General features: G+C 34.7%; 1 protein-coding gene across 1 annotated transcript; it reads right to left on the bottom strand.

Moving 5' to 3' along the window:
• Positions 1-28,400: 28,400 nt before the first annotated feature.
• Positions 28,401-134,392, bottom strand: LOC111156780 (actin-related protein 2/3 complex subunit 3-like). The gene is given in 4 exon segments (XM_022517849.1): positions 28,401-28,507; positions 28,510-28,939; positions 133,207-133,383; positions 134,306-134,392. Coding segments are annotated over 4 exon segments (801 nt in total).
• Between the last annotated feature and the right edge of the window lie 9,787 nt (positions 134,393-144,179).

The following is a 144,179-nucleotide window of genomic DNA, read 5'->3' as shown; positions in this document are numbered from 1 at the left end:
CTTCTTTGCAGAAATGTCTGTTCATGTCCTCTACCCATTTCTTGATTGGATTATTTGTTCTTTGGGTGTTGAGTTTGCTAAGTTATTTATAGATTTTAGACACTAGCCCTTATCTGATATGTCATTTGCAAATATCTTCTCCCATTCTGTCAGTTGTCTTTTGGTTTTGTTAACTGTTTCCTTTGCTGTGCAAAAGCTTTTGATCTTGATGAAATCCCAATAGTTCATTTTTGCCCTCGCTTCCCTTGCCTTTGGCGATGTTCCTAGGAAGATGTTGCTGCGGCTGAGGTCGAAGAGGTTGCTGCCTGTGTTCTCCTCAAGGATTTTGATGGATTCCTTTCTCACATTAAGATCCTTCATCCATTTTGAGTCTATTTTCGTGTGTGGTGTAAGGAAATGATCCAATTTCATTTTTCTGCATGTGGCTGTCCAATTTTCCCAACACCACTTGTTGAAGAGGCTGTCTTTTTTCCATTGGATATTCTTTCCTGCTTTGTCGAAGATTAGTTGACCATAGAGTTGAGGGTCTATTTCTGGGCTCTCTATTCTGTTCCATTGATCTATGTGTCTGTTTTTGTGCCAGTACCATGCTGTCTTGATGACAGCTTTGTAATAGAGCTTGAAGTCTGGAATTGTGATGCCACCAACTTTGGCTTTCTTTTTCAATATTGCTTTGGCTATTCGAGGTCTTTTCTGGTTCCATATAAATTTTAGGATTATTTGTTCCATTTCTTTGAAAAAAATGGATGGTACTTTGATAGGAATTGCATTAAATGTGTAGATTGCTTTAGGTAGCATAGACATTTTCACAATATTTATTCTTCCAATCCAGGAGCATGGAACATTTTTCCATTTCAATATTTCCTGTAGAGCTGGTTTGGTATTTGCAAATTCTTTCAGTTTTTGTTTGTCCTGGAAGCTTTTAATCTCTCCTTCTATTTTCAATGATAGCCTAGCTGGATATAGTATTCTTGGCTGCATGTTTTTCTCGTTTAGTACTCTGAATATATCATGCCAGCTCTTTCTGGCCTGCCAGGTCTCTGTGGATAAGTCTGCTGCCAATCTAATATTTTTACCATTGTACGTTACAGACTTCTTTTCCCGGGCTGCTTTCAGGATCTTCTCTTTGTCACTAAGACTTGTAAATTTTACTATTAGGTGACAGGGTGTGGACCTATTCTTATTGATTTTGAGGGGGGTTCTCTGAACCTCCTGGATTTTGATGCTTGTTCCCTTTGCCATATTGGGGAAATTCTCTCCAATAATTCTCTCCAATATACCTTCTGCTCCCCTCTCTGTTTCCTCTTCTTCTGGAATCCCAATTATTCTAATGTTGTTTCGTCTTATGGTGTCACTTATCTCTCGAATTCTCCCCTCATGGTCCAGTAGCTGTTTGTCCCTCTTTTGCTCAGCTTCTTTATTCTCTGTCATTTGGTCTTCTATATCACTAATTCTTTCTCCTGCCTCATTTATCCTAGCAGTGAGAGCCTCTATTTTTGATTGCACCTCATTAATAGCTTTTTTGATTTCAACTTGGTTAGATTTTAGTTCTTTTATTTCTCCAGAAAGGGCTTTTATCTCTCCGGAGAGGTTTTCTCTAATATCTTCCATGCCTTTTTCGAGCCCGGCTAGAACCTTGAGAATCGTCATTCTGAACTCTAGATCTGACATATTACCAATGTCTGTATTGATTAGGTCCCTAGTCTTTGGTACTGCCTCTTGTTCTTTTTTTTGTGGTGAATTTTTCCGCCTTGTCATTTTGTCCAGATAAGAGTATATGAAGGAGCAAGTGAAATACTAAAAGGGTGGCAACAACCCCAGGAAAATATGCTTTAGCCAAATCAGAAGAGATCCAAAATCGTGAGGGGGGAGAAAGGGGATAAAAAGACGTTCAGAAAGAAGAAGAAAAAAAAAAAAAAAAAAAAAAAAAAAAAAAAAAATATAAAATGGAAAAAAAATATATATATATTAGATAAACTAGTTAAAAAACGTTAAAAAAGGAAAGGGTAAAAGTTAAAAAAATTTAGCAGAAGAAGAAAAATAAGTTGAAAAAGAAAAAAAATTAAATTAACTGCAAGGCTAAAGAATCATGGGGAGAAAGCCATGAGTTCCGTGCTTTGCTTTCTCCTCCTTTGGAATTCCGCTGCTCTCCTTGGTATTGAAACTGTACTCCTTGGTAAGTGAACTTGGTCCTGGCTGGGCTTCTTGTTGATCTTCTGGGGGAGGGGCCTGTTGTAGTGATTCTCAAGCGTCTTTGCCCCGGGAGGAGTTGCACAGCCCATACCCGGGGCCGGGAGAGTAATCCGCTTGGGTTTGCTTTCGGGAGCTTTTGTTCCCTGAGTGCTTTCCGTAGAGTTCCGGAGGGCGGGAATGAAGATGGCGGCCTCCTGGTCTCCGGCCCGGAGGAGCCGAGAGCCCGGGGCCCCACTCCTCAGTGCGCCCTCAGAGAACAGCGCCGATTTACTCCCGTCACCCTGCCTCCGGCCGCGCTCCGAGCTGACCGAGCCTGCGACCGGTTCAAGGTAACCCCGAGCTTAGAGCTTACTCCTCGGCTCTGTCTCTGTAGCCGGCTTCCCTGTTCTAATACCTGTAAGCTCTGTGACACTCAGACACCCCCGATCCTTCTGTGACCCTGTGGGACCTGAGGCCATGCTGACCCTGCATGGGCTTCACCCCGGTTAAGCCTCTGGAGCGATGTCCCTCAGCGGAACAGACTTTTCAAAGTCCCGATTTTGTGCTCCGTTGCTCCGCCGCTTGCCGGGAGCCGGCCCCTCCCCCCGCGGTCTATCTTCCCGTCGCTTTGGATTCACTTCTCCGCCAGTCCTACCTTTCAGAAAGTGGTTGATTTTCTGTTTCTAGAGTTGCTGTTCTTCTTCTCTTCGATCTCCCGTTGGATTTGTAGGTGTTTGCAATCTTTAGATAAGCTATCTAGCTGATCTCCAGCTACCTGAAGTAGTCAGCTGCTAATTCTCCAGCATCTTGACTCCTCCCCCACCCTTTTTTTTTTTTTTTTTTTTAAGAGCCTCTGTAAAGGGCCTTGTATATACAAGGAGACATATGAGGCAGTTTCTGTAAACTTAAGTTTTTAAACCATATTTCTAGGCTTAGGTCTAATACAAATATATCTGATACTATAGTGAGCCTTGATAAGTAAGTCACTCTCATGTAGGAAATAAATTTTTCCCACTGTGAAAAATTAAATCTTGTAGAGCAACATGAACTATTTAGTACCATTTCCTCTCCTTTAATACAGTTTTAATGTTTTGAAAGACTTTGACTCATTTTACATGTGGGATCAGTTTACCACTGGCTTAATATAAATCAGAGTTGTAAATAACTTGCAGTGTTATACCTAAAGAGTTCTGAAATTCTTTACACTTTTCAACTTTATTTTAAAAAGCCTGAAAGTGCTATGCCAATAAAATTTATTTACTTAAATGATATCAAGGGAGATGTCTTTTCTTCATATTTAATATGTATGTGCATATATTATATGTGTATATAATCTCTCTATATATCATATATATGTGTATATAATCTATTGTAGATGTCAAAGTACAGTTGATCCTTGAACAACATGGGGGCTAGGGTCACTGATGTCCCCACATAGTCAAAATCTGCATATAACTTTTGACTCTCCCTAAACTTAACTACTAATAGCCTGCTGTTGACTGGAAGCCTTATTGATAACATCAACATGCTATATGTATGCTATATGTATTATATACTGTATTCTTACAATAAAATGAGCTAGAGAAAATAAAATGTTATTAAGAAAATTATAAGGGAAATACATTAATAATACTGTACTGTAAAAAATCCTCATATAAGTGGACTCACACAGTTCAAACCCATGTTGTTCAAGGGTCAACTGTAATCTTAACTTCATAGACATCTTTGGCTATGGCTAACACTTACGTTAATAAGTTATATTATTCATAATTTTTTTCACTGAATGTCAAGTAAGTGCCACGACCTGTGCTGTGATTTTATGTATATACTGAATAATTATGGTCTGTACCTGTCAGGAGTTACTTAGAAACACATGAAAATCATAAATGTGATAAATTTTATAAAAAATATGGCAGAGTAATAAAGAATTTTGACTTGCTGCATAAGGGAATAAATAGTCATAGAGGGGATACTAAAAGGATTTTATTTTTACTGTATTTGTTAAATTCCTCAGGCAGTGCTTTCCTGAATTCCATCTTCATTATAAACAGCTATTTAATTTTTAATACTCTCCAGTAAAAACTGAAACAAGTATATTACTCATTTATCTTTCTGCACTTTGTGATTTTTAAAATAGTGAAAATAAAAGCACTTGATTTATTGTATTGTAGAAATATTGGGTGCCTGGGTGGCTCATTCGGTTAAGCATCTGCCTTTGGTTCAGGTCATGATCCCAGGGACTTGGGATCTAGTCCCATGTGAGGCTCCTTGCTCAGTGGGAGTGTTTCTCCCTCTACCCCTACCCCCTGCTTGTGCTTTCTCTCTTTCTCACACTCTCAAATAAATAACTAAAATCTTAAAAAATTAAGGAATTAATTTTTCCAATATGTCAATTATACTTTTATTGTCATGAGCCAGAAAATTTCAAAGATTTTTAATACATATAATTTATCTCAGTAGGAGATTTTTAACAACAAAAGGAGAGCTGTTCAATATTTGTTAGTGTGTTCGTTTAACATTTGATATTTGATTACATAGCTTATGCCATAATAAAAAATTTTATAATCACTATAGGTCACACAAGAAGAAAAAATTGTGACATATGATGAAAGTTAAATGTACAGAGAAACTTTGATTTTTTTCAGTAAATGTGGTTAATTAGAAAAGTTTAGTTTGTCTTAAGATATTACCTGGGAATTAAATAATTGTGGGTAAAGAGTGAAGGATAGGGTTAGAGTCAAAAGATCAAAGTGAATCCTAAGCCAGACATAAACTAACTATCTTTTTTTGTTTATTTATATACTTTTACCTTGGATAAGATATTTGAGTTCCCTTGGAACTCTCTTGAACTCTCACTGTTCAAGCAGCAATGACGATGTTTTTCTGTCATGGTTGTTGGGAGATTCAATATTAGTAATATATGTGAGATTTCATTTTATGCTGTAAGATACACCAAAGTAGCAGATGTAATACTATGGTTATTTGTATAATGCAATCAAATAAAAATAGGTAATTGTCACTGCTTAAGAGCAAAGACTCATGATGTATCTCAGCTCTCCAAGGATTATCAATAGTCATTCTTCACACATTTACGTGGAGGCTGAGCATGATGTGAAGTCAGTATTATAAAGGACATATGCATGGCAGAGCTTGCAGGTTTGAAGATGCACAGAGCAATAAAGTGTGGGATAAAATAAGTGGAGAACATTATGGGCAGATGGCACATAATCAAGAGTCTTATTGATGCAGCATCTCTTTCTCCAATAAAAGATTCTGTAGAAAGGATTTTGTTATACTTTTGTGTTAGACATGTTTTAAGCCTTTTTATACAATAGTGTAGCAAGAACTTTTTAATATACATTCTTGATTGGTTGGCTGGTTGAATGATAATACATTCTTAGACAAAGTAATCAGATTACATTGTTAGCAGTTTTCAAGACAGGGAGGCAGGGTTGAATTCTCAAGGGCTAGCTCTGTGTAAATGGTCAATCTGTTTCCATGGTTACCAGGCTGGCTGAGTAAACTGTAAATTTGTAGGTGTTGGTTTGTGCCCTCTTATCTTAAAGAATCTGAAGAAGATTGTTTCTATAAATATGGTTTCCATCTCTGGCTAAATATGGGTCTGAGGATAAAATTAGGAAGGAGACAGCTTTTAAGCTATATAAATAGCAATTCATAAAGATACATTCCTTGCATCTTCTACCATGTTTTTAGTATTAAACATGATGATATTTGTGGTTTCCACTATTCTAATTATAAGGAAATACACTTTATCACATCTTTTCCGAAGGCATCCATTTTTATGATTTTCTTGGCCACAGGTGCTGATGTAGTTCTCAGTAATGCAGAAGGCTGTCTTTTTAAATATAATTTATCACCTTCTTTTCAGGACTATTACAGCAGCCGATTTTAGCAGACACAAAGAAGATTTTAAAATATGATACAAAAGAGATATTTTCAAATCTAAAATAAGGTTTAGGAACTTATAAGAAACATAAATGAACATATTTGGGTCTTATTTAAAAGAATGGAGAGTTTTCATTACTTACACAAGAAATTGCATCGCTGTTTTTTAAGTTTTAATTTTATTGTATTTACACTTTTTCCTATAAAATAATATTTGTAATTTTATTTCTTTTAATTAAAATAGCAGCCTTGTCTCATTTTTTCTTAATTATGAAATCATTGAACTGTTTTTTTTCTTTCCATTTGCTTTGATTCTATTCAGTATTACACTGCAATTTTTCTTTCTTCCCTCCCTCCCCCACTCCCCTGCTGAGTTGAATTGATTGCAGAGCTCCCGTTGATTTCCAAGGGAATTCCATACCCCCCAAAACCTCTCTGGCTGTATGTATGTGCACATAGTCAAGTGATAAAGTGCCTGAGAATTACTTACAGCATGTGCAAGATGAAGATTAGAATAATAATTTCATCATTATCATGATTATTGCTATTTAATATTTATATAGCACCTTTCTCTGAGAAGCTCAGGAAACTTTATGAATTTTAAATAATCCAATGAGCTCTAATCTTAACTACACCCCTATGTGCTGGGTAAGGCACAAAATTAATAATGGATTTGAGTGACATACATTGCTAGGGAAGTCTATTTCTATTGCTCTTTAGGCTTCTTCTGTTATTGGAAAATGGCATTATATATTTGCCTGGAAATTTGGATTGCTATCTCATTATTTTAATGCTGGGGGTCTATTTGCTATTTATTTTGGAATAATTCCAAGTGACAGCTTATTCAAAAGTAAAGAAATACACTGATACATAAGTGCAAAGACAATTTTGATTTATACTTAGCATTAATCATAAACACAACTTAGTCTTTGATGAAAAAAATAAAATTTATTGCTTTTCATCTTGTACAGACAATGCCAGTTTAACACTCAGTGCCTCGACTTATATATATCTGATCAATTTTCCTGCTCTTTTAAGGTTAATAAAACTGGATTCAGTATTCTGTCTTTGGGTCAGTTTTACATATGAGAGTGAATTTTAAATTATTACAATGAGTTATTTCACACTATTCTAAAATTATAACAAAATGCAAACATCCTAAATTTCATGAATCTAATGGAGTCATTAAAAAGATTAATTTTATCAATAATACTTTACCAAAAGCTTTCATTTCTTAGGCTTTTGAAGTATAATTTTAGCTCTACTGGATTTAGATGCATATTTTAGATATTTTTTTCCTATATAATATACTACTGATTTTTGCTAAGACTCTTATCTTTGTATACCTCTTTTTCCATTAAGTGGTAATAATCTGAGACCTTGAAAAAATTTGTCCAGAATTGGCTAAATTATATCTAGGAATATTGAAGTAATACATATAATTAAATAAATAGTAATAACATAGTTGTAGTATGATCAAGAATACAGTTTTGCAAGTGATTCGGGAATATATGGAGAAACATTACTGGTTACTTAATTTAATAATCATAAAATTCTAAATGTATGCTACTTAACTGTTTCACATATAAGGAAGTTGAAATTGAAGAAAGGTAAGTAATTTGAGCAAGTTCATACAGCTAGTATGTGGTTGAAGAAATCTCTTCTCAAACCCTGTGCCTTAAAGCCTAAGGCCTTCCTTGTCAAGTAGGCCAATAATGAGATAGATTTTGACGCACAGGAACGTATCTTGAAGGCTCCTCAGTAACCCCAGCATGTGAACACTAAGACAATGTGTTCATAGGAACTACTATTTTATGGCTTACAGTCATTGCTCTCTTTGGCCTTATTAAATATTTTCCTCCTGTATCCACTCTCACAGTGGGGTTTATTTCTAAACCTATTTTATATGAATAAATTAGGTTTGTAGGGATTTCCAATATGAATAAATAAATACAATTCCAATAAATAAATACAAATACAATAAATAAATACAATTCTGACTACTACTACAGCCTCATCGTATGGTGGTTTTGGCTTAGCTTACTTTCCTATCTGCCATGCATATTTTTTCAAATCATATGCATAGCAAAACTGCAGATAACTACATGATATAGACATTCAGAACCACTATAAGGTACAAACAGTAAGTCCACTGTTGCTAAGTGGTTCCTGGAGTTATCTGTTTATTGTGTTTTTAGGCCTTGCTCTTTGCTTAATTCTTAGAGGAATCACCCTATAGTAAATATGGCTGCCACATTAATTTTGTATCACTGGGGAGCCTAGATAGCCATGGGGGGAAATTCTGGAGAAGTCATTTAGGTATTGTAAACTGGTAGTTCTAACATATGAATTTCATTTACAGAAGTGAAATACATATATTAAAACATATATTTAATTTAATAATATTTTATTCATAATTGTTGTTTTTATATTCTTTAGTAAAATTGGTCTGTACTTTCCTTTTCCATATCTTTCTTAACTATGGTAATTTAATACTGAGAGTATAAAGAATAAGGATAAAATTAGAAGTGCTAAGGGACTATATAGGTCTGTCTGAATACTGTTCTTTACTCACCATCCTTACTGGTCTTCCTCAGAAGCACAGCGCTGCCTCAACAAGTTCATGCCATTTCCAGAGAAATTCCCAACTGGTTACGAGTGAGTCAGGGGTAGGTAAATACCTGACCATTTCATCTTCATGCAGACTTGCTCCCAGACCGTCTACTCTCTACTCTCAGACTGTCTACTCATTAGGTCAAAAATGTGCTAGGCCTGCATCATATTTTGACTTCTCCTCCTGTTTATGCCTGCTTTATCCTCCTCCTTTTCAGATATTGGTCTCTAATAAATGTACTGTAGTTCAAACTCTGTCTCAGCATCTGCCTCAGAAAAACCCCTACTATGACTGCTACCCTGACATTACCTATCCTATTTACTTGTTCATGGCTCACAGTGTTAGTGTATTGAGCAATGTGGAGGAGGAAAATAACATATTTAGAAATTTTCCTTTGGTCTTTCTCTGTACTCTGGGCTGCCATTTCCCAGCAAAGGGACATTAAAAAAATTTAATAAATAAAAATTTTTTAAAAGTTGACTATCATTTTCTTAGATCCAACAGTTTCCCTGATTCTGTCACTTCACTAGGATTGGGTTTAGGAGAGAGCCAGTGATCGGCATTAGTTCCCATCTTGCCAAGGAACTCTCTGTGCGATATTAAAAAATCGATTAAGTGCTGCATATCTTTCAGTAGTTATTAGATACCAGTAGGCTTCATATATTTTGAACCTAAATCATAAATATAGTAAGGGCTTTTCAGATCATGGTGTTGAGATAAATTAAAAAACCTTTTTTTAGATTGTAAGATTTGATTGAATGAAATTTCTACAATATTTATCCCCACCAAAAAAGTAGCCTTAATGTTTATTTGTCTAAAGAAGAAGGTTTAGTAGAGAATCTGTTTTCTAGCAGTTAAAATTTAATTGGATAATTTGAGCTAAACTCATTTGAGGTTGACATTTTATGTTTCCTTGTCAATCTTATCAGTGAAATTTTACTGTAGTAGCTGACTGTGACATCAAATATATAATTATAAGACTGCCGAATAAATACTTCATAATACTAAAGGTACTCTGTTTAAGAATATACTTTTTAGTAAAGCTCTAAGTGTGTCATTAACCTCAGTCTACCACTCTGGATTTTCAGTGTCAAATATGCAATTACTTGATAAAGGTCTATGAGGAAACTAAACTTGGATAAAACTTTGTTAGCAATCCCTAAGGTGTAGCAGTAAGGAAACAATAAAAACTTTGCCCCGTAGACATTTATGTGAGTAAATATTATAGAGCCAGCTCCTGGGAGCAGGGCTGAGTGATAACACCAGGTGTTCCATTTAAATGAGATGGGCATGCCAGTTAACTATTATTAGGAGTCATTCAAATGCACTGAACTAAGTCTCGGTCTTGCTGATTATTCCAATTAAGCAGGCATGCCATTTAGTAGGGTAATGAATAAGTGGAACTCTCTTAATTGGGACACTCAATTTCTTGGTCCATTCTGCTCAGCAAATTGTAGGGTAGGAGTTTATTTTTTCCTTTCCTCACTATACCAGTTTTCCCAGTATGGATTCTTGGACCTTAATAATTAATTGTTTGAAAGTGATTTCTTTATTTTTGTGGTGCCAATTTCAGTTTGACCACTGAGAATATGTATTTGAACAGTTCTAAACAGGGACCCATTCTTAAAGCTCCTCAGTACCGGGTGTTAAGCCAATATCTGAGAACTTATTTCACACATATATTCTTGTATAGAAATTGCTAGTTACAGTTTTGTCTAGGTGATAAGATTATACATCATTTTTATTTTCCTTTTGTGAATTTTTATATTTAAAACAATGAACATTTACCAATTTCTAAGAAGGAAAAAGTAAATGTGATTTTAAAAAAATGGATCCTTTTTATTTGGCACATTTAAGTAACAACAATAACAACGAGTGTTTAAGAATCAAGAACTGATAGTATAATTACTTAAACAGCACAGAATCAGAAGCAGAATAACTAGATTTCCTTCTTCCATATAATGTTTAGCTATCATTAGTATGGACTTTTTGTTTTCTTTTACATTTCCTTCAGCAAAAGTGCCTGTTACCCATCTGTTTCTCTTACAATAAACATAGATAATAGACACAGAAAATCTTACAGTTAAAAGCAACCTTAAATTCCAGCAGTTCTCACAGCTTTATTTTACAGATGACAGTATTTGAGTTCCAAGAGTTTGTGTTGTAGTGGCAGGGTTATCTCCTGATTTGTAGTCAGGTTCACTTGACTGTAGTCCATTTTATTGCTTAATTTAGGGAATCAGGAACTCTGGACACAGCAGTACTATTTTTGTGATATGACATTACTGCTTTGACAGTGTTAATGTGACCTCTCAATTCATTTCTTGGTTATGAAACCTTAGGTGTGTTATTATCTCCCAGAGGTCACATGCTGACCCAGGTAAAACACTTGAAAATACTTCTTTAACCAGGGCTTAAAATCAGATGACTTTTTTCCTCTCATTCTTACCTATGATAAAGAGTCTGTCCCCTTTATTTTATCATCTTTAGTGAAATTATCTTTTTTTCCCCTGGCAGCTCAATAAGAAAAATAATATGACATTGAAGTATGAAATATGAGTTTGAAGATTTAGAAGTAATAGAGGAATGAGTGAGAAGAATTGCTTGTCATTTATCCTGGGTTCTGTGCAGCTGCAAAGACCCAGTCCAACAGATGCAGCTATTTAGGCCTGCTTTGCTTTGTAATTTTTCCAGCAGCATTTCCCTTAAAAAGTGTCATCGACTATTATGATCATCTATCTTATGTAAAAACAGAGTGCTGTTTCATTTGAACAAAGTTACTCTTTATAACTGTCTTCTCACAACAGCAAAATGAAGTAGAGGGACGTTTTGTGTTCTTGTAACTATAGTCTTGGCTGCAGTTTTACTGGGTGCAGTGTTCTCATTGTAGTTTGGCGGTCCCAGCCGTTGTAGACAGATTTTACCAGTCTTCATTTGTATTAATCCATTAGAATTCACCTGGTGTTAAAAGACATGATAGCTCAACAGATTTTTTGGTTTTAGCTTGTTTGCTTACTTGTTTGCCAGAAGTTAAATCCTCCTTTTATCTATTAGGAAGGAGAAAAGGAAGCAAGTCACTAACATCTCTAAGCCATTGGTTCCCTCATTTTCTTTTTTCCCAGGCTCACAGGGCTGCGGTACAAGGTGATGGCCAGGAACTTCTTTAATTCCAAACCTGTAGAGATTCAAGAGATAGTAGTGCTCAAAAGTTGACTTTAAATGTTTGTTTATTATTGGTGAAGTTAGTATGTACTTGAAAGTCCTTAATATTTTTCTTCTCAACTGAGATCTTGAGCCACTTGAGAAATAAGGTGAAAAGTTTAATGCATAGAGGCCAGAATATTCACCTTTATTTTTATGAAAGTTATGTACTTATGGGCAATTATGAACCTAAGAAGTAGCAACTTAGCTATCTAACAGGGCTGAACCAGAGCAGGCCTCTCTCCAGCCAATCTGGGAGGAGTCTTCCCTAAAATTGGCATGGAGAAGCAGATTGAGATATGTGTTTCCTAAAAGCCCCTCACCTTGAAGACCAGAAGCAAGCTCTGTTCTAATGTGCAGTTCTCCTTTCAAACTCATAATTGGGTGAAAAATGAGAGAGGGAGTGGAAATAGGCCAGGGTTATTAGAGCTAGTGAAGTTTTTCCCCATGGAGCGAAATATTAAGAATAGGGCATTTCCCGCATCCCCATGCATGTTGAAATGATCTCCATTAGGATATCCCATCTTAAAAGCAGCACTTCATTATTTTATCTAACAATATTTATATCATGCCCTGTAATAAGCAGATAATACTTATCTTCCCTTATTTATTTTATTTTGTTTTATTTTCTAAAATGAAAGCATGATTGAAGACTTGTTGTGGGGGTGGGGGGAACCTCTTCTTTCCTTTGATTGACTGCCAAGTAGAGCAGTTTGTGCCAGTTGGCAACAGTATCTTATATGCCGTTGTTCCATGCTATAAAGTATGAAGGGACATTCTGATCATGTCCAGAGTTGCAGCAGACATCTGAATCTGACTTATTTATCTTCTTGGGAACTGCAGATGGTCAAGTCTCCCTTTCATTGCCTTTGGGATCAATCCATTTCCTGAGCTGTTGGAACTAACTAGCCTGCTCTTCTTGGTACACCTGTCCCCACTGGCTGAAAAGACTGCTGATTTTCCATCAACATTTGCTTTAAGGTCTTATGGCAGATGTTTGATTGAACTACCTGTCCAAGTTTAATTCTTGGGGAAAGAAAGACCTGGATAGTAGGTTTGATTATAATGGATGTGCTCATTTATATGACAAGGTAAACTTTTCCTATAACTTTCCCATACACTTTTTTCTTATTCTTGAATCGTAATAAATAGCCATTTTTTGTAGGTCAAACATAGTCCAGTATTAGCAACTTCATTGTGGTTCAACCTACTATTATCTGAAATCATTCAAACCTCTTAAAATGCTATCACATGCTCTAGAGAACCTTAAGTATTTGTGTGTATATACACAACATGTTCATGTAATTACATGTATATATGTATAACATTTAAGGTATATACATTAATATGTGTGTATATGTAACAGTTAAAGTTTTTAAGAGCAAATAGATTAGCATATCCTGAATATATAAAACAAGTGTGACTTATAAAAAGAAGCTTATAAATTAAATGTTAGTTGCACTGTGGAATCTGAAAGCAAAGCAATGAACTTTCGTATTTTGTCTAGATGTGATGGAATGAGAGTTTAAAAGGCAAAATAATATCTTAATACTGTTATGAAAGTGGACCTGAATATGTAGTCCCCTTGAAAAAATCTGGTGGTTCCTAAATAGTCCTTCCACTATACTTTGAGAAACTTGACTTAATAAAATATACTAATAGAGTAGAGCATAATAGGGGTGTGTGTTGTGTGTGTGTGTGTGTGTGTGTGTGTGTGTGTGTGTGTGATGGTACAGTATTCTATATAGGGTAGTACTTCTCTGAAGAAGTAAACTTTGAACCAAAAGATAATGGATAAAGAGGAGCCAGCTACGTGGCCACCTTGGCCATCGTTTATAGAACGATACCTTTGCCAATTTCAGTCACTTGAAATGACTTCAGTTTTTATTTCATTAAATGTTTGACAGAACAAGGAATATGATTTTATCACATTGCTAGTTTACTAATTGTCATTCTGTTCCTGCCTGTGGAGTCTAGGGATGTGAATATTCCCTGCTTCTTTTCTGCTAACTTTGAGGATTTAAATTGCAACGTGTATTCATAACCATTTTTAACTCAATAAAATGTAATAGTTATTAAGATATATATAATTAAGTAACTAAAATATTTGCTATCTTTTACTTGTGAATATGGGAAAGGTATAATTTTTTAGAATTAACTATTTATGTTTATGTCAAATAAGTTTCTGGTACAATCATGGATAGTTATTTCTCTTTAAGAAATTCTCAGGTAGGGGCACCTGGGCTAAGTGGGTTAAAGCCTCTGCCTTCGGCTCGGGTCATGATCCCAGGATCGTGGGATTGGGCCCCGCATTGGGCTCCCTGCTCAAGTGGGGAGCCTGCTTCCCCCTCTCTCTCTGCCTGCCTCTCTGCCTACTTGTGATCTCTGTCTGTCAGATGAATAAAATAAAATCTTTAAAAAAAAATTCTCAGGTAGAACTTGAATTTATCATTCACATAAGTAGCACAATTTGCAAGTATGTTTTATTCCAGAATATGCCTGAGAAAATATACCTGGGAGCATAATTTATCTTAAATTCATGATCTACTTAAATTAGTTGTTGTTTGGCATCTAGACTCTTTTTATAAGAATTTTTATTGGTGATCTCATTTTTAAAAGTCTACAAAAAACATGTATTTAGATGTACTCTTAGTATCAGAATTTGTAAAATTTTAATTCAAAATAACAAAGATATTCCTCAACCTCTCTTTTCCATCTACCTCAATATGTGGCAAATATACCTTAATATTGTCATTCATTGCAGCCATCTTATTTAAGTGAGATTTTCTGTCCTCACTAGATGTAAAATACAGATGTCTACACTGCATCTCCCCATGGGGACTTCTCAGGGAATTATTAGATCTCAGGCTGTAAGAATTAGATTAACTGCTTTCCTTGAAAAGTCACCAGAGTTACCTTCTCTGCCAAGCCATCTGTGAAAATTGGGAATGTTGTATGGAAGGACTGGGCAGGATGTGTGAAACCTATCAAAGTGTTAGAATGGTACCTTCTGTGGCCTTTTGTTTCTAATATGATCCTTTCTGGTTTTGCTACTTATGATTCATTTCTTTTTTTTAAAAGATTTTATTTATTAGAAAGAGAGAGAGAATGAGCAGGGAGAGGGACAGAGGGAGAGGAAGAAGCAGACTTCCCGCTGAGCAGGGAGCCAGCCCCTGTTGCGGCTGGATCCTAGGACTCTGGGATCCTGACCTGAGCCAAAGGCAGACACGCCCAACTTATGGCCCACCCAGGTGCTCCACTTATGATTCATTTCTTAGTGTTTTCTGAATCATTTCAAAATCTTGGTATATGAGGTGTGACTCAAATACACCTTCTTTAGGAAGGCTTCTTGAATACTCTTCTTTGCTTCTCTAATATTGCTTTTTAACAACCAGTTAAAGTTCTCCTGAAGATGCGTCTTTCAGAGCACTGCCATAATACCTTTTATTGTCATGCCCTGCTCTAACATATCATGCTTGTGTTAGAGTTATTTGTGGTCTCTAAGGTGCTGGGAATAATGGAAAAAGTACATGTCTTGGATTTAGACATTGCTGGATTCAGATCCATTTTGATGTTAGGAATCTTTTGTAACCTCTTTGATCTTTAGTTTCCTTATTTGTAAAATAGAGTAAATGTATATTTTGTTTGGTAATTACATGAAATTTTGTCTGTAAAGTATATAAAACATATTGAATGTTCTGTAAATGTTTCGTCCGCTTATTTTCCCTCCTTGCCTGGAGGTTGAGATTATGTTTTATTCATCATTAATCTCACAGAGTTCCATACCTAATCTATTATTTTGGGTTTCTAGAAAAAAATAGTTGAAATTCTGCTGCCTCTTTTTAAGAATTGGAGGCATTATTTCCATTTTTATCAGTGGCTTAATCTAGGAACCATTTGGCTCAAAATATTACAGAGTTGAAGAATGAGTGTTATCTAGGGAAAGGAAAGGAGTGGGTGGGTAAAGTCTTGGAGGATAATTCTCCAGTCCTAAAAGGAAAAAAAAAAATTACGCCATGTCTGAGAGAGTTAACCAAGTAGAGTAAGTATGGCTGTAGTTAGAGAAGAAGGAAGTAGGAAAAGAGCATAGATTGTCTTTGTAGACATAATAAGGATGTAAGACTTGATCCTCAGAGATATGAGAAGACACTGAAGTATTTTAAGTATTAGGGTAATATAATCAGATTTATATATTTTAATAATCTGTTAGTTATAAAGTGGAGAAAAGGTGTTTCTAAGAGTGACAACAGAGAAGTCAAATGAGGATGCCATGATACTAGTGCAGGAGATATTTTACGTGTGTGTGTATGTGTGTATGTGTGTATGCCTATGTGTGTGTGTGTATATATGTGTATATATATACACACACACACATAAAAACATATATAGATGTATAAGAATACAACCATAAAGTTTCTTAACTTCAATATCAGCTTCTGAGTGGTGCTATGATAAGAGGTTATTTACTTTTACTTATTTTTATATTCTGGTTTTCCTATAATAGTTATTATATGTATAAAAATGAAGTATTATAACTTGATATAACAGATTATACTGGCTTCCATTTATGGAATGAATGTCATGGGGATGAAGGGTATGGGCCTAGAGAATATAGTCAATGGTACTGTAATAGTGTGTGGTGACAGATGGTAGCTATACTTGTGGTGAGCATTGTATAATGTACAGAATTGTTGAATAACTGAATAAAAGATTCTTTTGTACAATTTTATTTTATATTTTCATTAATACATACACTAAGGGATGTTGATTTTGATAATTACATAGAATCTTCTTAATTAGTTGTACAATACTTTAACTATTTCCATGTACCTTTTTGATAATTTCTGCTCATTTCAATAATTTCATGTCTGTTTAGTAGTTTGAGAGTTCTTTATCCCCTCTTGTTTTCCATCTTGTTTCTCAAGTTACATTTATTTTTCCTGGCTCAATTTGAATAAAGCTACATTTGTTTGTATTGTGAACTTTTATTTTGGTTTGATTTTTGTGTGTGTGTTTGTGTGATGGATTCTGCTTTCTGTCCAATGATACAGTAGTCAAATACTCTTCTCACATGCACTTTACTACAGTTGAATGTCTGTATACTTTATCCAGTTTTAAGGAGTAAATAAAAATCTGGAAGTGCAGCAAACACTACTATAAGTGTTATCTGTTTCACTAAGCACCTGAGTAAGCTTCTTGTTTGGAAAATACACAGACAATTCCAAACAGGACTAGCCACCAGCACATTGGTTTTACTAATGTATATTCCTAGACCCTACCTAGGTGTTTTTAATTTAGTATCTCTGTATGGGACCTGAATATAGGTATTATTCACAGCCTTTGCAGGTGATACCTATATGAACCAGCAGATTTATTTACCATGTATGGGCATTGCCCTAGGCACTTTAGACACTTTAATTCACTTAATTCTCACAATCCTACAAGTATGGCTATTACCACAGTTACTTCCAGTTACCACTCCACAGTTCCACAGTTACTTACATGAGGGCAAACTGAGACATTACTTTTCACACAGCCATAAGTGGTGGAGCTTGGCTCTGCACCTAGGCAGGTTGATTCTGGAATGTAGTCTTTTAACCACTGTGATCTCTGCCTCCTAGAATGTGCCTGTCAATATGTATTAGGCCACTGAAAGTTGTATTCTAAGATCTGGAAAGATTTGATGATTTTCGTGGAAAACATTGATGATGAAAATTATTAGAGAGAGCAGAAGGATAGATTGACTTGGTAGACTAACGGTCAGAGAAGTAATATTCTGTCATAACCACAAACAGCTTTTCAGGGATTTAGAAGGTGAGCTTCCCTGTTTTCTTGTATGTATATACATCTGACTTAGGGACTATATGGTGAAGGATGTGCACAGCACCTTCCTATCATTTTAAAGCGGTTTCTGTTTCACAGTGTAAAGTCCAGTGCTGTGGACTGAACTGTGTTCCTTCAGAACTTACATGTTGAAGTCCTAACACCAGTGTGATATGATTGTATATGGAAGTGTGGGGACTTTGGGAGATGATTAGGTTTAGATGAGATCATAGGATTAGTGCTCTTTTTTTATTTAAAGATTTTTATTTATTTATTTGACAGAGATCACAATTAGAGAAGCAGGCAGAGAGAGAGGAGGAAGCAGGCTCCCCACTGAGCAGAGTCTGATGCAGGGCTCGATCCCAGGACCCTGAGATCATGACCTGAGCCGAAGGCAGAGGCTTTAACCCACTGAGCCACCAGGCGCCCAGATTAGTGCTCTTTTAAGAAGACATACCAGAAAATTTACTCTCTCTGTTTCCACCATGTGGGGAAACAGTGGTCATTGATAGAGGTCATTTATAGTGACCAGGAAGACAGCCCTCATCAGATGCCACACCTTGATCTCAACACTTTCCAGCTTCCAAAACTGAAAATAAAAATTTCTGTTAAGCTACCTAATCCTGCTTAAAACTAACTGCTAATATTACTGCCATTTTCTTGTATCAGTCTTTATGGTTATTTTTCATAATAGATAAATCTGAACCTCCACTAGCATACAGTCTTCACATCATATTATTTCTTTTTTGGAAAAAAAAAAGAGTACTTTGAAATTACTGTTATTTTCCAAATTTGACTTTTTCATTTTAGGCAGTTTAGGTTATTCATATGATGACAGTCTACTTAACCAAATTGTAGTATGAACGTGAGATCATTTATTTTTAACTCTGGAGAGTAAATGGAAGGGACTGTATGTATCATGTTTGAATTACTTGTGTAACATCCCTAGAAATTAAGGTAATATAATATTTTTAGAAATATTTTTAGAAAAATGTATAGGAAAACATTTTCATTGATAAATTCAGATTATTTTGTGGTATTTGCCTGAATACTTAGAATAATTTCAGCAGTTATATGCTTCATTTTACTTTTGTAGGTCTAGACTGAAAGACAGGAAAGCTGTTGTTTCTGTTGGGCCCGTTATCAAAGGAATGAGACTGAGACAAAGTGAAAGTTATGCAAAGCCTTATTCTATGCCAAGCATTGGAAGTTAGACTGACCGGCCAGGGGAACGAGGCTAAGACAAAGTGAAAGTTATGTAAAGCTTTATTCTATGCCAAGCATTAGAAGTCAGACTGACCGGCCAGGGCCTCCTCCAAAGAGAGCAACCCCCGCTTGGTCTTACAGGTTAGTTTTATAGGGCACAACCACAGACATCTACATATGTGGCTTTGGCTGATTGGATGTCTCCTACCTGTGTGTTTTAGTAACGGTTACCCGGAACCAATACTAGTAACTGCTGAGGCATTTATTAAACAACAAAATGGCCTTGTTTTAGGTATGTGTTTTAGCAATGGTTACCTGGAACCGGTATCAGTAACTGCTGAGGCATTTATTAAATGACAAAATGTCTACCTAGGCAACATGGAGTCACTATGGCTAAGTAGGCCCAGGCAGGCCCTAGGGGTTTAACAGGTTTTAATGTGGAATCAGCCCCAACAGTTTTATCTTGGCTGTCTTCACGAGGTTTTGTGGAATCAGAGCTGTCCACAATCATATGAAGCCAAAATTTGGAGCCTTGATCTCATTACTTTCTTGATACACCAGTGCTCTATAGCTTGGAGATTTGCTACTATATTTTAGATTTTTTAAAAAATAAGAGCATATGACTTCCCTTATTTAATGGAGTAATTGAGAAAAACAGCAAACATATACCTCGCTCGTGGAGAAAAGCAAGATGGTTCGTTAGAAGATAGAATCGTTAGAAGACGATAGAATCGTTAGAAGAAGGAGAAGGTGTTCTGAGTACCTGAGAGATTCCATCTATGGTAGGAGAGAAGGCACTTCAGTCTGCAGCATAGGCTAAGAGCTTATGTCTAATTCTTGTGCTTGAAACATGGGGAGGTAGTAGCCTGACCACTGCTATACCCTAAAGACGAATAATGTAATAATATACCCTCTATTTTTAGAGGGTATATATGTTACTTTATATTTTATTTGACTATTGTATGGGGCATAATGAATAGGTCTGTATTTTCAAGGAAATGAGTTAGTATGACTTTATCCCTTTTTTATATATCTCTGTATATTCACACAATTTTTCATTTTCATCTGCTTTCTTTCCTTAGAAATCTGGAGAAATACTCCAGAATTTTGCTGACATTGTTGGTTAAATATAATGCAATAACATTTTTTTTTATTGCTTCTGATGCACGTTAGATTGTTCTCTCACATAAGTGTTTCCAAAATACTACATGGTATGTATTTATTAAAAATTACTATTTATCAGAAATTCAAATATAACTGAGTATCCTGTATTTTGATTTGTTAAATCTGGCAACCCAGAGCAATTAGTTAAATCTTTCCAAATATTATAGAATAAAAATGTTTATAATTTTGAGTCAGTATATACATAAGAAAAAATACAGCTGAGAAAATGGAACTGGTAAAAAGAAAAAAAATGATTCATTACATATCATTGTAAGTACATTTATTTTCATATCACACTGATCTATTTTAAGATGTAATATGGAGAAAGCTCTATAAGTGGTTGAGTTTAGTCTCTGTGATTGGCACCACTGGCTATATAATTTGCCGGGCCTGCTAAGTGAAAATTCTAGGCTCTTTGTTCAAAAATGGTTAGGAATTTAAAGCCAGAGACAATAGAACTCTCACTCAAGCATTAACCCTTCTGAGTGGGGTCCCCTGTGCACAGGTTTCATGCCTGTGAAGCTGGCCCTGATGGTTAGATCTGGTATATAGGAGGTCAATATTACTGCAGATAATACGATTGCCATTTCACATATGAGGTTAAGTAATTAGCCAAACAGAAGTTGACTCAGATTTGAATCTAGGTCGTCTGAAACCAGAGTTCTCCTAACCATGAACAGTACTAAATTCTGTAGTATTGAATCCTGGAAAATACAAAACCAAAGGAGAAAGTGGACCCTAACTTTGGGAGATAAATATTTAGATGGGATTTAAATGCCTGTGAGAATTAAGCAGATCAAATAAATGAATAAAACAGATTAGGTATCATTCCAGCAGGATTGGTGGAAATTGTGGCAAACTGGAGCTCATGTACAATGTGTAAATCCATTTAAATCCAAAGTGATAAAGCAAGACCGTGAGCTTAAATTTGGCCATGGAATGGAGGGAGGCGGTTTGTGATCCTGAGACCTTGGTTAAGATATTGTGAATAATCATATTCATCATCTTTTCTTTTTTCTTTTTTTTTTTAACTCTACTTTTCCTAAATAACAGTCTTTGAAATGAATGTAATTGGGCAGGTGGGCGGAGGGGGGAGCAGTTAGGGAGCCTTCTGAAGTGTGGCAATAGCAGTTACATTTTGAAAAAAAAGCTTTCCTTCTATTTGAGGAAAAGAAATTTATAGCATCTGCTCCAATGACAGAGTAAAAAGCGTCCTGGTTTGGTGTATTACAATTGTACAAAGAGCCTTTCTACTTTTGATGCTTTTGGCTTTTATCAATTGATTTTCATAAGGGTTAACCAACTAGGTGCTCAAAATTGCCACATACTTTCCTTGTACTTCAAACATAAAATCTTTCTGGCACCCAGAGCTAGGATCTGAAATGCTAAGCATTAAGCAAAATGGATTAGTCTTCAGAAGGGGAGCTTCAGAGTGTCAGTGCCAGAGGGGTTAATGGAAAACAGTGTGTCATATTTGCCATTTCCCCTATATTATCTTGCCCAGAACACCTGCTTAATGAACTAGACATAAATTATCCTAGTATAAGCACATTCTTTAATAAAAAAGCCTGGTGGAAGCATTCCTTCTTGTTGAAATAATAAACTCAGAAAAATGATTTTGATGAAGTTTTCTCAAATGCTACATGCAAAAAATGTAAAAAAAAAATGATTGATGACTCCACTAGATTTTTCTATTTTCTGGGACTAGTAAAAATCATTTTATAATTTTAAGTGGTTTATTTCAACTGGAATTTGAGTTTTGGTTTTAGGGTTGTAGGTGCTTTTGATTTGGTAAATTCTTAAGCCTGTAAATGATCCTTTAAGGATTTTTTTCCCCCTCATGTTTTTTTCACTTGTAGTAGTAACTCCTTAATTTTCCTTTTTCAGTTTTCGCCTTTGAGATACAAATATATATCAAGATAAGGTACATATTAGATAAATATTACTTTAGTTATTTATATCCAAAGATAAGAATTCTTTAAATATTCAATATATTTAACTTAATGATGCTTGTATGTCATTAAATACAAGTTTTGCTAATTAGGAATATATGGATAAATATTGGTATTAAGTCCACATGTCATGCTGATGCATGATGCTTTTTTCTTTTATGATTTAATATTCTATTAGAATTCTGGAAGATAGGTAAAGCTAGATGGAATCACTAAACCAAATGGTATCTCTTCTTAAAAATGCTTTGTATTATGATAATGAAATGAAGTCTGCTATGAAATAAATATTTCCCTTCTTCAAATCCAAAATATTTCTTCAGAGCATTGTTTATTTTTATTCCATTCATAATTCTGTAGTCCCTCCTCATTCTTACTGCTTCTTATTCCCCCCTCCATCTGTGGCTAAAAAAATTCTCTGTGATGCACACTGGATCATAAGTGGCATTGAAATCATAGGGGAAGACATTCCCAAACACTTTATCCAAATATTTTCTTTCACTGAGAATTTACAACTAATAATCTTCACATGAAATATCAAAAATTTATCTAAAATACTTTTTAAAAAACTGCAAAGCGGGGCTCCTAGGTGGTTCAGTCAGTTAAGTGTCAAGACTCTTGATTTTGGCTCAGGTCATGATCCCAGGGTCCTGAGATCGAGCCCCATGTCAGGCTGCATGCTCAGTGGGGAATCTGCCTGAGATTCTCTCTCTCTCTCTCTTTCTCTCCCTCTGCCCCTCCCCCCACACTCTCTGTATCTCTCTCTCAAATAAATAAATAGATCTTAAAAAAAGAAACCACAAAGCAATGAAAGGTGATAACAGTTCTTCCCTTTGTTTTGTATTGTGTTGCTTCCAGCAATTTCCCTGTGTCAGAATATTTGATCTTAAGTGCTTTAGTGGCTATGGTACCCTGATTCTAAAGGCTGGCATCAAAATATAGGATACTTCTATATTGACGATTTATCATATAATCACCTAATTTACATTTTTAAATAGCTGGAATTATAATTACAATGAATTAGCGACAATTTTTACTTAGAAAAACTCATTTTTTTGTTGCCCTCTAAAATTGAAGTTTATTGGCAGAAGAGATGTTACTAGGTATTTTTAGATTCAGGAGGTAGAGGTTCAAGGGAAACTATATCAGAAAACTGGGTATTATTGTTCTCAGAGGCAAAGGGGTTGAGATTATATTATGTCATCAATGTTATAGAGCCAAGCACTTGTGGAGCTACTCTTCAGTGGCTTCAAAATGTCTACAAGAGGCTTAGGGTCCAGATTGGAGCTACTTCTTGGAACTCACTGGGAATAGAAAATACTCTTTAAATTTGATTGAATAACTATTTTTTTGTGATGTAAAGGTGTTTTGTATATAAATTTGTTTATTTTGGTAAATAAATCATAGGCTTATTGTGGATTGTTAAGAAAGTAATAGAGACTTGTTAATAGGTTAAAAATCTTTCCCCATAGCCACCTATTTTGTTACTATTGATAATCATAGAATTGTGTTTCTGAGTCACATCCCTCAAGCCAGGTGGTCTCCTTGTATATCAGTGCAAACTATATTTTGTACCCAAATGTTAAAGCAAAATTGTGTCTATACCTTGGTTTTGCTTGCACTTAAAAAAATATTTCATGTAACACATATACAGTCCAATTTTGATAAAATGGATTAGCACGTATACAATCCAATTTTAATAAAAGTAGATTCTAGATAACTTAAGATGTCTATAAAGTGAGCTCATTAATTGCACAGTTTGTTTGTCTTGGGATATAAGCTAGAAGTTACATAGTTTTATTATCTGTTGGTTTGAAAAGCTATATTCGTACAAAGGATATGGATGGGAGGAAGCATATGTCAAGGGAACTCTCAGTTAAACAATTCATAAAATGGGCTTTATATTTAGTACATTGGGTTATGGTGAATGATATTTTGAGAAAATATTTCAAAAAGATATTCTGTGGGGGCTAAAGAAAAAAAATTTAATAAAAAACTTGAAGTATAAATGACTAATAATTAGTGAATGCTAATATGATCCAATAAGACTTTTCAGGGGCTGAAAAGTTTTGGCAGTTTAAAAGATAAGCTTCTATTTTTTAGTTTGATGGATCTGCTTATCTTTATAAATACCTCCTGTGGCAGAGAGTAGAATTTTTCACGGCTTTTCATCCTTCTAACCTATGTACGGAGATTTTTGGAGACCTTCCCATTATGGAACATATTGTAGTATTTTTAATTAGAAGTTCCAGCTTACAGATTTGACAAGATTTTACATTTTTTATATTTTTCTTGGGAATTAGTGTATGTGTCAAGAAATGCATCACACAGTGAGAATTATGATTTATTAATTAACACTGGTTATGATACTAGCACTTTCCAAAATACCACAGTAGGAGAGAATAAATATAACAAACATAATTCAAACCCTGTCATTTTATGAATGGAGGGGCTTATATCATGCCGTGCATTGTAAAATCTAATAAAAATGAAGATTATTATGACCATAATGATTCTTTTTTCTCAATGTATTTTTTTGTTATTTTTCAATTACATCTGTTTTCAATTACATCTGTTCTTATTTCTTTTTAATTATTATGTACTAGACACTAAATTTTTAAGTTATAAATTTAATTTTGTTAATTTAAGATTACTAAAATTAATTCTTCAAGGCCCTTTAACTATGCACAAGCTTTCTGTGGGAAGTTGAATTTTGATGTTAGAATTTACTCATTAGTAAATTTAAACGTCTTTAAGTAGCTGATGAAATATGATACATAATCTATGTTGTTGATTATTTGATTTGTTTTACTTAAAAATCCTCCAGAGTTCTTGAAACACTGTATACACTGGAGAGAATGCAAAGGATTCTATTGTCAAGTAAATATACACACAAAAAAGATCTTACTCAGGGTATACCTCATTATTAACTATTCATTAGGCAAGGGGCACAGGAAGCAAGATGATGTTCAGCTCCCCCAGTATAATTCCTTAGCCCTTTGCTCTCTCACTGGAAGAAATGCTGACTCAGGTTAACAGATGAAGTATATATTGGTATTTCGCTTAGGAAGAGCTTTTTAAGTCAGGAAAATCTTAATTTTATGATCTGTCATGGCCTGAATGCCTTTTCCAAGTTCTTATGTTGAAGCTAGCCCTCAGTATAGCTATATTTGGAGATGGGACCTCATAAGGAAGTAATTAAGTTTGAATGAGGTCAAAATGGTGGGGTCCTAATTCAGTTGGTTTAGTGTCTTTACAATAAGACACACCAGAGTCTGTTTTCCACTGGATATTTTTTCCTGCTTTGTCAAAGTTTATTTGACCATAGAGTTGAGAGTCCATATCTGGACTCTCTACTCTGTTGCATTGGTCTATGTGTCTGTTTTTGTGCCAGTACCATGCTGTCTTGGTGATCACAGCATTGTAGTAAAGTTTGAAATCAAGTAATGTGATGCCCCCAGCTTTGTTTTTCTTTTTCAACATTTCCTTAATGATTTGGAGTCCTCTGTTTCCATACAAATATTAAGATTGTTTGTTCCAGCATTTTGAAAAATGCTGGTGGAATTTTGTTCAGGGTGGCATTGAAAGTATAGATTGCTCTGGCATACAGACATTTTAGCAATGTTTATTCTTCCAATCCATGAGCATGGAATGCTTTTCCATCTTTTTGTGTCTTCTTCAGTTCCTTTCATGAGTGTTCTGTAGTTCCTCAAGTACAGATCCTTTACGTCTTTGGTTAGGTTTATTCCAAGGTATCTTATGGTATAGAAGAATGAAACTCGACCACTCTCTTACATCATACACAAAGATAAACTCGAAATGGATGAAAGACCTCAACGTGAGGCAGGAATCTATCAAAATCCTAGAGGAGAACGTAGGCAGTAACTTCTTCAACATTGGCCACAGCAACTTCTTTCAAAACGTGTCTCCACAGGCAAAGGAAAAAAAAAAAGCAAAAATGAACTTGTGGGACTTCATCAAGATAAAAAGTTCTGCACAACAAAGGAAACAGTCAACAAGACAGAGAGGCAACACATGGAATGGGAGAAGATATTCACAAATAACATTACAGAAAAAGGGCTGATATCCAAGATCTATAAAGAACTCCTCAAACTCAACACCCAAAAAGCAGATAATCATGTCAAAAAATGGGCAGAAGCTGTGAACAGACACTTCTCCAAAGAAGACTTAGAAATGGCTAACAGAAACATGAAAACATGTTCATCATCATTAGCTATCAGGGAAATTCAAATCCAAATCACATTGAGTTACCGGCTTACACCAGTTAGAATGGCAAACATTAACAAGACAGTTAACAACAAGTGTTGGAGAGGATGTGGAGAAAGGGGAACCCTCTTACACTGTTTGTGGGAATACAAGTTGGTGCAGCCATTTTGGAAAACAGTGTGGAAATTCCTTAAGAAATTAAAAACAGAGCTACCCTCTGATCCTGCAATTGCATTACTGGGTATTTACCCCAAAGCTACAGATGTAGTGAAATGAAGGGCCATCTGTACCCCAATGTTCATAGAAGCAATGTCCACAATTGCAAAACTATGGAAAGAACCAAGATGCCCTTCAACAGACAAATGGATAAAGAAGATGTCATATATACAATGGAATATTAGCCATCAGAAAGGATGAATACCCAGCTTTTGTATCAACATGGATGGGACTGGAGGAGATTATGCTGAGTGAAATTGGTTAAACAGAGAAAGTCAATTATATGGTTTCACTTACTTGTGGAGCATAAGAAATAACATGGAGGACATTAGGAGAAGGAAAGGAAAAGTGAATTGGGGTAAATCAGAGGGGGAGATGAAACATGAGAGACTGTGGACTCTGAGAAACAAACTGAGGGTTTTGGAGGGGAGGGGAGTGGGGGTATGGTTGAGCCTGGTTGTGGGTATTAAGGAGGACACGTATTGCATGGAGCACTGGGTGTGGTGCATAAACAATGAATCTTAGAACACTGAAAAAAAGAAAAGGAAAAAAAAAAAAAAAGACACCAGAGAACTCTCACTGCATACACACACTGAGGAAAGATATTGTGAGAATCCAGCAAGAGAGAAGCCAACTACACCTTAGGAAGAGACCTCTTAGCAGGGGCTGAATTTGCTGGTACCAGTGATCATGGACTTCTGGCCTCCAGATCTGTGAGAAAATAAATTAATATTATTTTAAGCAACTCAGCCGGTAGTTTGTTATAGCAGTCCTAGAAGGCTAACACATGCTCATATAGTTATACTGCTTTTGGGACACTTTCTAGGAAGTCATGGCTAATATATTTATGGATTATAGTTTTTACCATACCTGTCTTTGAAAACCAGGTATATTCTGATAAAAGGAAGGAAAGGAATCTGCTGCCAGCAAAAATACTTTCAGCATACTTACAGGGAGATTGTGAGAAGGAACACATGCTTGCTTTCTTTTCTAGGAGTGTCCCCCACTAAAATCTCTTCCCAGATACAGGATAGAATGGATTGAAAATCTTTTGCTTATAATTCTTATTTCACTGTTTACACATTTCTTTTATTCTCTTTAAGATATGTTTGTTATGTGTTTGTTATCAGAACCTATAAAATAATACTTTTTAAAATAGTTGTATAGTTTGCTTATTATATGAAAACATTTAATTTTATAGGATTTTTAACATTGATAGACATCTCAAGTATTTGTTAACAAACTGCAATATGTTTTATATTTAACTATATTTGACTAGTTAATTGTTTAAACATATTTACTCTCTTCCTCTCATCTTCATGGCCCTCTTTGATTTTGGGTTCAGCCATATGACTTGCTTTAGTCAATAGAATGGTCAGAAGTAGCTGTTTGCCAATTCCCAGCCCAGGCCCTGGGAAGTCCTGCATGTTTTTGCTTGCTTTCTGGAGCTTCTGTTATCAACCTGGAAGGAATATGGCCAGACTAACACTCTGGATTCAGGAAAAGAGGGTAAGAAAATGTGAAGCAAAGCCAGAGTTCTGTTGCTGGATCTAGGCTACATCAGACAAAGACCCTCATATGTATGACTAAGCCTTGTCTTTAATCAGTAGAGCTGCTCAGATGAATTCAGTCTAGACCAGTTAACAAATGGATGAGAGTAAATTATTCTTGTTTCATCAGAAATTTCTTTATTCTTACTTATTTTTATTAAGCACCAGCTTAATACTACATAAAATTCAAATCATCCTTCAATTACCCATTCTTCCCTCCCCCATACAAATTCTTATTAAAGAGCTCTTCAAGTGAGGACATGCTCTCTTCTCTCTTCTGTATAAAACTTTATCAAATAAAGGCAAAGAACTGTGTATATCTTGCTGTAAAATGCTGCCCACATCTGTGGAAAATATCTGTCCAGGCTCTTTTCACTGTCCAGGTCCTGAAAGTCTCTTTTTCATGAGCTGTCTCTTTACAAAACAAGTCCACCACTTGCTATGTTTATCGTTCTGAGGGTCAAAAACTTTGTCACAAATCTCTGTCCAGTTGCTTGTCTCAACTGCTTTAAGTAGGCCCCTATCGCCTTACCTTCCTGTTTGTTTGCTGGGGTGGCATAAATTACATTAAGTCGAAAACCAGGCTCTCTAGGAATGGGAAAATTAGTGATTCCTAGTGCATACATTTCTTTTTCACCTTGGCTTTTGGAATTGCACTTTTGGAGATTCTTTAGACACTCATCAAAAGTGTAGAGAATTATATATATCAAGGTTCTATTAGCTTCATTCTTAATCTTACAGTTTTTGAAGAAGACATTGGCCTTGAAGTAATAGATGGCTTCATCCACAATGCCTATATCTTTTGTCTCTCTAGGGATGGGTCCTTTGAACTGACTTCTGATAGGCAACAGTGCCATGTTTCCAATGATTTTGGTGTCAGGGTCCATGAGAGAAGAGTGGTAAGCTGGGATCTTGGCGATACCCGGGTTTCAAGCTAGACAAGGAAATTAGGGTTCGAGCCTGGTGCTTCCAGTCTGGTGTCTGGGGCCTAAATTTTTCACGTTTTAAGTGACTGAATGGTTTGTTACAGAGTATTTTGTGGTAGTGGCTACAAAATGTATGCCTATATGAGGGATATATTTTTAGAACTAGAAATGTTGGGACAATGAATATTTCCCTCATTCAGTACATTATACATTTCATTCTTTATTGATATTCTTAATATATGTTTCATGATAAAACTAAGTCAGTATGTGTCTCCATTTATAGTTCCCACATTTGGAAATTTATCCAAACATGACACCGTCCTGAAAACATTAATCTTACTAGTCTGTTCTTACTTTATTTGTTGATTGCATCTTTCTATATATATTATAGACGTGGATATCTTATTTTTACAGAAGCATGGACGTTCAAGATTATATAGTCTACTGTGTAGAATACTGAAGTCAAATACATGAGTTCTGTCTCTACTGAACACTCTTCTTTATAGAAAAGTTCTAGGTGTGTATACCTTCCTGAAAAGAATTTGGGTATGATCTGTGTGCCCCTTTATTGGTATATGGAGCTTTAGGATTCTGTACAGTAGAACACAAAACTTACATTCTACAAATAGTTAAATTATTGATGATGTTTTTTGGCCAGTGTTAAGTACTCCGGAAGTGAACTACATTTGTTAAACTTCTTTCTTTACCCAAGAAAATATCTGTCTTCTCAGATTATTGATGCACATGCCAGTGTACATAATCAGAAATATAGTTGTGTCTTAGATACTTGCCAGAGAGTAAACTATGGACCCAAGAACTGCTTAATAGCCATAACCACATTGAAAAGAACTTTATTTGCTTAAGCATAGCTGATCCACCTATATCTCTAGACATTTTAAGTACCTGTCAAGAGCTTCAGAGAGTTGTGTTTATGTGGATCACACTGGTTTCCTACCCAGTTCCTTGTTACTGAATTGTTTGGTGAGTTGTCATCATCCTATACTAAGAGATATTAGAAGAAACTTCTCTGTGAAGGTCACTGTACTCATTTTGAGTTGTTGATATTGTTTAGTATATAATAGGGTCCTCTCTTTGAAATCTCATAGTATTTTTTTTTTCATTCCTACTTGTGCAACCATATTTTTCTTTATCTCAGATTTTCCCATTTTAAATTCTTTGGGATTGTATGCTAATTGTATTTTTGAAAGCTACTCTGAGACTTATAATTACATAGCAAAGTATTAAATGTGGATGTAAATAAAAACCTGGTTGAAGTGTGATTAAAGTTAGACAAACATCAGGATGTCCTTTCTATATGACATTAAATTATGAGACAGAGATGGATTCTTCCACACACTTCATTCCTCTGCATAGCTATTAATTTAACTGCCTATTCCTTTTGGCACTAGGTTAATAAAAACAAATGTGTAGAACTGCTACCTGATTCTCTTTTCCTCTTCGTAATATAAAGGAGAAAGTATGGTCCAGAGAACAGTTGCAGAATGATATTCACAAAATCTGTCAAGCCTCCCCACTGATTCATGACATGTTGTGGCCCTTAATACACTAAAAATTATATAATGCACCCAGATTTTTATTGGGTAGAAAAAGAGGAAACATCTTGCAAAGAGCCATTACTCTTGTACAGCAATTCAAATGGTTGTCTTATTTTTTGTTAGGCTCAAATTGTCTATGCAGATGCCCCAAGTCAGTATTTCCAAAGCATGCAGGTATCAGGAACATATACCTCATAAGGTGAAAATAGCCAATGATTAAAAGTTTAAAAAATAAAAATACATGTAAATGTTTTTAATTATCTCTATAAATGCAAATTATTTTTGGATATATTGTAAAACATTCCATTTTTCTCTGTACAGAAATCTTTATGTCATTTGAACTATATAAGATTTTGAGGTCATTCTTTGGCTCAACATAACCTGCCCAAATTAGCTAAGTAGATTTTTTTTAAAGAAACAAACAAAAGAAAAAATACAGTAGTTAAAGAATATTTATTTGTTTTGGAACACACACAAGATTTGTTTTTAAGGCATGCCTATATATTACTCAGATTCTGTGGTATTTATATTTTTGCTTTTATACATTGCATAGTATTTGTCTTTGTTATTGGATTTTTACTTCACTTTGCTTTTAAACACTAAGTAAGTTATTGTATTCACTAAATCATCACAGTGCCCTCTTTTTATTATGAAATTATCAAATTAGAATAAATAAAACAAGATTAGCCTTACAGAATAGGTTATAATATGAGATATTAAATTTGAATATTGGGATGCCTGGGTGGCTCATTCAGTTAAGTGTCTGCCTTTAGCTCAGGTCATGATCCCTGGGTCCTGGGATTGAGTCCCACAGGGCTAAGGAAAAGCAGGTGGGGAGCCTGCTTCTCCCTCTGTCTGCTGCCCTCCCCCCACCCTTGCTTGTGCTCTCTCTCTCTCTGGCCAATAAATAAATAAAATCTTTAAAAAAAAAAAAAAGTTTGGATGTTATCCCATTGGTCTGAAGAGGAAATGCTGCTCAGTGCAAGTTGATCTCATTGTGTGTTTGAGAGTGGTTGAGGGAGAATAATCAGAAAGATTACTGAGTATGAAGTGCCCAGGACCAATGATCATAGGACAGTATTCTAAATGATCAAATGTTGACTTTCAAAAAGTGAGGATATGGTAATTGTTGTAATTTCCAGTTTGAAACTTCCATTTAACAATGTTGTGATGTTGTATATTTCCCGAAAAATAAGTGAAGACTTAATATTTGCTTGTTAGTTAGCCCATAGCTCTCGACAGAAGCATCACTTCCCCAGAGCAGTCTTCCTTGATAACCTCATCACCTTGCTGGTCTAAGTCGAAATTTATTTAGACCTCCTCGTCTAAAATTTATTTATTTTTTACTATACTTTCAAAGAACCATGTTCCTTCCCTTTGTTGTAATTAAATGCTCACTTGTACATTTATTCGATTATTTGAAGGTAAGTCCTTTTCTAAAGGTTTTATCACTAGAATCTGCACAATGTAAGGACTAAATAAATGATGCTTAACGTTGTGAACAACAAAAAGTGATTATTGTTGAATTCAAAGAGGTTGCTTTCTTTTCTATCAGAACATATTTTTTTCTTCAGAATTCTGGCCTGATGATGGATGCATGATTGTTTCTTATTTTAAGACACGTATGTTACTACATGTTACTACGTGTTTTCTTTCATATATATAGCATATATTATATTTTAGAAAGAAATTTTCTATTATCATTAATATGGCTGATTAGGTATTGGAACTTACCTTCTGTTGTGAGACATTTCTGTTTTAACTTTATGTCTTCTGAACTGAGGGTACTGGCAGGTTTTGTCAGCTGTATTTGAAATGCAGACATCTTTGGAAGTTAGAGGGAATAATTTTTTTTTTTCTTGACTAGGAATATAAAGACAGTAATTCCTTACAGGCAAAACTGGACAGGTTTTAAAATCTTTAAAAGATTAAGAGTTTCTTAATTTTGAGGTTCCTTAGTTATGACAAAGATTCTTATGTATGTAACAAAGACTCCTACCTTAGCCTGCCTCTGCATTATCCCATGGAACTTGGAAGAGCAGGAGTAACCAAAGTGGATGTGAGCTAGTGTTGTTTGCTATGGCATAAATAATAAAGTAAGTCCATTTGGACCTCTCTCTTTTCCAGGGGTGTCTTGCAGAAGTAAATGCCAATGTCCTTTGGATGAAGGCCCACTAATCGTAGACCTGAGAGAATTCCTACAAATAACTGGCTAAGGAAAAGAAATAGCTGACCATGAGAGAATCAAAAACAAAATAAAAACACTAGAAAGAGGAAATAATCTGCAAAAACTTCAACTGTTGGAGCTATCAGGCATATATTATTGAATTATAATACTTAGTATATTTGAAAGAAGACAAACTTGAAAAGATATTCAGAATACAGGAAGCTATAAAAAAGGACCAACAGATTTGAAAAATAACCAAAAAGAATATCTGAGAATAAAAGACAGAACAATTGAAAATAAAACTGAATGACTTAATGGATGCATTTAGCAGTTAATTAGATGAACAATAGGAAAATTAGTGGACTACAAGATTGAAGAGAAGAAATTCTCTAGAATATACAACAGAGGTAATAAGAGAAGGAAACCATAAAAGAGAGATATAAAAACCATGGAGTATTAACATAAGAAATTTCAACATACGTCTAATTGGAGTTCCAAAGAGAGGAAAGAGAAATTAGAATATAAACAATATTGTAATAAGTAATGTTTGGGATATTTTTGGAAATAAAAACACCAATCCTCAAATTTAGGAGTAACAATTAGTAAGTAACAACTTCTCAGTATTAACAGTAGAAACAGCAGAAGCCAAAGAGCATACATGTTAAATGTGTTAAAAGAAAATAAGGGCTAACCTAGAATTCTATACTAAGTGAAAGCAAATATCTAGAATTAGGGGTAAAAAAAAAGACATCTTAAATCAGCAAAAATATTCCCACCAGTAGATCCTTATAAAGGGAAAATCTGAAAGATATATTTCAGGCAGAAGTGATACCAAGTGATACATGGTGAGAGGGATGAATAATGAAAGAAGTGGTAAATATGTAGTAAATCTAAGTGAACTTTAATATTTTAAAAGCAAATAATATTGTTTTGTGAGGTTTAAAGGCACAAGATAGAATTAAAACAAAAAACAATAATGTATAAATGAGGAAGAATAGTAATTGGCATTCTCATAGGATCAAAGAGAATAAATATACTGGTTAATTTTCAACGTTGATCAGTTATATATGTGTGTTGTAATTTCTAGACTAATCTTAAGGGAATAGAATAGGGAGCATACAGTCTAATGTAGTAAAGGAAAAAAATAATAGATTTTGAGAAAAAATACCTACTCAAAAAATGACCGAAAGGCAATAATGGAGAGAAGGAAGAACAAAGAAGAAATAAAATTGAAGTGAGAAATTAGATGGCAGATATAGACCCAAATATATCTGTAATTAAATTAAATGTGAATGGAATAAATGTTCCATGTGAAAGCTTAAAAAAAATCTGACTTCATAAAAATATGAATTTTAATTAAATACATTTAAAAGATCATATCTAAAGTATCAGAAATGAGAAAACTGAAAGTAAAAAGGTGAAAAATAGGGGCATCTGGGTGGCTCAGTTGCCAAAAGCATCTGCCTTTGGCTCAGGTCATGATCCTGGGGTCCTGGGATTGAGCCCCACATGGGGTTCCCGCTCAGCAGGGATTCTACTTCCTTCCCTCCCTCTGTCCCCTCCCCCATCCTTGCTCTCTCTCTCTCTCTCTCTCTCTCAAGTAAATAAATAAAATCTTAAAGAAAAAAGGTGAAAATAATACAATGCTATTTGGTGTGATATATTAATATGACCCAAAATAAATTTAAAGTAAAAATCATTACTAGACATAAAGAAGGTCATGTTATAAGGAGAAAAAAATAATTAAGAATATATAAAAATTTTGACTTATGGATCTTACAACAGCCTCAACAATTTTGATTGACAGAACCAATACCTTGTAAAATGTTTTGGAGTCATGGCATCTAAATGAAAATCCATTTTTTATTTATAATATTATACATTGAAACTTCCAGATATTTTCAGAAGTTTATGATATACATCATTTATCTTATTGCTAGAAAATATGTTGAAAATGGCTATTTAATTTTCAAATGTCTATTATTTATAGATGTCAACCACAGAATTATCTGATAAAGTTTGATTAAAATTATAACCATATTTGTCACAGAGATTTAGTTTGTAGTTTTTCTTTGTTATTGCTAAAATGATTGATCATGTCTTGCTCTGGTACTCTTAGTCTGAACTAATTCTTTTTATACTGTATTCCTTTTCAGTTTGGTATAAATATTTGCTTTTTCTTATTGTGTTGCATAGAGAAGCATTTGTTTAATAATTAGAGTCTGTGGATTAAGTATTGTGATAATAGATTGAAATTTAGATTTGGCTTTTTTTTTTTTTTTTTTAAAGCACTTTAGTTTTGGCAGTCTTTGTGATTTGAGGTGAGACCTCCCAGGACTTTGGCAACTGGATCTAGAAAAGGAAGGGACTAGAAGAAAAGATTGGTTAAGTCCTTGTTAAGTAACAATAGTAATAATGTTAATTCTAACAATAATCATTATCACTACTGCTACTCTAACTTCTCTGCCTCTTCTTAATGCTACTGTATATTGTATTCATTCATGTTTTAAAGATTATTGGTGGGGTACCTGTGTGGCTCAGTGGGTTAAATAAAGCCTCTGCCTTCAGCTCAGGTCATGATCTCAGGGTCCTGAGATTGAGCCCCACATCAGGCTCTCTGCTCAGTTTGCCTGCCTTTTCTCTCTCTGCCTGCCTTTCTGCATACTTGTGATCTCTGTCTGTCAAATAAATAAATAAAATCTTTTAAAAAAAGTAAAGATTATTGGTTTGTAAACATTTTGAACATATTCTAGATACTGTGTCCTTACTAGTTATATACATTGAAAATACAAAATTCCTTTAGGTAGACTGTCTCTTGTGGGGCAATTTGTTAAAGGAAACATTGATTTTAATACAATAAGTTTTGTTATTATTTTCTTTTAATTTTTAAAAAAATATTTATTTATTTATTTGTTAGAGGGAGTGTGTGTATGAGAGTGGAGAGGGGTAAGGGAAAGAATATTCAAGCATACTCCACACTGAGCATGGAGCCTGAAGTAGATAGAACTCAGTCTCAGGACCCATGAGATCATGACCTAAGCTGAAACCAAGAGTAGGCCACTTAACTGACTGAGCCACCAAGGTGACCCTATTGTTTTGTTTTAGAATTTGTGTTTTTGTGCCTTGTTGAAAGAAACTATGTGAGATTTCTTTCTATTTACTTAATACTTATTTTATAAAATTTCTATTTATTATTTATATTCTTTAATATAGTTTTGCACTTTTGTATGGAATATACCATATATAGTCCAGAGTTCTTGTAATTTAAGCTTCTTAGTTTATAAATCTTTTAAATTATGTATTCTTTCCTTTTTTTCTCCCTCTAATTTATTGGAACTCCCATTGTTTTAAAATACTGATCCTTGTTATCTGGCAATCTTGTTGAAGTCTTATATTAATTCTAACTCTTGTCTGTATATTATCTTGTGTTTATTATATAGATGATATCATCTATACATAATAGCACTCTTTACAATTTTTTTCAACTTTACATCTCTTGTTGCTGTTTAAATTTTCTTTTTTTTAATTTAGATAAGACCTCATTATATAATGTGTTAAAACAATGGCCCTAATTAATATCTTTGTCTTTTTTAATGGAAATATTTCTAACAAATCACTGTGAAGGATGAGGTTTTCTGAGGGTTTTGTAAGTCCTAAGACCTTTCTGTTATACCATACTGCCTTAAAAGATTGTATCTTTATATTTTTGAGAGAAAATAGACTTAATCATTTATGGGAGGAAAGTCAATGATGCTCTTTGGAAATATGAGAAAATGTATGGATTTTCTCTACAGGAATAAAATGGACTTTTGACATCAACAGAAGTACTTTGTGTACAATTTTAGGGGCTCATGGGTCTGTTAAATTTCCTTTAATGACTCAAAGTTAAGATTCTTTGGTATAAAATAAATTTATTCATTAAAATATTTAAGAAATTTTATTGACTACCCTTTATATGGCGATGACTAAAATGCACTGGGTGTGTAGAAAAGAGAACACTGAAACCCATGAGCTCTAGATACTCATGATATAAAACATAAATTAATGTAGATGTTAAAATACAGTAAATGAGACTTTTGAGGAGAATATATGAATTCTTATCTCAGTGACTTCTTTCTTTGAGTGTTTTAGTGAAAGTGCACAATTGAATTTCAAATACTATTTTGTTACAGTTTAGAAGTTCCTGATATGAATAAACATTAGGCCGGGCAAATGAGAATGAGTTCATATAATAATAAATGATTATATTCTATTTAGCCTCTCTACTCCCGTTAGTTTTTTCTTTTCTAAATTGCACTATATATCGTCATATTACACGGGTACATACTTAAGAGGCTTTATTTTGGTTGAGCCAACATATTGGCATTCAGTGTTTTATTAACATTTTTGCAAAAATGTCTGTAGGTCATTTTTCTCAAAAGGAATAAAGAATCCCTTTGGCTTTTTTGGAAGAAGCTTTGTCGGCCTTTGCCTTCTAAAACGTTGTTGACAACTTGAAAATAAATAAATGCATAAGATGCTTTGGTTGAACTGATTGTAGTGATGAACAAGGCACCTTCTCGAGGGAAGTATGGCCGCAGGCTTGCTGCACTGAGGATGGATTTAAAGTCTGGAACTTTATCTTACCTGCAGTGCTTATTGCCTCTTGGCATGAAGAGCAGATGATTATTTTCACTGGACCTCTCAGCTGCTTCTCAGGCCTCCTGCACATTTTACCAGTTTATATAAACTCAGAGGAGGCATTCTGCCTGTGGCTGGATTAACCTCAGTTTTTCCTGGATCTTTAAAAGGAAGAAGTCAAATTGGTCCAAGCCTTCTTGGGTGTATTTCTATTCCATCCGTCTTTTGAAATGAAATTGCTTACATCTGTTTCTAGAGAGGTTTCAGGAGGGAATTTTCATTTCAAATGATTAATACATGCAGTGGCTTCCTCACTAACAGCTAATGCTAAAAATAATACATAGAAATATTCTTCTAAACTAAGTTTACAGCATGTTTTGGGGCAAAACATAAGTAAATTTGCATATGGATTGTGACTATCAGCTCATACTTAAATTTTTATATGTGTAAGAAGCTAAAAGATTTGGGGAAAGAACAACTAATCCTCGTATATGATCTTGGATATAACTGTTATATGACAATCAGTTTCTTAGCTAGGATTTGTAAAATTAACTAGCTAAAAGATTTGGGGAAAGAACAACTATCATACAGTATAATAAAAACACTCAGTACATCTATTACTACAGAAACTTAGGATAGCTCATCAACCGACTAATCCTCAGTATATGATCTTGGATATAACTATGTTATATGTCAACCAGTTTCTTACCTAGGATTTGTAAAATTAACTATCAGTTAATTAAACTAAAATGAAATCCATTCCATAGTTTAGTTCTGAGTTATTCCTTTAATGTTTAATGTTCACATAAGCTGTTGGATCATTAGTTCATGCCCAGTCTTGAACTTGATCTAAGACTTGAAGCTTTGATTTTTTGTTTCATGAATATTTAATTGACTGAACTCTTTTTCTCTTACAGTGTGAGTGAGTGTGGAACATATTCTTTATTGCTAAAGTTATCCGTTGTGCTTGGCGTTTTAATTTACTTTCTTAAACTTTTTAACCAAGGACTATTTCAAATCCATTGAGCATACTTTATCACACTTTTTCAGATGATTACATTTTCTCTTTGAAGTTTTTTAAAAAATTTTTATGAAACTTGAGAATATTTTCCATCTAGTTTTAGCTTACTAAACATGACATTGAGGTCATACAGGAATCATTCTCTGTATGAATGATTTCTGTATAAATGTATCATGCTTCTAAATGTCAAGTAGAAATGATCCAATATGAGTCATCTTCATTTATCTAATTGATCATTGGTATATATGACTTATTTAGAATTAAGCATATTAATATAAATTATTATATCTTAGAGAATATTTATTACAAATTACCTGTCATTACCACCCTTCCCTCCATCCTCCAGATGTTGTTTCTCTTCATTAAGTGGTGAGATGGAGTAAGAAGCATCATGTTGAGCCTGCTCTTTATATAGGAGGGTAGGAAGAGATAAATTTTTGCTGTATACTTCTGCATATGCTATTTTTACTATATGTAAATTGACCTGATTTACAATGAATAGTACTGAAGTTATTGATTTCAAATTAACCATTATTACTAATACAATTTAATTATGACGCTGTGACTTGTAAAAATGTCTTATGACTTCTCAAGTATTTTCTTTTTCTTATTTTATTCTCATCAAGTAGATGATGAGTAAATGATGTTCATATGTATTTATTAAGTAATATGGTCAAGATGAAAAAATAGTTTTTCTGAAACCCATCTGACCATCTTTCAGTTACACTGTTGTTAAATATATTTTAGTGTTTCACTGAAATTAAGTGAAATCATTACCTGTATTTGGAGCTTCATTTGTTTAAATCAGACATTTCTATACCATCTTTATTTTTTTTTAATTCGATTTTGTTTTTTCAGTGTCTATACCATCTTTAACATAGACTTTAGCTGATTAGTACAGAGGATCCATAATTCTTGACAGCAGCGTGGATCTAACCAAGAGATGCCTTTTGTTTGTCTCATGTACCGTTTTATATTTAAAAATGGGAAATTTACATAAAAATCTGGATTTCCAGCTTCTCTTGAAAAGTGAGAATATTGGGTAACAAAGATTTTATGTCTCTTTGTGGAAATCATCAAATAGTGCTAAAGAGTTGCTGTCTCCTTGATAGAAGATACTGTTTTCAGTAATTCAGTCCTTTGTGTCTTCCTGACACTGATGCAGTGTCAGCTATAGAACTAAGAGCAAAATATGATTACACTGTATTACCAGAATTCGTACATGAGGCTCACTTTCCTCCTTTGTGTTATAAGCCTGACTACCATAGGCAGTTGATTTGTGACACCTGATTACATCACTTACTCCTACTTTTGGTTTGTTTATATTGAGTTCTTATTTAAACTTCTCATCATCTGTACATCTCTTCAATAATAGTGTTCCTATCTGGAGAATCAGATAGGATTGCCTTATGAATGTCCTCTTTATCCTGCAAAATATTTCTCAGAGACTTTTAATCTCAGCTTCACAGTGAAAAGTCTTACATTTATATACCTAGATCTTCTTTCTCTTTACTTTTTTGGTGTTTAGGCTTCTGTATCTCACTTTCTGTTGCACATCTCCATTTGGGTATAGTGTAGCTAGCTCTTATTAAACTGATTTTTTTATACAGTTTCCCAGATATGATTTTCCTTCTATATTTCTGAATGCAGAGTATGGTAACATCATACTATAGTCACTAAAAAATAGAAACACTGAAGTTTTCTGTCTCTCATTCCTAAGAGCTCTCAGTTCTCAGCTCTCAGTTCCTAAGAGCTAAAAAAATAAGCTGTATTATTTGACCTCTTGAATTGACCATTGACTTAAAAGATACTTATCACCTATGTATGTACTAGAAATGTACAATGAATACAATTAAAATGAGAAAATTATCCTGCCTTCCATATGTTCCTAACTAGACCTATGAATAAAAAAGTACAACTTCATGTGATATGAAAAATGTTAGACTTATGCAGAGGATGTTACAGGACTCAGAAGAATGCCTTGTAGGACATACTGAGGGAGACTGGTATGGGAAATAGTGATGTTGCTTTAACTCAATGATGCTTCAGTAGAATTAGTTAATGATGACCTTGGGCAGTGGGAATTGCATGTAAAGAGGATAACCTGATGAAATAGAAGGGATGGTAGATGTAGGAAAATTTATAAGCAGCATGGTTTGCTTGAGGATGAAGTGTACAAAGATGTGTAGTAGATAAGCTGGAGAGACAGGTAGAGATTGTGTTATGAAAGGCCTTGCACAGGGGCACTGGGTGGCTGAGTTGTTAAGTGTCTGCCTTCGGCCCAGGTCATGATCCCAGGGACTTGGGAGCGAGCCCCACATTGGGCTCCCTCCTCTGATGGAAGCCTGTTTCTCCCTCACCCACTCCCCCTGCATGTGTTCCCTCTCTTGCTGTGTCTCTCTCTGTCAAAGTAATAAAATCTTAAAAAAAAAAAAAAAGGCCTTGAATAATATATGAAGAACTTAGTTGATATTTTCAGAAGATCTGAAAAAAAAATTTGGGCAAAGGTATAGTAGAGTCAGAGATGCAGTTTAGTAAGAATATGGTTGAGTGTTTTTATTTGGTACAAAGCTTGAATGGACAAGTCCAATTAGGGAGATAAAGCATTAGTTATGAAATCAAAGTGATGTGCAATAAAATGGTTATAATAAAGACATAGAAGATTTGATCAGATAAATATTTAGAAGGTAAAATATATTATATAAACATACATTCAAGATATCTTTGGGAAGTTATGACTATGATTTTTTTAATCTCTTGACATGCAAAAATAAATCTAAGTGTATTTTTCTCTTTATATATTCACTGTTTTGTTAATAAAGAAAATACATATATGCATGTATATATAAGAGTGAAAGGAAGTCAGGCATTTCACCAAGAAGCAGAATCCTGCATTTTACATTTAAGAAACATGTTTTCTTTTAGTCTGTCATAGGGAAGAATCATTTTACTGTCTCAGTTTACCAATAGCACTTACTTGTAAGAGAGTGATTCATAAGTCAGAAATGTTCCTAGCAATGACTGTTGCAATTCTTCAGCAATCAACTGACAAGCATATAGATTTGTCAAATGGAACGCTAAAGCACAATTTTAAATTGTGAGGTAGTGTTCTTATAAAGCCAGTCTGATAAATGGCTTTCTCTCATTAGTTTTAAGAAGTTTTATTTTTGTTTTAAAGATTTTCTTTATTTGAGAGAGAGAGAAAGCAGAGAGGGAGGGAGAGAACAAGAGCACAAGCTCGTGGGAGACTGGGGTGGGGTGCTGAAGGAGAAGCAGACTTGCAGCTGAGCAGAGAGCCCAATGTGGGGCTCGATCCCAGGACCTTGGGGTTATGACCTGAAGGTAGATGAGCTGAAGGTAGATGCCTAACTGACTGAGCCACCAAGGAACCCCTAGTTTTTAAGTTTTAGACCTTTAATTAGTTTAATTCTCCCTCTCTAACATATGGGAAAAAGCTCTCTGGATTTACTTTTATAATTTGTATTTTACATGTTATACAATAAATCCACATTTACTGCAGAACACTTTTGGAAATATGCATAAGATAATGAAGCAAAAGTAAAGTCTTCTATACTCCCACTACCCAAAACCAGTCCTCTTAAAATTAGGAATATACAGTTCCATTGTTCATAGATACACACATATACAAACACACACACACACACACACACACACACACACACATATACACACACACATATGTATGTGTATATGTATAGAGGGAGAGAGACAGAGAGAAAAAGGAGAGAAGGACACCTTTGTTATCTATAATTTTCTTATTTGTGACCACACCACTTGACTATTTTATAGTTTATAAAATCCCACATTTTTTGTTGAATAGCTTTTTAATATTCTACTGTTGTCAGTAGTATACCAATATATATTCCTGTAGCTAACAATTTCGCTGTATTTGTCATTATTCCCTTGGGATTATTTCTAGTGTAAAGTATAATCATTAAGCAAAACATCTTTTAACCTTTTAAAATATATGTTGATACATATTGCCAAATACATCAGTTGATTTATATTTCCAAGTTGCTCTCTTGGAAAATTGCACTGTAACCAACAGTGAGGGAGACTGTTGTTTTCCACATACACTTCAGATTTTGATACTAGCATAGGAAATATTTTCAAAAACATTTAAATTACATTGATTTAAGTAACCTAAGAAGTTAAACACTTATGTTTATTCAGTGTTTAAAATTTTTCTAGTAATATCCTTTATACATTTTTAAAATCAGGGTTTTTGTCTGTTCCTTACAGATTTATATAAAGCCTTTAATTAAAAAGATACCATTACATTTTGTTCAGTTTTCTCTAGTCAGCTATTTGTCTTTTTTTTTTTTTTTAAGATTTTATTTATTTATTTGACAGAGAGAGAGATCACAAGTAGGCAGAAAGGCAGCCAGAGAGAGAGGGGGAAGCAGGCTCCCTGCTGAGCAGAGAGCCCGATGCAGGGCTTGATCCCAGGACCCTGGGATCATGACCTGAGCCGAAAGCAGAGGCTTTAACCCACTGAGCCACCCAGGCGCCCCTGTCTTTTTTTTTTTTTTTAAGATTTTATTTTTTTGTCAGAGAGAGAGAGTACAAGCAGGGGAGTGTCAGGCAGAAGGAGAAGCAGGCTCCCTGCTTCTCCTTCTGCCCTTCCCTCCCCCCACCTTGTGCGTGCTTACTCGCACTCTTTCTCTCAAATAAATAAATAAATAAAATCTTAAAAAAAAACCACTTAAATACTGATAGGAAAGATCTCAGAAAGATTACATACATTCCCATGTTTATTTTAGCATTTATTCAGGAGAGCCAAAATTTAGACATGCCATTAATGTTCATCTGTGGACATTAATGGATAAAGAAAATGTGGTATGTACATACAATGGAATGTTATTCAGCCTTAAAAAAAAAAAAAGAAGGGAATTCTGCCATTTGCAGCAACGTGGGTAAACCTAGAGGATATTCTACTAAGTGAAATAAGCCATTTCAGAAGGATAGAGAGTGTATGATACCATTTATACGAGGCATCTAAAATAGTTGAACTCAGAACCAGAGACTAGAATGGTGGTTGCCAGGAGATGGGGGACGAGGATACAGGAAGTTAATAATCAAAGAGCACCAAGTTTCAATTATATAAGGTATGACCTAGACGTCTAATATATAAGATTATATTTATAATAATACTGTATTGTATGCTTAAAAATTTGCCAAGGGGATAGATATTATATTGTGTTCTTATCACAGAAAATAAAATGGAGGGCAGCAGGAAGCTTTTGAAGGTGATGGACATGTTTATGGCATAGATTGTGGTGATAGTTTTATGGGTGTATACTTATAACTGATCAAGTCATATACATTAACTATGTACAGCTTTTTGTACATCAGTCATACTTCAGCAATGTGATTGTAAAAAAAGTCTTTCAACTTTATTACTAGATAAGGGTAATAAATGTCAATAAGTGACCAAAGAGGGGTAAAGACAATGAAATACTCAATAACTGAGATTAACAGACAATAAGCTGGAAAAGTTAGACTTATTGGCCCTGTGTTTCCCTGTTGCAGACTGATTATTTACTTTCAAAAAAAAATTCAAATCAATACTGTGATTTCCTCCACTTTTTGTGTCACTCTGCCTCTCATTCTTTCTTTTATTGCTCTCGAAAGATTTTCTCATTTGAGGGCCCCAAAGATCAGCTCTGATAAGCTATATTGCCTTGGTGTCTTTTCTTGTCACTTTTGACACTGATTGACCTATCTAGCTCAGGGAAGTGGTAATACACTACTTTAGTCTTACTCTTTTCCTTGCTGCTTTTGTGACAGAAGAAAAGATTATGACTCTCTTGATAAAAGTTGAACAAGTGTCTGTGTGGGCAAAATATGAAAACTAGCAGAAAATGTCTCTTTTTACACATTTTCAAGTTCTTCCTCTTCCTCAAGAGTCATGTGATTAAATGCATGAATTTTATTCTCCAGCACATAGCAGCTTCATGGTCATTAGTCTTCATTGTGTCCTCAGAGATATTTATATATGAATTTCCAGGAAATTTAATCTGGTTCATATGACTAAAGGAATCTGATAAAAATGGACTGTTGCTTCATAATGCTAATAACCTTAGAATATCAGAGGAATTTAAGAATATATAGAGAATAATTCTTATAGGACACTTAATTGGCCTAGTGTATTTTGTAATAAACTATGTTGTTTGGCAAGTTTTTGAATCACATGATTTTAGAATTCTTTTTATTGATCAGTTACCAAAATTGAGAGAGCTTAGCAAAGTAACGTAGATTTAGGCATTCCAAGTTGGTCAAGGGGAGAGGCACAATAGACAACCATTATCATGGTAGTTTTAGTACTCTTTGGTCTGCCTTCCTATCTTTTCCCGTCCTTCCTTTTCTCCATCTTTACTCCATTAGGTCTTTGCCTTTGGGTGACTCAACTGCCCTCCAAGACTCTGGGTCATTGGTGACTAACTGTTTCTCTGAAGTTCAGTTATTAAATGGTTTCATGATTCCTGAGTGACCTGCTTATGGTAACAACAAAGTCATGGTTTCTTGTTGGGTATTCTTTCCTTCATGACTGAGTTACTTCACTTTCACTGTAAAATACGTTCCAAAAATCTCCAGTTTTTCTCTTCCAAGCATGTGCACATATACATGTACACACGCATATGCAATGACTTCTATTTAACTTAGCCTCTTATTCTGTACTTTCCCTTCAGTGATATCTATGAATTTATATTTCTTTCTTTTTTGTTTTAAAAGAATAAAGCAGAACTCTCCTTTTCAGAATTATTCACAGTATGTAATTTGAATTCTTTTGATATTTTTAAATTAAATTGGTTTGAAAAATATAAGAAATGGAAGAAATTTTAACTAGCTCCATCTGTGCATAAAGATGAATGAATATATTAAATTTCAGGAAAAAAATGATCACCATACCTAAGACCTCAGAATAATAATCAAAAAGAGAATTATCTTCAGTTCATTTGAAAAAAAAGAGAAAGAATTCACACCAACCCTAAGTTATTTCTGTCATTTAAAGATTGATAAGTTTTAAAACCTGAAAATGTTAATACCATTCAGTTCTTATCAAAATAAGAACATAGAACAGTTCTTAATTTGACATTGTTCTTCTAGAAGTTGGTTGTTCAGTGATTTAGGACTCTGCCATTTGCATATTGATTTCATTTGTTTCTAAGATATCTTTGTTTTGTCAAAAAGAGTATAAAATTAATTATATTGATTTAATGTCATGTCTTATTAGTTACATATTTTGATTTTTCTCTTTTAAATACCATATCATCTTGACTAAATATTTCATCTATTTTGGCGTGTGTAACATGAAGCCTTTTTACCAATAAATAATTAATATTATGGAGCTTTAGCTTATAATGTAATTAATAATTTTCTTCATCTAAAATGTGATGAACTGCTCTGCATTCTTCAGCTGTACACATGAGGGCAAGGATATGTCAATAGTTGACCCATTGCCAAAAATATCATGATATGGATGAATCAACCTCTTTCTCTTTCTCTCAAAATCCCTCTCTCTCCCTCTCTCAAGATATCTTATCCTGATTTACTTTGTTGTTGTTTTACATGGTACTTAAAACCTTCTAACATTGTATGTTCTTTACTTATTCATATTTATTTTTATTTACTGCTTTTCCTGGTTTAATTTTCTGGGAGGCAAAGCACAATTATGGGAATTGTTTAAACCTTGCAACCCAATTTATATTAATTTTGTCATCATTAAAATGATATAAATAGCAACAATTTGGGATGCCTGGGTGGCTCAGTTGGTTAAGCCACTGTCTTCAGCTCAGGTCATGATCCCAGGCTCCTGGGATCCGTCCCGCATTGGGCTCTCTGCTCAGTGGGGAGTCTTCTCTCTCTGCCTCTGCCTGATACTGTGCCTGCTTGTGCTCTCTCTCTGACAAATAAAAAAATTAAAAAAAAAGAAATAGCAACAATTTTATGACATCAGAACAACTAAGAATGAAAGCACAGATGGGAGAGAAAACCTTGTGTAAATTGATACAAAAGTCTACTCAAAATCAGCAAAACAAATTAGAATATGGAAATTACTTAGATGAATCAAGCTAGAAAAAAATGAATGGGAGGCAGATGAACAGAAATTAGCTTGTCTTATAAAATATGTATTTAAGAAAAAAAGATTATGTTGAGCATAATGTATTAGGTATATTCATCATGACTGCCCATAATATTCATAAATGTACTATATCCCAAATTCCTATAAACTAATTTGGTTATGTAATGGAGCTCAAAGAAGTTACTTTTTCAAAAACGTACTCTATATAGTCTCTAACTCTAGAAGGAGTGATATGAAGAGAGAAATATTAAACTATTTTACTGGTATGGACTGTGTTTGATATGTCCAAGAATAACTTCACTGGACAAGTTAAATAGGCAGAAAAGACTTTATTCATGAGTTTTGCAATAGGGGAGAAAGATTGAACCAAACTGTTCTGTAATAAAAATGAGAGTTTTTAAGCATGCTTGGGTCCACTAGAAAAGTACTGTAGGGGGCACCTGGGTGGTTCAATCAGTTGAGCATCTGCCTTTGGCTCAGCTCCTGATGCCAGGGTTCTGGGATCGAGCCCCGAATCGGGCTCCCTGGAAGCCTGTTTCTCCCACTCCCCCTGCTTGTGTTCCCTCTGTTGCTGTTTCTCTCTCTGTCAAATAAATAAATAAAATCTTAAAAAAAAAAAGTACTATAGGGCTTTAGGGAGAAGGCTGGCAGTGTGATTACATGGTGTCTGCTCCTTGTTGCTCATGGAAGTTAGGCTCCTATCCTCCCAGAGACTGGTTGATAGGGGCTCCATCTTTCTTGAGGTTTACATTTTTAGGGATTGGCTGCCAGGGCCTTGAGAAAGATACTCCGGATTGTAAAACTGATAAGAGTCTAAGAAGATTTATATCTCAAAGGAGCTGAGAAATAATTTACAGTTTTAAGTTTTTTAAAATAAATATTCTAAGGAAAGGGAGGTCAGGGGCCTATCGTCAGAAGGAAACTTGAAAGTTTAATCCAGCTCAGAGGAATTAGGCCATCTCAGATAAAAGAAACTGCTCAGATCTTTACAATAATCTTTTTTTTTTTTTTTTTTCTTGTAGTGACGATTGTTTGCAATCCAGAGGAAACCGTTCTTTTGCTCTGGCTCATTATAGAGATCTCATATATAGAGATATATACAGGTAAGCCTGATTCCAGTGTAAGAATTATATTCAAGGGAATTTTACTTTTTCCTGATATTCAGAGTTATAGCAAATGAGCATGCCTGGTCTGAGTGCTCAAAATATTAAAAATCTTGATATAATTCTGTAACACAAAATACTAAAACAATGAAGAAAACTATGGTAGAATTTTATGATAGAATCTTATGGTAGAAGAAATACTCATATGAATATTATTTGTTAGATATCAACATTATGTTTATTATATCTAAATAATTGGGAATTATTAAAAATAGTCAACATGAAAACAATATCTGAGGAACTTGTTTACCTTGTATTCATAGCGGGATATTAGGAATAACTCTGGATATATCTTCTTCAAGTGAATAAAAACAAACAAATACAGAAATCTGTAATCTAGTATATCCTCAAGTAGGTAAATTTTTCTGTTTATATATGTTAGATCTACCTATTTATATGATTAGACATTGCCTATATAAAGAAGAGTACACATATAGTACTATATGTGATATTTTCTGTTACATTATTTAAGAAGGAAGGATCTATTTGAATTCTTTTTTCTCTCTCCAAATAAGTTGGACATACATTAATATATAATTTAAAAATCAATATGGATATCTTCTATTAAAATGTTGGGATTGTGGTTACTATATTTAAATTACTATTAAAATTATGATTTTAATTAAGGCTATCTAACTGTAGTAGAAACACATAGAAACATATATTTCATAGTTTTGCTTGTTGCTGGAAAGTTCAGCGTTAGACGTAATGTTTAATCATTAGTCTTAGGGATTGATCTATTGTTTATTTTGTGCCATTGATTCTAGATAGCCAAGGAAAGACAAGCCTCCCCTGGGAAGGTGTTTTAGAATCTCTGTGTTCATGAAATTTTTCATCATATTATTGCATGAGTTTATAAAAATGTTGAGAAAACTGTGTGTTTTATTTATTTAAAATTTTTTTTTGTGTACTTTATTATCTGAAAGTTTAATAGCCTTGTTATGTGCATGGCTTTTATTGATTTATCTCAAATTCTTTTAGAAGAACAATATATATTACATATTCTTTATTCCAATAAGTGTACATTTTCCCCTTGAAAAACTATGTAGTTAAAAAATAACATAATTTTTAAAATAGGGCATGATTATATTAAACAAACATATATTAAGCATTGTAACATGAAACATGCTAGAGACAGAAATATGAACGACCAGATTATTTTTCCTCTGGTCAAACTTGGTTGGAGATGAATATTTGAGGGGATTATTTCAGTAGAGTGTTGTACATGAGAAATAGTATTTGCAGAGATGTTAAACCTAATGGACTCTGGAGCCAGACTAATTGAATTTGGATTCTCAGCTTTGTAAGTGACTAGCTGTGTGGTCTTTGGCAAGTTAATTAACCTTTCTGGGTTTCTATTTCATTACACATAAAGGAATGATATTAACTACTTTATATGGTCGTTGTCTGGATTACATAATTAATATAAGTTACATGTTTTGCCTAAAGTTTGAATTATATTGTTAATCAAATATAATTTATCATTCTGATTAGTGGTGCCAGGATTGGTGAGAAAAGTTAGGGATGACTTTCTGGAAAGCTCTCTTGCAGAGATGATTCTGGTTCTTAAAGACTAAAAACTTCTCTAAGTGAAGAAGGGGATTGTAGAGAGAAACCCAGGAATGGAGAGGAATGAGAAGTTGACAAGGATGTGATGTTACAATCTTGAAATGTTATCAGTTTTATATGATAGAATTTTAAGGTATAAGGTGGGGAATGGAATATGGAACACTAAAGAGATAAGCAGGAAGTTGATCATGAAGGATTTGTATGTTCATCTAAGGAGATTAAACTTTAACTTGTAAGTGATGGATAAAATTAAAAGTGTTTTTTTAAAAAGGGAGTGAGGGGCACCTGACTGGCTCAGTGGGAAGAGCACATGACTGTTGATCTCAGGGTCCTGAGGTTGAGTCCCATGTTGGGTGTAGAGATTACTAAAAAAAAAAAAAAAAAAAAAAGAGATAAAATTTAAAAAATACAATTAGAGGGGCACCTAGGTGGCTCAGTCGGTTAAGCAGTCAAATATTGATTTTGGCTCAAGTCATGATCTCAGGGTTGTGATAATGAGCCTTGTGGCAGGCTCTGTGTTGGGCATGGAGCCTTCTTAAGATTCTGTCTCTCCCTCTGTTCCACCCCCCGACCATGCATGCACTCTCTCTTTCTCTCTCAAAACAATGAAAAAAAAATTTAGAAATAAAAGGGAGTGAATTGGTAGATTGGATTTTGTGTAAGTCTCTCTGGGTACAATAAGTTGAGAGAAATAAGATGGAAGGCAGAAAGCAGGCGATTAAAAATGAGGCTATGAAAAATATCATTCAATAATATAGATTAAGTTACTTGATTGTCATAAAGATTAATTTACAGGTCTTCTACTTTTGAAATAATATTACTTATTTGATGTTTTAAAATTTAATTGAGAGGAAGGTGAACAAACTCTCATGGGAATAGCATAAATGGGAGAAGAGAGTTGACATTCTTACTGCTAATATTTCCCAGAAAAAAAAAGTTGACTGTTTATTATATAATCATTACAAAGATTTCTGTGCATTTTTGTAAGAAGTTTGTAAACATCCTATGTGATAATTAGACAAATAGATGCAAAATTAATAACATCATTTCTTCCCTTTTCTACCTTGTAATGACAGTAGTCGTAACAGTGGTGGCAGCAATAGCGTTCTTATAACTTCTTTGGTAAGGGGAATTGGATTATATTTGAATTAAATAATAAAGTTAAAAAGCATTTAGTTTCATATGTATTCATTTGAGTAAGCTCTTGCATCAAGCTTTGTTTTTCATTTTACTGTTTACGTTTTTCTTTGTGTATTGATTAATATAATATTAGTATAACTGATATAATGTTACCATAATGTAGTAATTGTTTGAATTTTAAAATATAAATGTAAATGCTGTTCTATAGGAAATATTGATGTTCGTTCTCTTATGTGTAATCTATGGTACTTAATAAAATCACTATGCATATGTGCATTAGGGATCTAGAATGAGGTATTTAAGAAGTCCACATACTTCTGTAGAGTTAAGTTCTCAATGCTATGTGTATGGTCCACACACCACCCTGCTGGGATTGAAAGAACAGTGTTCTCCTTTTTACACTTGAAGAAACGGACTCCAGCAGGTTAGATAACTTGCCCAAAGAGCAGCCCTGAAATTTATACCCAGGCTTTTTAACTTCACATCCAATGTTTATGTTCTGTTGTAGCATTGCTCTATCTCCTGAGAATAGTGGAAAAAGCACAATATGAACTGCTGCCCAGTTCCATAGATACCTGAATTTTGACCCAATTACTGAGAATGATAAAATGGTATTTTGGGTATTTGAGAATTTACTTGGAGCCAAAGGAATCGGTGAACATGTGTCCTGCATCAGAGTGAAGCAGACAGAAACGGCTGTAAAAAAAGTAAAACCTAGGCATGACATATGCCTAATTTATTAAGTACATCATTTAATCTCTCCAGTTCTTCCTTCAAACAATTTATCTAGTGAGTTGTAACAATTACCTCACAAAGAAGTCAAGATAATTAAATCATAACTATGTACAAAAGGCCAGGAATAGTTTTCAGTACATATTAGGCATTTTTTCTTTATTAGTCAACTTTGTAGATCTTTGATGGAGTTCTTGAAAGAATAGTTCCTTGAGAAATTCTTGGCTTTTGACAAGATTGTTTTTCTATGTAAAGTGTGACCTAGGGCCAGTAGGGGGCAGCAGAATACCAGTCCCAAATCCAAAATTCTGGTAGCCTCTTGGTTTCACAGAGCAGGTGAGACAAAACCCTTGACTTTCCCAGAGATCCATACTGGTTGGGAAAGGATAGAAGCGCTACATCTGTACTAAATGTACTTACACAGCTTACAGGCTTACGTTTGCCAAAGCAGACATCCAAACCAAAGACTGGAAAGCCAACTCAAAAAGCAGTGTCAGCTAAGCTACATCCAGTTGCACAGTAAGGTCATAAAAACAGTTAATAAGAGGCAGGAATGAAATTGAAGTTGATGTGATCATATTCTCAGTTCTTGGGAAAAAGATTCTTGTGGTATTGGAAGAGCTTGTACTTGTTTCTAAATAGGGCTCCACTTTGCTTGTTTGAGGACATGGCTATTGCATTGTTCAATATGTCAGAGTTCCTCAAACCAGCCTACCTTGTACAGGTGCTTTAGGTTTGGAGTGGTCATTGCACTTACTAAAGCCTTATCAGTAAAATTAGGTGAGAAGCTGGGAAACCCTGAGGGGAAGCATAGACTCCCAGGTCATTTTATTTTAGATTTAAAAAGGACCAGATTTAATACAAACTAGAGGGTTAACATATACCACTTCGTTATTCAGAAGTTCTTTAGAAATTCTTCAAATTTTGATACAACCTATATTAACATAGCCATTTTAGTTATTGAAAAACTATTTAAGAAAACCTAATAGAATGAGTTCCGTGAAAATTGTCACACCTAGAAACCAGCAAAATTTAAGATTGCTTTGGGTAGTATGCACATCTTAATAATATTAATTCTTTCAGTCCATGAGTAATTCAACTCTTACCAATCCATTAGACCCTACAGATTTTACTGCTGGTCAGGAGAGTCCAATGTTGTAACAATTTTAATTTACTCTGCTTCTTTTGTGAGTTTCCTAGAATTGATGTTTCTTTATTGACATAATGGAGGCCTTTGTGTTTTTTCAAGATTATTTACTTATTTGAGAGAGAGAGGAAGAAGGAGCACGAGCAGGGGGAGGGGCGGAAGAAAGAAGCAGAATCTCTGCTGAGCAGGGAGCTAAACTTGAAGCTCCATCCCAGGCCTCTGGGGTCAAGTCTTGAGCTGAAGGCAGATGCTTAACTGACTGAGCTACCCACGTGCCCCAATGGAGGACTTGATAGTAATATATGCAATAGGTCTGAATGGAGCAAGGTTAAGGTTGTCAATTTAAACTATGGCAAATATGTAAAAAACATACTTGGGGGATAATGGGTAGAACAGGGAGCTCTAGTATTTAGGTTAAGGGTTGAATCAGATGCTCTAACTCTATTGAATCAAAGTGTATTATATCTTTCAGTTCTCCGGATTTAGCAGGACAAAATAGATAATAGAATAAAAATAAGGTAAGAATATAATGGCAGAAATCATGGTATTTATACTTTAGATACAGATCTTCTTCTGGAAATCTGTGTGTCTTAGTTTAATTTCTGTTATTTGATAATCTGCTTTATTAGATCAAGTGGTAGTTATAGTTCTTCTTCTTAGTGTGACCACATTTATCCACTTCCAGAACTACATAAGCGAAAAGGTTAGACAGATCTTTCTCTAGGGGTCATAAGCTGTCAGACAGGGCTGAGAATTAGAGGCATAAGGTTATCCTCAGAAAAATTTTCTCTCTCCTTAAACTTTCTATACTACGAAAACATTTTCTTCACTTAGGGAAAAATTTTTGAATTATGGCTTTCATAAATATCCCCTCATGGGGGAGTCAGTGACTTGTTAGTGACTAGCATCTCAAGCACCTTGGCATTAGATCTTTCAGCACTAGGAAGGATATTTAAATTTCAAGTTTTAAGCCATTACACTCCCAGAGTAATGACGACTTGTCCCTTGCTCCCTCCCCTTCAGTCTCAAGTAGCTCTGAGGTCCTTCTGCTGTTAGATTTGAATTTTGTGCCCTCAAAGTTCACATGTTGAAGTCATAACTCCCAGTACCTCAGAATGTGACCTTATTTAGGATAAGGTCGATGTAACTAATGAAGATAAGGTCTTTAGGATGGGCCCCAGTCCAGTATGATTAGTTTTCTTATGAAAGTGGAGAATTTGGACACAGGCAGAGAAGCACACAAGGAAACTTCTGTTGGTGTTATGCTGCCACAGCTAAGGAAGTACCACAAGCTAGGAGAGACACCTAGAATATTCTTCCCTAGTGTTTTCAGAGGGATGATAACCCTGCTGACACCTTGATCTCAGACTTCTGAGATCTTCATTTGATGACTTCTGGTCTTCAGAACTATGAGAAGATTTCTGTTCTTTAAGTCCTTAGTTTGTGGTACTCAGCCCTAACAAACTAATATGAAACAAAAGTACATAGCTTTGCTGAGTGCTCTGTTGGTAAAGTGTCTTACTTCTCAGGGTAACATTCTCACCAGGATGATCTCTTTTAAGAAATTGTTCCTTGTTGCTGAAATAGCACCAGAAATAAAACCTTTCAATAATGTATAATTCAATTTCCAATTTTTTCTTCTTACCACTGACACAGTATTCAACTTTTCAAGATTCCATTTAAGGTTAAATTCAGAAGATTAATAAATACCTTTGTTTGTGATAATTATAAAAATGTAGTTGAGGAGATATATTCTAACCAGTCAAAAAGAATGATGTGAAGAATGTATCATCACTCTGACAAGTCTAATTGTGGCAAATTGTTTTATAAGCATCCTTATAAACTCTGCTCAATCATTCCAGAAAGTGAGGCCCAATGATAGTAGTAAATCTACCAAAAATCCTGCCATTGTATATTGTTTTCTGCACTTCTGTATTGATTCTTTTGTAAATCTCTCTTCTGCATTTCATTTGATGATATCAGAGTTTCATGTCACCAAAGTTATGAAACAGATGGAAAATACAGTTGAATGCCGTTAACATAATCTTTACTTGTAAATATGAAAAATGAAAATAAATGAGAAAATAAGAAAATCAGAAATTCAGTAGAGACAGTTATTTGTAATATTTAGCAGTACATAGATGTTTATATAGTAAAGAGCAATATTGAATTATAAAATTTTAACTCTTAACTCATAAAAGGCAACATCCTATCTGAAAAGCATGGACTTTGAGTCTTTAGTTAACAAAGTGAATATGAAAAATGGCTTAGTTTATCTCTCAGTGTATCCTTCAGTGTACATAAATATATGTACCTCCTCCCTCCCAATATCCTACCACTTCAGGGGCTGATAAGTAACCCAGCTTATTGAGATGGCAACCAACCCATCTGAGATTATCAAAATGTTTCCTAATTGGGTATCTTTTCAGTATGGAAAGGTTAGAATTGAAAGTAGAAATGACAAAATAAATTAAACCTAAGGTATTCACACTTTGGTGTTAGGTTTAAGAGTAAGATCTATAATTGGCATTTTAAATGTTTGTAACATTTAAGAGAATTTAACATATTAGAATATCTGAGATTTTATTAGATTAAAATTTACTATTTAAAATGCACAATTGGTTTTAGATTTGTGATATCAGTATAAAAATGTAAAGGAGTTGGGCCAGCATCCTAAACTGTATAGAGGTAATCAAAATAATTTGAATAACTATGTAAGTTTAATTTACTAGATACTAAAAAGTTATTTTTAAGCACTTAGAAAATTTTCGCTCATTAAGTCATGTATTTGAAGAATATAAAAATAAAGTAGAACTACTAAATTTTAAGTAGACTGAAGTGTGAATTATAATTGGGCTGTAAATAAAACTCTGAGGAGGGTTTAGTTTGAGTTAATCAAAGGAAAACTGAAGATTATTATCTTTTTTATTAGATTAATAAATGGAATAACACTATTTGTACATTGAAATTATGAGCAATGTAATGTTTCCATATTTTTAACATCTTGAATATTAATTTTAAACTCATGAACACTCATGAACATCATGAAATTCATTTTGACACTATGCTATGGCATGAAATTTTATTATGAAAAGAATGTGTGAAACCTGGGTACTCGAGGCTGAGTTCATACCCTTCTGGCGATACCAAATAGTCAATAACTTTGAGAGATGCTATTGTCAGACTCTTGTCAGTTTTTTCCTGTGAAAAAGTTTTGAATATCAAAGCACACTCAGTTCCAGCACCTCATTTTTAGCAGCTTTACAGATCTTGTTTTTTTTTTGTTTGTTTGTTTGTTTGTTTTTTACTCTAAATGTGGGAACACCTGCTGTTTGAAAAGTTATACTTTAAGGCCTTATTGCCCTGTGGCAAGATCTCTATTCTTTATGCTCCCTAAAGTGTAGTTTTGAAGGAATATACAGTTTTTTTGAAGTGACATTGTCAAATTCACAAGATTATCTTTTTTTGTGAGACAAGAAAAATTATTTTACTTTTTCATATATTGTATATGAAATAGACATTTGACATTTCTACTAAGGGAACAACAGGAAGTCTATGGTATCAACATAAATTAGAATTTACAGAGCAGTGAGTTCAGACACATTTCTGTTACTTGTGATTCATAAGCTGCCAAAGATGCCACTTAAAGAGTTTAGAAAATAATCTGCACTGAAATTCTGTGTTATATTTGTGCTTCTTGAATTAACTAATTCTGTGACTAATGTTAAGTTACTTTATCTGCAATTTTTGCTATAGCTGTAAAATGCATTATTTAGACCAAAAGTCAGCATGATGTCTTTCTGTATAATCCTTTGTAATTGTTGAAACTCAGGTTTATATAACTATTTTAACTTGTTATAGATGGTTTCAAAATTAGCAAGACATGCATCATTTACGTAATGATAGCTTTTTTTTTTTTGTTCTCTGTTTTGTTTTTTGTTTTCCTTCTCCTGCTAACTAATTGTGGTATTCTTCTCTTGGCCCATCTTTCTGAAGAGGAAAGCTAAGGAAAGAGCTTTGGTTTGGGTCATGGAATAGAAAACCCTCTGGCCAAGGATTGGACATTTGACTCTGGTCATGAGACATGTTTTTCATCAAATTAATTAGTTAGCTCGGATTCATTTGGAAAGAAAATGAAAATTATAATAATCACAATGTATTTATAAAGGTTGCTGATGGAAAGTTCTTTGTACTTTGTGTTTGCCCAAATGCTACATAGTCATAGATTAAAGAATTAGAACAATGGAACTTCTACAGTCAGAGTCATTATAGCATAGTATGCCAAGAAAAGCATTTTTTATTTTTATTTTTACTGTGTGTGTGTGTGTGTGTGTGTGTGTGTGTGTGTGTGTGTGTGTGAGAATTGCATATTTCTTTGTTTTTGTACCCAATCTTCCAGTACAGTGCCTGGTATGAGAGAGTCTGTAAACACTAGGTGAACCAATGAATGAACCAATGAATGAACCACCATTTTCTATTTGTTAACTATTGTCACAGAACAGGTTGCTCCAAAATTTATTGTCTTAAGCCAACCATAGAGATTTATTATCTTGGACAATTTCTGTGGGTCATGAATTTGGGATTGGTTTAGCTGGGTGAATTCTAGCTCAGTCTCTTACAAGATTACAGTTAAGATTTCTGGATCTCTTCTAAGGAGTACTTATGTGTGCTCATGTCATAGAAGCTGTCATCCTATAGAGCAGATGATCTCAAAGAGAACAAGGCATACGCTATAATATATTTTATCATTTAACTTTGGAAGTCACACACCATCATTTCCATAATATCTGGTAGGTTAAAAGAGCCAGTCCTACTTTTTATGGGAGAGCATAACACAAGGACATGAATACCAGGAGAAAGGGATTATGGGGGCCATCTTGGTGGCTGTTTAATACATATTAAAAACATTTTATATAAATGAAAGTTTTCACATTAAGTCATTTTATCAGTTTAGATCTTTCATTTTAGATTGAGGCAACAATGGCACAAGGAAAATTAGCCTATTCATTATGGTTCATAGGGATCAAGAAGTATTTTCTCAATGAACTCTGGAAATATGCAGCAAGCTGAAGAACGATATTAACAAATGTGTATTTATTTACCTTTTCCTGACTGTTTTCTGAAACTCTTGCTGTACAGTCCTATGTATATCCTGATGTAGTATAAAATGTGAAGCTTTCTTTATCAGTCTGAGATTTGCCTAGTTAAAGCCTGAGCTTTCATGGGAAGGAAACAACCTCAGTTAACATCAGTAAATCCCTTTAGTTTTAAGTGCAAGAAGTCAATCACAGAAAAATCACAAAGCATAAAGTAACACATAAAATAACACTGCCACTCTGATCTCTTAGGAAAAACAAGCAATGAAAGGGAAAGATACTTCCTGAAAGCATGCACAACCTCTCCTAGCAAAACAAAAGCCAAAGACAAATTACAGTGTGTGTTTACGCTAGAATGGCTGTTACCTTAAGAAAATTCAAAGCAATTTTCCATAAAAATAAGTTTGTCACGTCTGAGAGTAAGAACAGTCACTAAATTGAGGCCAGCCTTACTAAAAAATGCAGTGGTGTCGGGTGTGGGGAAGATCAAACTCTGAAATTTTAGAAACCACACCATTAAAAATTACATTTTCTGTGATTTTGGCTTTTGTTTCTCTTGGAATTTTTTTCCTCTGGATTTTCCTTTTTGACTTTTTTGGGATTTTTAATGAGAATATATATGTCCCTTTCTCTTCTGAAACATTTAGCTAGGTGGTACCAGTGATGAATTCTCAATAATTTATAGTAGTAAATTATTCAAAATGAAGAAAGCTGCCAATGATGCCTCTTAAAGAGTTTGGAAAATAATCTGCCTTGATATTCTGTGTTATATTTGTGCTTCTTGAATTAACTAATTCTGTGACTAATAGTAAGTTACTTTATCTGCAGTTTTTGCTATAGCTGCAACTGTTTAGCAGTTCTGATTTTTGTTTGAAGAAATCTTCCATCACAGATGCGAAGGGAGAAAAGAGCTCCTGGCTATTTTTTTTTTTTTTTCCTTTTATGTGCCAGGCACTGTGTGAAATAGTCTACTTTATTGCTGTATTTAATCTCCATAGCAAACTGATGAAGGATAATCTGAGATGCAAAGGGGTTGTATTAGAGGTAGTATTGCTTGTAGGTAGAGCCAGAATTTTGTCTGACTGTGAAACTATTTCTACTACTCTGTACTTGTCTCCCAGGGGAAATACAGGGTTCAAGAAATCTTCCTTTCTAACATCAACTAAAGACAAAAGTAAGGCTGTCAGGTTATTTTACCAGAAACTGTAGAACTTAACAGAGTTAGAGAATTAGAAGATGGTGACCAAATAACAACACCATATTACTTTAAAAATGAATAAAAATATCAGTTTCTGAATAATAATCTGCTTCAAAAAATAATATTTTTCTTAAATAAGTATAATTATATTTTCAATGACATACAGGTATGGCAGATCCTAAGTTAATTGTTTTGTTATTCACTTTCTTTTTCCTAATGCCACACAATTTAGTTTGGCATAATTGCATTAACACTATTTGACCAGAATTACCTTCTGGTATTGCACTAGTACCAGTTTCTGTTGACCAGATGACCAGGCATGACTCCTGTCTCTCATCAACCATCCCCTTAAATGTAGCTTGAACAGTTTCTTGAGCCTTGTAGGAAATTAAGTAACGCCCATCATACTACTATGTATCAAGCATTGAAATGACAGCTGCATTAATTTCTTGTGGTAACATGCATAAGGGGAAAAGGTGTTTAAAAAACATTGTTAAAAAATTCTCTAGAATTCTCCTAGTCCAATACCCTACTTTGATGAAATAATTGTCCATAAACACAACTACCCATCACATCCAGGCCATGCCCTGGGATTTGACAACCTACTTTCAGTTTCTTGCTCCAATGTTTGATAGTCCTGTCATGAAGTTCTTTATTTAGCGGCTTTAAGTTTCAAGGTACTCAAGTCCTCCTAAGCTCTTTTCAATCTTTTGTTTGCTTTCTAGTGATCAATCCACATGTATTTTATCCTTCAGTCTAAGTGATTCATTGTTCAATTAACATTTCTTGCCTTCTATAAATTATTCCTCAATTAAGTTTAGTGTAGGGTAATTGGTTTAACCTGTGGCAGTTTCCTCCCATCTGCATTACTGCAGAGACTTACCGTCTGAGAATCTCTGCTGTTCTTGATACCAAATGCATTTCACATGTGCTGCACTTTTTCTTCCAATGACATGCTATTGATGTCAGAGGAAAAGTTATACACTCATTTAAGGGCAGTATGGGGCTATTAGCACAGCATTTTCAGTTCTTCTCAAATTCATTACTATGTAAAACTTCATGAATTTATGTGACTCTGTCATACAGAATTCAGACATCTTTATTACCACCACCACCATCATCATCATCATCATTATAGATCATTGTTGTGTCTGTTGATGATTCTTCTTGTATTTGATAACTTCAGAATATCAACATGGTCTTTTTATGAAATGGTCAATCTAAGAGTGAAAGAAGGAAGCAAAACTTGGCAGAAGTCTTTGATGTCTCTTCAGAATATGCATATATGTATGTACAGCCATAATCTAGATGAAGGAATATGGAAATTAAAAAAAAAAAACTTAGTATCCCTGTTGTTATGGTTAGAAGTTCATCCTCTTGTTAGAAGGTATGGTGTAATGAGATGGAGGAGTCGGTCTAAGAGTCAGGAGACCTGATTTTTAGGTCTATTTTGTTACTGCTTGCTACAGTGCCTCTCAGTTTTTAAGTGCATTATAAATTATGTGGGAGTCTTGTTAAACTACATTCTCTTTCAGTAATTCTGGGGTAGGGACCAAGATTCTGAGTTTCCTACACTAAATTCTTAGGTGATATTGATACTGGTCTACATTTTGTGTAATAACTTGCTTAACTAACTTTGAAGAAGTCCGTTATTTTTTCTGAGTTTTTTTTTTTTTTTCCATTCACAAAATAAAATAGTTGGACTGACAGGTATGCAAGGGACCTTGTAAATCTTACAGTGTTTTGAATTGCATAAGCTTTCTATACCTCTATTATGAAATATTAAACTTTATCCTTTGGTGATTTTGTCATAAATTTACTTAAGAGAATTTGTTCCTTTACTTCTTTCCATGTCCCAGATGAAGTTTGAATCACAGTTAATGAAAGATTTGAAATTAATAAAAGCTTTTCTTTCTTTTTTTTAAACATTTTATTTATTTATTTGACAGAGATCACAAGTAGTCAGAGAGGCAGGCAGAGAGAGAGAGGGAAGCAGGCGCCCTGCAAAGCAGAGAGCCCAATGTGGGGCTTGATCTCAGGACCCTGGGGTCATGACCTGAGCCAAAGGCAGAGGCTTTAACCCACTGAGCCACCCAGGGACCCCAGCTTTTCTTCTTATAATTAAACTATAAAGCATAACTACTTCTAACAGAGACATACTAAGAAAATAATTGCATATCTATACAACACATGCTTTGTTTGTACATACCATCTTTATTTCTAAGAATGTGGTACATATCTGTGAATACATATATATATACATTACTGAAAACTGTAAGGATATATATACCCATGCACATAAAAGAGGAAATAAATGAGGGTGGGTAGCAGGATAGCATAGGAAATCCTGAATTCACTTCTCTCCATGGATATACCAAATCTGCAGCTACATATGTATCATTTCCCTCTGAAAAAGATCTTTATTTGTTGTGTAGATGAACTTGTCTCAACAACAAAGAAAGATAAAAAAGACAAAAGAAGGAAAATTAACTAAAACTATGATAATTAGTTTGAGATACATAGAATAAAAAGATATAAAAGTGATACCAAAAACATAAAACATGAAGAGGGAGTAGATACATAGAGCTTTGGAATGTGTTCATCTTTTAAGTTGCTATCAATTATTAGACTATCATATACATATAGTGTAATATATGTGAACCTCATGGTAACCATGAAGCAAAACCTTAACGAGAAAAGAATTTAAACATAACACTGAAGAAAGTTATGAAACTATCAGAAAGAAAGGAAAGAAAGAGAGAAACAAAAATAGCCAGAAAATAGCTTACAAAATGATAGTAAGTATGTACCTATAAGTAATTACTTTAAATGTAAATGTTGTATATGCACAACATAGGACCACCAATATATATAAAGCAAATATTAATAGACCTAAAAGGAGAAATTAACAGAAATAACGGGAGATTTTAACATCCCATTTTTATCAATGAATAGATCATTCAGACAGAAAATCAGTATAAAGAACATTGGCCTTAAATGACACATTAGATCAGATGGGCTTAATAGGTACATATAGAACATTACATCAAAAAGCATCAGAACATATATTCTTCCCAAGTACCTGTGGAATATTCTCTAGAATAGATCACATGTTAGAACATAGAAAAAAATCTCAGTAAATTAAAGGAGACTGAAATCATATCATGCATCTATTCCAGCCATAATGGTATGAAATCAATTTTAAGAAAAAAAGTAGAAAAACTATAAATACATGAGCATTAAACAACACATTACTGAACAACTACTGGTCATAGAAGAAATCAGAAGTGAAATAAAATTCCTAAGGAAAAATGAAAACAGAAATATGACAAATCAAAATCTATGGGATACAGCAAAAGTGGTTCTAAGAGAGAAATTATAGCAGTGCAACCTACCTCAAGAATCATGAGAAATCTCAATTTAACTTTACCTCTAAAGGAACTAGAAAAGGAAGAACAAGCAAAGCCCAAAGTTAATAGAAGGAAGGATATAATAAAGATCAGAGTGGAATTAAAGGAAATAGAGACTAAAAAGACAGTAGAAAAGATCAATGAAACTAAGATCTGGTTCTTTGAAAAGATAAACAAAATTGACAAGCCTTTACCTGTAAAAAAGAGGATGGACTCAAATAAAATCAGAAATGAAATAGGAGACATTCCAATTGATATGAAGAAAATATAAAGGGTCATAAGAGACTACTGTGAACTGTTATATGCCAACAAATTGGACAACCTGGAAGAAATGGGTGGATTTCTAGTAATTTACATCTTCCAAGAGTGGATTATGAAATAGAAAATCTGAATAGTCTCATTATGAGCAAGGAGATTGAATCAATAATCAGAAACCTCCCAACAAACAAAAGTCTGGAACCAGATGGCTTCATAGGTGGATCTACCAAATATTCAAAGATTAAATACTATTCTCAGACTCTTCCAAAGAATTGAAGAAGAGGGAAAGATTACAAACTCATTTTTTAAAAAAAAGGATTGTTATTTATTAGAGAGAGAGAGAGAGAGAGAGAGAGAAAACAAGTGGGTGGGAGGGGCAGAAGGAGAAGCTGACTCTCCCCTGAGCAATGAGCCTGCTGCGGGACTTGATCCCAGGACCCTGAGGTCATGACCTGAACTGAAGGCTGACACTTAACTAACTGAGCCACTTGGGTGCCCCAATTCCAAACTGATTTTATGAGGCCAGCATTACCCTGGTACCAAAACCAGACAAGGAGACTACAAGAAAATAAAATTAGAGGCCAATATTCCTGAAATACAGACACAAAAATCCTCAACAGAATACTAGCAAACCACATCCAACAACATATTAAAAGGATCTTTCACCACAATCCAATGGGATTCATTCCAAGAATACAAGGATGGTTCAACATCAGCAACCTTCAGTGTGATATACCACATTAACAAATGAAAGACAAAAATCATACGATCTTTTCAATAGGTGAAAAAAGCATTTGACAGAATTCAATGTCCATTTATGATAAAAATTCTAAAGTGGGTAGAGAGGGAACATACCTCTTCATAATCAAGGTCATACATGACAAACCCACAACTAATATACTCACTGCTGAAAAGCTAAACTCTTTTCCTCTAAGATCAGGAACAAGAGAAGGATGCCCACTCATATGCCCAAAACATAGTATTTGAAGTCCTAGCCATAGCATTTAGACAAGAAAAAGAAATAAAAGACATAGAAATTATAAGGGATGTAAAAGTTTTACTGTTTGCAGATGACATGATTCTATGTATAGAAAACTCTAAAGGCTCCAACCAAAAACTATTAGGACTGCTAAATGAACTCAGTGTAGTTGCAGGATATAAAATTAATATACAAAAATCAGTTGTTTCTATACATTAATAGCCAACTATCAGAAAGAAGAATCAAGGAAACCTACTTACAATCACATCAAAAAGAATAAAACACTTAAGAATAAAATTAATCAAGAATATCCTTTAATCAAGGATAAGTAAATTTTATCAAGATATCTACATTGAGAACTTGTAAGAGTAAGAGATTGTTAAAGAAAATTGAAGACACAAATAAGTGGAAAAATATTCTGTGCTCATGGAGTGAGAGAATTAATATTGTTAAAATTCCATATTATCTAAAGCAATCTACAGATTCAGTGCAATCCCTATCAAAATCCCAATGACATTTTTCACAGAACTAGAACAAGTGTTTCTAAAATTTGTATGGAACCACAAAAGACCCTACATAACCGAGAGAGTCTTGAGAAAGAAGACAAAGCTGAAGCTATCATGCTCCCTTATTTCAAACTATACTGCAAAACTATAGTAAACAGTATGGTTTTGACATAAAAACAGATGCATAGGTCAATGGAACAGAATAGAAAGCTCTGAAAAAACCCATGCATATGTGGTTAATTATGACAGAGGAGGCAAGAATATACAATGGGGAAAGGATAGTTTCTCAATAGATGATGTTGAGAAAACTGGAAAACCACAGGCAAAAGAATGAAACTGGACTACTATGTTATAGTTTACACAAAGTGGATTAAAGACTTGAATAAGACTTTAAAAATAAGACCTGAATCTATAAAACTCCTAGAAGAACACATAGGCAGTAAGCTGGTTTTAGTGATTTTTTTTTTTTTTTCTCCCCAGGCAAGGGAAACAAAAGCCAAAACAAGCAAATGGGACTGCATCAAACTAAAAAGCTTTGGCACAGTGAGGGAAATCCATCAACAAAAAGAAAAGGCAGGGGCACCTGGGTGGCTCAGTGGGTTAAAGCCTCTGCCTTCGGCTCAGGTCATGATGTCAGGTTCCTGGGATCTAGCCCTGCATTGGGCTCTCTGCTCAGCAGGGAACCTGCTTCCCTTCCTCTCTCTCTGCCTGCCTCTCTGCCTACTTGTGATCTCTGTCTGTCAAATAAATAAATAAAATCTTAAAAAAAAAGAAGGCAACCTACTGAGTTGAAGATATTTGTAAATCATATATCTGATAAGGGGTTAATATCCAAAATATGTAAAGTACTCATACAACTCAATAACAACAACAACAACAACAAAAATTTCAATACTTACAAAAGTATTTTTGTCAGTTGCTTCCATGGGATTGAAAAATGGGCAGGCAGTCTCAATAGACATTTTTTTCATAAAAAAGACATACAGAAAAAATAAAAGACATACAGATGGCTAACAGGCACATGAAAAGATGCTCAACATCACTAAGTATCAGGGAAATACAAGTTAAACCATAATGAGATATCATAACTTATACCTGTCAGAATGGCAATTATAAAAAAGATAAGAAATAACAGGTGTTGCAAAAGTTGTGGAGAAAAATCCTGTGCACTGTTGGTGGGAATGTAAATTGGTGCAACCCTTATGGAAAACAATATGGAAATTTCTCAAAAAAATAAAAATAGAACCTCTTTATGATCCAGTAATTCCACTATTTGGTATCTATCCAAAGAAGACAAAAACATTAATTTGAAAACATGTATGCCACCTTTATGTTCTTTGCAACATTATTTATGATACAAGATATAGAAAGTAAGTGTACATTGGTGGATGAATGGATAAAGAAGGTGGGTTATATATATTCAATGGAATACTATTCAGCCATAAAAAGAATGACATCTTGCCATTTGTGACAACATGGATGGACTTTGAGGGTATTATATGCAGTGAGATAAGATAGAGAAGGACAAATAATGACATGATTTAACTTACATGTAGAATCTAAAAAACAAAACAAAATCAGACCAGTAGATACAGAGACAGATTGGTGATTTCCAGAGGAAAGCGTATTGGTGGGGGGATGAAATGGGTGAAGAGGATCAATATGTACAAACTTCCAGTTATAAATAAGTCTTGGGAATGCACTACATAGCATGGGGAATATAGTTGGGAACATTATGTCAACTTATAAGATAACAGTATCTAGACTTACTGTGGTGACCATTTCACAATGTATACAAATGTCAAATCGTTATGTTGTACACCTGAAATTAATATAATATTGTATGCCAATTTTTGCCTGACAAAGTTTTAAAAGAATATAAGTAAATATAAATGCATATGAACATTTGATATTATTTTTGACATCTTTTTATGGAAAGCTTTACAAGTGTAAAAATGCAAATAAACATACATACCAATCACCAAACTTTAAAAATATTAATATTTTACCAGTTATTAAAATCTGTACTGTATCCTGCTGCCAACTCATTTTTTAAGAGGGTTCGATTATTTTAAAGTAAATGTCAAATATAATTAGTGAGTTTTTCTATGACATTAATACAACATTTATTACAACATTAGAAATCTAAAAGATTGTTGCTCTTTCAAGACTGCACTTTGTGTGTGTAATTTCTGTAAACAAAATTGCATAAATCCAGTGGTATGCTGGTAGATGTTTGCCAACTGGCTGTCTGAAAACAACAAAACAAAAGATAGCACAAATCACTGGCTTGCTGCATTTACAATTTCTCTGGTGTAAATACTTGCACCGTGACTAGTTTGAAGTCAGCAATCTGACAGTAAGAATGTGGATTTGAAAAGAGGTGTTTCTAACAGTTCTCTTAAGCTAGAATAAGCTGACTCCAGCACACTGTATAAATCTGCTTATTTAATTACATGGTTTAGGCACATAAATATATATTTCCCTCTGTAACTCAAATTAATATTTGAGTCCTGGGTCATTTTAAATGTGGAATGGGTAACGTATTTCTGTAAATATTTAATTTATGCAAACAAGTCATCAAAGTGTTTCTGTCAATTGCCTGCGTGGAAGGTATGGAATATGCTAGGAGTAATGATTTCTTAATTTGATTAAACAACAGCATACATCCCTGTCATGGCACCTTGTACCAATGGACACTCAAAAATTTGTTCAATGAGCAAATAAAATGTTGCATTATGTAAATGAAGTTATAAATACACAAAAATACATATCCTCTTTTGCATATCATCAAGGCTAGAGAATTTTTTTAAAAAATAATATTCTTAAACTATATAGGTGATTTATATTCAAAATTTAAAATGCCTGGGGCCATTCTGTTCTTAGGCATGTGAGTCATCTAAAATCAAGAGATGGAAATCCAGGGGATGCAATGTTAAATAATGTGTGAGTGATGTAATTTTATTGTGGATCTCATTAGTACAATGCTGCAGGAGATGGTAATGTTAAAAAAAATAAAACTTTCTTTTCTTAGACACCATTTTTCAGCGTCATCACATTTAAAGAGTCAATTTTCAGACAACCTGATGGGAAATCATATGAAGTTATAATGCAGTACAGACAGTTGCTATTCTGTGGATCAAAAGGAAAATCATGAATCTCATTTCAAATTCAAGCTTTAGTGTCTTTATTTCCCCTCTTTTTAATCTTCTGCAACAAACAATTTCAAATCTCTTCCACTTAATAAAATGTAAATTACCTCTTGGGTTCACAGTTATTAGAGCAGTTTTATTAGCTCTTGCACTGTGTAGCATTCTGGTACAGAACTAGGTTATATAAATAATCATCTTTTTCCTTATCTCCTGGCTTCCATTTATAATTGATGGTTTACATCATCTTATCTTGCAGACAACCATTTCTTTCATAAACAAATATGTGAACTTGTGCAGATGTGCCTGAGTATCCTAAAAAGCCAATATATCAATTTTGCTGCATTTTAAAGCCTACAATTTCATACCTAACACTTGGTATTGTAACCATGGTATCTGTAGTTAGATGTTAGATCCAGAAACATCAAATAGAAGGATTATTTCTTGAGGCTGTTATATACAGTTAGAACAGTAAAGGGGACAAATTGTGAGAGCATGTAAGAAGACTGTGTGTAATATTTTTTCATATTTTAAAAAATATTCACCTTAGGGAATTTGTTATTTGAAATCCTTACCAGAAAATAGTTAGAATCAAGTTAGTATATTTTATATATGATCCTTAGTTTTTATAGTTTCTTTTTAAATAAAAATATATTAACTAGGGGGCACCTGGGTAGCTCAGTCAGCTAAGTGTCTGCCTTCAGCTCAGGTCATGATCCCAGGGTCCTGGAATCGAGTCTCATGTGGGAGTCTCTCTGCTCAGTGGGGAGCCTGCCTCACCCTCTCCCTCTGCTTCTCTCTCACTCTCTCACTTGCTCTCTTTTTCAAATAAATAAATAAAATCTTAAAAAAATATATATATATTAGCTGGATTTTTCTATGTGATGAATAATTGAGCTGTATCTTTCTAGTTTGTAAATTTTGAAACATGTAAACATAAATCTAAAATTTTTGAAATAACTTTTTCTAGATGCTAAAGCATTTTTAAAAATCTTAGTAATTTGATTAGATTCTATGGTAGACATCTTTTTTATTTTTTATTTTTTTATTTTTCGTGCTCAGCATCTATTTGCCTTTTCTTGTAACTCTCCATTCTACCTTTCGGAATGTTTTCCACTCATTGTGTACAGTTTTGGTGGAAAATTAATCAAGGTACTCTGCCCACAATCACCAGAAGCTAGAAGAGTTCTTGCAAACTCCTTCAGCCAAATATTTCATATTAACTGCTCTACCCTCCTTCCCCACAATTAAACTTGTGGGGTAGGCAGTACTATATTCTAATCTTGAGGAATAAGACTTTCTCTCTCAGGAATTATGAGTATTATTTTATATAACAGATTAAGAGAGAGACTGACTTGTTGCTGACATGACTTGTTTACTGTCTTTTCCTAGTTAAGGCTTGAATTTTAATTTTTTAGAATAACTGAAAGATCCATTAATGGATTTAACTAAAACAGATGGAGTTCACTCAAGAGGAGATTTAACTATTTTTTTAGGGAACAGAAAAGAGCTGCCTTGTGATTTAAAATAATTGCTACAACTTCTTTTTCTCTCTTCATTTTTTTAAATGGATGGATATTATAATAGAAAAGATGGTGTTTTTGCGTCCTGGATCACAGGTGTCTTATACTGCCATCTGGGGACAATATGTGTCTGGAGACCATTATGAAGTAAGATATCTTGGAGCAATTCCAGGATGCTGTGGAAGTGTGTAGGGTCAGAGGCTAGGACTGCGAGAACAGTATTGAACCAGACTTACTGTCAATAGGTGGTTAACTGAAATTTCATGGGCTCTGTTCTCTGAAACCCTATATGAACCATATGATTCTGGGAAAAAAGAACATATTCCTTAAAGTGATCATATTATTCATTGGAGAGAAAAACATTTTGCTTTTCATTGGTTTGGTTTTGTGAAAAATGGCTAAAAGTTCTGCATTCTAAACCTTTCTTCATTCAGACCAAGGACAAGGAATATTCTTGTTTCACCTTGGATAAGTCACTTAACCTGGACCTTAATTTCTTTATGTATAATAAAATCCAGGCTCATTACCCATATAACAATGTGGTTAGTTACCCCATGAGTTAAAGCACTTTGCATTTTCTAGTTAAAATGAAATATGTGATATAATTAAACAATAATACAATGATGATTAATCATTTTTCACAATTTAATTATGCAATGTGTATGATTAATCATTGTAATTTAAAGGGTATAATAAGCAAGCAGAATAATTATGTATAATGGAACATGAGGTGTAGGTTAAAAGGTATATATTAAAATTACTCATAAGTATCCTGGAAAAAAATTATTAAATGATATCATTGAATATGCCTTTAATGAAATTAGTCTCGGGGCTTTATATGTAAAAGATAGGCATTTCTTTCCCTTTGCACCAGGGAAGGAAGCTTTCCCTTGTTTTCTCTATCTTCTTTTTCCAGCTGAATGTATATTTTTAAGTGCTCTGCATTTTTTATTCAAGTCTGCTAAAAAGGGAACAGAAAGAAATCTGAGATTTTTGGAGGGACAGACAGGGTCAGCTCTCCTGGTAGAATCTTTAATGCTAGTTTTCATTTGAACTAACTATTTAAATACATACAGTTTCCACCATACCAACACCTCATCTTTAATTGCCTGAAGTTTGGGTGAGTTCACCCATGCAATGTCAAGGAAAGGTTACTTTTTTTTTTTTTTTTTGGTGAATTTATTTCAGCGAAAGGAAGATGTTCAATAAGAGGAGGTAAGCTAAAATTCCCTGTGGATCTTGCTGCTTGATACCAAAAGAGGCAATTATTAACTTTTTCCCTCTGTAGCGGTAATATAGGAGAAAAGATATCTGCTTATTCATTAATGTATTTATTCGTTCAGAAAATATATGGGTTGTGACCATGCTTCATATAAACATCTGGTAGACATCCACATAGGTGTCCAGTGCCTTCCCTAGTAGGAGGAAAAGTTCCCAGTGTCCCAAAGTGAAATTTGTACCAAAAATGACGGCCACATTTTCAATTGAGTTTACTGGAAACAAAACAAAACAAAATATTGATAATATGCTGAGCCTAGTTCAGTGAATTAAGCCTGTCTTGAGATTTTTAGCCTATTTCAGGAAATTAACACCTTTAATAAAATCTTTCAATGGGAAAAGGCATTCCAAGTTCTAGACAAATGACTGAATTTAATTTTGGAATACAACTTAGTTGTAAATTAGAGCCTGTTTTAAGAGATAGACCACCAGGATCATCATGTTATGGAAGGGATAATAAAAGATGCAAATGATGTGTTTCTGCTTTAATATCCTAGAATCCATGTTAAGTAAATTGAGAGCAGTGTTTGAGTAAATCACTAAAAGAACATACAAAAAACATTTTGAAAAACAAGTGTCATTTGTTATGCCTTTAGGGAATTATTCCTCAATCCCATACTTATAAATAACTCTCAGCAACATCAGCAGGAATTATGCATGTCTCTGGAGAAGCGCATAAGCAATCTGAGGTGACAGGACCCTAGCTGGATCTTGCTGTTAGGAGTCATGCTAAAGCCAAGTGTCAGGCAGTACAGCAGAGGTAAGAATGCTGGGTAAGAACTGCACACACTGTGTCCACTGAGAGCTGTTAGTATGGTTTTTTGGAGAAGTTGTCATAGGAGTGAGAAAGGGAGGAAAGGAAAAAAGAACTGAAAAAGATGAAAGTAGAGCAGAGGTAGTCAAAACAGGTTCCACTGTACATGAAGAGGCACTTGCATTTGGCTGCAGAGAATTTCTTGATCTCTCCATTTATTTCTGCTCACTTTGCCATTGGGATAGTCTTTTAATAAAAACAGAGAATGAATACTTTTATGCTGAAAAGAAATAAAAAATGTATTATAAAGCAAAAGAAAACAAAAACAAAAACAAACAAAAAAAAACAAAAACAAAAAGCAGAGGAGCTTGTGAAGCCATTCTCTTTGTTTGGCGAGGACCCTTGGTGGTCCTAATCATTTTTGACCTATTATGTATCTAGGGAAAGATGGGCCCATTATTGTATGCTGAGGGAATACAAGACATAGATGGGAATTGCTAAATTAATACTGTAAACCTTACCTGCTTTGGAAGTCCAGAGCAAATTGGCACCTAAGCAAGCTTCACTCTGCAAGTGGAACTTAGCTCAATTTTGAAGGAAGTCTTTTATTTAGACTACAGGGTAAGAGAGTGTACCATGGAGTTTAATACTGAGTAACGTCTCAAGGCATAATATGTAGGCCAATTCTACATGAGCTAGTCATTTTGGTGTAGCAAATGAATTCTTCTGGACAAGAAACTGGTATTTCTTGTGTTGGAGTAGAGTTGGTTACTTTTAGCTTTTCCAAATTCCATTGTCCTCCTAGTCTTAGTGGCTTACCTTCTGCAATTATAAAGGTAGGTTAGCAAGTGAATGGATTTTCATTCATTTATTTATTAATTCATTTAGTTTGGACTATGTGGTGGTCTGTTTTATGTGTATCATTTTGACTAAGCTAATCCTCATTTATTTGAGCAAACACTAAACTTGATGTTGCTCTGAAGGCATTTTGTAAATGGATTTAAGTTTATAATGAGTTAATAGTAACTAAGACCATCCTAGATAATTTGGGCAGGCCTAATTCAATTAGCTAAAAAGGCTTAAGAGCAGAACTATGGCTCCCAGAGGATGAAGAAATTCTGCCTCCAGATAGCAGCTTACGCCTGTGCCTGAGAATTCCAGCCTACCCTTCATAATGGCCAATTTCAGAATTCCAACTTACCCAGCCAGCTCTACTATCATGTAAGACAATTCCTTGCAATAAATCTTTAATATATATCTCATACTGGTTCTATTCTGTTTTTTTTTTTTTTTTGGCACCCTGACTGACATAAGATGCCATAACAAGTAGATTTGAGGGGGAAGGTGTAATGGGAATGTTTTAGTAGGAAATGTTTTAGTTAGGAAGATGTTATATAGAAAGGGGGTTAATAAACAATGACTAAATCTAGTGATAGTGCACAGGTGGAGTGTGTATTAGAGGTAACCTGACTGAAATGTTGAACTAATTCAGTGAGAAGTTGGAGACTCAGTTTTATAGGACTGGACATGGAGTATGGATTCCTGCTGAAATAAGAGACCTGAGGAATCAGAGTAACAATTGAAGGTAAAGTCTATTGAAAAAATCTGATGATTGAGAATTTAACATGGAGATGCCAAATTCAAATGCACCCAGGGTAGGGCTCTTGGTAGCAGATGTTTTGAAGCCAGGTGGAGATGTGATCAAGGCTAGAGCAGATGAGAGGTAGAAAGAGCTACTGAGGATGGATGTTGTTCCAGGAAGATTCAGATTGGCTTAAAGAGCCCAGGGCCGGATGAGATTCGAAGTAATAAGACAGCTTAGGATGCCATAGCAATATGTCATAATTGAAATAACATATGGCTCAATTAAGGCAGTGTTGAGAATGAAGAAGAATGGGATAGAGGGAAATGACATTAAAAAAATAAAAAAATCATTTGCAGGAGAATTACAAGAATAGAAGGAAAAGGAAGCAATGTGCTCCCCAAATTATGAAGTGCTTAACATGTGAGACCAAATATGCACAGATAAACACCTCTATATGGCTCTTAACAGAGCAGTGATCTTCAGTGACTCAAATATTCTAATATCATTTCCCTGCAACAAAACTGAAAACATATTAAGCTTTTGAGCAATGAATTTAGATTGATTTATTTCATTTTTCTTCATTTTCTTTTTTCTACCTTTTCTCTTTTTTTATTGAGTTTTTAAATTTAATCCCTACATTTTTTTTTCTTTATTAGTGACCTGTTTCCAGTTCTACACTGAGCAGTAAGTGCTTTAGTATATGACCGTAGTTCAAGATATCATGTTCTGCTTTTATTGTAAATAGAAGTAGATCTTCCAAACATTGAGTGCCAAGCTTTCTTTTTCTCTCAGCTTTTGACAGTCTGAAGTTTAATTTCCTGTATGTGGCCACAAGGTTTTGCCCCTGAAACTATAATGAATTTAATGAGAAAATGAGAATAGAGTCATGTTATCACTGGAAAATACATGTAGTTCTCATTTTAAATCAGTTCTTCCAGCTTTTCAAAGAGATATGTTGGAAGTAGACAAATGATGTTCAGTGTGGCACAGGTTTAAAAGTGAGTGCTACCTTATAAATCAAGAATTCTTACAAAATTACCTTTAACCCCAGTGGTCCTAGGAAGTACCTCCCTGAGTGGATTATTGCACAGTACTTAATTGATCTATGATTTCCAAAGCCCTCAAGCTTAGCTTAATGGTAAAAGTTTCAGGCCAGCCCAAGTGAGTTAAGAGTTACATTTTAGACCATTGGTAACCTCAGGCATCTTAAGTTGCTCAGAAGTAGCTGCATCTAAATGAATTCACTTGTTAGGGTCTCGGAACAGCTGTCACAGAGGCCAGGAATTGAAATGAACAAACTTGGTAGATTTAAAATAAGAATATGATTTACCAGCAAGGACTGCATAAAAACTGTACCCAGAAAAGAAGAAAGAAGAAAACATTTCTTGTGGCCTCCATATTAGTTGCAGTGCTTATTAAAATTAAAGATTAATATAAACTGAAGATAGAGAACATCAGTGATATTCATTATAAAGATGAAACAGTGTATCTACAATCCTTTCTCAGAAAATCTCCTTGTTTTAATTTGATGAGCAGAAAATATAATCTTATTTGTTATCAGCGTTAACAAAGCATTTGCAGTATGCCAAACTGTGTAATTATGTTGACTTATATTCATTAACAGAAAAAACATATCATAAAGAATTACTGATGAATACTATATGGGAATATTGAGGAAATTGATCTATTTCTTCATTTTGGAACATAATTAAAATTTATAACTAAAAGTATTATGCTTTGTACTAAGTATTTGGTATATGTTAGATTTGACATTTTAAATTAATGAAAAGTATGATTATTTAATAGATGGTATTGGAAAGCTAATTTTCTCAAAAGTAAATTTAATAATTTCCTCATGATATATCAAAAAAATCCCAGATAAATGATAGTTTATTTTAATGGTGCTATAGTATATGTGCTGCCGAAGTGAGCACTTAATGGCGCTATAAAATAGGAAGAAATAATGTCCATTTGATCTTGGTTGTGGGAAATCCTTTCAAAATGGTCATGATAATGTTTTAGGATATAATCCTTTTTTTTTTTTTTTTCCTTTCTTGCATTTCATCCTTCTACTTTTTGGTTTTATGTCTAACTTTGTAAAGGGTCATTTAGTATTAAATGTTAATGTAAACCATTCTATTTTTCATTTCCTTTGTGTGTTTTTTTTAAATTAATGATATGCCTTTTCCATTTTCATTTAGAATTAAGTTGAAAAGTTCTATGTATTTTGTTCTATTTCTTTGGTGTTTTCTATTTTTATCAGTCTGAGATGTATGTTGCCATTATAAAGTACAAAATAATTTTCTTTATTCATTTATTACCTAGAGATTTAAACTGATAGCTCTTGTTGGCTAGTCATGTGCTATGTCTTGGGGATAAAATGAAGTATATAAGACATAGTCCATGCCTTTAAACATTTTATTCCTTTAAGCATGTCACCTAGTAGCAAAGAAGAAATCTGCAGAAAGTATGTGAGAGAATATTGGCCGTTAGGAGGTGGAAAAAGGTCAGCGGGGCGTGTGAAAAGAATATGAAGAAAATCACAGTATAGGAGTAAAAAAATACTCAAAAGCCAGATCACACAGAGCTTCATGAGAGACACTAAGAGACTGGATTCAATTTAACTAAGTGCAAAAAGTTACTGAAGGATCTGTAGCAGGAATGGAGCTTCCTACAGTTTTGCATCATCCCGAGTCTCTGAGTAAGTTTGTAACTAAAATATCACATCCCAGCTGCAATCAGGAACGTCTATATTGGATTGCTCTATGTTGGAAATAATACTTATTCTGTTAAACCACTGAAGCTAGGGGGTGGTTATTAACAGCAGCAAGCAGTTTCCTGTTCATAAATAGTGAAGATAGATTTCCATTGTTGAAGAACTTGTGACTTATTCAGCATTCAAAATATAATTGGTGACTTCTTCTTCTTCTTCTTTTTTTTTTTTTTTTTTTAAGATTTTCATTTGAGAGAGAAAACACAAGCAGGGGGAGGGTAGAGGGAGAGGGACAAGCAGACTTCCCACTAAGCAGGGAACTCAGCACCATCTCTACCCCAGGACCCTGAGATCATGATTTGAGAGCCAAAGGCAGATGTTTAACGAACTGAACCACCTAGGCACCCCAAAATATAACAGGTGATTTCAAAATAAAAATCTGTATGTTAAACCCTACGGTGATTATAATAATAAGATACTATCTGCATTTAAAATATATGAAGAGATTTACAGAGACAGATAGGGGGAAATATTAAAAAGAGAAAGGAGGTTGAACTGTAATATACCTTAATAAAAAAATTACTAGTTAGGACACCAGATTGTGAGTTTTCTCTCCTGTTGAGTATTCTTCTCTGTTGTTCAGTATCCAGTTTCAGTCATTAAAAGGATAACTTTAAAAAGATTAAATGATGAAATGAGGGAAATCAGCTTTAGAAGTTATATATATATGGCACGCATGTGCGCACACACACACAGTGAATGTTCAGTCTTACTTATTGTACCACCTAATATATATAACTACAAAAATGTTTAAGTGCTACAAGACTAAACTCTTACCTGTTATCACAGTAAGTTTAAATACATGAAATGGTAATGTTTTTCTCTCCATAGATGGCTTTATTTTGGGAAGGTGCTTGTACTATAGATTGAAGTGTTGGTTGAATACAGAGTTTCTCTTTTTAGTATCTAATAATAAGTACTGTAAACAGAGAAGTTAATTGAGGTTGGCAGGTTGGGAGAGTAGGGTTGGAGTTTAGGCTATTATCTGCAGAAGCAAATTGTATAGGCAAAAGCAATCAGCATAGATCAATTTAGCCTGTGGAGTTCGGTTTCTGGTAAAATACTGCTCTACATCCCACCTGCATTTACACTTGCCCCACAGGTTATTATTTATTATTGAACATTATTACAAATTCTTAAGAGAAAGTAGTGTAATTAATTTGAAGTGATGCTACACTATTGTGCATGCAGTATTCTCAAATTCTTGCAATTATTATTCTGACTTATATGGTAATGAGCTGTTATTCAAGTTACTTCTGGTTACAACTTTACAATGTTTCTATTTATTAAAGTATTATGCTTATTTATAGTCATTAGGAAAAATAATTTTTTTTTAGTTAGGTGAGCTCTGAATCATTATCTCTGAATACTTTGTATGTCCTTTGTAAAATGAACTAAACATAGTGGTTAGCTTGATGGAATATGTAAAGTTCTATGAACTATTTTGGGCTATTGAGGAAATTTTGTTGACTTTTTTCCAGAATTACATTTCTAGTTAGAACACACTGGGAATCAACATTACATAATTATTTCTAGGTTGTCTAGTTATTATAAGAGTGATACCATGATACTCACTTTGTATTGCAAGATGAACTGTGTACATACATAATACATTATTATTGTCAGCAACACCTGATATGTTTAAATTTTGTTTAAAAATTAAAGAAATTGAGGAGTAAATAATAACTAGAAATTTATTGAATACTTTATCTGTGGTGTACCTTACATTAAATTAAGGGCAATGTGGTATACATGTTAGATGCAGTATATAGTTGTCTTCCTAATCTTATAGTTGAGAAGACAAAAGTAATGCATGAAAAGTAACTAGAGGAAGAAGACAACACAGTTAATAAATCACATGGTAATTGAATACAGAAGTTCAGAAGAAGGTGAAGTGAGTAGAGGCGTTAGTATGCAGAAGATTTTATTCAACAGTTTGAATGAGGTGACTGAGTAAAAGTTTGGATAATTAAAATGCTGAGTCTGGATTTGGAGAATATCAAGAACACATACATATAAGTTGGATGTAGTTTTGTGTGTTAAGGGAAACAAAGGGTGGAGGAAACATTGGTTCTCAGTGAGAAAACAATTCAACTAAGGAGAGTGGGTAAGATTAGAGAAGGCTTTGAAAACTATGGAACAAATATATAGGGGCGCCTGGGTGGCTCAGTCATTAGGCGTCTGCCTTCAGCTCATGTCATGATCCCAGGGTCCTAGAATTGAGCCCCGCATCAGGCTCTCTGCTCTGCGAGGAACCTGCTTCTCCCTCTCCCACTCCCCCTGCTTGTGTTCTCTCTCTCACTCTCTGTCAGATAAATAAATAAAATCTTTAAAAAACCCAAATATATACAAATCTTCATCAACTCCCTTTGCATCTTGTATCTATCACTTATTGATCTGTCCCAGTTCAGAAGCTCTTGAATCTCTAGATCAGTAATGAAAATTCTTTTGCCAACTGAGAGTATTTTGGGTAATATCAGCAACTAATGATGGTTAAGTTTTGATTTCGGTATATTTTCCCCTCTAAGAACACAGCCTCTCTACCCAAAACCTGGTATTCTTAATCTTTTAAATAATTTATACAAGAGGGGTGCCTGGGTGGCACAGTCAGTTAAGCTCTTGACTCCTGGTTTCCATTCAGGTCATGATCTCATGGTCATGGGATCAAGCCCCACCTCATGCTCTGCGATCAGCATGGAATCTGCTTGAGATTCTCTCTCCCTCTCCCTCTGTCCCTTCTGCTCATGCTCTATCTCTTTCTCTTTAAGATAAATAAATTTTTATATAGAAGAATAGATGATTTTTCTTTGGGCATAAATTAACTGGTTAACATATATGGAAAATAGGCTATCATTAATTAACTATTATGTTTTAGACATGGGGCTGGGCACATCATGTGCTTTGTTGTATAATTTTTCACAGCAGTGCCTGTAGTTAGATGTTTTTATCATTCAACATTAGTGATCAGGGACATTAGAAATATGTTATTAAGCATTTCCAGACCTCCGTAATTCCAAAGTCTATGCTTTCTTTTATAATCAAGCTGCCACATCAGATTGTCCTTGGTTAGATATTTTAGATATGCTCCACTTTGTTTCACCTCTTTCTAAAATAATATGCACCCTCTACTCTCCTTTTTCTCAAAGCTGAGATGGGCATGTTGGTACCAGGTGCCACTGTAACTTAGCTGAGAGTTGATGGAACCAAAGGCAAGCAGCTGATCGAGGTTGAGTCAGTTTCTCTCACTATAGACATTTGAACTAAGGTACACAGTGATAAATTGAGCAGATATTGGTAATTGGATCTATAAATGGTGAGGTTAAAGCCAGAATCACCGCTATGAAGAATCATGGTATGAATCCTAGTTCATTTTTATCTCTTTTTAAGCATTTTAGTTTTTCTTAGTGGAAACTTAAAAGTTTTGTTGTCATTTGTATTTGTTGTTGTTGACAGCAAATATCTCAATGTGCCACTTGATTTAGGTATGCAAAAATGATACATTCTTTAATTTTATTTATTAAAACTCTAATAACTTTCAATGTGAGTAGAAATATAAGGAGCTTATCCATAAGTAAAAGAAATTGATGCAATCTGTCATAAATAAATGGATCCTTTCTTCTTCATGAAGGAGCAAAAGGAGTAAACGAATTTAAACCAAAGTTTTTGCTTTCCTTATGTCACTAGAAAAGTGATTATTCCCAAGATTCTTATAGACAACTCTCTTATGGGAATATTGTATAAGATTCACACATTTATAAACAGTAAATCTAATGCATTTCAGTAATAATTTAACAATAATGGTATGAAACCATTACTAGTTTGGGTGTTTTTCATGTAATAAATTATTTCTTTAGTATTAATATGAAATGTGACAGCAATTACTGAGAATGTTTCTATGCAATAAAAGTCTGATTAGAAATAACAGCATATCTAGAAGGGGTCAATGGATTTTTCATTCCATGTGGCAATATCTTACGGCTAGAAATTTTTGGAAAATTGTCACAATTTGTTTTTCCAATACTTTATTTATATATTTCCCTTCAAAAATATTTCATGCAAAGGTAGACTAGGTATAGAAAAAAATTAATGCTTGGATGATATAAGTATTATTCTACAGATGTTTGTGGATAACTACTGGTCCTATTTGGCCATACAGAAATGGGGCACTTTTCTGTCCCCCTTTAAGCAGAGTTAGACCATATTTGAAGTGACAAGAAAATGACAGCTGATAAGAGGAGGGGTTGTAAAGAACAACTGCCACAGTTCTTTGATTCTAGTGAACTAAATTCTTTAAGCCACTATTTGTTCATTTAACAAATATTTATTGGGTATTCATTTTGTGTCCCAGGTATTTTTCTAGGTGTTCAGAACACATCAGTGAACCAAACAGACAAATATACCTGCTCTTGCTGAGCTTAGGCTTTTTCATATGTCCATTTTTCTACACCTAATTAAAATGTATCACAAATGCTTGGCAGCTTTCACCAGTAATGTGCAAAATTTGATGTGTATTTATGCCTCTTCTTTGTATCTACTTACTCATTCAATTTGCTTGTTCTCTCAAACGTTCAGAGCAGAGTGCTTGTAAATCCTTACATTTTTCAGTGCAAGATCACTTACAGACCCATGGCAGTGCCACTCAGAGAACATATGTAACTGTCATAAAAGTGCTGACCCCTCTAGGGTGCCATTTTTTGCAAGATGAGCTAGTTGTAAAGTGGGGCAATTCATAGACATTAATTTACATATCTGTTTGGGGAACTGTGAGAAAATCATGGATGTATTCAGAATTTCATTTGTACATGGTACTTCATTAGGAAGATGAGAAATAGAGAGTTCAGGGATAGATAAATGTGGGGTTGTTGCCAAATCCACATAAAATCTCAATCTAAAGATCTCCACAAGATTGTTGACTCTATAAAGAAAGACTTGGGAAGACACACTTAGAGGGATAGGAAATTATACCATGAGCTAAAATAATGTCATTGAGCCAGTGTTTAAATTTAAAGAAGTCAAAAGAAACTGAGAAAGTAAATAAGAATATATAGCTTAATATGATTATGCAGAAAGTTTCCTGGGTACGCTCTTAGAGGATTTAAAAGAAATGGATAGCACAGGAACAGTTGTCTAGAGATGATGCAGTTAGTGGTGGCACTGGGAAGTCAAACAAAGAATCAGGTATTGCTTCACCTGGATAGAGACACCATAGGGAAACAAATCTCTCAACTTTCTGTTGCTGTAATAAACTACAGAGAGTTTCTGAAAGCCATTTTTAGTTCCAAGAGAAGAGCTTCTAGGTTCTGCCACCAGACAACTACATAGCCATTGCCAGCAATCAGCTACAAGAATCCATAGCCATCAAGATGCATTGTTATTAAGGAAAATTTTATGGAAGTTGTAATTAACATCCAAAAAGCACTTGCAATATAATATCAAGTGAAAAGGAAGGATGTAAATCCTTCTATATAATACAATATCAAGAAATATGTATTTTATATATGTCCATCTATTGAACATAAAAGGAATACATATTTTCTTCAATGAACATAATTTAAATCTATAATCATGAAAAAATGTTTTCTGCAATTCAGTCTGATTACTATTAACTTTTATGTAGTACACACTCTGTTTTTGATTTAAGTCCATCTCTATGTCCATCTGAAAGAGTTTTACAGTTTGGAGACTTTTTTTTTCTTTGCACCGAAGTGGATTTACTAAAATATTAACATAGGAGTGAGTGAGGAGTGAATGATAATTTCAAAGTCCTTTTGTACCCATCAAAGGGTATAGTGGGGGAAAGGAAGTATAAGTACTTCAAAGGAATTTTAAGAGTAGCTTAAAATACTTGTTATAGCAATAAGAGTTACTGTGATTTGGGTCCCATTCTCATGAGAGCCAAAAAGAATTTATGGGGTTCATCACCATGTGCCTCCTTTTGGTGGAGGCTGGTTACAGAGACATCCACTGTAGCTGCTTAGGATTGTGTGAATGAGAAAATACTGTGAGGGGAATTAGTGATTGTGCATACGGGGAGTCAGATTGACTTTCCTTCTAAGAAGCTTTCCTTCAGAAAGAAGAAGTAAGGGAACACTGTAGGATCAAAGTCAAGTGATAAATAGGTAGAATGAGAGTTGCTAGAAACCTTATCTTAAGAATTATGAATTTGATATTTTTTTCTGTATAGAACTCACATTCAGTTTCTTGCTAGTACTGATAGATAGTTTGCTGTTTTAATAAAGAGTTCACCCCTCACAGTTTATATCCTCAAATGAAGTTGATGTGTGTATGCTGACCACCAAAAAGCTTAGTCACAAATTGTGAGAGTAGAAAGGGTGAGGTCTAGACAATGTCGGTGATGGTAGCCAGGTGAAAGGGAAGTTGACTGTGTAATCTATCCTTTTAGAAAGCTAAGGAGCACTAACTGTCCAGAAATGTCAGGTTAACTCTCCACAGGTATGAAACGGGGTGTCTTTTCATAGATTATTAGGACAGATTTGAGTGCCCACACAAAATCTACATTAGGCAATATGATCTGTCAATTGGTCAGTTTTAATCTAATAGTCACCATAAAGAAATACTGAATAAAATGAGAATGAAGAAAGCCATCAATACTAGCTTCCACATTTATTAAAACTGTAGTTCTTAGATTGAAATAGTTAACTAACAGCTCATAAGTTGTGAAATAAATTGAAATATTGTGTGACAGATTGTTAATGCAAATCATCTAAGATAATATGTTCACTCAAATTAACATGGCTATCAATAAGATAACAGATATCGCAATCCAGTAAATACTGTATACACTCAGTAATTTGTACATTTAAAAACATTTATTGAACTCCTACGTGTTAACTTCTATGCAACCAGTTTACCTTTCATCTTGACCGTGGGCTTTTTGCCGAAGCACTTGGCATATAATCAAGAGGCCTTATTGGCTTAAGTACTCATTAGCAAGACTGAGGCATTTCCTTAATTAAAAAAAAAAGTAAGTTCATTCTGTGAATCTACATGTGAAAAGTCAGTGCCCATCATATTTGTGTCTATTATATATGAACACAAAAATCTGAGTGCTTTCATCAACAAACTGACAAATGCTAGAGAAATGAAAACAGCAACTTTTTTTTTTTTTTTAAGATTTTATTTATTTATCAGAGAGAGAGAAGGAGAGAGAGCGAGCACAGGCAAACAGAATGGCAGGCAGAGGCAGAGGGAGAAGCAGGCTCCCTGCCAAGCAAGGAGCCCGATGTGGGACTTGATCCCAGGACGCTGGGATCATGACCTGAGCCGAAGGCAGCTGCTTAACCAACTGAGCCACCCAGGCGTCCCAAAAACAGCAACTTTGACAGTAACAGGGAGACTGCATTTTCATTATTCAAAGAGTATGCTGGTGTCATGATTTGAGAAGTAAGAGGGAGGTACAATCACAATAAAAAACATTTAGCTGCTTTCTCATGCTTTGTGTAAGGGAATTGAGATGAATTTGTTTTGAATTTGCTTTGAATTGATTTATCTCTCAATTCAAGATAGAAACATCATTTGTCATCCTGTTAGAATTACTGACTACTAATTTTAATTTTAAGTTGCTGCCTAGCTGATTTTAACTCTCTATTCTGAGATAAACCCTCTAAATTCTATATTTAAATATCATTTCTACCATAAATGTCATTGAGCGTTGAAAGCTTGATCCAGCTCTCTAAACCTATCCAGCTCTGTTCTTAAGTTAAAGAGCTTTTAAAGTCTTTGCATTCATGCCATGTTTTTGACACTTATATCAGGTACAATAGATGAGCTTAAAATAAAACAAGTGATACTTACATGTGGGGTACACAACCTCTTTCTGGCTAGGTTCTTATCTTTTCCAAAACCACAAAATTTATTGCCTATATTTTTTCTTTAAGAGAAAACTTGACCTTGTTTCATGCCACATATTCTTGACACTTAAACTGTAATACATGGGTTTCTTTTCTTCAAAAATAACTACTTTCTTTTAAAAAATTAGGAGAAGAAACTTCCCCTATGGCCATCTAATTTTTATCATTTTCTGTTATTTTTTGTTATTGTCAAAAATATGTTCTCCAGGCCATTTCAAAAATTATATTCCTGTAGGAGTTTTACTTCATATAGCCATGCTATAATTGTGTGCGTTCTTTGTAAAGTTGAAAGGAGAAACAAAATTATAGACTAACAAGACTAAAAATAAAAAAATCAAGCTTTATTTCAAGAGTGAAACAGTTGACACATTGAATTTTTACTTTAAGTAGGTCATTACTTAAATTCATACAAGATGAAACTGAAGCTCATAGAAACTAAGTGACTGCTCCAGGTCATCCAGGAATTAGGTGATGGAGTTAGGAGTTGAACATATGTGTACTTACAGACCTTAATATCTTATCACTATACTATATTATTTTCAAGTGTTGCTTTAAATACTTACATTCCTGTCAATATGAAGCACAAGTGCTAGATAAATAGAAATTTTTTTTAAAATTTTTTATCATTTTTTAAAATTTATTTTCAGCATAACAGTATTTATTGTTTTTGTACCACACCCAGTGCTCCATGCGATCTGTGCCCTCTCTAATACCCACCACCTGGTTCCCCCAACCTCCCACACCTCTTCAAACAGAAATGTTTTAAAAACTAAAGATAGCATGCACATGAATTCAGAAGTTGTTTAATAGCAAGTGAATAACCTCATACCATTCTGCTCTACTCAACCATTTTATCAAAGTTCTGAAAAAAGTTTGTGTTATTATGTGTTGATTTTTTTAAAGTAAATATATGGTTGATGACTTTGTAGTTTTTCTGTGGGGGATGTGTGTAAAGAGTAAGTTTCCTGGTTATATAAAAAGATTTTTAGTTTGTAAATATTTCTAAAATTCCCTGAGATAGTAAGCCATTTATTTTTCATGATTGATGTTATTTACATTTTGAATATTAAACATTTTCTGGTGTTTGAGAGCACATGCCTAATACTGAGGTATATTGGGGGAAAAAAACAGTTACAAAACATAAAATATAAGAATTCATGACATAATATTCTAAATGAGATATAAAAAAGGTATTCTGTATACTAAAGTAATAGGGCATCAGTAGAACTATATAAATTCTTTACTGTTCTGTCATTTTTTTTTTAAATCTCTTTTCTTTTTTTTTTTTAAGGTTTTATTTATTTATTTATTTGACAGAGAGAGAGAGAGAGAGAGATCACAAGTAGGCAGAGAGGCAGGCAGAGAGAGAAGGGGAAGCAGGCTCCCCGCTGAGCAGAGAGCCCAATGTGGGGCTCAATATGGGGCTCGATCCCAGGACCTGAGATCATGATCTGAGCTGAAGGCAGAGGCTTAAACCACGGAGCCACCCAGGCGCCCCATTCTGTCATGTTTTTAAGCCAGAATAAGAGTAATGTGGACATAACCAATAATCTTCTTAAAGAAATACCAGCTTTCCAGTTAAGATCTCAAAGCTGTTTATTATGGATTGGATTGTGTCCCCCCAGAATTCATATGTTGAAGGTCTTAATTCTCAATACCTCAGAATGTAGTCTTGTTTGGAAATAGGGTCTTTCTAGAGGTATTCAAGTTAGAATTAAGTCCTTAGGGTGGGCCTTATTCTGATATGACTAGGGTCTTTATAGAAAGGGGAAATTTGCAGAAAGACACACAAACACAGGGCATAGTGTGTGAACATGAAAATATCCATCTACAAGCCTATGAGAATGGCCTGGAACAGATCCTTCCCTGTGGCTCTCAGAAGGCCCAACTCTGTCAAAACTTGTTTCAAACTTTTAACCTCCAGAACTGTGAGACATTAGATTTCTATTGTTTAAGCCACCTAATTTGTGGTATTTTCTTATGTCAGCCCAAATAATTTAAAACACCCATATTATTTATTGGTACAATGGCCTGTCATTATTTATGTTACAAGATAGTTACTATTTCTCTAAAGTATTTTGTGAGATGACATTGTGGTTACTGTTGTAAAATGGAAAAAAGACAAAAGAGTATCTAAATCAGTGAACACTGTAGAGTTCTTACATTCATTTTTATTCACATTCCTCACTTCTTGTATTACAGAATAGTAGTTGATATGTTTTTGTCACAGATTATGCCTGGTTTAAAAGGAAATAATGTGTGGCATCTGGGTGGCTCAGTTGGTTAAGTTTCTGACTTTGGCTCAGGTTATGGTCTCAGGTTCATGGAATGAGCCCCATTCTGGCTCCCTGCCCAGCAGGGGATCTGTTTGTCCCTTTTCCTTTCCCTCTCTCCCCATGCTCTCTTTCTCTCTCTCTCAAATAAATAATTAAAAAAAAAGAAAATAATTTGTTTGCATATGCATAAATTTGCACAATTATTTCTTTGTTTTTATGTATTAAGATTAATTCTAATAATTACTTTGTTCATAATACTACTTAACTGTAAAACATTAAATGGTTTTTCTTTTAACCAATAATAATACTAAAGTCAATATAATCTTGATCATTTGAATGTTCTCTGAAATGAGTTGTTTTCATTTTCTATTTTAATTCAGTTGAAATAACCAAAGTGGGATTAAGAGGATACCGATTTTATTTTAATTGTTTGCTTTTTCCCTCTATCTCTTATAATTTAAATATATTAAAATTATAGGAAAAATAGGAACAGAATAACTTATCAGGGGAATGAATTTAAAAACTTTTTACTATCACTTATAGTTCTGAAAATATATATTATTATGGGGAATTACACCTTACTGCACTTTCAAACTGAAAACTAATTGTAACCACAGAGACTTTTGTGGTTATTTAGAAATAGTCTTTTAAAATGTACTTCCGTAAATATTATAAATAGTAACTTGAAGACTTTCTCACTGAAAAGGCCTAGAGAAAGAAGTTGTTAGATATGCATTAAAATTTCATTATTATCAAATGCTTCAGAATATATACATACACTATTAAATGATATAAAAATATTCAGAAAATATGAACTTGAACATATAAATGCACTTGAACTATCATCTATTCCCATCCTGACAAAAGGCACTCAGCAAATGGCAAAAAGGCATTCAGTTTTTATTAGGTAAAACTTGCTATGCAGCATTATCTTCTGAATTTAATATCTTTTTCTGAGTGATAGCTATCCTTTGTCATCCAAGTACAAAAAGCCTGTGGTAGTTGTCATGGTGTCTGATTTACTGTCCATAGTATCTTCATGTATAGTTTTAATTAAACCTGGAAAGGTTCACTTCTACAACTGCCAGTGGCTCAGCATTTTCTGGCTGCAATTTTGGTTTCCAGCCTATAATAGTGTCTCTTGCTGTGTTAAACAGCTATTCAGTATGTATAGTTGTTGGGCCTGACCTTTTCATCTTCTAGTGTTCAGATTAACAGAACATAGAGTGGCTGAGAGGTCTCACTGATGAAATCTTTGTGCTTAATTCTTAATTCAGAATATAGTGGTAATAGTTCTTAGCTTAAGCATAATCTATTTTAAAAGTTCTGTAATTGCTAAATTATAATAATCATAATCATGTGAGATGACTAGAAGGGAAGAGATCTGGAAATATACTTTTCTGTTTTAAAAGGATTTTTATTCCATTCATTTCAGAGTATGCCTGCTGCTTGAAGCAATATACAGCTAGTATTTCAATTACACAATTTTTAAGATGCTATCACTGCAGTCACTTACTTGGAAATAATTAAGAACGTCCCATTCCATTACATTCTTCAGTATAATAGTGTATATACCAATCTTTTAGATCTACTGACAATCAGTAGCAGGATAGGAGGAAATTATTTGAAATTGGTTAATTGGCTTAACAAAATAGACGGAAAGGAGATATATTTTTTTCTATTCATGAACCATATATATGAATTATTATGTGCATTTAGTATACTTTATGCTTGGTTTGGGTGTCATCTCCCCTTCTACAAAAATGGCACTTTCATGACTTCGTCACATTAAATAATCTTGTTTGTGGTCTAACTTACTAAGTGCAGATTTTAGCCCTGGAGCACTTGACCCTTTGTTTCCTTCAGCTGCCCCTAGGAAGAAGCAGAGTCTGAATGTTTCATCATTTTAACCCTTTGTATCACTCTGGAGAATGTTCTCAAAAGTTTGAAATCATTTGTTTATGTTAAAAGCTTTGAAAGGATTTTGAAGGTTAGTCTTTAAAATTTAGTCTCCAAGAAGTTCCTAAGTATAATTTCATCCTAAGTACAATTTCATAGAGCAGCAAATTTTGAGAAGATTGGAGTCCGAATACCATAATAATGTAGTTTGAGGAAGAGTGATGTCAGATATGTGTTAGTGAGTTTCCCTTAATATTATGAGCTGATTAAATTAGTATATGTAAATAAGTGTTGATAAGCAATGAGTATAATTGAAAAATATAAAGTAATAAGTAAACTTCACATTTTACAATGGTGATACTTGCAACAGGTGCTCCTGAAAAATCACAGATTTTTGAAACTGAAATAGACTTTAGAAATAATTTTAATCCCTGAATTTTCTAGATGATTAAACTGAAGCTGAGTTGTTAGGAGAATTGCCAGTGATCACAAAGATAGATAGTAACAGGACCAAGAATGTCACCCATTGTTTTGTTTCTCAGGTTTTTTTCTACTCAGAAAGATCTAGTTTAAAATATCATGTCGACCATACAGTGTTTTAGAGACCTTGCCTAACCCATACAGAACAGAAGTTTCCTTATCTGTAAGGGATAGAAAAGTGTGAGAAGGGTTGATAACTATTTTTAAGTGCATGGTCACATGGTGTATATACTGAAGACTGATAGCTATTATTACTACTGAAGATTATATAACTTTGGCAAATTTTCTTATCTGTATATAATTAAAGAAAAAAGAATGAACTAAGGACTTCTTGGGCTTTCTCTGGATGAAGAGAGTACATTTTTATATGGGGTCACTTCTGACTGTAGGGTCTAGGGCTTTCAGGGGCCCTGACTAAGTATTTGATTATTTAAAGGAAAAATTTTAATTCAACTTTCCTGCAGTCTTTGGTATTAGCTTGTTGTAGAAAACCTGCAAAAATATTTCTTTTCTTTATTAGAGGAGCTTTAATGAGTAGGGGAAGTAAAGATTTGAGACTAGAATTTAACTTCTGGTAAAAAGGCAAAGAGGTAAATAGCTCTCTTAGCAAGGGACAACAGGATTTGGAGGCACAAGACATTGTCTCAAGTGAAGGAGAAAGATTCAAGGAGAGGAAATACAACCAACAAGAAAATTCTGATTGGGTAATGGCTCAATAATTATAAGAACACATCTACCTAATATTAGATTTACCCTACTGAGGGATATCCAAACTGCCCTAGAAAGTAGAATTTGATGTTGCTTTGATCTTTTCTTTAACCAAAAATTATTATCAAAACTTTAGCTGCCCAGGAGTACCTGGATGGCTCTGTTAGTTGGTTGTCTATCTTCAGCTACAGGTCATGATCCTGGAGTCCAGGATCAAGGCCCAATATGGCCTATACGGGGGGAGACGGAAAAAAAAAATCCCTGCTCAGTGGGAGTCTGCTTCTCCCTCTTCCTCTGATCCTCCACCTTGTGCCTGCTATCTCTCTCACTTGCACACTCTCTCTCTCTCAAATAAGTGAATAAAATCTTAAAAAAGAAATTTCAGGTACACAGAGTTATCAAAAATAAAAATGACCCTGCCAATGATATTTTAATGCACTTTGAACATTCTGGGCAAACTGAAAGAATGATCCTGGGAGTAGTCATTCCAAAGACTGCAGTCTCTTTCCTTGGATTTTCTAAAACATAATCTGGAAAAAGACAGTAATAGCCAACCAGGTGATGGGCAAGGAACTGGCATAAGGACTACAGAATGCTCTTCACTTGAATGTCATTGTTGCTATAGTTGAATAGCTTAACTGAGAAAGATGTCGCCCAGAACACTGTATCCCATGTAGGATGGTCCTGCTTTATTCTGTAAAAACCTGTCCAGTGCAGATCTTGTCTAAGTCTGTGAATGGAATAGTTCTGTACTTAAAAAGAAGATCATATGCCCCTCCCCCCACTCTCTAAATAAATACAATCTTAAAAAAAAAAAAAGAAGATCACAAGCTTAGGGACTCTGACAAAATAGAGTGAGACACTTACAAAGAGTAACAGGCTCTATTTATGTTGTTTTTGTTCTAGTACATTTTGTTCCATGACATTTGAAAGTGAGCGTGTTTATGCATGTGTCTGTGCATATATAATATATATGTATAGATTGTACATATGTATATATACACGTTCTTTTTCTATATATTAATATATACAAATATGAATATAAATGACCCTTAAATCTACAATCCAGGCTTGAAGCACAACTCGCTAGTTGAATCTTCAAAGTTTCCCTAACATTTCACTGGCCATGGTAGGCCACATGGCTAAACCTGACATTAGTGGAGCAGAATCGTATAATTATCTTTCAGTCAAGTCACAGTAAGTAAATTCAAAAAATAACACAGCCTATCTCAAACATTAATTAAATGTATATAATTTAGCAACAGGTGTATGGTGTTAGGTTAAAAAATATTGAATCAAGCATTCTATATCCAGATATCCTCAGTGCATACATTTATAAATGTGATTAAATGTGGTTGAAAAACAGAACTAAAGGTATTTTTCAAAGGAAGATATACTTAATGTAAACAAATAGAAGTTATTATACTAGTTGTAAAATCCCAAATTATACTACCAAATTCTGGGAATTGTAGGAAGTTTGGACCTCTCTCAGTTTCTCACTAATTGATGAGCTTTCAAACTCCACACACTATTAAATGAAGCATTATACTAATATCAAGTATAATTAGAAATGTGACGTTTATTTTCATCCAGCTAAGTCCAGCTAAGGTATGAAATAACTGTGATACAGTTAGCTTTACCGTATAAGGTAGTGATTACTTGAAAAATGGCAGGAAATGCTTCTTTCCCATCCCTATTATCTCTCCATAACGAGAGGCTCACTCCCTATTGGGGTTAATGTAGAGCATGAACTCAGCCGTAATACCTGGATTGCTAAAATGTAACACAGAGGCCACTGGCGGGGAGGGAAGGTTTCAAATAGGGCGTGGGTCTTTGGAATGCTGAGGCCTGCATGACCACTCTGCCCTTGGAATGCCACAGGAGTTGCCTTCCCTAAGCTTTCTTAGCCCTAGCAGCTGCCCTGTGATCTAAGAGATGTATGCATTGTCCCTTAGGCTATGTTTAGCAAACTGCGTAGAACACACAGATTAGCATATGGTATCTTTCCACTAAACAGATCCTCCCAGTTTCAGTAAGACCCATCGTCACACATGAGGTGCTTGAGAACAGTGATAAGGATTTGTGATTATCCTGAAGGACCAATAAAAGTGGGAGCAAAGAAGAAAAGGGGTCTTCCTCTCAGAGATTTGACCCCCTTACCTTCTCCTCTCTTTCACAGCGAAGTCTGGAGTAACTTTTCACCCTTCCGTACAGGGATTGCTGGCCATTCCCAGCAGCTCCTTGTGTCAATTAAATGAGAGCTCTGGACAGGTGAACTCTCTGAGAAGTGTCAGTAAGCAGTTTCCTCTGTCCTCTAACTTTATCTCTCCTTCACATCCATTTTTTATCAGTTTAGGAAGTTTAAACACTGAGTATAAATGGTTTGGAAGGAGGGAGGGAGAGGATTCTGAAAAGAATCACTTACTCTGAGAAGTGTGTATTCCATGGTGAAGCAATATATATGCCGATGATATGGAAGAAACTCCAGTCAGTCAGTTGTTCAGCATCTTCAGATGTAAAACACTATTAAGACTTCAGGATAGAGTGGGAGGAAGAGCATATATAGTTTCTGCATTCTTAGATACATAGAGAATAAAAGCATGTCCTTAATATTTAGGAATAAGTGAATGTTTATAATTGGAATAGAGGAAGCTCTGGCATGATGACACTTTTTAAGCAAAGACATGAAGGCTGAGTGAAGGTTACCTAAATGGCATGAAGTGGGAAGAATTGTTACAGGAAAGGACCAAAAGCAGGTGGCAGCGTGAACTACAAAATAAAATGGGGGAAGTCCAGCATGGTAGGTGGAGTGAGCTGGAGGTTAAATCCAGGTGAGAAAGCGGAATTAAAATAATTCAATATATGATGGCTTTTATGAGTGGAGAACAGTGGTAGAAAGCCACAACGTAAGGTAATTTTATCCCTATCCTACGACTCAGGGAATGCCTCCCTGGAAAAGTGACACAGTGAGAAGTCATTGAGGAAAATAAAGTAAAACGTGATGTTCTCAACAGGGGTGACACCATATGTCACAGGTTTCATACCTAAGAAATGGATTCTGCTTGTAGCAGGTTATTATTAGGAAGTGCTCTTGGCATTAACACCTGCTGAAAGGGAAGAGACAAAAACTGGAATGAGCATAAGGAGAAGTCAAGCTATGATGCAGTCTCAACAAAGCCTTGTTTAATCCTACTGGGGGCTCTGAAGTATAAAGATTCTTCTGAGTTGGGCCTGAAAAATAAAATCCTGTACCTCCTTGTAAATGAGTAGTTGGATATAGGCTTCTCTCCCCATCCTGCCTCAAAAGGAGGATGGCTTCGGGTGAGGCAGTTCTTTTCATCTGATGCAGTCCCTAAAGAGGACTGGCAGTTGAGATACATCTGCTGGTGGCCATTCCAGAAGCTGAACTAATAAAACCTTTATTTCTGAAATGGGATCTGGGCAATAACTCGTAGCATCTACCACATTATATTTGAAAGATTGGGAGTTAGTTTGATAAACTGAAAGAAATCTAAGATGACTGGCAGAGAACCCAAAGAATGGTGGCAAAGCATAAGACTGGACATAACATCAGAAGCTGGATGTGGACGACTTTATAAACTGTTCTGGGATTTTGGACTTTAATTTAGACTCAGAGAAGCCACGGATTTTTAAGAACAGGAAAGACATGGACAGATTTGGATTGAATTGGCCCTTTAGAAGCTTTGTAGAAAATACATTGTAGATGAAGCCAGTAGCAATTCAGAGTAACCAATATAACAAAAAGTCTAGGTGAAAGACAATGGTAGCCTGGAGATAACATGTTAGTAGGGAAATAGTACAGTTCCGTGTATTGGTTTAGAATTTTTGAGTACTTTTATGTGGACTGACTTCTTGTTAAGTCTAGGATATGAATAAGATCATAGTGGGAGTGAGTGGATGATTAACAATATAGAGATCCTAGGAAAGAAACCTTGAGGTATTTCAACATTTATTGGTCAACAAGAGAAAGGAGGACTGGTAAATTAGAATTTCAAGGTGTTAGAGGGAGGAGAACTAAAATGGAGTTTCACTGAAAGCTAGAGCTGGGAGTCTTTTTCAAGAAATAAAAAAGATGGGGGAGCCTGGGTGGCTCAGTGGGTTAAGCCGTCTGCCTTCGGCTCAGGTCATGATCTCAGGGTCCTGGGATTGAGCCCCGCATTGGGCTCTCTGCTTGGCAGGGAGCCTGCTTTCTCCTCTCTCTCTCTGTCTGCCTGCCTCTCTGCCTGCTTGTGAACTCTCTCTATCAAATAAATAAAATCTTAAAAAAAAAGAAATAAAAAAGATGGATCTTTGTCAACTGCTACTTAAAGGTGAAATAAAATTAGGACTAAAAAGTACTACGTTGGCAAAAGCATAGGGGTAAGTATTAGGAGGTATAGCAAAGAAAGGTAACTGTAACTGTTTAGTTTTGAGGTGTTGGTATCTTTTCCCTGCTGTTTTCTGTGTGAAAGTAATGTTCTCTCTAGTTATAGTTCTGATTCTGCTTTTTGTTTATTCTTTTTTTTTTAGCTTTTTTTGATTTGTTTGTGAGTGTTCTTTTAGGGTTTTTGACTTTCTCAGTCTGACAATTCACTTAATATAATACATTCTAGGTCCATCCATGTTGTCTTAAATGGCACAATCTCATCTTTTTTTTTTTTTTTTAAATAGTTATGCCACGTTTTCCTTATCCATTCTTCTACTTTGGACACTTGAGTTTCTTCCATGTCTTGGCTACTGTAAATGATGCTGCAGTAAACATAGTTTTGTTTTTTTTTTTTTGAAGTAGGCTCCATGCCCAGTGTAGAGCCCACTTTGGGGCTTAGCTGCCCTGAGATCAAGATCTGAGGTGAAATCAAGGGTCAGATGCTTAACCAACTGAACCACTCAGGCACCCCAGGTGTGCATATATCTTTTTAAGTTAGTGCTTTCCTTGGCTAAATAACAGTAGTGGAATTATTGAATTATATGATATTTCTATTTTTACTTTTTGAAAAACCTCCATACTGTTTCCCACAGTGGTTATTATTAGTTTACATTCCTACCAACAGTATACTAGGGCTCCTTTTCCTCCACATCCTTGCCAACACTTGTTGTTTCTTGTCTGCTTGATCTTAGCCATTCTAACAGGTGTGAGGTGATATTGTGCTATTGGTTTGCATTTCCCTGATGGTTAGTGATGTTGAGCTTCTTTTCATGTGTGTGTTGCCCATCTGTATGTCTTCATTAGAAAAATGTCTATTCAGGTTCTTTGTCCATTTGTCCATTGTTCATATTGGATTGTTCTTTTTTTTTTTTTTGGTATGCAGTTGCATACATTATATATTCTGGATATTAACCCTTTATTGGATACCTCCTTTGCAAATGTCTTCTCCCATTCAGTAGGTTGTACTTTTTGTTGTTGCTTTTGTGCAAAGATTTTTATTTTGATATAATCTCAATAGTTTATTTTTGCTTTTGTTTCCCTTGCCTTAGGAGATATATCTAGAAAAATGTTATTGTGGCCACTGTCCAAGGAATTATTGCCTGTGCTTTCTTCCAGGACTTTTATGGTTTCAGCTCTCACATTTAGGTCTTTAATCAATTATAAGTCTATCTTCATGCATGGTATTAGAAAGTAGTCTAGTTTTATTCTTTTACATGCAGCTGTCCAATTTCCTCAGCATCATTTATTGAGAAGATCATCTTTTCTCCATTTGATATTCTTGCATCCTTTGTCATAGAGTAACTGACCATATAATTGTTGGTTTATTTCTCGACTCTCTGTGATGTTCTATTGATCTATGTGTGCATTTTTGTGCCAGTACCATACTGTTTTGATTACTACAGCTTTGTAGTATTTTTTTTTAAAGTAGACTTCATGCCTAGTGCAGAACCCAAAGCTGGGGTTGAACTCATGACCCTGAGATCAAGACCTGAGCTGATATCAAGAGTCAGATGCTTAACTGACTGAGCCAACCAGACGTCCCCAGCTTTGTAGTATATTTTGAAGTCTGGGATTGTGATACCTAGAGCTTTGTTCTTTCTCAGGATTGCTTTGGCTACTTGGGGTATTCTCTGGTTTCATATAAATTTTCGTATTATTTGTTCTAGGTCTGTGAAATATGCTGTTGGTATTTTGATAGGGATTTCACTGGATCTGTAGATTGCTTTAGGTAATGACATTTTGACAATAATAATTCTTCCAATCCCTGGGCATGGAATATCTTTCCATTTGTTTGTGTTAACTTCAATTTATTTCACCATTGTTTTATAGTTTTAATAGTACAGGTTTTTCACCTCTTCAATGAAATTTATTCTTATGTATTATATTCTTTTTGGTACAATTGTAAATGAAAATTTTTTTCAATTTCTCTGTCTGTGACTTCCTCTACAGAAATGCTACCAGTTTCTGGGTATTAATTTCATATCCTGTCACTTTACTGAATTTATTACTTCTGGTAGTTTTTTTGTGGAGTCTATAGGATTTTCTATGTATAGTAACATGTGGTCTACAAATCATAACAGTTTAGCTTCTTCTTTACCAATATGGATGCCTCTTATTTCTTTATCTTGTCCCACTGCTGTGGGTAGCACTTTTGAATAAAAATGGCAAAAGAGTGGACATCCTTGTCTCATTCATGACTTAGAGAGAAAGGTCTCAGTTTTTTACCATTGAGGATGATGTTACCTGTAGGGTTTTATATTTAGCCTTTATTATGTTGAGGTATGTACCCTCTAACCCAATTTTGTTGAGAGTTTTTACCATGAATGGGTGCTGTATTTTGTCAAATGCCTTTTATGCATCTATTGAGATGGCTATATGATTTTTATCCTTTTTTTGTTGATGCGGTATATGACATTGACTTGTGAATATTGAATCATCCTTGCACCCTGGCAGTAAATGCAGTCTGATGGTGATGAATGATCTTTTTAATGCATTGTTGTATGTAGTTTGGTAATATTTTGTTGAGGATTTTTGCCTCTTTGTTCATCAGGGATATTGTCCCGTAGTTTACTTATTTTGTGGTGTCTTTGTCTGGTTTTGGTATCTGGGTAATGCTGGCCTCATAGAATATATTTGGAACCTTTTCTTCCTCTTCTGTTTTTTTGTAATAGTTTGAGAATAGGTATTAGCTCTTTAAATGTCTGGTAAAATTCATTTGTGATTATATTGTACTTTATGTTTCCCTTTTTATATTTGAATTTCATCTTTGTACCTGTATGTTATGACATAAGATGCTGATTCTTATAATACTAAATAAGGAGGAATTATGTACTATATTACTTGTATTACATCTTGTAATACATCTTGTATTACTCTTCTAAGTTTGGAATTGTTTGAGAGAGAGAGGGAGATAAGGAAAGAAGGAGAGGGTGGATAGAGAAGGAGGAGACTTAAATGTCTTTTTTGCTTTACTGCTAATAAAAACTGAAAAATAGGAGACCAAAGCTAATTAACTCAGAACAGACTGAACAGAACAACTACAGACCTTCCCTGAAGAGACAGAGACTGCTTATATAAGCAAACCACTTGGGAAGAGAGAGCCAACCAAGATGTACCTTCTCTGAAAGGAAAAGGGAGAAGGAAAGATAGAAAGAGGAAAATTCTGGGGTAAGCATAAGCAACTTACTCTCCCAGGAACATCATCAGCTAAGTTACAGAGTGGTGAGGAAAGAAGAATGTTTCTCTTTTATTTTTCACACCTAAGAAGTCAAATGAAAATTCTTATTCTTCTATGGGCAAATATTAGGAATGGGGATATGTACCTCCAAGCAATTATAAAGTTAAAGGTTAATGATGTTTAGAAACCATGACTATGCAAATATTGTTTGATGCAGAGTCAAGCAGTATACTATGAAAGTGCTCTTTTCTTTATGCCTTTTAGAATTTGTGTTTTTCTTTTTAAATTTAATTTCTTTTCAGTTAGTTTAATTAAGTTAAATTAAAATTAAGTTTAATTTAATTTCTTTTTTTAAATTTATATATATATATATATATTTTTTTTTTAATTTATTTTCAGCACAACAGTATTCATTGTTTTTGCACCACACCCAGTGCTCCATGCAATCCGTGCCCTCTCTAATAGCCACCACCTGGTTCCCCCAACCTCCCACCCCCTGCCCCTTCAAACCCCTCAGATTGTTTTTCAGAGTCCCATAGTCTCTCATGGTTCCCCTCCCCTTCCAATTTCCCCCAACTCCCTTCTCCTCTCTAACTCCCCTTTTCAGTGTTCCAGAATTCATTGTTTATGCAGCACACCCATAGAAAGTGCTCCATGCAATATGTGCCCTGCTTAATACCCACCACCAGGATCACCCCCCCCCCACTCTGCTTCCCTCCAAAACCCTGTTTGTTTCCCAGAGTCCACAGTCTCTCATGGTTTTTCTCCCACTCTGGTTTCCCCCAACTCATTTCTCTTCTTCATCTCCCAATGTCCTCCGTGTTATTCCTTATGCTCCACAAGTAAGTGAAACCATATGATAATAGACTCTCTCTGCTTGACTTATTTCACTCAGCATAATCTCTTCTAGTCCTGTCCATGTTGATACTAAAGTTGGGTATTCATCCTTTCTGATGGAGGCATAATACTCCATTGTGTATATGGACCATATCTTTTTTATCCATTCATCCATTGAAGGGCATCTTGGTTCTTCCCACAGTTTGGTGACTGTGGCCATTCCTGCTCTGAACATTGGGGTACGGATGGCCCTTCTTTTCACTACATCTATATCTTTGGGGTAAATATGCAGTAGTGCAATTGCAGGTCATAGGGTAGCTCTATTTTTAATTTCTTAAGGAATCTCCACACTGTTTTCCAATGTGGCTGCACCAACTTGCATTCCCACCAATAGTGTTAGAGGGTTCCCCTTTCTCCACATCCTCTCCAACACATGTTATTTACTGACTTGTTAATTTTGGCCATTCTAACTGGTGTAAGTTGGTATCTCAGTGTGGATGTGATTTGAATATCCCTGATGGCTAATGATGATGAACATTTTTTTCATGTGTCTGTTAGCCATTTGTATGTCTTCTTTGGAGAAGTGTCTGTTCATGTCTTCTGCCCATTTTTTGACATGTTTTTATTTCTTCTTTTAAATTTTCCTTTGACTCTCCTGAAGTCAGACTGCCTGATTTGAAACCAAAGCTTCATCACATCCTCATTGTATGAATTTACTTTTGTGATCTGTAAATAGTGATATTAACAGTATATCCTTTATAGAATTATTGAGATGATATAATGGGTTAACATACATAAAATTCCTACAACAATGTCTGATATATAGTAAACACTCTAAAAGTATTTGCTTTGGTTTTGCGTTTATTATGGTATATTATGTTCATTCAGTTTCTCAAGTCATATAATATTAATCTAAGTTATATAGATGTAGATAAAACTTTTCCCTAAAGATTTCTTCTGAAGTCTTCTGTTATCTTACCCGGCACTGAAAAAAATTGTGATATATGCCTGCAGACAAATGGCCATCTGGAATTTCCTTTTGAGTTTTGTACGTCAGATCTTCAGTAGTCCTTTTTTTTTAAATTGTCCTTCATTTTACTGAAGTACATCTTTAATAATAAAAGAAAGTGTGTGTGTGCGGTAAATTCTTAGGGTCTTTGCAGTTTGAAAAGTCTTTATTCTTTTCTCACTTTTAATTGCTAATCTGGTTGCTAAAGGTTTTCTGTTATTTTCTCTCTGATTTTTTAGGGCATTTTTTTTCTTCTTCTAACAGCTACCTTTGGTGATGAGAGGTCTGTTTGCAGTCTTAGAAAGGTTAATTTGTGAGCAATTTGTTTTTCTTTTCCTCTTTAGAATCTTTTAGGAGTCTTCTTTTTATCATTGGTTATATGGAATTGCAGAGTGTGGGTCACTTATTTGTATTCACCCTGCTTAATAATTTATAGAATATTTTGATGATGAATGCCTCCCTTCAGCTTTGGTAAATTATCCTCTATTATTCTCTCACTCTCATTTTTTTTTTTTTTTTGAATTCCTATTAGACAGATGATACCTCTCAAAAGCATTTCCTTTGATATATATGTCTTATACACATACAATATAACATATGATATATAAATTATATATATATATAATGTGATAAGTGACAAGATAAAAGATAAGTATCTTTATATTAAGGAGATTTCTTAAGCTTTACTTTCTAACACTTATGCAGTTAGTTTCTTTTTATTCAGGTAATTGGTTTTTTATTTTTCAAGAAATTTTTCTTGTTTCTAAATGTACTTACAGCACTGAGCTTACTAATTAATTTTCCTCAAATTTTTCTTTATTTGTTGAAATATGTGGTCCTCCCCCAGTCAGTGTTTTGGATTTTTTTTTTTTTTGCTTGTTTTAATCATTTTCTCCCAAGATGCAGCCTTTCCTTAAATATCCAGTAATTCCTGCTCATCCATTCATATTTAATGTGAGGTGGTATGAAGAATAATTATAGTTCATGTATTTGTGGATAGAATTTTCAACAGACTGTCTCACTCTTGAATAAACAGGCTATTTTAGTAAGACCATTAAATGCAAGAATTCAGAATACTCTGCGGCACTAAAATTGCCTTAGTGCTTTCCTTACAGTTTAGAACAGTTTTTTGTTGTTGTTTTGTTTTGTTTTTGTTTTTGGTTTGTTGTTGTTGTTGTTGTTTTAGATAACCATCAATTTTTTTAGCAGGATTTAGTTGCCTTTGGCTTTCATTTTTCTCCGGGGCCTGAGAGACTAGTGGGATCACTGCATTTTTTCTGTTTAAGCCTTCAAATAATACCTTTTTTCATTTCCATTCCTTACACTTAATTTCTGCTAGTCTTTCAGTCTTCGAATTTATAGGTTTCTTGGGCATCTGCTAGGTGGGCTGCCTGCCTACCAGAATTCTAGGTGAAGTCTATTTAACTCTGCTTCATTAGAATTCGTTGAAATCTCTCTTTTATTGGTGACTTTCATTCTGTTTTTATTTTCTTTGTTGTAGGATTATCTTGTTCTTTCCACATTTACTTATAATAATTTTAGTGTCTCAGGATAGTTATATTGTATGTATACATGCTTAGTCTGCCTTCTTGACCTGAACCCAAGTTTAGTTTTAAATCTATATGGAATATGGGCTAAAGGAAGAATGGGTAAATTAAGAGTAGAGAGTGAGGACTAATTAGAAGCTTAGTCTAGATGAGATGATGGTATGTTAAATTAGACTGACTTCCATGGAGATGAAGAAATATGTATGGATTCAGCAAGTATTTTGGAAGTAAAATAAACATCACATTATTTAGTAATTTTGGTAAATAAAGTCACTTTTATACCGTTCAGGTTTTTCTTCACAGTTTGAGTTTTTTGGTAGCTTTTGTTTTACAGAATGATAAGATGATTGTATTCTTTTAAATTTTACTTCATAAAGCAGTAGCAATATTTCTTCTATTATTTAGTTAATACATTTATTATTCTTTTCAAACTCTGTTTTATTTCTTAAGGAATGGGAATCATAAATGCACACAGTATTCCAGATGTTGACAGACATTATTTGAAAATTATGAGATTTGTTGCCCATCTATTGCCCATGATACTGTATAACAGGAGGCAGTTTCGTAAACAATCTTGGCCAGGTCAAGGTCATATGAAAAGCCTCAGTCTCAGTGGGGCTGGGATACTCTTGGTAGTTATTTCATTAGTAAGATTCAAACTTAGACACCTATGGTTCACATTCTCTAAATCTTGACCTGTTAACTACCATGGTTACAGATATCCCTTGAGAAAGATAAATGCTTATAAGATAGACCAAAAGAAGATTATATAACTAGCTTGGATTTTGCTTTAGAATCTTCCTGGGGGCCATATTAGTCCTGGTGATCTGCATTGTACCATATCTGAGTATACCACATCAAGTATTAATTTTATGTGTGAGACCTATGCTAAATCAGTCCTGAAAGACTTCTCAAGTAAAGGGCTCTTCCTGAGTAAGAGGCTTCCACAGACTGTATTGTTACATGAGATTTATAAGAATAGGGAATCAATCCAAAAAAGGATAAATTTTGAAAGGTTAGACAAAAAAAATAGGCCTGATTATTATTATCAGAGAGACTTATATCTTCCTATTACTTTTGCCCATTCAATGTGATTGTATTTGACCCATCCATACAAGAATCACACTTTTATGAAGATGGAGTAAAGACAAGATTCAAGTTTCTGTTAAAGATGGGTATACTAATAAAATTAATTAGAATTGACAAGAGAAAATTGAAGCAAGAGATATAAGAGAAGTGATTTGTAAACCTAGCGGCTCATCAGACACCATTAGGGTTTTCAAATTTGTAGGTGGGTTTTGAGGTTAAAGTGATTCTTGAAAACTCCTAGGTTGAAAGTCCATAGATGCTTTGGGGAAGGTTAAATTTCAAGGCCATGGTAAAACACAGTTTAGGATGTTTCAGAATATGGGACTGGGATTGCTTTTGCTATGATCTTTTTTGTTTTTTGAGATATAATGAACATATACCATTATATTAATTTCAGGTGCATTTACTGAAGAGACTGTCTTTTCCCCATTGTATATTCTTGACTTCTTTGTTATAAATTAGTTGATCATATATGCATGTGTTTATTTCTGGAGTATCTGTTTTGTTTCTTTGATCTGTGTATCTCTTTTTGTGTCAATACCATGTACTGTTTTGATTACTATAGCTTTATAATATAGTGTGAAATCAGGAAGTATTGTGCTGGATTTGTTCCTTTTTCTTAAGATTGCTTTGGCTATTTAGGGTCTCTTGTGGTTCCATACAAATTTTAGGACTGTTTGTTCTAATTTTGTGAAAAATGCCATTGGGATTTTGATGAGGATTACACTGAATCTGTAGATTGCTTTGGGTCGTATAGATATTTTAATAAGTCGGTAGCAAAAACCTAACCCAATTAAAAAATGGGCAGAGGACCTGTGTAGACATTTTTCTAAAGAAGACATACAAAAGGCCAAAAATTACGTGGAAAGGTGCTCAGTTTTACCTAGTCTACAGGGAAATGCAAACCAAAGCCACAATGAAATATCACCTTATACTTGTTAGAATGGCTGTCATCAAAGAGACAAAACATGAGTGTTGGAGAGGATATGCAGAAAAAAGAAAACTCTTGCACTGTCGTGGGGAATAAAAATTGATTCAGCCACTATGGAAAACAGTATGGTGGTTCCTCAAAAAAATTAAAAGTAAAATTACCATGCAATCCAGCAACCCCACTTCTGGGTATTTAAAAAAAGAATGAAAACAGAATCTCAAAGAGGCATCTGCACCCTATTCTCATTATAGCTTTATTCACAATAGCCAAGATACGGAAACTACTACCTACGTGTCCATCTATGGATGAGTGGATGAAGGAGATGTGACATCTTTATATAGAATGGAATATTATTCAGTCATAAAAGAGAAGGACATCCTGCCATTTGTGACAACGTGGAAGACTTTGAGGACATTATGCTAAGTAAAGTAATTAAGATGAGAAAGACAAATACTATATGATCTTCCTTTTCTGTGGAATCTTAAAAAAAAAAAAAAAGAAACTCCTAGAAACAATGACAAGACTGGTGGTTATGAGTGGTTGGGAGAATTAGGGAGGACAGTTGTTAGTCAAAGAGTAAAAATTTCCAGTTATAAGGTAAATAATTTCTGGGGACTTAACATATAGCATAGTGATAATAGTTAATTATACTACATTATATACCTGAAAGTCGCTGAAAGAATAGATCTTAAATGTTTTCACCACAGAGAGAAATGGAAATTGTATGACATGATAGAGATGTTAGCTAGTAATATGGTGGTAATCATTTTGCAATATATGTTTATTAAGTCCACACACTGTACACCTTAAACTTACATATTATTGTATGTCAGTTAGAGTTGACCCTCAAACAACATGGGTTTGAACTGCACAGAGTAACTTATACACAGATTGTTTTCAAGAAATGCAGTATAGTACTTTAGGTGTATTTTCTTTCCTTATGATTTTCTTAACATTTTCTTTTCTCTAGCTTACTTTATAGTAAGAATACATTATGTATAATAATATACAAAATATGTGTTAACTTTATTCTTCTGGTCAATAATGGTAGGTTATGAGTAAAGTTTTTGGGGAGTCAGATTTATATGTGGATTTTTGATTATACAGAGTTAGGGGCTGGGTCCCCCAACCTCTGTGTTGTTCAAGGGTCATCTGTATATCTCCGCAAAGCTGCAGAAAAAAAGAAAATATGGAGCAAGCTTAACATAGAGTTGACATCTCTATTTTAGAGATTTAGTTGAAATCTCTAGATTTGGAAGCTCCATTTTTAGATTACATAGCTTAATTAGGAAGTGCAATAGAGGATAAGAATAAACCAGAGGAAAACCGGGAAAGATATTTATTAAAAAAACAAGAGAGTAGTACTTACCTTAAGTAATTCTGTGAAAAGGTCAAGAAAGAGATATTGAGGAAAAATCATAACAATAATTTATTTATAAATTATTTGTGAGGAAAAAAATCACTTATCACTTAAGGACTTTTTAGAGCAATTTTTTTTTGTACTCTGTGTGGCTTTAATAAAACATAATTGTAACAATACTCAACATATAATTTCAATATTGTAATTGAAACTTTAGAACAATACACTTAGTATGTATGGTATGCATTTTATGTAAATAAACATTAGGTAAATATATATATTGGTATAATATTGCATTGAACAGATAAATCATATTTAAGTTTCCCTGAAAATGCACAATTAATTTGCTTCTAATTTTGGCTATAATTAATATTTCAAATATTGTTTGGTATATGTTGATTTTCCTTACTTATTTTAGGACTATTTCCTGAAGAAATAATCCGTATTTAAATTTATTATGATAAAAATTTAACTATTTTAGAGGGTCATGATTTACATCACTAAATTGCTTTATATTTATAATTCCTTGAGCAGTGTACATTGGGGGATCTTTAGCAATACTTTCACAACTTTGAGATATCTTCAGTGTTTTTAAATCTTTGCTGTTTAATGAGTATTGGGTCAGAGCAGTTATGCTGCCGCCCTTCCCAGAGAGGTGAGAGGCTGCTGCAGAATGTTAGGACTTTTATAAATGTTAGACTCCAGATAAATGTGGAATGTAAAGACTTCATTTTAATATCTCATAAATTATGTTCCTATTTTTCTTTGTTCTGTTTCTGTTGTATATTTAGATCTGTATTTTGGTTTATGAAGCAAGTAATTGCTGTAGAATTTTCATATCTTAGGAAATTTAGTGGATAACAAACTCTGGCAAGTTACAATGTTCTAGGAGATGGAGGTAAGAATCTTTTTTTTTTTTTTAAATATTTATTTATTTATTTATTTATTTAAAAGGGGGTGAGAGAGAGAGATCACAAGTAGGCAGAGAGGCAGGCAGAGAGGGAGAGGCGGAAGCAGGCTCCCCGCCGAGCAGAGAGCCCAATAAGGGGCTCCATCTCAGGACCCTGAGATCATGACCTGAGCCGAAGTCAGAGACTTTTCCCACTGAGCCACCCAGGTGCCCCTGGAGGTGAGAATCTTAAAGTTAATAAAGTTGCTTAGGTTACGAACAGATTGAAATAGTAACACATAGGAAAAGATTTGTAAATTACTATACAATATGCTTACAGAAAAATGAGTTGGAATATATATGTTAGCTGCCAGCATGCAAGCAGGAACTTACGTGCAGATAGAAATAAAGAAAAAAGGAGATGGCGAGGGAGGGAAATTGATTTTTATTTTTTATTTTTTTATTTTTTTTTATTTATTTTTTTAAAGATTTTATTTATTTATTTGAAACAGAGAGAAAGAGATCACAAGTATGCAGAGAGGCAGGCATAGAGAGAGAGAGGAGAAAGCAGGCTCCCCACTGAGCGGAGAGCCTGATGCGGGCCTCGATCCCAGGACCCTGAGATCATGACCTGAGCCAAAGGCAGAGGCTTAACCCACTGAGCCACCCAGGTGCCCGGGAAATTGATTTTTAAAGTGATAGGTATTAACAACCCATATAAACTCCTCAATGCTAATCTGAAATGTATATCCTTGTTTCTGAGCTAGGCACAAAATAACAGATTAAACATGTTATTGATGCTTTGCTATTAGAACAGACTATTGAAAGGAGATTGCTATTTTGGGAGCAAAACAGGTCCAATAATCATCTGAAAACAATTCTGACAGTGATAAAATATTGTCCAGCTCTGATTTTTTTCAGTTAGGTAATGATTTTCCCTCATTCAAATTCCTAAAAATATGTGGAGGACTGAACAAAGCAAGTGTATTTATAAATGATTTGTCCCAAACACCTGTGGAAACTGTTGACAAGAAAAATAGCCTAAGAAAAAGAAAAAGAGGAAGAAAAAGATTGAGGGAGAAAGATACTAAGAAAAGGAAATCCTAGAAGATTAATGAACTGTTGAATCTAGAGGTTTAACTGAGGAATCTTTCAGTTTAGACTTTCTTTAAGTTACTGTCAAACAAAAATGACTATAGGCAGCAAATTGCTTTGACATCAGATTGGCATAAATTATCTTTCGTGCGGTGCTTATGGTATCAGTTTTTATTAATCCTCATTTCATATGTGCATTGTTTTCTTAGAGTAAAATGTCTATAAAATTCCCCTGTTGAATTTTATTCTTACTCTTTTTACTTTTCTGTATTCTTTCTTAATATCATGAAGATGATTTGTTCTATTGTGTTTTGGTGAGTGTGTGTATAGGTTTTTTTTGTAAAATTAAATTTTCTTACCAGCACATTATGATGACTGAGAAATGAAAAATAAAACACAAATCTTTGCATATGAGGTATTTTCCTATAATTGACATTTATAAACCATGAATTCTTCATCTTCAAATAAAGTTATTGTGGAGAACATTTACTAGGGTAGAATTGCTGCATATATCCCACACTATTTTAAGTTATTATTCATTCTTTTATCCATTTACTTATTACACAGACATATACCGAGAATGTACTATGTGTGCTAGGAAATCAGAGTTAAATAAAACATAGTTTCTGTTCTCAAAAAATTTAAGGACTGTGTTTTTGTCAACATAGTCAAGTTGTGCAAGACCAGTCTGGAGGCATATGAGAATCCCTGTAAGGCTAGAGCAGTCAAATTGTAATGTAGACAGGTACTGATCAGAATGTCTATTATATTACTTTTATCGGCCCCTTCTTTTCCCTGTGGCACTTCTTCCTATATAAATATCCAGTGTACCATTCTCACTACATTGTACCACGAAATACCTGTTTTTTTCAGAAGGACTAGATGCCATTCATAAATTACTTAGAATGACTGATACCAACGTATTCTTTTTTCTAAGAATACTGCTTTTCAAGCCAGATCTCAAATTACAGAAATCTAATCATTAATCACCATTGAAGAAATGTTGATTATCCCAATTAAGTAGGGAAGCTTTAGAGCAGGCTAACATTTCACTAACTGTAACCTTTGTAAAAGGAGCTGGCATGTGACTTATTCCCTGGCTTTTACCCATTTCTTCAAATATTTTCTGTTTTGAGTTCTTCCTTACCCCTACTTTTCCAACTAGTTTCAAATCTAGTAAAAGTTGAAATACACACACACACACACACACACACACACACATACATACACACATACTCTTGTTTTTATAAATTGGAGAAATAAGGCCAGTGCCCATGACCTCCATACTTCAATAATTTGAATTAAGTTTTTAAAAATTATAACAGCTAGAGTGCCTGGGTGGTGCAGTCTGTTAAGCATCCAGCTCTTGGTTTTGGCTCAGGTCATGATCTCAGAGTTGTGAGATTGAGCCCCGTCTTGACTCTGCACAGAGTCTGTTGGGATTCTTCCTCTCCCTCTCCTTCTCTCTCAAACAAATAAATATTTTAAAAAGTTATAATGGCTGTCTAAATTATATCCCATCATGGCTTTCTGAAATTTGAATATGTAGAGGTAATCTAAGATGAATTCTGTTTGTATGAAATCATCAGACTTTTTATTTCATCCTCTTGCTGATGAGGTTGATTGACTGCACAGTAAATTCAAATGAGGAAAATGCTACTAATTATCAAAATGATCAAAAGACCTAGTTCAAATGAAAGGCTTCCAATGACCAAAGAAAAAGGAAGGATTATTTTATTAGTTTTCTATTGCTGTCATTAAAAGATTACCACAAACCTAGTGACAGCACAAATTTATTATCTTTAAATACTATAGGTCAAAAGTATGGCACAGGTCTGTGCAGGTTACATCAAAGTGTCCACCTCACTGCATGACTTTCTGATGGTTCTACAGAAGAATCCATTGCTTTACTCTTTTGTGTTGTTAGCAGATTTCAATTCCTTGTAATCATAGGGCCAAGGTACCCATTTTCCTGATGGTTGTTAGAGGCTGATCTCAGCTTATAGAGACCACTTCATTCCCTGGGTTTTGGCTTCCTTCTTCATCTTCATCTTCAGAACCGTATCTCATGACGCATCCCTCTGACCCATTCTTCTTCCTTTGTTTTCTACTTTTAAGGACTCCTGTGATTAGATTGTATCCATTGGATAATTGAGGTAAACCTCCCCATCACAGGGTCTGCCCTTACCTAAATTATATCCACAAAGTATCTTTTTAAAATTTTTTTCCATTCATAAAACTTTTATTCCACTTACATGAACTTAATACATGTGTTCTTAACAATTATGCTTGGATTGTTCATGAAAATTTCATAAGACATTAAACAAAGCTAGCCATCAGTATCTTTTTTTAAATGTAAGGGAACATATTCCTAAGTTCCAGAGATTCTTTGGGGGATGATGATTTTTTTCTACATCACAATACTATTGAAAAAAAGAATTATCCATGAGTTCATACTGATACACACACAAGTAATTTTTTAAAATTTTTTAAGATTTTATTTATTTATTTGACAGACAGAGATCACAAGTAGGCAGAGAGGTAGGCAGAGAGAGAGGGGGAAGCAGGTTCCCTGCTGAGCAGGGACTGATGTGGAGCTCAATCCCAGGACCCTAGGATCATGACCTGACCCAAAGGCAGAGGCTTTAACCCACTGAGCCACCCAGGTGCCCCCCACACAAGTAATTTAATAAATACCTCAGTGGGGCAAAGTGTTGTCTCTTCATTAAAGGAGAATTCTGTTTGATAAATATAGAAGTAATAGGGGAAACAGAAACACCATAGTAATAATCAATTCAAGTAAGATCCATTTTATGGCTAAAATTAGTGAACCAGATTTTGAGAGAAAGATAATGTTTGCATAGTCTCAAAATAATCTTCAACATATGTTTTATGGGAAAATAGTAACTTTACTATGTAGAAACCTAGCAGACACTACCTTAACCAGTGAATCAAGATTAACTTCCCATTAATAAGATATATAATGTCATATATACCATGAAGTGGTGCAAGAGAAGGGCACAATACTTCTCTTATGTTCCTGCAAAAAATTCATTACCTCATCCTAATCATGAGAAAATATCAGACACACCGAAGATCAGGCACTTGACCAGTACTCTCAAAGAGTCTAGTTCATGAAAGACAAGGAAAGACTGAGGAACTGTCAAGGACAGAGGAGAGTTAGGGAGATACGAAAAGAAATGCAATGTGAGGTTCACGATCAGAATCTGGAACAAAAAGAAATCATTAGTAGAAAAATCAGTGAAATAAAATGTGCAGTTTAGTTAGTAATATTGGGCCAGCGTTCATTTTCTGGTTTTCGTAATTATACTGTGATTATATAAGATGTTAACATTAGAGGAAAATAGGTGAGGTTATATGGGAGCTTGTCCATGCTATTTTTGCTACTTTTTTTAAAGTCTAATTTTTTTTAAGTTAATGACAATAACAACAACAAGCACTCATAGAATTATGGATATTATAAATTTCTGTCTTTTTGTTTATCTGAAATTTTTTTGGTCATGATTATTTATGTATTTTTTTTTTTTTATTTAAGTAAAAAGGTTGGAATAATTTAAACAAAAGGCCTGGCTCAATCATAGATGCACAATATTCCTGCCACAAGGATGTAAGTAGAAAAGAGCCCTAAAGAGTTAGCCCATTAGCAAACGATTCCTGCAATGTGTAGGGCCTCAGAAAAGACATTTCTGTCTTTCAGTTTATAGAAGAATATTTATCCATTAAGATGGATATTCAAGGGCATCCTTCAAAGCATTTTCATGTATTGGGAATAACATGGGTTTGGAATCTGAAAACCAATGTTATCCACTACTTGTTGAACATTACTAGATCTTGTTCCCATCAGTTGAATCTCATCCACTGTTGACTCATCAATTGCAATAAAACTAACCTTCTTTGGTAGTGTTTTTTGTAAGGATTAAATGACACAAATGTAGTAACGTGCCTGATAACTGTGAAATGCTCTTCACTTATCCATTACTATTATTGTTTAGTATCTCCCATTGATGAGTGAGCCACTGGCAACTAGAATTCCTTGTGATAACACATCTGAGAAAGTTGACTGAACTCAATGCAGAATCCTGTTTTACCCTCAGTTAACTGAAGTGTGGCTTCAGGGAAGGCTTTGGTGAAGAGGAAGATGAGTGAGCACCTTTTTCTTTTGAGCCTACACTTCAGATGAAATATGTATGGAAATTAAGTCATTTTCACTTCATCTTGATTTTTGTTGCTCTCCTCATACCTTTCTGACCTTCTTTTGCCCCTGAGCTTTTTCAGTGCTGAGTGATGATCACGTAGGTAGAAATCATATGGAAAGCATATCATGTGTGCAGTATGCACAGGGACGCAAGAATTTAATTTTCTTTCAGTGCATAGCAGTCCTGCCTGTTTAAAACTGATTTCCCTTTACAGCAAAATCTACAAAAGTGCATTGGGAGAAAAAGTTTTCCACTTTAAATAAATTCTGCTGCTTGTGCTTTACGTGAGGAGATTTATGAAGTTCATTTAAAAAATTGGCTAAGTAAAGGGAGTTTTCAATCTGAAATGAAGACAAACTAAGGGGAAAAAAGCATAAAAATATATGGAGATCTGACTCATCCCAGCCCATTAGCTCAGCACTGGTGCACGCATACATAATGTTAATGCAGGAGTACAGTTTTAAAACCTGATTAGAGTGTAGACTGGGAGTTTAAAAAATAATCAAAGGAATCAGCTTTAGAGTATACATCAAAGAATACTCTTTGTGCAGATGGGAATGAAGAGAAACAGAGAAGAATATCTTGTATTTAATCCTTGATTCTCAGGGCAAGTGTTTTAAGAAAACAGATAAAAGATTAAAGCTCAGCTCACATACAAAATAAGAGAATTAAATAAATTTATGGCTTGAAATAAACCCAAGCTCTTCATTCCTAATTATATCTAGCAATAATCTTCTAACAGCCTAGTAAAAGCATTAACAATAGAAAGTTAATATACACAGCAAACTCTTCTTATTTATATTCTTTTCATTTGGTTTTGAATTTGTAGTTAGAGAGCTCACACCCAGCCTTCTTCCAGCAAAGTAAAGTTAGAATGTTTTTATTAAAAAATTCTTCTTCATTTCTTTCTCTTAGTTGCACAGTAGCAATAAGAAGGCAGATTCCTAATATAGAGAAAAAGAATGATGTGCTACGAATGGATGCATCAGCCTAATATGATTAGCATATCTTTGCAGGTAATTTTTTTTCCTTGTGAAGGAAAAACATTCTGTACTGTTGTCGCATTCCTCAATTTATATAGAGGAAAGTGACTCATTAGGGATGGGTTATTGTCTGTGGATGAGACAGTCCACGCATCTTGTAGTTGTAAGCATTTTCCATTTTAGATGCTACACATTGTTCTAAGTTACTATGCATTGCCTGAGAAATTAAATGTCTTTCTTTGTATTTAGAAACAAATGCAGAGCAGCTCATTTTCTTTTGCTGAGAGGCAGAGCTAGAGCATAGGTGTGAAAATAATTATTCTAATATAGATGAAAAATGTTTCCCCAAAAGTATTGAAAATTCCCTTTTAGTCTAAGCATAGTGCTTCTTAAAGAGAGTCTTGCACAATCATTAACACCAATTTATGTGGGAGGTAATTTGAAAAGACTTTTAGAAAGCCTGGGAAGCCAGACTATAACACATCTGTTCATTAGCTCTCAGTCTAACTACCGTGCAGTCATTCACACTCACCTTCTTGAATCAATGTTCCTATTAAATGGAGGATGTCCTTCTGTGGGCTCTAAGGAACTAAGCCTTGCCAAGACTTAGAGCATATGTAAGGATCCCTCTCTTGAGGTTATCTATCTGATTCAACACCCAGGAGAACCGTAAATGTAATCAGTATTAATGACTATAAAGACCGAATCAAATAATTAAAATTTTGAGTAGGATTTAAAGTTGTAAATGTAATTAAAAACAAGAAAAAATTAATCCAGTTGTGGTATATCCTATGACCCTAATTTGGCAAAGTCATCGATAAAACAGATCAGTGTTTATGAAACTTCTCTTTGGAGACTTAAGAATAACTGAATACACTAGCTTCTAATCTAGATGGAATTTAGTGAACCAAGAGACAGTATAAATAGACCTTTGCTATAGCAAACTAGCAATCTGCAAGCCTTGTTATCTGTTAAAAGAAAAAAAAAAAGAGAAGAGTATATGCAAGTGTTGTGTGCTCAGTAAAGCTCAGTGTTGTTAAACTGTTAAATCCAAGGCTTAATTCATATTATGCCTAAATTCAGGTTCTAAAATACTTGGCAGATAATATTAACTGCTGGTGTGTTGGAGGGATGGGGATGGATGGATATCACACCTATGCAAGAATGCTTTGGAATTTTTTAACTTGAAAGTAAAATTATTAAAGTTGATTTTAAATCGACAAAGCATAAGTATGAAGTCAATTAAGATAAAGGTAAAGCAAAATTTAAAAACTACCTAGGCTTATCTCAGTTTACCTTCAGAACAATCCTATGTAAGTTCCCAATTTCAGAAGCTGTTTTCCCCAAACCATACAGCAAGTAAGTGATAGAATTAAACTGATCATTATTATACTCTTTATTTTTGGAAGTCACAAAGAATTTGACTATGATTATATGTAGGTCCACAGATTGCTGTGGACTTCACAGGTACAGCCTGAATAAAACCAAAGATGTCACTGCAGTTCTGGAATCCTGTTTTCCCCTTATGGTTTGCAAAATAAATGTCAATAGATGTTCTTCATATACAAACCGGAACTCAGTAGTTCTATTTTCAGTTATTCCGAATGTATGTAAAAGAGTATCGAAGGAAGAGGAAATTAAACAAAGAAATTAAAGCAATTTAGACCTTCAGAGTCAGTTCAGTGAAGTTTTGTGGGAGAATAATTGTTTTTGTGTGTTTTTATTCAAATAGATTGAATTCATTGTTTATTAGTTGAGATGGAGAAAAAGAAAACCACCCATCTCTCGATTGTGTTCATTTTTCTATCAAAAAGAAAATTATAATTTGTGGCAAGACAGAATGCCAACAGACAAATATGGAGGATTATCAGATCTCCAAATAAATATACTTGCCACTCTTCTTACAAAGGCATTCAGCAAAATGAATAGATGAGATCCATGTCAGGTGTAAAAAATGTAAAATCCCCTCACCTGCCATGAGATATCCTGGATTACTTAGGAAAATTCTGTTGACTAAACTAGATGCTGCAAGAAGACAACCAACATGAGGCCTCTTATGCCAGAACTGGTTTATTAATATTTATTGTAATGAATTGGCATATGTGATTGTGGGAGTTAACTAGGCCACTCTGAAATTTGCCGGTAGATTGTAGTCCACAGGTGGAATTTCTTCTTCTTCAAGGAAACCTCAGTTCTGTTCTCAAAGCCTTTCAATGGATTGGATCAGACCCACCCTAATTATCCAGGCTAATCTCCTTTACTTAACGTCAACTGATTATAGATACTAATCACATCTACAAAATAACTTCTACAGCAACACCAACATTAGTGTTTGATTGATTAGCCTAACCAGGTTGACACATAGAACAGACCATCACATCATATTAATTGAATAGAGGATGAAAGTTGCATGATTTCTTCAGGAGATGCATACATATACACAGATACACGCTTTCAGTAAACTTGGACTAGATGTCCTGTTCTGGTAAAGTGTATCTACAAAAACAAAAACAGAACCTAGAGATAATGGTGAAAGACTAAAAGCTTTCCCAGTAGGGTCAGGAGTAAGAAAACGATGTCCGCTCTCACCACTTTTTTCAATACTGTAAGGAGGTCCTACAGAAATTGTCTATAGATTTCTAGGACTCAGGGTGGAGTGTGGAGAGGAATGAGGTATGACTTCTACTGGGTAAGGGTTTCTTTTGGGCTTATAAAAATGTACTGAAGTTAGATTGTGGTATTGGTTGCACAACTATTTAAATATAGAATAAAGCACTGAATTGTACACTTACACTTCTTATTCTTATAAGAATAACTTATAAGAATAAGTTCTTATTCTTAGTTGGTTGAGCAGACAACTTGTTCAAAATAATAACAATAATTTATCCAATTATGTACCTATGTTTATGTATGCTTGTATGTGAATGAAATGAATGAGAGCAATGATGAATAGGAGGTGTGATTTAGTTTTTTTTTTATTTTTAAGATTTTATTTATTTATTGGACAGAGGGAGTCACAGCAAGAGGGGAAACACAAAGAGGAGGAGTGGGAGAGGAAGGTTCAGGCTTCCTGCTGAGCAGGGAGCCCAGTGCAGGGCTCCATCCCAGGACCCTGGGACCATGACCTGAGCCTAAGACAGCTGCTTAATGACTGAACCCACCCAGGTGTCCCTAGGGTTATTTTTTTATTATAAAGAATTGTGTGTGAAGAAGATTGGATAGTTCTAATTTTAATTTTTTGAGGAACATCTATACTGTTGATCCAGCAATCCCACTTCTGGGTGTATGTCCAGAGGAAATGAAAACAGGATATTAAAGAGATATCTGCACTCTCGTATTTATTTCAGTATTATTCAAAATAGACAGGATATAGAAATAATGTAAATGTCTGTCAACAGTTGAATGGATAAACAAGAGGTGGTGCATATATACAATGTAATATTGTTTGGCCATGAAAAGGAAGAAAAACCCTGCTGTTTGCAACTACAGGGATGAACCTTGAGGAGATTATGCTAAGTGAAATAAGTCAGAGAAATACTGTATGATCTTATTTATATGTGGAATCTAAAGAAAACCCCAAACTTGTAGATACAGAGAGTTAGAAAGGTGGTTACCAGTGGTTGAAGGGTGGGGAAATGTGGGGATTTTGGTCAAAGTGTACAAACTTCCAATTAGAAGATAAATTCTGGGGATATAATGTAGAGCAATATGATTATAGTTAACATTAAAGTACTATATATTTGAAAGTTGTTAAGAGACTAAATCTTAAATGTTCTCACCACAAAAAAGCAATGGTAATTATATGACATGAGGAAGGTATTAGCTAACCCTACAGAGCATAGAATTGAGTCTTTATTCTGCTTTGTTTATGATAATGATACTTTTATTGATAAAATTTATTGTACATGGTAATATATCAATTCTATAGCCAAAGTATGGAAACTTTCACTATTTTAATCTAAAATGTCCATACCACTATTAAATCAGTCAGTCATAATGCTCCAAAATAAAGATCACATTATAACTAATGCTAGGTTACATTCTTAATTTTTTTGCAAAAAGATTTCCATTTCACAATGACCAATATAAACTGTTACCTTAAATATAAATGAGTCAATAAATAAAGTGATATTATGTATATTTCATTTGTCATTTTTATGTTATTAAAGGAGAGTTATTTTTGTCTTGAAGCATTATACATCTTAATTCTCTAGTCCGTTTTTAGAGCTTGAAATGTATGTGTTAGCAGCAGAGAAAGATGTCAACTTTCTCTAAATCACTGAATACTACTTTTTTAAAGATTTATTTATTTTTTTGAGGGGGGCTTTGTGTGGGGAGAGAGAGAGAAAGAGAATCTCAGGCAGACTCTTGAGTGCAGAGCCCACTGTGGAGGTCATTCTCATGACCCTGAGATCATGACCTGAGCCATGACTCAGGGTGCCAGGGAGCCATGACTGGGTGGCTCAGCCGGTTAAGCGGCTGACTCTTGATTTCCGCTCAGTCATGATCTCGGGTTCCTGGGATCGAGTCCCATGTAGGGCTCTGTGCTCAGTGGGGAGTTGACTTATGTGTTTCTTTCCCTGTCCTTCTGCCCTTACTTGTGCATGCACTCTCTCTTTGAAATAAATAAATCTTTAAAATATAGTTCATATGTAAGATTATTGTAAATGATATTTGTAATACAATATATTGAGAAACATGGTTGGATGAAGATTCAATCAGAGTGAAAGATAAGCCTTTTAAGAACAGTATTTATTTTGGTGCCACTAAGAGAAAGTCTAAACTTTGGTGAAGATAAATTCCCCTAGGCTTTGGTGTAGTGAAGGAAGTGCAATAATGTTTAGACTTGGAGGAATCAACCAAGAAGGAGCTGTCTGCTGTGTCCAGCAAGTGAAGATGGTGGAGCTCAGCCCAGGGAGGACAATCCCTGCATCATCTGGACTCCATGCAAACAGAGGTTGAGATGGATGAACACAGACTGGCAGGTGGGAGGCTTGAATAAAGGGAGGGAACAGTATTGCTTTAGGACTCAGGCTTCTGGGGAACAGACCAACAGGGTTTGGCTCTTGGTCTCCAGGCAGGTTAGGAGAAGCTCCTTGTGGTGTGGTGAATCTTATAATCTGTTCTGGAACACTTTTAGCATCTCCACCATTTGCTCTTCTTGTTTTCACTGTTTGGATCTCTCTTCCTTCAGTTCTTGAACCAGAGGATTTAGTGCCTACATCAGTGTCATGTTGGTCTTCTTCACCTTTCTGGAAGAGTCTGTAAGGCTGGGTATATTAAGTGACTCTTTCTCTTGTCTGACGTTCTCTAAAAGATGATTCATTTCCTGTATACTCCTCTTTAGCCTCACAAAGCTTGCCAGTGATTTGACATTTTCCTCAATCCCCGCAGCCAGTGTTTCTGCCAACTGCTTTTCACGTCGTACATAAAGGCAACTTCTAACTGATGGAAAAAGTCCGAATATAAATAATAGGCCCACTGATAAGCTTATGACAGGCAGACACACAACAGTCTTCCACTGGAGGCTGTGGATTTGAGTCACTGGGAAGCAGCTCTACTACCACCTCACCCAGCTTCCCAAAAATCAGCCCAAAGCCAAACTCCAGAGAGAATGGCAGCACCTCCAAGGCACTGCTCTATCACAGGACTCTGTCTGGTCCACTTTGGTTCATAGCTCCGCCAGACCCCAGAGAACTCAACTAGCTACTGGCAGTCTGGAATGGTAGATAAATGGTAGGTTTTTTGGGAGGGAAGGGGGAAGTTTATATATAAAAAAAATGTGCTTGTCTTTATTACTGTCTAATTTTCCTTATTTCCTTATCAATGTAAAATTAAAACATAATGAAATATGCCAAAATTGAGTTTATGTCTTGACAAAATGTTAAAACTTTATAACCAGCTGCAATATCCAAAAACTTTATCAGTACACAGATCATATTTGCTAATAGAGAACTCTCTTGTGTAACATTTCAGTTAATACACACTCACCCTCAATACATGCAGCTCTGAGCTCTGATGCAACTGCTGTTGTGGGTTAAACCTACATTAATCTCAGTGTGGTGTGACCCTCCTCGAAGACCAGTTCAGGTCCCTGCCACAATAGGTCCCTATAGTTTGGAGTTGTAAAATTCAGCCAGCTGGTTGAGATAGAGCCCAAAGTGCACTGGGCTTCTCCAGGCAGACAAGCAACCGGGACACAGTGTGTAAGCAGTGATCTGAAAAATACCTAGGATACATGAATTTATTTGCTCTTCTTGGAGTGCTTTCCTAACAGCAGAAAACATGAACTCCCCTCTACAGGGACAAAGGAGTTGACTACAGCACTAACACTAGTTGCCTACATTGCTTACACCAAGTATTAAGCAGAACACTCTTGGGAAAGTGTGCCCAAGAATCAGTGCAGTGTGTTGCTCCTCCAGAAAACCAGCAAAAAGCCCCCCACGCTCCACACCTACTGGCCATAAAGTTCTGCAAAGCTTTAGCTCTAGTGGAAATAGCATCAGGTCTATTTTAAGAAGCAGAGCAGAGCACATCATATTAAAATTCACTGGCCAAGGTCCAAACATTCCTCACTGCAGGCAAGAAGTAACTCTGGAGAGGACTGATCTGAGGGGTTGAGTAGCCATATCACAGCAGCAAAGTGCACACAGCATACACTAGAGACAATTCTTGAAGCACCAGGCCCTGGACATTATATGATCTCTTCATAAAGCCATTATTTTCAGGAGCAAGAAACCTAATAGGCTTTCCTAACACACAAGAAGACAGAGACTTAGACAAAATGGCAAGATGGAGTAATTCACCCCAAAAGAAAGAACAAGAAAAGGTCACTGCCAGGAATTTAATTGAAACAGATATACATAATATGCCTAATCCATAATTTAAAGAAACAATCATAACAATACAAGTTGGGCTTGAGAAAAGCATAGAATACACCAGGGAGTCCCTTACCATAGAAACAAAGGACCCAAAAACTAGTTAGACCCTAATGAAAATGGAATAACCAAGATTTAAAAGTGACTGGATATAATGACCACAGAATGGAAGAAGCAGAGGAATGAATAAATGATACAGAAGATAGAATTATAAAAAATAAGGAAGCTAATCAAAAGAGGGAAAGAAAAGTCTTGAATGATGAAGGTAGACTAAGGGCACTCAGTGACTCCATCAAATGTATTAACTTCCATATCATAGGAATCCCAGAAGAAGAAGAGAAAGAAAAGGGGTCAGAAGGTTTATCTGAGCAAATTATAGCTGAAAACTTCCCAAATATGGGGAAGGAAACAGACTTCCAAATCCACAGAGTACACCCATCAAAATTAACAAAAGCAGGCCAACACCAACACATATTGTAGTTTAATTTGCAAAATACAAAGATTAAAAAAATCCTAAAAGCAGCAAGACAAAAGAAGTCCCTAACTTACTAGGGAAGACAGAAAAGGTTGGCAGATCTCTCTATAGAAACTTGGCAGGCCAGAAGAAAGGGGTATGATATAGTCATCATGCCAGTGGGAAAAATCTGCAGTCAGGAATACTCTATCCAGCAAGGCTATTGTTCAGAATAGAAGGAGAAATAAAGTTTCCCAGATAAACAAAAACTAAAGGAGTTTATGACTACTAAACCAAAACTGCAAGAAATATTAAAGGAGACTCTCTGAGTGGGAAAGAAAGAAAAAGTGACAAAGACTAGAAAGGAACAGAGAAGATCTTTAGAAACAACAACGAGACCTGTAATAAAATGGTACTAAATTCATGTGTATCAATAATTACTCTGAATGTAAGTGGGCTAAATGCTTCAATCAGAAGACATAGGATGTCAGAATGGATAAAAAAACCAAGACCCATCTATATACTATCTACAAGAGACTTATTATAGACCTAAAGACACCTGCAGAATGATAGGGAGTGGATACAGAAACATTTATCATGCAGATGGATGTCACTGGAAAGTCAGAGTAATAATACTTATATCAGACAAACTAGATTTAAACACAAGACTGTAATAGAGATGAAGAAGGGCACTATATCACAAGAAAGGAGACTATCCAACAAGAAGATCTAACAATTGTATATTTATGACCCCACCTTGGAAGCATCCAAGTATATAAAATAATTAAATACAAACATAAAGGAACTCATTGGTAATAATACAATAATAGGAGGGGACTTTAACGATCCACTTACATCAGTGGAGAGATTATCTAAGCAGAAAATTAACAAGGAAACAATGGCTTTGAATGACACACTGGACCAGATGGACTTAATATATTCAGAACATTTCATCCAAAAGCAGAAGAATACACATCCTTTTCAGGTGCACATGGGACATTCTCAGGAATAGATAACATATTAGGTCACAAGTCAGGCTTCAACAAGTACAAAAAGATTGAGAGCATACTGTGCATATTTTCTAACCACACTATGAAACTTGAAGATAACCACAAGAAAGAAACTTGGAAAGACCACAAATAAATGGAGGTTGTTAAAGAAAGTCCTATTAAAGAATGAATGGGTCAACCAGGATATCAAAGAAAAAAATAAAAAATACATGGAAACAAATGAAAATGGAAATAAAATTACCTAAAACCCCTGGGATGCAACAAAAGCAGTCATAAGAGGGAAGTATATACCAATAAAGGCCTGCCTCAAGAAGCAAAACAAATCTCAAATACACAGCCTATCCTTAGGTTAAAGGAGCTAGAAAAAGAACAAGTGAAGCCTAAAGTCAGCAGAAGAAGGGAATTAATTAAGATTAGAGCAGAAATAAATGATATAGAAATAAAAGAACCCAGTGAAAGAGATCAATGAAACCAGGAGCTGGTTCCTTGGAAAAATTTATAAAATTGATAAACTCCTATCCAGACTTATCAAAAATAAAGGAGAAAGGACCCAAATAAAGTCACAAATGAGAGAGGAGACATCACAACAAATGCCACAGAAATACAACCAATTATAAGAGCATATTATGAAAAATTATATTCCAGCAAATTGGACAATCTGGAAGAAATGGTTAAATTACTCAAAATAACTATCAAAACTGAAAAAGGAAAAATAGAAAACTTGAAGAGACCAATAACCAGCAAGGAAATTGAATAGGTAATAAAAAATCTTTCAGCAAACAGAAGTCCAGGTCTGGATTGCTTCCCAGGTGAATTCTACCAAATATTTGAAGAAGATTTAATATCTATTCTTTTCAAACTGTTTAAAAAAAAATAGAAGTGGAAGGAAAACTTCCAACATCATTTTATGAAGCCAGCGTTACCCAGATTGCAAAACTGGACAAAGACTTCACTAGAAATGAGAACTACAGGCCAATATCCCTGATGAATATGAATGCAGAAATTCTCAACAAAATACTAGCAAATTGAATCCAACAGCACATTAAAAGGATCATTCACCACAATCAAGTGGGATTTTTTTTAATTCCCACCAATAAGTGTGATTTTCACCAATAAGTGTAGTTCAATATTTGCAAATCAATCAATGTGATATAGCATATTAATAAAAGAAAGGATATGACCCCCTATGATCCTCTCAATAGATGCAGAAAAGAGATCAACAAAGTACACCATGCATTCTTGGTAAAAACCCTAAATGAAGTAGAGATAGAGGGAAGATATCTCAGCACCATAAAGGCCATATACAAAAGACCCACAGCTAATATTCTCAATGGGGAAAAACAGAAATTTTCCTCTATGATCAAGAGCAAGAAAAGGATGTACACTCTTACCACTGTTAGTTAACACAGTACTGGAAGTACTAACCTCAGCAATCAGACATCCAAAAGATGTAAAAGGCACCTAAATCAACAAGGAAGAAGTCAAACTTTCACTCTTTGTAGGTGCCATGATATTGTATACAGAAAACCCAAAAGACTCCATCAAAAATCTGCTGGAACTGATAAATGAGTTCAGTAAAGTCATAGAATACAAAATCAACATATAGATTACATTTCTACACACCAATAATGAAACATTAGAAAGAGAAATTAAGGAATCCATCCCACTTAACATTGCATGAAACCCATCAGATATCTTGGAATACATCTAACCAAAGAGGTGAAAGACTTGAACTCTGAAAAGTATAAAACACTGGTGAAAGAAATTAAAGAAGACACAAAGAAATGGAGAGATATTCCATGCTCATGGATTAGAAGAAAAAATATTGTTAAAATGTCTCTACTGCCCAAACCAATGTACACATTTAACGTAATCCATCTCACAATACTATCAGCATTTTCCCCAGAACTAGAACAAACAATCCTTGAAGAGCTGGAGACATCACACTGTGGACTTCCAACTTATATGACAAAGCTGTAATGATCAAAACAGTATGGTACTGGCACAAAACCAGACACACACATCAGTGGTACAGAAAAGAAAACTCAGAAATGAACCCACAACTATGTGCTAGTAATCTTCAACAAAGCAGGAAAGAATATCCAATGGGTAAAAGATAGTCTCTTCAACAAATGGTTTTGGGAAAACTGGACAGCCACATGCAAAAGAATGAAACTGTACCACATTCTTATACCATACACAAAAATAAATTCAAAATGGATGAAACACCTAAATGTAAGACAACGTAAGACAGGAAATCATCGAAATCTTAGAGGATAACACTAGCTGTAATCTCTTTGATATCAACCATAGCAGCTTCTTACTAGAGAAATCTGAGGCAGGGGAAACAAAAGCAAAAATAAACTGTTGGGACTTCATCAAGATAAAAAGCTTCTGCATATCAGAGGAAACAATGAACAAAATTAAAAGGCAATCTTCAGAATGGGACAGAATATTTGTAAATGATGTATCTGTTAAAGGATTAGTCTCCAAAGTTTATGAAAAACTTATCAGTCTCAAGACACAAAAAACAAATAATCCAGTTATGAAATGGACAGAAGACATGAGTAGACATTTTTCCAAAGAAGACAAACAGTTGGCTAATAAACAGATGAAGAGATGCTCAACATTATCCATCATCAGGGAAATACAAATCAAAACTGCAATGAGGTATCACCTCATACCTGTCGGAATGACTAAAATGAACAACACGGGAAGCAACAGATGTTGGTGAGGATGAAAGAAAGGGAACACTCTTTGACTGTTGGTTGGAATTTGAACTGGTTCAGCCACTCTAGAAAACAGTATGGGGGTTCCTTAAAAAGTTAATAATAGAACTGCCCTATTATCCAGCAATTGCATCATAAGGTATTTACCTAAAGGATACCAAAATACTGATTCAAAATGATAAATGCATCCCGATGTCTATAGCAGCATTATCAGCAATTGCCAAATTATGGAAGGAGCCCAGATGTGAAAGCACTGATGGATGGATAAAGAAGAGGTGGTGTATATATACAATGAAATATACTCAGACATAAAAAAGATTATCTTTCCATTTGCAATCATGTGGATGGAGATAGAGAGTATTAAGTGTAATAAGTCAGCTGGAGAAAGACAGGTACCATAAGATTTCACTCATATGTGGAATTTAAGAAATGTAACAGATGAACATAAGGAGAAAATAAGAGTAAGGCAAACCGTAAAAGGGACTTTTAACTATAGAGAACAAACAGGTTGTTGGAGGGGAGGCCTGTGGAAGGACGGGTTATATGGGTAATGAATTCTTAAGGAGGGCACTTTTGATGAACACTAGGTCTTTTATGTAAGCAATGAATGATAATTCAAACTATGCTTGAAACTAACACTACACTGTATGTTAACTAGCAGGAATTTGCATAAAAACTTGGAAGACAAAAAAGATCTGCAGGATTTAGGGGTGCCTGGCTGAGTCAGTGGTGTTTGTGACTCTTGGTCTTGGGGTAGTGAATTGGAGCCCCACATTGGGTGTAGAGATTCTTAAAAATAAAATCCTAAAAAATATTGAAAAAGAGAATCTCAAGGACTAAATGGTCTTTAAACCATCCATTCCAATTCTTCTTCATACTTGAAGATAAACTATAATGCATAATACAAAGAGTCAATTCAGATTTGTTTAAACCCTTCTAGTGATGGTAATGTAGTACTTCCTGGGGTTGTCCACTCTTTCTGGTTTGCTCTGACCAAATACAGATCCTTCCCTTTGAGTTCACTTCAGTGTCTCCTGGAAATACATACGTCTGAAGCTGTATCACATCAAAGTCAACCAGAAAAAAATCAATTAACAAGTATTTTTTAATAATGTTTATGTTATTCCAAGGCTAACCAGAAGTGTAAAATAACCTAGACAAGTGAGATAACATGAAAAATAAGTAAGTTAATTCTACAGACTGTATAAATTATCATAACTTTAATAAATATTAGGATTAGAAGATAACATCTATAAGATTGGTAAAAAGGGAAAGCAGAGGTGTCCAGAGTGAGATCATACAGTATGTGTTTTACTCTGTCTTATTTCACCTAGAGTAATGCCGTCAGGGTCCATCTATGTAGTAGAAGATATTGGGATTTCTTTCTTTCTCATAAGGACTAATATTCCATTATATATATGTATTCCATTATGTATGTGTATGTATACACATACATATAATGCACTGTATCTTTTTTATCCATTTAGTCATAGACAAGGTTGTTGCCAAATCTTCACTGTTGTAAATAATGCTGCAGTGAATATGGTTGTACAGATATCTTTCTAGGATCCTGACTTTGTTTCCTTTAGATATATATCTAGAAGTAGGTTTGCTGCATTATATAGTGGTTTTATTTTTTATTTTTTTAAGGTACCTCCATACTATTTTCCTCAGCGGTTGCACCAATTTATATTTCCACCAGTGGTGCACAAGTTTCCCTTTTTTCCACGTCCTCATGGAAGTCTCATTTCTCTCTCTCTCTCTCTCTTTTCTTTCTTTAAGTAATAGCCATTCTAATAGATGTGAGGTGATATACCATGTGGCTTTGATTTGCATTTCCCTGAAGATTAGTGATACTGAGCATCTTTTCGTATGTCTATCAGCCATTTGTATGTTTTTGGAAAAATGTTTATTCAGGTCCCCTGCCTATATATAAATCAGGTTGTTTGTTACTGAGTTTTGTGATCTCCTTATACATTAATCCCTTTGCTCTCATATCTAAAAAATCAACTTACATCTATAAAGTCTTCTTTAAGTTGGTAACAACTGAAGTTTGATCTCATTCTAAAACTCTATTTTTATGCTCCCACCATGTTTTGCTTTTGACATCACATTTTATATTTATCTTGTGTAACCTTAACTAATTATTGTAGTTACAGTTATTTTTACTACTTTTGTCTTTTAATGTTCATACTAGTTTATGTGACTAATCCACTATCTTCAACAAATATTTATCTTTACAGTGAGATTTATTCTTTATATGTTTTCTTGTTACTAATTAGTGTTCTTTCTTTTTAGCATAAAGAAGTCCTCTTAACATTTCTTGTAGGGCAAGTTTAATGATGATCAATTCCTTTAGCCTTTGCTCATCTGAAAAACTCTCTTATCTCTCCTTCAGTTCTGAATGATAACTTTGCCAGATAGAATATTCTTGATTGGAGGATTTTTTTTTTCTTTCAGCACTTTGAATATATTGTGCCACCTTTTTCTGACCTGCAAAGTTTCTGTTGAAAAATTTGCTGATAATCTTACAGGGGTTCCCTTGTACATAACAAGTTGTTTTGCCCTTGTTACTTTTAGCGTTCTCTCCTTGACTTTAATTTTGGACATTGTAATTATAATACATCTTGATGTGAGGTCTCTCTGAGTTTATCTTGTTTGGAACTCTCTGGAATTCCTGGAACTGAGTATATGTTTCCTTCCCCAGGTTAGGGAAGTTTTCTGCCATTATTTCTTCAAATAATCTTTCTGCTCCTTTTTGTCTCTCTTCTATTTTAGGGACCCTTACAATGCTAATTTTAGTCTCCTTGATGTTATCCTATTAGTCCTTAGGCTGTCTTCACTTTTTTTCATTGTTTTTTCATTTTGCAATTTGAGTAGATGAGTTCCACAGCCTTGTCTCTGAATTCACTGATATTTTCTTCTGCTTCATCTAGACTTCTGTTGAATCCCTTTCATGTATTTTTCAGTTCAGTTATTGTATTCTTCAGCTCTGTGACTTCTCTTTGGTACATCCTTATATTTTCTACCTTTTGTTGAAATTCTCGCTGTGTCCCTCTGTTTTCCCAAATTTGATGATTGCCTTTATGACCATTATTTTGGATTCTTTATCATGTAAATTATTTATCTCTGTTTCATTAAGGTTTTTTTTTGGAAGTTGTATCTTGTTCTTTTGTTTGGAACACATTCTGTTTCTTCATTTTGCTTAATCCTCTGTATTGGTTTCTTGAAGGGGTGGCCTTGTCTAGGAGATGAACCTTGTTGTTCAACATTTCCCTACCTCTTGGTTGTCTCTGAAACCTAGTGCTTATCCAAGAGGCCTATTATTTTTTTTTAATCTCACCCTGTATTTGAAGATGTACTAAGACCTGTGTTTGTTTCAAAAGGATGGATCTCAGTGAGCTTCTAAATTCAGGTTGATTGGAAGCCAGGCCCTCAGGCATTAGTTTCTAAATAATACAAATATATACAGTCCTATGGGACTACAAACACAGGCTCCACTAACCACCAACCCAGGTGATCTAGAGGTGTCCCCTTTGTTGCAGTTACAGAAATCAGGGCTCCAGGTGAGTGTATAAGCTCTTTCCTATTAGATACTGGTGAGCTACAGTGAAGCAGAGGGAGGGAAGTAGGATGGCATTTATCAGCCTCTGTTTCCTGATAGCTATTCCTTAGGCCCCTAAATGTGCACCAAACCTGAAGTCTGTCCCTCAGACGGAAGCTCCAGGACAGAAAATAGGCCTCTTTCATAAATAGAATGGGATGGTGTTTCACTGCTCTCTGTGTAGTGCCCTGGGACTAGTAGCTTATCAAGAACTATCTCTATAAGTGTTATAGTGTCATGGGACCCAAGAACACAAGCCCCTGGCCATGAGAGCCAGGTGATTAACGTATGTTCTCTGGGTGGCAGGCACAAAATTTGGAGCACCAGATGCATGTAAGACCTCTAGTTCAGGAAACAGTGACACTCTAGAGTGCAGCAGAAGGGGAGCATAAGGATAGTTCCCACCTTCTGGAGTCTCTAAAAAGTATTACCGTTAACTCTTTGATGTGTATTTACTTAGAATCCTGCCCTTCAGGCTGCAGTTGTGATTAGTTAATAGGCCTTTTTTATGAAAAGACTAAGTTCTTGGCTCTGTTGCCTCTTGATATGCCCTGGAGGTGGTAGCTGTTTAAAAGCTCTTTCTTTGTTGATTCAATCCTAAGGGACCCTTGAGTGTAAGCCCCGCTGGCAGCCAAAACCAGGCCTTGTAAATCTGTTCCCTGGTGGTGGCCACAAAAATCAGGGTGCCAGGTGAGGATATTATATAAGCTAATTCCCGGAATATACTGGTGCGCTATATTGAGGCAGAGAGAGAGAACACAAAGATGGTGTCTACCAGCCTATGTTCCCTGACAGCGCATAAATAGACCACAAGATACACATCAAATCAGAAGATTGCCCCTCAGGCCAAAGATCCTGGACAAACAAATAGGCCTCTTTCATAGGAAGACAGGTGGTATGTTTTAGTTTGCTGTCTGTGCAGTGCCCTGGGGGTGATAGCCTGCCAAGAACTGTCTCTTAGATTGTTACAGTCCTGTGGGACCCAGGAACAAAAACTCCCCTAGTCTTGAGAGCCAGGTGATCAAGGGATGTCCTCTGGGTAGCAACCACAAAAATCAGGGCATCAGATATGTGTAAAAGTTCCCTTTCAGGAAATGCTGGTGCTTTCAAGCATGGCAGAGGGAAAGCATGTAGATGGCTTGTACTGGTTATACCAAGACATAGGGGGGGAATAATGATGGTGCTCTCTGGAAAAAGGAAAAACAAAAAGAGAAAATAAAAAAAGAAAAATTTAAGAAAGAGATGATGCCCACTGACTATAGCAAGGCAGAACGAGAGTGTGAAAATGGTGCCTGCTAGTCTCCATCATGGAATATTCTAGCAGATGTCTATATATATGTGTGTGTTAAATTAGATGCCTGTTCCTTAGTCCTGCACTTTAATTTAAGCAAATGAGCCTCTTTCACTTACAGTCTGGGTACTGTCAGCTGCACTTGAGCTGGGCAGGTGAGTATAAGCTTCTGAACCCTTTAAGAGCCATTTCTCAGCTTGCTAATCTTGTGGGTTTGGTGGATGTTTTGGAGGTTCTTCTCTCAGGTTTAGGTCTTGAAAGTTGGGGTGCTTGAGGTGTGAGGTTCAAGCCCTTCATTCCTCAAGCAGATGCTCCAGGTTTTGAGTTTTCTCCTGTTTGGTGGCATGCTGTGTCAAGGATGGGGTTTATGGTGAGATTGTGTCCCAGTCTCCCCTAACTGCTGCATTGTGGTTTACTCTCATTTTTTCCAGTGTGTAGTTGTTGCTTGGCCACACTTGGTCTTTTTAGAGGAGTGTTCCATATGTAGCTGTAGACTCAGTGTGTCGATGACAAGAGGTGAGTTCAGGATATTCTTAAATAAGATCTAAGTGAAGGATGTCTTGTTGATGTCACTGTCAGAACTCTTAAACTCTATGTATAGCTTAAGTAAAGGAAATTAATTTATATTATTTAGAGATTAATTTCAAATATATTAAATTTTTATAGAGAGAAATTTGTCTACATTATTTTCCATAAATTAATAAGTTCCCAAAAGCAGTGATATTTTATACCAACATTTTTACACAATAATAGTATAGAAAAAAATCACCATTTTAATACCATTTGTAGCATATAAATTAGTACCAAAACATAGATAATGTTTTGTATTCAGAATATAAATAATTTTGAGTTCCCCATTGCATAGTAAATAGGAATTTTCATAGAAATATGAAAAACTGGGATGCCTGGGTGGCTCAGTTGGTTAAGCAGCTGCCTTCGGCTCAGGTCATGATCCCAGCGTCCTGGGATCGAGTCCCACATCGGGCTCCTTGCTCGTCAGGGAGCCTGCTTCTCCCTCTGCCTCTGCCTGCCATTCTGTCTGCCTGTGCTCGCTCTCTCTCCCTCTCTCTCTCTGACAAATAAATAAATAAAATCTTTAAAAAAAAAAAAAAAGAAATATGAAAAACTATTACTGGATCAAGTGTTCCTTAGAAAAAGTACTACTCAGACATGCAAAGTGATTCAAACTGTATTTCTTAAAATTGACAGAGTTTCCTCATAACTATGCATCTCAAAGACCACCAGCGAGAACAAACTTGCTGTTTGTTATCTAAAATTTTTCTTTTTAAAATGACTTCTTTTCCTTTTATAGTTTTCTAGTCTTTTTTATCACTCTTTCCATTAATTTCTCCATCTTGAGTAGCTATGGGGTTCTTGCACAGTAAGAGGGGTCTCAGATCTGATTGGGTGTCATTGGGAATCTTTCTGGGTCTTCTGTCTGTGGCCTCTGAGGTAACAGTATTACTTGTCAACCTGGCCTCATCCCCCCTTGCTGAAGTCTATAAACTGTCTCCTTCTTTATCCTTTCTCACTCCACAATTAGGACCTAATAGTTCCCTCCACTGGTTCGGTCCCACCACTCTTTCCCTGGTGCTGCATATTTTAACAAAGCCTGGCTCTCATTGATTTTTTTTTTTTTCCTCTCATTAATTTTTAGCTTTGGTAGTCTACTTTCAGCCTCTGTTCATGCATGTTTGTCTCTCTGGTATGGCAGCGTTGGACAGCTTATTTGCCAAAATATAATTATCCCCTTCAGATTCTTGAGAAATGGACCCTTTGCAAAACAGTCTCTTCTCTGGGTGTCAAATGGGAAATGTAGCAAAACTCCGTTTGCTTTTATTTCTTCAAGCTATCTAACAAATCTCTTCCCATGGGAATCTCGATTGGGTCAGGAGGTCAAGACATACTTCTTCCTTCACTTTCTACTCACTATCAGTTTATCAAGGCCAGGTTTTCCACATATCCTCCTATCTGGTTTTCCACTTCTCTTTCCTGAGGTGGCGTTTTACATGTCATCTTCTTAAGATATACATGGAACAGAGAGAGAGAAATTGATTGAGACTTAAGAAACAAAGTGTTACAAAGCATATTATGCCTTTTTTTTTTTTATCAACCTGCTGTAATATGAATTGATAAAATAAGACATGAAATAAGCCTTGCCAAACTCCCAAACATTTTGTGAATGTATCACAATTTCAATAAATTTTCATCTTTTTAATTTTCTATAACAGCTTTTAGCTATATAAATGGATTACAAGTTTGGAGTCTTCATTACAAATCCTTGAGTTTCTTATTTGTTTATACCTTCTCACTTTCTGCCTCTGGGTTTAAAACACATATCCTCAAGACAGAGATTTACAATAAATCTAAGACTCTCAGCTCCTAAAACAGTGTTCAGGGACTATGGACACTTGTTTATGGAGTAAATGAATAAGCTGAGAATATTGTGGTAACTCTCCAACACATTAACAACTACTTCCACACCAAGATTTCTACAGTAAGAAAGAAAAAGAAAATGAAAGAGAACTTTTGTTCTCTTTCAAAATATTCTGAATTAATCTTCAGTGAAAAGAACTGAAAGCATCCCATTATCATCTAGAAACAGCTTCTTTAGAGTATTCATAACCTGAGTAAATTCAATGTAGTAGTTCTAGAATTTACATTTACATTTACATCAAGCCTGCTTACTTTCAAAGTAGCTATTGCTCTGAGTCCCTTTCTTCATTTGCAAAATTCAGTTATTTATTCAGGTATTGGTCCTCTGTAAAGTGTTTTAATATTATAGGTAAAGTCCTGTATTGCTTAACATGTAAATAAAGGTCAAAAGAAAATTAGCCTTTATTATTAAATAGAATTTATCTAAGTGTTTATTTATATTCTTATCCTAACATGATGTCACATTGTGGTCCTTAGTAACTATAGAATATGTATTTTAGAGTTTACATAGCATTTTTACACATTGTTTCACTTGCTACTCTGTATAGCTCACATAGTATTCACAATTCTTGATAGTAAAACAAATAAATGGTAACTTTGCTATCACAGAATTACTTTGGTTAATTAAAAAACATAGCACAGACATTTTAACATAAGAAAAATTGAAATGGAGAAAGGAGGAGAGAATGGCCAGACATGTGGAAGGAGAGCTGTGGAATTAGAAAATGAAGATTGTTAAAGAAAAAAAAAAAAAAAAGTCTTTGTCTTCTCATTCACTAAAAAATGCAACAGTTTAGGAAACATTGATTCTTAACTTTGTAGGTAGCAAATATATATAGGGTCCAAGCTAAAAAGTTAGAGTGCTCAGCAAATATCAATTATGAAATGATGGTAAGTAAATACCAAGTATAAAATGAAACCCTAACCAAACTCTGACTAGACTGTTGGTAAAGGCTGATAATTGACTGTTCATAATTGTTGAACCATACACTTAACCTTGACTAATAAGTGCCATTAGCAGTTTAATATCAACTAAGAAGGCAAGGTACATTCACTTGCAGACACTGTTTCAGAAATTGCAAGCATTGTAAAATGACTTTTTGGGAAATGCATTAAAAAACAATCATTACTTTGTGCTTGGACACACAATGTATAAAGATATAATTTTGTGACATTAACAACCAAAAGGTGTTGGGGACAGTTTTAAATGATCAGAGGTATGTGTGTTATGGAAGTGAAGCTGACAAAATTAGGTTTTTTTTTTTTTTAAGATTTTATTTATTTGTTTGACAGAGAGAGGGAGATCACAAGTAGGCAGAGAGTCAGGCAGAGAGAGAGGGGGAAGCAGGCTCTCTGCTCAGCAGGGATGCTGAGGCAGATGCGGGGCTCGATCCCAGGACCCTGGGATCGTAACCTGAGCCAAAGGTTAAACCTGAGTGGCTTAATCCACTGAGCCACCCAGGCACCCCCAAATTAGGGTTTTGTAACTTTGGAATATTAATGTAATCCCTATAGTAACCACAAAGAGAATAGTAATAGAACATATACAATATGAAATGCAAAAAGAATTAAAATGTTTCACTATAAAAAATATCAACTACACAAAGAGGCAGTAATGCAGGAAATGAGGTACAACAAGCTATAAGACATATAGAAAACAAATAGCAAATGACAGAAGCAAATCACTCCATATCAGTAATTACTTTAAATGTAAACAAATTGAATTACCTAATCAAAAGACAGGTATTGGTAAGTATAAAAAGATGACAGATATATATGGTATCTACAAAGACTCACTAAGGTGCAAAGATAAAATTGGCTGAAAGTAAAAGGATGGGAAAAAATACTCCTTGCAAATGGTAACCAAAAGGGAGCAGGGGTAGCTATCCCAAATTAGACAAAATATACTGTATTAAGAAAAGTTCAAAGAAGTACACTATATATTGATAAAAAGATTCAATACAGTAAGAAGGTTAAATTATAAACATTTATACACCTAATAGCAGACCAGTAAAATATATAAAGCAAAAATTAAAGGATTGATGGGAGAGATAGATATTTCTATAATGATAATGATTGCAGTATCCCACTTACAATAATGGATAGAATGACCAGACATATAAATAAGGAAATAGTGGACTTGAACAGCACAATAAACCAAGTAGATCTGACCAATATTTATAGACAACTGAACCCAACAACAGTAGTACATACATTCTTCTTAGGTGCACAGGGGACATTCTCCAGGATAGACTGTCATGTCACAAATTAGGTCTCAGTATATATAATAGGACAGATATCATACAGAGTTATCTTCTTTGACCACAGAAAGATAAAGTTAGAAATCATTAACAGAAGGGAAATTGTAAAATTAGCACATTTGTGGAAATTAAAGAACACATTCTTTTTTTTTTTTTTTTTAAGATTTTATTTATTTATTTGACAGAGATCACAAGTAGGCGGAGAGGCAGGCAGAGAGAGAGGAGGAAGCAGGCTCCCCGCTGAGCAGAGAGCCCGATGTGGGGCTCGATCCCAGGACCCTGGGATCATGACCTGAGCCGAAGGCAGAGGCTTTAACCCACTGAGCCACCCAGGCGCCCCTAAAGAACACATTCTTAATCAGTGAATTGAAGAAGAGATAAAAAGAGAAATTAGAAAATACTTAGAGATGAATGGAAATGAAAGCTTAACATACCAAAATATATGTGATGCAAAGAGGGCAGTGCTAAAATGAAAATTTATAACTATAAATGCTTACATTAAAAAAGATAAAATATCTTAAAGCAATGAAATATCTTAAAGAGCTAGAAAAAGAATGAAGTAAACCCTCAAAGCCAGCAGAAGGAAGGAAATAATAAAGATTAAAGTAGAAAGAAATTATATAAAGAATAGAAAAACAATCGAGAAAGTCAACAAAACCAAAAGTTGTTCTTTGAAAACATCAAAAGTGAGAAACCTTCAGCAAAATTATCTAAGAAAAAGAGAAAAGAGGATTATAAGAGAGTATTATGAATAGTTGTAACACAACCTGACAAGCTAACTTATATAAAAGAGTCAAATTTCCTAGAAGCACAATGACCATTCCTCATAATCCTAAGAAATGATAACATATGTCTAACTTAAGGTGGGAATGTAAATTGGTATGTGAATTATGAGAAACAGTATGGTAGTTCCTTAAAAAATTAAAATTAAATTAAATTAAAAATATAACTGCTATATGATCAAGCATTTCCACTTCTGGGTATTTATTATTGAGACTCATTATTTATTTGGATTGTCTTCCCCGTATGTTAAATGAATCTTCAGAGTTGCCATATTCTATGTATGGTACATGAACTTTCCATCCTGGTTTTCATTATTTTGATGGAAATATAGATATAGATGGAAATATTCTTTGTGAGGAAGTGCTCCCTCCCCTCAAATATGAGCTGTGGAAAACTAGGGATTGGTAAGAATGGTGTGGAAAGATAAAGGTGTGGAAGTGTTTTTCAGTTCTAGCATGAAATCATTGACTAGCCCTGGGCTTCTCTCGTAGATTGTAACATGCTCTGTCAGCTGAAGACTGATTTGTTGTTAAGTCAGAAATGCATGAATGAATAAGGTATGAACATAAAGATAGAACATTTTGTTATGCAAGTATAAGTGGAAACCTCTGACTGCCAGTGTCACATTATTCTCTGAGGCCCAATAAATGTAGAGAAGTGGAAAAGGGAAAAGGACCAGAGGGAATGATTTATGATAAAATACTAGTTAAATTATATATGGATGCCTTGGCCAAACTCGAAGTAGTGTGGGAAGTGAGTAGAAATGGATCATATATTTTACTCCACTCAGTGCCAACTCAAATGTTCACACTGAAATTGCTTGGGGAAATGAAAAATTATGTGCTCCAATGCTACAATAAGGATGGTCACAGTCCTGCCATATTTGAAAATGTGGTGAAAGTGACATTCTATCACTGATTTTACATGTGCGTTGTCTCGTTGGCTAGGTTGTAAACTGTGAAACAAGTATGTGTTTTCTCTTACACAAGGTTTAAAACTTCCTTTGATTTGATATATTCTTTCCCTTTGTCAATCAACCTTATTCATCACTGAATTTTTTTTTACATTTCACAAATTCTCAAATTCTCTTTCAATTTCAGCTGTTATTCTCACCTTACAGAAATTATCATTGAAAGTTCTTTTTCTAATTATCTGATCTTGATTAGGGTTAAAGCTTAAAAAAAGTGCCAATTTGCATATTGAGAATTTTCTTCTAAAGGATAATTATTTTGTGACCCCATTTTTAATAATGGGAACACAGTCTACATGAATTTTTTGTAGCAGGAACTACTTCGTTTAGTCAAAGTGTTCCATAGATCAGGTATATTTTGATTTGGCATGCATGCTTTGGCCAGACAAAAGGTTTGGCACAGTTTTGCATGTAAGAGATAAAACTCTAAGATCAGAGTATATGGGTTTCCTATCACAGCCACACCATTTCCTACCTCTGTGATTTGAGGTAAGTTAATTAACTTCTAAGAGCCTCCATTTACTCATCTGTAATATAGAGATAATTCTACCTATGTAGTTATGTAATACAAGAATATCTGGCATATGGAAATAATAAAAGTTTAGCTATTATTAAATGGATTCCTGAAAATCAAATAAAGAAGTGGAAATAATGGTGGTATCCCTCAGTTATTTTAATTTATCTTAAGAAGAAATAAGTCAATGAGAAATCACCCAGCTCTAAATAGAGACTAAAGGTGGGAGATGGGATTAACTAAAGAAGATTGACTCTCATCCAAGTCTTGGGACTGCCATACTATTTATTGGGTTTATCCAAATGGTAATCTGATTCTAAACTTGACACTTGTAACTTTCCTTTATTAATATCATCTCTTCTACCAGTTACATTCTTATAGAGGAAGACAATCTACAGGTTGAAATAAATCTTCTCCAGGGGCAGAGGTCTAGGGACAGATGTGGTTGGCACCATCACTCTGTTTTATCTTATTTATGTTATTTTTAGTATTATTACTGGCTACACAAAAAATATGCTACTTTTTTTCACTTTTTGCTGCTTTTGATTGAGCATCATGTATGCTTTTGTTTTTAATGCATGAACGCAATAATTGGGATTGAAATAAGCCGCCTAAAAATTCCCCAGAATAGTCCATAAGCCATTTTTAAGCATGCTTCATGCCTGGTTTATTACATCATCATAATTGATATCCTGTATTTTTCTCAGTTCTCCTACATGACTCTGGCTTGATCCTGACCCATCCATTAATCTCAAGGCCAGACATTACAACTGGGCTATCATCCTATCATCTTCACCTTTACTTTGATAAATGTTCCTATATTCTCATAATACTTTGTCATCTCTTCTTCATCCTCACTGTTGCAACAGACAACTAATTGGTTTTCCTGTTGGGGATTTTGTACTCTTTCATTCTGTTCACTGAACTTTTGTCGTAGTGGTTTTGCAAATGCCTTCTTGATCAAGTTACTGTCCTGTAAATATTTTTAAAACATTTAATAAAGTAAAAACTCCTTAGTGTATCAAAATAAATGATTATTGATTTGTTTCCATTTATCAGCCTTATTCTCAGATGTGCTCTTCTTTGGGTGTTACATTTAGTTTCCCAAATAGGTGTATGTGTTTTAATGACTCTGATGAGATTTGGGTCATTTCTCTCTCTGTGCTTGGAATGCTAACAGGGATGAGCCTGGTTGGGGTGTCTGCCTTGAGGTTAATGAGTGAGTGCATGATGGAGGAGTATTGTATAGGGATATTATAGTGCTAATGTAGTGAACTAGGTTTGAAGTATTTTCCAGACTGGCTTACAAGCTAATTTGAGGAAGGAATAATTAACTTTTAAGACTTCACTTAAACCCCTGATATTTAGTATTTCCCCCCCTAACATTCTGTACCCATCCGTAGGCTTAGTCACTACTACCTCTGAGCCTCAGTTATATTTTATACAAAATGTCTCTCAAAGTAATTTTTTATGTTTTTTGTTTTTCTCTTTTGATTCCTGTTGTTAATTTGACGTGTTGACTTGAATAAAATACAGTAAGATATTTGGTCAAGCATTATTGTAGTAATTGGTGTGAAAGCATTGTTAGATAAGATTAATATTTAAATCAGGTTTTGAGTAAAGCAGATTTTTCTGCATAATGTGGATGGGGTGGGCCTCATTCAATTAGTTGAAGGCCTTAGTAGAAAAAGACTCATCTCCCTGGAAGAAGGAGCAGCTTTTCTAGCCAATAACCTTTGACTCAAACAGCAACTCTTCCATGGGTCTCCATCCTGCTGGCCTATGCTACAGGTTTTGTATTTGTCAAACATCTGCAGTCATGAGCCAATTTTAAAAATTCTGTCTCCCTGTTTGCCTCTCTCTATGTATCTATCTCTATCATCTTTCTATCTTACTTGCTCTCTTCTCTGTAAACCTAATACATTCCCTAAAGGCAGCTTGAGGACAGGGCTATGACCTTTCATCTTTCTATCATCTAGCATTTTGCCTGGTATTCAAACTGATAAATAATGAAGCTATTCATTTAATAAAATATCATTCACATTAACATTTTTAACCTGCCTCTTTCATCAGTTATCTTTAGTGTTTAATTATCTGCTCAAATAACTGCTAACATATCTCACTGGTGTCCTATTCCCTCAACATTAGATGATGAGTCCTCTCTCTTCTATTTTATGCTTTTAAACTAACACCAGAGGGGCACCTGGGTGGCTCAGTGGGTTGGGCCTCTGCCTTCTGCCCAGGCCATGATCCCAGGGTTCTGGGATCGAGCCCCACATCGGGCTCTGTTCGGCAGGGAGCCTGCTTCTCCCTCTCTCTCTGCCTCCCTCTCTGCCTACTTGTCATCTATCTGTCAAATAAATAAATACATAAAAATAAATAAATCTTTAAACTAACACCAGAAACTTCTATACATTAGTCACCCATTAGCCAGAGGGATATGTTCCAAGACCCTTTGTGAATTCCTGTAAATACGGATAGTACCAAACCCCAGATACACTGTGTTTTTTCCTGTACATACATACCTATGATAAAGTTTAATTTATAAGTCAGGCACAGTAAGAGAGAGATTAGTAACAATAACTAAAAATAGAATAATTATAACAATATACTGTAATAAAAGTTGTGTGAATGTGGTTTCTCTTTCTCCTCAAAATCTTATACTGTACTCACTCTTTTTCTTCTTGTGATGATGTGAAATGATAAAATACCTCTGTGATGAGACGAAGTGAGGGGAATGTAGGTATTGTGAAAGTAACATTAAGCTATTATTGACTTTTTTTTTTTAGTGTTCCAGGATCTTTTCTTAAAAAATTAATTTAATTTAATTTTTTTTTAGTGTTCCAAAATTCATTGTTTATGCACCACACCCAGTGCTCCATGCAATACGTGCTTTCCTTAATTCCCACTACCAGAATCACCCAATCCAGACCCCTCTCCGCTCCAAACCCCTCAGTTTGTTTCTAAGAGTCCACAGTCTCTAATGGTTCATCTCCCTCTCCAGTTTCCCCCAACTCACTTCTCTTCTCCATCTCCCAATGTCCTCTGTGTTATTCCTTATGTTCCATAAGTAAGTGAAACCATATGATAATTGACTCTTTCTGCTTGACTTATCTAACTTAACATAATCTCTTCCAGTCCTGTCCATGTCAGGAGAGTCTTCTGCTTCCAGACCTGGATAATGGGGATAATGAAACCATGGATAATGGGGGCACTATTGTAGTGCCCCCTTCTTCCATTACATAAACACTGTGCTCTGAGCACCTGCTTTGTTCATTGTACCTTAACATACTTTGTACATTCTTCTCCTCTGCCTTTGCTCAGGCTCTCATCCTTGCAGGGATATCTTTCACAACATCCATCTAGAGAATTTTGCCTCCACTTAATCCCATCTTCTCTGAGACATTTTCTCTTTCAATTCAGTTCTAAAGATCTATCTTCTTGCTTTAAAAGACTTCTTCCAAAGCCATAAATTTCACATATCATGCAGTGTCTTATATTGCTGGTTATTCATTTTTCTCTGTGTTACTTATATTAGTGCTAATATTTAAGGGCAAGTATTAAAAGTTAAAAATGTGTGAGTCTGAAACAAGATGAACTTTCCAGAGAATCTGGAGAAATTGAAATAGAGTATCATGGCAGCTTGTATTCTGATTTTACTATCAATATCATCTTAAAAGATGTTTTTGATAGATGCTTACAAGAGGATTGAATTATTATAATTTATTTTTCAATCTTCACTAGAGTATTATTGGAGTTTTCTTTGCTCATGAAGTTTCTACCTGATCATAATCTCTGGTTCAAGGAGCTAAATTATTTTGTCTTTTAAAATAATACCCTTACTTTAAGGAAAAAAATGACAAACTGAGAAGAAAAGGAGGGAAATCTATTTTATCTATCTATGTTTGTTGAGACTAAGGGATAGAATTTGTTTTTTTGAGGGTGTATATATGTGTTTATGGCTTAAGAATTGTTTTTTGCTCAAGATATTCCAAATTTAAACCTTGGAAACATATAAAGGTAAAAATCAAAGGTAGGGTAACAAAAGAAACATTTAAATATATCCACAAAATACTATTGTAAGTGGGATATTTAAGAAAGAAGAATAAAAGAAAAAGAGGCACTGATTTTGTGTGAAAGTATTTTTTTGATAAGAATAATATTTAAATCAGTAGATTTTTAGTTCATAGCAAAATTGAGAAGAAAATTCAAAATTTCCCATATAGCCCTTGCCTCCACATATGTATAGCCTTTTTTATTATCAGTGTCCCCTACCAGAGTGGTATTTGTTACAACAATGAACCCTACATTTACATATCATAATTACCCAAAGTTTATAGTTTATAGTTCATTCTTGGTGTTAATAAGTTCTGTGAGTTTGAACAAACCTAGAATGATATGTATCCATCATTATAGTATCATACAAAGCATTTTTACTTCCCTAAGAATCCTTTGTATTCCTTCTATTCTTCTCTGCTCCAACACACAACATCCCTGACAATCACTAATATTTTTACTGTCTCTATAGTTTTGCCTTTTCTAGAAGTCAAATAGTTAGGTTTGTATAGTATGTAGCTTTTTCAGATTGGTTTCTTTTACTTAGAAATATCCATTTAAGTTTCTTCCATGTCTTTTCATGGCTAGATAGCTCTTTACATTTTAGCACTGAATAATATTCCATTGTCTGTATGTATCATGGTTTATTCATTCATTCCCCTACGAAGGACATCTTAGTTGCTTCCAAGTTTTAGAAGTTATTAATAAAGCTGCTTATGAACATCTGTGTGAAGATTTATGTGTGGACATAAGTTTTTAGCTCCTTTTGATAGATACCAAGAAGCATGATTACTGGACTGCATAGTAAGATTATGTTTATTTTTGTAAGAAGTCACCTTATTGTCTTCCAAAGTGGCTGTGACATTTTGCATTCTTATCAGCAATGGATGAGAGCTCCTGTTGCTCCACATCTTTGTCCACATTTGGTGTTGTCAGTATTTTGGATTTTTGCCATTCTATTAAATGTATATTTATTAGATATAATGTGTAATGTGTGTACATGTATAATAATATCTCATTTTTATTTTAATTTTCATTTCCCTGATGATAAATGATGTAGAGCATCTTTTCATATGCTTGTTAGCCATTGATACATCTTTATGGTAAGGTTTTTCTTAAGTTCTTTGACCCATTCTTTGACCAGGTTGCTTATTTTCTTATTGTTACATTTTAAGATTTCTGTGTATATCTTGGGTAACAGTTTTGGTTTGTCTTTAATCAGATGTGTCTTTTTGCAGATATTTTCCCCTGTGGCTTGTCTTCTCATTCTTTTGACATTGTGTTGCATAGAGCAAAAGTTTATAGCTTTAATGAAGTCCATCTCATCAGTTACTTCTTTTGTGGTTTATGGTGGTGTATGTGAAAATTCATTGTCATACTCAAGGTTATCTAGGCTGGTCAGTTGTAACAGCAACACTTGTTTAAAAGACTGTCTTTGTTCTATTGTATTGCTTTTCCTCCTCTGTCTAAGATTGATTGACTGTATATTTTGGGGGCTTTTTCTGGGGCTATCTGTTCTCTTTGATCCTATTGATCTTTTTATCTATTCTTTCATCAGCAACACACAATATTGATTACTGTAGCTTTATAGTGAATATTGAAGTAGGATAGTGTCAGTCTTCCAATGTGGTTCTTCTCCTTCAAGATTGTATTAGATATTTTGGATTTTTTGCCTCTCCATATAAAGTTTAGAATCAATTTGTCAATATCCACAAAATAACTTGCTGAGATTTTTTTTAAAAGAAGATTTTATTTATCTATTTGACAGAAAGAGAGAGAGAGAGAGAGAGAGCAAGCATGAGCAGGGGAGAGGGGCAGAGGGAGAAGGAAAGCAGACTTCCCACTGAGCAGGGAGCCTGGTGTGGGGCTCAGTTCCAGAAGGCTGAGGTCATAACCTGAGCCAAAGGCAGACACTTAACTCACTGAGCCACCCCACCCCACTTGTTGAGATTTTTATTGGGATTCTGTTGAAACTACTAATAAAGTTGAGAAGAACTGACATGTTGAAAATATTGAGACTTCCATCTATGGAAATTTATTTAGTTCTACATTTATTTAGTTCTTTTATTTTGCTCCTCAGTTTTATAATTTTCCACATATAGATCTTGTATGTATTTTGTTAGATTTATACCTAACTACTTCATATTTTGGAAGTGCTAATGCAAATGGTTGTGTGTTTTTAATTTTAAATTCCATTTGTTTGTTGCCGGTATATAGGAAGGTGATTTTGTGTATTAAGTTTGTATCCTGCCACTTTACTATAGTCACTTATTAATTCTAAGAGGGCTTTTTTGTTGTTGTTGATTTATTGGGGTTTTTACATAGATAATCATATCATCTACAAACAAAGATGGTTTATTTGCCAATCTGTGGGCTTTTTACCTTTTGTCATATTGCATTAGCTGAGACTTCTAGTATGGTAAGGAAATACAGTGGTGGGAGGGACATCTTTGCCTTGTTTCTGATCTGTGGGAAAAACTTCAATTTTTTTACCCCTAAGTAAAATGTTACCTGTAGTTTTTTTCTAGATATTCTTGATCAAATTGAGGAAATTCCCTTCTATTCCTAGTTTTTATCATGAATAATTATTGGATTTTGTCACATGCCTTTTCTGCTTCTATTGATACGATCGTGTGATTTTTCTTCTTCAATCTATTGATTTGATAAGTTATATTAATTGATTTTTGAATGTTGAACTAGCTTTGCATACCTATGTAAACTATGTTAGTTGTGGCATACAATTCTTCTTATAGATTTTTGAACTCATACCTTTTTATTTTAAAGACTTATTGATTTATTTTAGAGAGAGAGAGAGAACATGGTTGAAAGAGGCAGATGGAGAAGGAAAGAGAGTCCTAGGCAGACACTGCCTGACATAGAGCTGAAACCAAGAGTAGTATGCTTAACCATCTACACTACCCAGGCGCCCCATGGACTCATTCTTACTTTAAAAATAAAGTAAAATCTCAATAGTATAGAGCAAAGTGTTTAGATTTACAGCTTTGAAATATGAATCTGAGAGACTTCTCCCATAATGTCAATCTGGTAGTCCAAACCATATGGTATGAACAACATTAAGTATTTAATAAATGAATGATTGCATAAACTAAAGTTTGGGTAGAGTAATACACTTTATATTCAGTGTGAGTGAATTGGAATAAACATTTTTTTTCTCCTTAAATTTAGGATATTAGAAAGAAAACTCAGAAGAGAATAAAAAAAGATGGAGTAATAAATCTCAATCCTGGTTGCCCACCAGAATTACCTAGAGAAGATTTATACAGAGTAGTGCTTGGGATTTACCCATGAGGAAGCATGATCTCTGGGGGTGGGGCCGAAGTGTGATGTTTTAAAACTCTGGGTGATTTTAATATGCTGACATTGTTAAGAACTCCTGTTTCAGAAATTCAAAGTGCACGCGTATGATAATAATTTAAATATTTGGGTAAAAATTACTCAGCAAAAATTGTTTTCTTGAAGAATTTTTTTTTCAGTAAAGATAGATGTCTTAAAAGAAGCACTGTCTCATAGTTATGGATGCTATCATTGCTCTCACATAGCAGTAGCTGAGGAGATGGAAATTTCGCTTTCTCGTCATGACTCATATATAAAAAAAGTGGGGTTAGACAATTATATGTTCCAAAAGACAATGTGCTAATATCTCAAGTCATTGTAAAAACATTCCCCTTTATGGATCTTGACTGCAGTAGAATTCTTTTCTTTGTCCCACATTAATTCACCTTTCTGATAGATTTCAAAAGTTTTCTAAACATTTTTTTTCACCTGACATATATTGTAAACCCATTTTCTCTCCATTTCAGTTAGGAAATTTATAATCTGACTCTAAATTGCTAGGAAATGTAATTTCTGGGAACCACGCCACAGAAAATAGCACAGTATAATTTAGCCTGTGTATTTGACTAAAAACTGTCTTTTTTTTTTTTTAAAGCTTTTATCTATTTATTTGACAGAGAAATAGAGAGAGAGCACAAGTAGGCAGAGCAGCAAGCAGAGGGAGAAGGAGAAACAAGGCTCTCTGCTGAGCAGGGAGTGCGACACTGGGCTCGATCCCAGGAATCTGGGATCATGGCATGAGCAGAAGGCAGACGCTTAACTGACTGAGACACCCAGACACCCCTAAAAACTGTATCTTTAAATTTATCTTCTTAAAAATAATGTAGTACAACAAGATTTTGAGAGATGGCAGTTGAGGAAACTTCTTATTTGTGTTCCTTTTTTATTTTGGTAATTTAGGGAAGGAAACACAGAAAACAGTTTGGTATTTTAAATCTTCAGCTACTGTTGAATCCTTTCTGAGTTAATTAACATTGTCATAATAATATTATTTCACCTTCTTAGTTGTATAATACAGTATTTGAGGAGCTTGTGTTTTAATTTTAATATTTTCAGGAAATTACCATTTGTGGAAGGAATGGAAAGTCTGGCAAGGTGATTCTAGGTTATCTAGATAACTACATTTCAGTTTTTTAAGATAAAGAAATTAGATTTTTTAAGATCCTAGGAAGACTTTGGGGTGCCTGGGCGGCACAATTGGTTAAGGATCCACCTCTTGGATTCAGCTCAGGTCATGATTTCAGGGTCATGAAATTAAGCCCCCTGTCCAAACCCCTGTGGAGCCCCATGTGGAGTCCTTTGTGGAGCCTGGCATGAGGTGCTGCTCTCAGCCCAGAGTCTGCTTCAGATTCTCACCCTCCTCTTTGCTCCTCCCCATTGTGCTTGCTTTCTCTCAAATAAATAAATCTAAAATAAAATAAAATAAAATAAAATAAAAAAGAGGTGCCTGGGTGGCTCAGTTGGTTAAGCATTTACCTTTGGCTCAGGTCATGGTCCCCAGGTCCCGGGATGGAGCCCTGAGTCTGGCTCCCTGCTCATTGGGGAGTCTGCTTCTCCCCATCCCTCTCCATTCTCTCTCTCTCTCTCTTTCTCTCTCTATGAATAAATAAAAAATCTTTTGAAAAAATACTAAAATAAAATCTTGGAAGACTTTAAACTTAATGGTAATGTTAACTAAGGCCAATTATTCTGTGTCAATCTCAGAAAAAGCAAGTCCCTAGAGAATTGATTTAATTACACTTTTGAAGTATGAAAGTCTTCACTTTCTCTTCCTTCTCCTGCTTCTGCTTCTTCTCTTTATCTTCTTCCTCCTTCTGTTAATCATCATCATTGTTATTTTTCCCTAAGAGTCACTATAATTAACAATGAACTTTAGGGGCAGGAATATTTTGTTCAGATCGGTGTTTTGGAAGGTGACTTCTAGGAATGGAGAAATAAGGAAACACTGAGCAGAATCTTTACAACTATGTAGTAGTTATAGATTTCATAGGCAGGGTAATAAAAAATACCAAACAAAAATCTTAAGTTGGACTTTATTAAAATGAAAAATATTTCTTTTTCAATAGATATCATTAAGAATCCTAATGATTCTTAAATCATTGAGAAAGTAGCAAGCTAAGTCTCAGATGTAGAGAAAATATTTACAGTACCTATCTCTGACAAAAATATTCAGTCCAGAATATATGAAGACTCAAGAAGACAAAGTAGATTTTAAATCAAAAACAGTTACAAGTTGGGGCACCTGGATGGCTTAGTCAGTTGATTGTCTGCCTGTGGCTCAGGTCATGATCCCAGAGTCCCTGGATCAAGCCAGGTGCTGGGCTTAGCTTCTCCCTCTCACTCTGTCCCTTCCCCAGCTCCTTCTCTCTCTAGTTCACTGTCTCTCTCAAACTAACAAAAGCAGTTACAAGAGACAAAGAAGTACATACATATTAATAAAAGTTTCAATACAGCAGAAAGATAAGTATATAAGTATAAACATTTAAGTATTTGGGTCTGTATGATGTAACATCTAATACCAGACCATCAAGATATATGAACCCAAAACTGACAGAATTGAAGGGAAAAATAGGCAACCCTACTGAAGTAATGGGAAGACTTTAAAACTTCAGTGTCAATGATGGATATTGAAAAACCACACAGAAGAGAAGTAAGGAAATACAGGACTGAAACCTATTTATTTTCTTTAAAAAGTCTGTATCCTTGCATTTTCCATTTTTGAGTGATCAAGCGTTATAAAAGGTGTGCTAACGTCTTCCAGTAAGATTACAGATTTTTGGATTTCTTTTTGAATTTGCTAATTTTTTTCTTGATATGTTTTGCTATTAGGTATGTAAAAATACCTTTCCCTGTGAAATATACCTTTAATGATTATGTATTGACCTTTATTTTAAAAAATATTTTTTACATTTTCCCATTGCTGTTACTGTATTACATTTTTTCTTGGCTTATTGACACTGTTTAAAATTCTGGGTTTGTTTTTGTTTTTTTTTTTCTTGTGCTGGATTAGAAGTTTTTTTGTTCTTTCTCTCTTTAATGGTTAATCTTTGAGTGTGGTATATACTTTCTATATTCCTCTTACTCCAAAGCACCTCAACATGTATTAACCACGTCTATATCTGTATTTGCTTACATCAGGGCAATACGTGATTCTCATAGCCCCTTAACTTCGTTAATTCTCTGCTATCTTCAAGGTGTTTGAATACGGTATTTTAAAAATACCTGTGTTTTATTTCTCTAAATTAACTCCCCTATTATTATTTTCTCCAAAAGTGTTACTACAGATTTATGCACCAGTTTATAATTTTTTAACACTATACCTCTGTTAGCTCAGACTTTATTTTTGGATTATTTCCTTTTTCTTAAAGCACCTGCCTTAGATGTTCCTTCTTGAGGATTATTAGAGCTAAATTCCTATCTGGAAATGTTTCTTTTTATGATGTTTGTTTCTTTGTATGATCACTTAGCTATTTTTTAAAAATATTCTTTGTTGTTTAGAATTGCTACCTCTTGTGTGTCAAGGCTCTATCTATAAAAATCATGTGAGGTTTGTGTTAGGAGAGCATTCTTCTAGCGGGTCTTAGCTTTTTCTTCTTTAGCATGTCCCCTAGCACCAACCACCTAAGATCCCTCTTATAACTCAATATTCTTATTGTGGGTTTTTGAGATTATACGGGTGAAATTTAATACAAATTGAATACCCTTGGGAAATGTTTTTTTCTTTGTATGGTGGAAAGGAAATTCACTTAATCTGTAGACCCTTAAGGACATCAAATTCATAGGCGGGTCTCTGTGGAAACACCTAACTATCCAGACCTGCTACACAGTGCCTCAACCACAACTCTACTTTCTCCTTTTCTTTACTACTCTGAATTTTGACCCTTAGGGGTTTCCTTTACTTTTTAGAAACCCTTAGGGGTTTCCTTTACTTTTTATAGTCTCAGCTCTATATTTATGTTCTATATTTTGTTGAATTTTACATTTTATTTATTTGTTTGTTTATTTATGAGAGAGAGAGATTGAGACTGAGCAAGCAGAGGGAACAGCAGGCAGAGGGAGAAGCAGGCTCCCGACTGAGCAGGGACATCTGATGTGTACTTAATCCCAGATCCCTGGGATCAGAACCTAAGCCGAAGGCAGACACTTAACTGACTGAGCCACCCAGGTGTCTCTTACATGGTTGTTGTTGTTGTTGTTGTTGTTGTTGTTGGGGCTGGGTATTATATCTGTTTTGCCATTTTGATTGGAATGTGACAACAAATTTATTTATTCTTTTAGCAAGAATCTGACAATATGGTAGATTTGCTTATAATTATACTATTAACAGAGAACAGGACCCACATCTCCAGAGGTTTAATA

This window comes from Enhydra lutris, unplaced genomic scaffold (assembly GCF_002288905.1).
Source record: "Enhydra lutris kenyoni isolate GAN:26980312 unplaced genomic scaffold, ASM228890v2 scaffoldscaffold49, whole genome shotgun sequence".
Taxonomy (NCBI): domain Eukaryota; kingdom Metazoa; phylum Chordata; class Mammalia; order Carnivora; family Mustelidae; genus Enhydra; species Enhydra lutris.
This window is presented reverse-complemented; position numbering and strand designations above follow the sequence as displayed.